The sequence below is a fragment of the Lithobates pipiens genome, unplaced genomic scaffold, assembly GCF_037356315.1.
Source record: "Lithobates pipiens isolate NorthernLeopardFrog02 unplaced genomic scaffold, aLitPip1_a1.2 Scaffold_28, whole genome shotgun sequence".
NCBI lineage: Eukaryota > Metazoa > Chordata > Amphibia > Anura > Ranidae > Lithobates > Lithobates pipiens.
This window is the reverse complement of record NW_027507789.1, coordinates 89,751,730-89,895,559: the sequence shown is the minus strand read 5'-3', so window position 1 is coordinate 89,895,559 and position 143,830 is coordinate 89,751,730. Positions and strand designations below refer to the sequence as shown.

At 47.2% G+C, this 143,830-nt stretch overlaps 32 pseudogenes; 17 read left to right on the top strand and 15 right to left on the bottom strand.

Annotated features, from left to right (window-relative positions):
* Positions 1 to 762: 762 nt before the first annotated feature.
* On the top strand, positions 763 to 881 carry LOC143937506 (5S ribosomal RNA; annotated as a pseudogene).
* A 322-nt stretch (positions 882 to 1,203) lies between these two features.
* LOC143937365 (5S ribosomal RNA) lies at positions 1,204 to 1,322 on the top strand (annotated as a pseudogene).
* Positions 1,323 to 3,654: 2,332 nt separating this feature from the next.
* On the top strand, positions 3,655 to 3,773 carry LOC143937224 (5S ribosomal RNA; annotated as a pseudogene).
* A 5,700-nt stretch (positions 3,774 to 9,473) lies between these two features.
* Positions 9,474 to 9,592, top strand: LOC143936508 (5S ribosomal RNA; annotated as a pseudogene).
* A 15,250-nt stretch (positions 9,593 to 24,842) lies between these two features.
* LOC143936438 (5S ribosomal RNA) lies at positions 24,843 to 24,961 on the top strand (annotated as a pseudogene).
* Positions 24,962 to 28,236: 3,275 nt separating this feature from the next.
* LOC143936615 (5S ribosomal RNA) lies at positions 28,237 to 28,355 on the top strand (annotated as a pseudogene).
* Positions 28,356 to 28,678: 323 nt separating this feature from the next.
* LOC143937771 (5S ribosomal RNA) lies at positions 28,679 to 28,797 on the top strand (annotated as a pseudogene).
* Positions 28,798 to 41,015: 12,218 nt separating this feature from the next.
* On the bottom strand, positions 41,016 to 41,134 carry LOC143937109 (5S ribosomal RNA; annotated as a pseudogene).
* A 324-nt stretch (positions 41,135 to 41,458) lies between these two features.
* Positions 41,459 to 41,577, bottom strand: LOC143937362 (5S ribosomal RNA; annotated as a pseudogene).
* A 19,766-nt stretch (positions 41,578 to 61,343) lies between these two features.
* Positions 61,344 to 61,463, bottom strand: LOC143937000 (5S ribosomal RNA; annotated as a pseudogene).
* A 95-nt stretch (positions 61,464 to 61,558) lies between these two features.
* Positions 61,559 to 61,677, bottom strand: LOC143937201 (5S ribosomal RNA; annotated as a pseudogene).
* Positions 61,678 to 67,205: 5,528 nt separating this feature from the next.
* LOC143937106 (5S ribosomal RNA) lies at positions 67,206 to 67,324 on the bottom strand (annotated as a pseudogene).
* A 3,721-nt stretch (positions 67,325 to 71,045) lies between these two features.
* On the bottom strand, positions 71,046 to 71,164 carry LOC143936320 (5S ribosomal RNA; annotated as a pseudogene).
* A 101-nt stretch (positions 71,165 to 71,265) lies between these two features.
* On the bottom strand, positions 71,266 to 71,384 carry LOC143936370 (5S ribosomal RNA; annotated as a pseudogene).
* Positions 71,385 to 71,705: 321 nt separating this feature from the next.
* On the bottom strand, positions 71,706 to 71,824 carry LOC143936876 (5S ribosomal RNA; annotated as a pseudogene).
* Positions 71,825 to 73,596: 1,772 nt separating this feature from the next.
* LOC143936900 (5S ribosomal RNA) lies at positions 73,597 to 73,715 on the top strand (annotated as a pseudogene).
* A 3,816-nt stretch (positions 73,716 to 77,531) lies between these two features.
* Positions 77,532 to 77,650, top strand: LOC143936788 (5S ribosomal RNA; annotated as a pseudogene).
* Positions 77,651 to 93,098: 15,448 nt separating this feature from the next.
* LOC143937211 (5S ribosomal RNA) lies at positions 93,099 to 93,217 on the top strand (annotated as a pseudogene).
* Positions 93,218 to 96,763: 3,546 nt separating this feature from the next.
* Positions 96,764 to 96,882, top strand: LOC143937405 (5S ribosomal RNA; annotated as a pseudogene).
* Positions 96,883 to 107,390: 10,508 nt separating this feature from the next.
* LOC143937315 (5S ribosomal RNA) lies at positions 107,391 to 107,509 on the bottom strand (annotated as a pseudogene).
* A 322-nt stretch (positions 107,510 to 107,831) lies between these two features.
* Positions 107,832 to 107,950, bottom strand: LOC143936731 (5S ribosomal RNA; annotated as a pseudogene).
* A 2,626-nt stretch (positions 107,951 to 110,576) lies between these two features.
* LOC143936628 (5S ribosomal RNA) lies at positions 110,577 to 110,695 on the bottom strand (annotated as a pseudogene).
* A 574-nt stretch (positions 110,696 to 111,269) lies between these two features.
* Positions 111,270 to 111,388, bottom strand: LOC143937218 (5S ribosomal RNA; annotated as a pseudogene).
* Positions 111,389 to 125,935: 14,547 nt separating this feature from the next.
* LOC143937088 (5S ribosomal RNA) lies at positions 125,936 to 126,055 on the bottom strand (annotated as a pseudogene).
* A 95-nt stretch (positions 126,056 to 126,150) lies between these two features.
* Positions 126,151 to 126,269, bottom strand: LOC143936787 (5S ribosomal RNA; annotated as a pseudogene).
* Positions 126,270 to 130,163: 3,894 nt separating this feature from the next.
* LOC143936899 (5S ribosomal RNA) lies at positions 130,164 to 130,282 on the bottom strand (annotated as a pseudogene).
* Positions 130,283 to 132,054: 1,772 nt separating this feature from the next.
* On the top strand, positions 132,055 to 132,173 carry LOC143936865 (5S ribosomal RNA; annotated as a pseudogene).
* Positions 132,174 to 132,494: 321 nt separating this feature from the next.
* Positions 132,495 to 132,613, top strand: LOC143936369 (5S ribosomal RNA; annotated as a pseudogene).
* Positions 132,614 to 132,714: 101 nt separating this feature from the next.
* Positions 132,715 to 132,833, top strand: LOC143936662 (5S ribosomal RNA; annotated as a pseudogene).
* Positions 132,834 to 136,551: 3,718 nt separating this feature from the next.
* On the top strand, positions 136,552 to 136,670 carry LOC143937105 (5S ribosomal RNA; annotated as a pseudogene).
* Positions 136,671 to 142,355: 5,685 nt separating this feature from the next.
* On the top strand, positions 142,356 to 142,474 carry LOC143936507 (5S ribosomal RNA; annotated as a pseudogene).
* A 95-nt stretch (positions 142,475 to 142,569) lies between these two features.
* Positions 142,570 to 142,689, top strand: LOC143936592 (5S ribosomal RNA; annotated as a pseudogene).
* Positions 142,690 to 143,830: the final 1,141 nt, after the last annotated feature.

Sequence of the window (143,830 nt, the reverse complement as noted above, 5' to 3'; positions counted from 1 at the left end):
GTGCTGCTGTAGAGACGCAAGTATTTTGGGAAGCAAAATGTGTGGATTGGAGACGGAAAAAATTAGATCGTCAGCGTACGCCGCAATTTTGTGGTGTGCCGAGGGTTTGGATATGCCAGTAATATTCGGGTCATTCCGAACGTGACACATAAGTGGTTCCAGTGTCAGAATTAAAATTAGGGAGACAGAGGGCACCCCTGCCTCGTCCCATTAGTGATGGGGAAAGAGTCCGAGCACCACTCGGTCACCCGTACCGCTGCCAATGGCGTGGAGTAAAGCGACATTACCCAGCTCATCATGTTGGGGCCAAGACCTATATGTTCCAGGGTGGCCTGCATAAAGTGCCAGGCATCCCTGTCAAAGGCCTTCTCCGCGTCCGTTGACAACATAAGCAAGGGCCTTCCCTGTACATGCGCCGAATGGATTAAATTGAGGACTAGGGCCGTATTGTCTCTAGCTTCCGACTTATTTTTATTTTTTTGCTTGTTTCCCAAGGTGACCATCTTGGCGTTTGTCAAGAGGGTTGAAAGTGCCTGAAGAGATTGCCTACGGGCACATCACCCTGAAAGCACCCGATCTCGTTTGATGTTGGAGGCTAATAGAGTCAGGCCTTGTTAGTACCTGGACTGGAGACCGCCTGGGAATACCAGGTGTCGTAGACTTCTTTTTATGTTGTTGGCGTTGACCTGTTTTTTTTTCGCTTATTTCCCAAAGTGACCATCTTGGTGTTTGTCAAGAGGGTTGAGAGTGCCTGAAGAGATTGCCTATGGCCACATCACTCTGAAAGCACCCAATCTCGTCTGATCTTGGAGGCTAAGAAGAGTCGGGCCTGGTTAGTACCTGGATGGGAGACCACCTGGGATTACCAGTTATTGTAGGCTTCTTTTTATGTTGTTGGCGTTGATTCGTTTTCTTTTTTTTGCTTGTTTCCCAAGGTGACCATCTTGGCATTTGTCAAGAGGGTTGAAAGTGCCCAAAGAGATCTCTTACAGCAGCATCACCCTGAAAGAGCCCTATCTCTTCTATTTTCTGAGGCTAAGAAGGGTTAGGCCTAGTTAGTACCTGGATGGGAGATGGCGTTGGAATACCAGGTGCCGTATTCTTCTTTTTATGTTGTTGACATTGACCTGTTTTTTTTTCACTTGTTTCCCAAGGTGACCATCTTGGCATTTGTCAAGAGGGTTGAGAGTGCCCGAAGAGATCACCTACGGCCCCATCACCCTGAAAGCGCCCAATCTCGTCTGATCTCGGATGCTAAACAGTGTCGGGCCTGGTTAGTACCCGGATGGGAGACCGCCTGGGAATACCAGGTGCCATAGGCTTCTGTTTTTTTTTGTTTTTTTATTTAGTAGTATGCGACATACAATGCAAAGGCAACTTCACAGAATGTGTGATACAAATAGTTACAAACAAACGATCATATTGCATGGATATCAGAGCCAATGGTAAGAAGTCTGAGGAGAATAGCACGTGTACAGCTTTCCAACGATCACCATGAGCTTACTATGTCTCGCGGAGGTATTCTTCCGAAAAGCGAAACTGGGTCCAGTAGAACCATCTGTTCCCATGCTCCTCCGTTTTATCCCTCATTGTGGCAGTCAGGTCTTCCATTCGTTCAATATCATTAACCCTTGCAAACCACTGGGTCACCATTGGAGCAGATTGCTCTTTCCACTGACTTGGGATGCAGGCCCTAGCTGCCTTGAGGAGATGTTTAAGTAAGGACTTATGATAACGCTTTCTCGACATAGGAGTTAGATTGAGAAGAACTGCTGCGGGATCATTGGCTAACGAAATGTCTGTGAACTTGTGGATGAGTCTCAGGACAGGCTGCCAGAATGTTTGTAATTTAGGGCATTCCCAGAAAATGTGGAGAATGGTGCCAGCCTGTTGCCCACAGCGACAGCAGCGGTCAGATTGACCGGGGAATATTTTGGCCAACACCACCGGTGTACGATACCAGCGTGTGATCAGCTTATATGAGATCTCCTGATATTTACTGCAGAGTGACGACTTATGGGCGAAAAAGAGTATTCTGTCCTTCTGTGGTTTGGAGAATGTAGTTTGTAAGTCCCTTTTCCATTTAGCTAGGAAGGGTGGATCCGTGGAGGATTGTGCATCTGTCAGGATTAGGTAGGACCTAGAGAGGGAACCATGAATTGGGCCATCATCCAGGCAAAGTTCCTCGAAGGGGTGGAATTGTCTAGAGAAGAACGAATGGTTAGGTAGTGATCCGAGGAAATGGATTAGCTGTCTAGCTCTCCAGCTATCCAATGCAACAGGTACTTGCTCTAGCAGTATGGTTCCCATGGGAATCAAGCCCGTGGGTCCAAGAAATAGGGCTGCTCTCAGAAGCCCTTTCGGGGCTTGCCTGGTAAAGGCCTGGTCAGACAGGCCTGGAGGGAATCTAGGATGTCCAATAATTGGGGTCATAGGAGAAGGGAAGTTAGTCAGGTGGGAAAGGTAAAAAAAACTATCCATCTCAGCGAGCGAGGGGCCAATTAATGGGTGAGTAGTCACACAGGGCTCCAATGGCCTCCCCGCCCAAGGCAGACCAGCCAGTGGAACCCGCGCCATCTCCTGCTCTAGCTTGACCCATAGCTTCAGTTCCCCATGCCGGTGTCTTATCACATATGGTCCCCCATCGGATAGTGTCCGCTGTGTACTGCGCATGCGCAGTACACAGCAACACAGATTCCGAAAATTGCGAGCATGAACGGCACCTGCGCACTGAGTACAGGTTCTATCCCCACTATCCAAGTGGACATAGAGTAAGAATATAAAAGAGCCGAGCGCAGCGGAGCCAAGCCCGAAGCGTGGCGAGCGAAGCTCGCCTGCGAGGGGCCCTCTAATATTCACAACCCTATGTCCGCTTGGATGGTGGGGCTACCACCTCCACTCACCGCGCAGGAGCCGTTCAGCTTCGGAGTACACAGCGGACACTATATCATGGCCGGACAGTATATGGCAGAACACCGGCACCAGTCAACCACCGGTGTCATGTGCCTCGCTGTGTAATATAGAGCAGGGTCCGGGAAGCCAATACCTCCCCGCAATTTCGGTCGCAATAGCATTGCCCTACCAATACGCATATGTTTTCCGCGCCAGAGGAACTTGATAAAGATTGAGCGAACTGAATGAAAGAAAGTCTGGGGTATTTTGATAGGTAAGGCTTGTAGTAGATACAGAAGTCGTGGCAACGCGTTCATCTTCAACACATTACAGCGTCCGAACCATGACAGAGCTAGTGGGTCCCATCTTTTAAGGTCCGCTGTAAGCCCATAGGCTTCCTTTTATGTTGTTGGCTTTGTCTGTTGTTCTCAAGGCGACCATCTTGGCGTTTGTCAAGAGGGTTAGGCGTGTCTTGAAGAGAACGCTTACGGCCACATCAACCTGAAAGCACCCGATCTCGTCTGATTTCAGAGGCTAAGCAGCGTCAGGCCTGGTTAGTACCTGGATGGGAGACTGCCTGGGAAGACCAGGTGCCATAGAAGGATCTGGTCTGGTTAGTGTCTTGATTGGGAGATCGCCTGGGAATACTGGATGCCGTAGGCTTCTTTTTATGTTGTTGGCTTTGACCTGTTTTTTTTAGCTTGTTTCCCAAGGTGACCATCTTGGCCTTTGTCAAGAGGCTTCAGAGTGCCCAAAGAGAGTGTCTACAGCCAAATCACCCTGAAAGAGCCTAATCTCATCTGATCTCGGAGGCTAAGCAGCGATGGGCCTGGTTAGTACCTGGATGGGAGAAAGCTTGGGAATACCAGGTGCCGTAGGCTTCTCATTATGTTGTCGCGTTGACCTGTTTTTTTCCCCTTGTTTCCCAAGGTGACCATCTTGGCATGTGTCAAGAGGGTTGAGCGTGCACAAAGAAATTGCCTATGGGCACAACACCCTGAAAGCGCCCAATCTCGTTTGGTCTCAGAGGCTAAGCAGGGTTGGGCCTGGTTTGTACCTGGATGGGAGACCGCCTGGGTTTTCCAGATGCCGCAGGCTTCTTTTTATGTTGTTGGTGTTGACCTGTTTTTTTCGCTTGTTTCCCAAAGGGATCATCTTGGCATTTGTCAAGAGGGTTGAGAGTGCCTAAAGAGATCGCTTACAGCCACATCACCCTGAAAGCACCCTATCTCTTCTGATCTCAGAGGCTAAGAAGGGTTGGGCCTAGTTAGTACTTGAATGGGAGACGGCCTTGGAATACCAGGTGCCGTATTCTTCTTTTTATGTTGTTGGCATTGACCTGTTTTTTTTCGCTTGTTTCCCAGGGTGACTATCTTGGCATTTTTCAAGAGGGATGAGAGTGCCCAAAGAGATTGCCTATGGGCACATCCCCCTGAAAGCGCCCAATCTCTGCTGATCTCAGAGGCTAGAAAGGGTCGCGCCTTGTTAATACCTGGATGGGAGACCGCCTGGAAATACTAGGTGCGGTAGGCTTCTTTTTATGTTGTTGGTGTTGACTTGTTTTTTTTGTTTGTTTCCTAAGGTGACCATCTTGGCATTTGTCAAGAGGGTTGAGCGTGCCTGAAAAAATCTACTATGGCTGCATCACCCTGAAAGAGCCAAATCTCATTTGATCTCAGAGCAGGGCCGGCGCTACCACTAGGCGAAGTAGGCAGCCGCCTAGGGCGCACTACCACCTAGGGCGCAACTACGGCCTCTGCCCAGTGTGAGCTCCTCTTCTGCTCTCTCGCCCCCCCTGTGGTGTTCCACCGGCGCCACCAATCCCCCATGTTTCCCGCTGAGCGCCCCACCGTACTCATCTCACAGCGCCGCTCCGGGACTCCTTTGCTCCAGCCTGTCCCTCTGGAGCGGTGCTGTGTGTCTGTGTGAGTGCAGCGGAGGGGCGGGGCTCGGCGGAGATGGGAGCTTCGAGAGGTCGGTCAGCTGACCTCCTGCCCGGCGGGGACATCATGGAGCGGGGTTGACGGCGCTGGCCTGGTCCTGGCGGGGATATGATGGAGGCGGAGCGGATGGATGGCGCTGGTGTGGCCCCGGCGGAGCGGGTGGACGGCGCTGGTGTGGCCCCGGCGGAGCGGATGGATGGCGCTGGCGTGGCCCCGGCGGAGCGGGTGGACGGCGCTGGCAGTGCGGAGGAGTCGGAGAGGCCCGGTGGGATGATGGTCGCTGAAGGCAGCATCAAAGAGCAGAGGTAAGGAGGAGGATGGATCCATTGAGCTGTATGGAGGGGGTTTGTGTGTGAGTAATGCAGGAAGTAGGAGTCAGGTAGGTCAGTGTGATGTGTGTCAGTGTCATGCCAGTGTGGTGTGTCTGTGTATGTGTCATGTCAGTGTGATGTGTCTGTGTATGTGTCATGTCAGTGTGATGTGTCTGTGTATGTGTCATGCCAGTGTGATGTGTCTGTGTATGTGTCATGTCAGTGTAATGTGTCTGTGTATGTGTCATGTCAGTGTGATGTGTCTGTGTATGTGTCATGTCAGTGTGATGTGTCTGTGTATGTGTCATGTCAGTGTAATGTGTCAGTGTATGTGTCATGTCAGTGTAATGTGTCAGTGTATGTGTCATGCCAGTGTGATGTGTCAGTGTATGTATCATGTCAGTGTATGTGTCATGTCAGTGTAATGTGTCAGTGTATGTGTCATGTCAGTGTAATGTGTCTGTGTATGTGTCATGTCAGTGTGATGTGTCTGTGTATGTGTCATGTCAGTGTGATATGTCTGTGTATGTGTCATGTCATTGTGATGTGTCTGTGTATGTGTCATTCCAGTGTGATGTGTCAGTGTATGTGTCGTGTCAGTGTATGTGTCATGTCAGTGTAATGTGTCAGTGTATGTGTCATGTCAGTGTGATGTGTCAGTGTATGTGTCATGTCAGTGTGATGTGTCTGTGTATGTGTCATGTCAGTGTATGTGTCATGTCAGTGTGATGTGTCTGTGTATGTGTCATGCCAGTGTGATGTGTCTGTGTATGTGTCATGCCAGTGTGATGTGTCAGTGTATGTGTCATGCCACTGTATGTGTCATGCCAGTGTGATGTGTCGTGTCAGTGTATGTGTCGTGTCAGTGTAATGTGTCAGTGTATGTGTCGTGTCAGTGTATGTGTCATGTCAGTGTATGCGTCAGTGTATGCGTCAGTGTATGCGTCAGTGCCATTGTATGTGTCAGGGTATGTGTTTTCAGGGTATGTGTTTTCAGGGTATGTGTTTTCAGGGTATGTGTTTTTAGTGTAGGTGTCAGCGTGATGGTCAGTGTAGGTGTCAGCGTGATGGTCAGTGTAGGTGTCAGCGTGATGGTCAGTGTAGGTGTCAGCGCGATGGTCAGTGTAATTGGCAGTGTAGGTGCCAGGTGGGTTGGTGTAGGTGCCAGGTGGGTCAGTGTAATTATCAGGTGGGTCAGTGTAGGGGTCAGTGTGATGTGAGTAGTGCAGGAAGTAGGAGTCAGGTGGATTAGTTTATGTGTCAGGGGGTCAGTGTAGGGGTCAGATAGGTCATGTGTAGCAAGGGCAGGGTAAGGTGGAGTCATGGGTGCAGCCGGGGGGGGGTGGCAAAATTAGGTTTTTGCCTAGGGTGTCAACGATCCTTGCACCAGCCCTGTCTCAGAGGCTAAGCAGGGTTGGGACCTGGTTAGTACCGGGATGGGAGACCGCCTGGGATTTCTCGATGCCATAGGCTTTTTTTTTAAGTTGTTGGCATTGACTTATTTTTTTTTTTTGTTTTATTCTTTTATTAAGTATAAGTAGAACAACATAAATATAACAGTCAACCATACAGCATGACCCAGGGTCACAATTACATGGTAACAAAAAATAGGCAGCCAAATAACTCTGGGTTCTCAGAGGGGAGTCCTAGAGTTTCATGCAGAAAAGAGAGAAACCCCACCTCCGACATGTAGTACAGTATAACTAATGCAGCTCCGTTCGGACAAATGTAATCATGGAGAACAACTGGGACCACAGCGAGCCAGCTTATCATGACCTATGTGAACCAGAGTAAAATATGAGCCGGTCGTGTCCAGAACCCTGGGGTTCTTCTGGATCCCAAAGGCTAGAAAGGAGACAAGGCATAGTGAAAAGTGAGGACGGGGGAAGAAGAGAGTGCAAAGACGGAGAGAGAAGAGGGGGGGAGGGGATGGCGGCGGGGAAAAAAAGAAAAATAAAGACAAAAAGGGAGGGGGGGGAATGCCACCCAGGGCAGACTTGGCCTACGTAGGTAAACGTTAGATGTTCAGTCGTTTTCTGGGACAGGGGCGCTGCTCACCTCCCAAATGTAGTCTCAAGTACCAGTAAAATACCTCCAGGGCCTCCATGTAACACTAAATGCCTCTTCAGTGTTGTGAAGGGTGGCGGTCAATTCTTCCATCCGGAGAATATGATTGACTTTGGAATACCACAGCACCTTGGATGGGGGCTGAGGCTGCCTCCACAGTGTGGGAATGCAGGCCCGGGCGGCGTTCAGGAGTTGCATCGTGAGGGTTTTTTTGTATTTTCGAACAGGCTGCTCGGTCAAGTGTAGAAGGCACGCTGCTGGGTTGTCTGCGATATCTACATTTCTGAGAGTTTTTATCGTCCCGGTCACCTCCACCCAAAAGTTCCTCAAGGCCGGGGCATGCCCAGAAAATGTGTCCCATGGTCCCCGTATCTGAATTGCACCTCCAACAAACATCCGGAATCGATCTATTCATTTTATTCAGAAGGTATGGGACTCTATACCAGCGTGAGACTATCTTGTATCCTGATTCTTGATATTGGTTTGCGATGGAAGCTTTATGTACTAATGTCAGGATCTTCCCTATCTGTTGTGGGGTAAATGTGATGCCAAATGCAATCTCCCATTTGTGGATAAATGGTGGGGTCGACTCCTCCTCCTGACTACTTAATAGGTTGTACAGGAGGGAGAGGGTGTGTTGCACAGGTTCCTTTTTGTGACAGATGGATTCATAGGGCGTCAGGTCTCTAGGAGTGTATGGGGCCCTTTGTATGGCCAGAAGAAAGTGACGAAGTTGATAAGCATTAAACAAGTCAAGCGGAGGGTCAGAAAGCTCGGCGACAGTTTGCGTGGTCGGGAGCCCTCCCGAGGACCACACCTCTCCCAGACGCTTTTTCCCCACCACTGTCAACTGTCGCAGTTTCTTGTTGGTAAATCCCGGTGGGAAGTCTGGATTACCTATAACCGGAGTCATTGGTGACAGCAGGGGAGCAATGTGTGTGCAGCGGAACAACCTCCGCACAACAGCCAACGTAGCTCCCACTACGGGGTGATCTCTGAGGTCTTTTGGTAGGGAGGACAGGAGCCACGGGGAGGTCAATAGGGGAATGGATCCATCCTCAATCTCCATCTCCACCCACTGCTTGTGTGGGCCATTACAATGCCAATCAACGACTCTCGCTAGCAGAGTCGCTCTGTTGTATTGTCTCAGATCTGGGAGACCCAGACCCCCCTTATCCTTTGGTCTGGCAAGCAATTGCAAACGGGCTCTGGGCGGTTTGCGCGCCCAAATAAAGTCCCGGAGCAGCACCTGCAGATGTCTGAAAAAGATTGGGGGTAACCGGATCGGTAATGTCTGGAACAAGTATAAGATCCGCGGGAGGGCCGTCATTTTGAATGCATTACAGCGCCCGAACCAGGTCAGTGTTAAATCATGCCAGTTTCCCAAATCAGATTTCAGTCTATTCAGGAGAGGGAGAAAATTAAGCGGGTACAATTGCACCAAATCCGCTGCGATGTCAACGCCCAGGTAACGTATAGATTTTTCAGCTTAGTAGAATGGAAAAGCGGAGCATAGCCTCTTGGCCTCACCATCCGGGACCGATATATTCAATACAGCCGATGGTGCAATTGATTTTATAGTTTGATAGGCTGCCGTATCGCCGGAGAGCCACGAGTATATTGGGAAGCGAAATGTGTGGATTGGAGACGAAAAAAATTAGATCGTCAGCGTACGCCGCAATTTTGTGGTGTGCCGAGGGTTTGGATATGCCAGTAATATTCGGGTCATTCCGAACGTGACACATAAGTGGTTCCAGTGTCAGAATAAAAATTAGGGGAGACAGAGGGCACCCCTGCCTCGTCCCATTAGTGATGGGGAAAGAGTCCGAGCACTCTGAAAGCACCCAATCTCGTCTGATCTTGGAGGCTAAGAAGAGTCAGGCCTGGTTAGTACCTGGATGGGAGACCACCTGGGAATACCAGTTATTGTAGGCTTCTTTTTATGTTGTTGGCCTTGATTCGTTTTGTTTTTTTTCCGCTTGTTTCCCAAGGTGACCATCTTGGCATTTGTCAAGAGGGTTGAGAGTGCCCAAAGAGATTGCCTATGGGCACATAAGCCTGAAAGCGCCCGATCTCCTCTGATCTCAGAGGCTAAACAGGGTCGGGCCTTGCTAGTACCTGGATTGGAGACCACCTGGGAATACTAGGTGCTGAAGGCTTATTTTTATGTTGTTGGCGTTGACTTGTTTTTTTTTTTGTTTGTTTACCAAGGTGACCATCTTGGTGTTTGTCAAGAGGGTTGAGAGTGCTTGAAGAGCTCGCCTATGGCCACATAACCCTGAAAGCACCAGATCTCGTCTGATCTCAGAGACTAAACAGGGTCGGGCCTTGTTAATACCTGGATGGGAGACCACCTGGGAATACTAGGTGCTGTAGACTTCTTCTCATGTTGTTGGCGTTGACTTGATTTTTTTGTTTGTTTCCCAAGGTGACCATATTGGCATTAGTCAAGGTTGAGAGTGCCTGAAGAAATCTCCTACGGCCACACCACCCTAAAAGAGCCCAATCTCATCTGATCTCAGAGGCTACGCAGGGTTGGGACCAGTTTAGTACCTGGATGGGAGACCGCCTGGGATTTCCAGATGCCGTAGGCTTCTTTTTATGTTGTGGCCGTTTACCTATTTTTTTCCGCTTGTTTCCAAGGTGACCATCTTGGTGTTTGTCAAGAGAGTTGAGAGTGCCTGAAGATATCGGCTACGGCCACATCACCCTGAATCTGTTCCATCTCGTCTGATCTTGGAGGCTAAGCAGGGTCAGGCCTGGTTAATGCCTGGATGGGAAACCGCCTGGGAATACCAGGTGTCGTAGGCTTCTTTTTTTTTTCAAATATAATTTTTTCTCCAAATAGGGGAAGACGGTCCCCCGAGTACATAATGCAACAGAGAAATACAGAGCAAAAAGCAGCTGAACAATACTTGATACAGGTATATTCGCAACTGTGAGTCTGCCTTCCATCAATCACAATGATTCGAGGCACGGATAAAGTACTGTACCAAGATCCAGGGTCACACAAACCCCAGGTCCCTCCGGCATAATCCATCCAGAGGGGGGTGTGGGGCCGTCATTCCCAATTTTCCACTCTTTCCAAAAGAGAGAGGGGGTGGAGGGGGTGAGAGATAGGGGAGGAAGGCCGAAAAGAGAAGGGTTGAAAGATCAGAAAAGGAGAAGAGGGGACGAGACACGATGGCAGCCACTGTCCAAGGGGCCAGTCAAGGAAAGCTCAGAGCACTAAGGCGGTAGCAGGCGACATCCTTCTAGCCAGAATATAAAGGTATTCCAGATGTCTCAGGTTTGTTTAAAAAATTCTTGTTTACCTTGTGATGTGAGGATCAAGTCCTCCATTATTTTTAATGTCCTCTATTTTCCTAAGCCAGTGAGTAATGAAAGGGGGGGAACATTTTTTCCAATAGAGAGGGATGCAGGATTTCGCCGCATTAATCACATGCCGTAAAATAGATTTTTTTGTACTTCTTAATGGGAATCTGTGAATGGTACAAGAGAAAGAATGCAGCCTCTTCCTGGATGGAGAAGTCTGTGAATTTTTGTGTCATGCATTGGATCTCTGTCCAGAAGTCCACCAAGCTGAGGCAGGACCAAAAAATGTGCAGCAACGTGCCCTCTTCTTCTCCACACCTCCAGCATATGTTCGAGGAAGAGGGGAAACATTTCTGCAGCTTTGATGGTGTCAAATACCACCTGGTGAGAAGTTTAAAATTCGTCTCCTGTATCTTCGTGCACAGCGACATTTTGAGAGCCAAAGTGATAATGCGTTGTCTCTGTGCTGGGGAAAATTAGCAATTAAGGTCCTTTTCCCAGTTGGCCAGACAGGTTAAGTGTGGGTAATCTGTTTGAGAGAGAATGTGGGCCAACGGGCCTTCGCTCCTGCATAGAGTCTCAAACTCCGTCTGAGGGCGGGCGAACGTTTGAGGATTGGGGATGGAATGGAGAAAATGATGTCGTTGCGCCGCTCTCCAAAAAGGCAGTTGGAAAAGCCCTGTCGGATCTGTTAGGGTTGAGAAAGAAGGCCATTTTCCATCAATGACGAATTTAGACGCATTGTCTAGGTTGGAATTTCTAAGTGGGTCCCCAGTTCAAAGGTTGGATGGCCACGTATAGGGAATAGGGGGGAAGTCAAAGACGTGAGTGTGTTTTGGGTAGCGATCAGGTGACTGACTTTCAACTAAGCCCCTATAGTGGGATGTGACATAAATTCTGTGGGTAAATACTTATAGCACCACATGGCGCTTCTTAGCGGGATTCGGGAGTGAGCTTAGAAAATTTGTTTCGATTCCAGTCCAATACACGCCCCAGATGGGAGGCCAGGTAGTAGCGTCGCAAGTTAGGGAGAACCAACCCTCCCTGTTGTTTAGACAATGTCAGCTGTGACTGCTTAAGTCTGGGATTTTTGTGGGCCCAGTTAAATTGAGTGAGCAAGAATTGAGCTTGCTTAAAAAACAGGACTGGAATCTGGATCGGGAGAGCTTGGAAAAGATAAGTAAATTTAGGGAGTATGTTCATTTTAATGAGATTGCATCTGCTGAACCAGGAATGGAGGCCAGAATGCCACCCGTGAAGCAAACTGCGGATCTTAGTGACAAGGGGTGGGGGGAAGTTCAACATAAACGTACGCGCGATGTCCGGTGGAATGTAAGTACGTGAGTATATCTTACTTATCCATGCCAGCATCCGTTCACTCAGACCTATATGTCGAAGGACCGAGAACATTAATGTCCATTTGACCCGATCAAAAGCCTTCTCGGCATCAGTACTCATGAAAAGACAAGGGGTCCCAGATGACTTCGCTTTACGGATCAGGGTAAGCACCTTAGTGGTGTTGTCCCTATCTTCCCTGGTGGGAATAAAACCTAACTGGTCAATATCAGTACTCATGAAAAGACAAGGGGTCCCAGATGACTTTGCTTTACGGATCAGGGTAAGCACCTTAGTGGTGTTGTCCCTATCTTCCCTGGTGGGAATAAAACCTAACTGGTCAATATGTATAAGGGACTACAAGTGATGTGCCAATCACGTGGCGAGGAGTTAGAGAATAGTTTTAGGACCGAATTTTGGAGGGAAATGGGTCTGTAGCTCCCACATAGGCCTGGGTCTTTGCCCTCCTTAGGTATCAACGAGATGTGGGCTCTAAGGGTATCCTCAGGAAAATCCCCATTCGAGCTCAGAGTATTAAATAAATTCACCAAGCGCGGGCCGAGAATAGGGAGGAAGGTCTTAAAGTATTGTGCGGTATATCCGTCAGGGCCCGGAGCCTTACCCACCTTCGGAGGTCCCACGGCCGTCTGGACTTCTTCCAGTGTGATCGGGTCCTCCAAGTACTCCCGTGTTTCCGATGAGAGGGTTGGTAGACCAGAACCGGTTACATATCTGTCTATATTGTCCTGTCCAGACCCTGAATCGGGCAGGTTGTAGAGATCAGAGTAACATTTTTCAAAGACTTCGACTATTTGGGTTGGGGTAGAGGCCCTCTGGCCATTCTCATCTATCAACTGTGGTATGTAAGAGCCAGATTTCAACTCCTTTACCGACCTGGCTAAGATTTTTCTGCATTTGCCCTCTGACTCCTACGTCAGTTTACGACAAAACTGGAGTGCCGCTTTCGCTTTATAATGGAGTAGGACAGCAATATGGGTATGGAGTGTCCCCAATTCAATCTCTAAGGTCCGTAAGGGGGTATGTTTATGTTTCGCTTCCACAGAGGCAAGTTCACGAAACAGATTAGCAAGCTGTTCCTTCCGTGCTCGTTTGATGCGCGCCCCGTGCCTGATAAGTACCCTGCGGAGTACTGACTTGTGAGCCTCCCAAATTATCCCCGGGTCACAGTCCTGCTTTAGTTTTCTTGGAAATAAAGGTCCAATTCCCTGGTCACATCTGCTAAAACTTCCGGTATCTGGAGCAGGCTCTCATTAAGGTGCCAGAATAGAGACCTAGGTGAGGGGTAGGGAGCGAGGAGCAAGAGGCAGAAGTGTCAACCGATGGCGAAAGGGGACATTAAAGTCCCCACCTAATATCAATTGGCCCTCCCGAAAGTCACATCATCTGTGCAGGGTAGTTCTGAGGAACGTGTCTTGGTGATCATTGGGAGCGTACACAGTGGCAAATGTAAAAAGGCGCTCTCCAATGTGGCCCCTAAGAAAAAGATATTGGCCCCCAGGGTCCACCAGAGAATCCTGGAGAACCCAGGGGAGCCTGCTAGAGATCAGAATGGAGAGGAGGGGTTAGTAGAGTGGTAGACCTTAGGGAAGGATCTCGACCATAGAAAGGGGAGGCTAGTATTTTTAAAATGTGTTTCTTGTATAAAGGCCACATCAGTACAGGATGTGTTCAGTTCTCACAGGAGGATCCACCGTTTTTCAGGGGAGTTCAGTCCCTTAACGTTTAGAGAGGTGACCTTGACTGAGTCTGCCATCGCTCCTCGGGGAGGGACATCAGAGAAAAGCAAAGAAAGTTGAACCAAGGTAGGTTTTGGGTAGGTAATGCATGGTGGGAACTAAGGGGGAGAAAGGAAGGGCAAATGCAAGGAAAGGTAAAGGGAAAAAGAGGCCGGGCACCTCAACCCCAGGGGGAGAGGGAAATTAAGGGTTGTCCACACTCAACAGTACAGGAAGGGTATACTAAAACAGCACAATTATGCTATAGCGCTTACCAGATGTACACTGGGTTTAACGCGCTGTCCTACTTGGGTAATTGGGTAGACAGGTTGGAGAGGGAGCCCCCGAATCCTAGTCCCCCCAGCCCCGGCAGTGGTAAATGTCACGTCTGATACCGCTATGCAAATAAAAGACAATCAGTAACATCAAAGAAACAAAAAACAATAGTATAACCAAAACAGAGGTAGAGCATATAACTGTTAGCACTGAGGGGTCTCCTCGGCTCGCCCTAAACGTAGGCATGCATGAGGGAGCCCGTCACAACAGAAAAGGCATCACAGAATGGGATCCACCACCCCCCGTCCCATACCCCTAAAGTACATGCAGTCCCCAAACAAATGCCTTTCTCCCTTTGGCAGATTGTCCTCTCCTTACCCCCTCTCCCCCGTCCACGCCCCGGGGGGAAAAGGGGCAGGGAAGGGGGGAAAGGGGGAGTGGAAGGGGGGAAAGGGGGAGTGGAAGGGGGAAAGGGGGAGGGAAAGGAGGGAAGGGAAGGGTGGGAAGGGGGGGAAGGGAGGGGGGAAACAGGGGAGAGGGGACAAACATGCAGAAATGTCAAGTCCTTTAGCGCACTCCCACCAGCAAACACCCGGACCCCATAAATTTCAACTCCTCCCCTCCATGGTCACCACATCAAGATGAAAGAGAAGCAGCCCTGGTCGGTGCATGGAAAACCCGGCAGGCAAGGGGCTGGGGCCACCATCCCTCCATCCAATGGGAGACTTCACCCGAGCAGCAGTCCTGGGGCCCGCCAATTAGTGTCTCTCCTGCATCTCCAGAGGGAGGCTGGGACTGCCCAAACAGTAAGGGGTAAATCCTCCAGAGGGGTCCAGAGTCACCCTGGAGGGAAGCAGTGTCTCGTACCAATAGGCTCAATAAATAAGTCATCCAGGGTCCCCGAAAGCTGCAGAAGGCAATGTCGGCAAAGAGTAGGTGGGAGCCAGAGGGGGGGACAAGGGGCACATCCAGGGGGAGGGGACACATATGCGGGAATGTCAAGCCCTTCCAGTACAGCGCATTAGGTATCACTCAGACCCCCCAAAGTGCAAATCCCCCATCTAAGGTCAAGACTCCAGAAGGGAAGATGAGCCGCCCTGGTCTGTACATGAAAGAACCTGCTGCCAACGGGTTGGGGCCATCATCCCTTCCTCCAATGGGAGATGCCACCGGCATGACAGCCCCGTGTCCTGTCAAGTGGTGCCCCTCTGACAATGTCGTTGTGGTATATGTGGAGCATCCAGGGAGAGGCAGGGACCACCCAAACAGTGAGGGGTAAAGCCTCCAAGGGGGACCGGTGTCAGACAGGAGGATAGCGGTGTCTTGTACAAGTTGGTTAATTAGACAAGTCATCCAGTGTGTTTCTGTGAGCAGCGGAAAGAAAGGTCGGTAAGGATTATGAATGGGTGGGGGCCAGGGAGTGCATAAAACTGCCACCAGATGACCGGGGCAGAGAGGGCAAGGGGATGAAAGTCAGATCTGGTAGGTGGGGGCGGGGGTGAGGAGTGTCCCTCATATTACTCACATTGGCCATACCTTGAAGCTGAGCGCTCTGCATACCCAGGACGTTCTTCTGTATAATCTAGCCTATCTGTACACATTAGTCGGTCCTCTGTATACACTAGTCTGTCTGTATACACTAGTGTATACAGATAGGCTAGATTATACAGAAGAACGTCCTGGGTATGCAGAGAGAGAGGCTAGAGTATGCATACTTGCTAGTGTATACAGACGGACTAGTGTATACAGAAGACCGGCTAGTTTATATAGGGAGGCTAATGTGTGCAAAAGACAGGCTAGTGTATACAAATAGGCTAGATTATAGAGAAGAACATCTTGGGTATGCAGAGAGAGCGGCTGGGTTACACAGAGAGGCTGCTGTATGCAGACTTGCTAGTGTATACAGACGGACTAGTGTATACAGAGAGGCTTGGGTATACAGAGAGCTAATGTATAAAGAACAGCTAGTGTATACAAAAGACATCCAAGGGTATACAGAGAGACTCGTGTATGCAGAAGACCGGCTAGTTTATACAGAGAGGCTAAAGTGTACAAAACACAGGCTAGATTATACAGAAGAACGTCCTGGGTATGCAGAGATGGAGGCTAGGGTATACAGAGAGAGAGTGAGGCTGGGTTACACAGAGAGGCAGGAGTATGCAGACTTGCTAGGGTATACAGAGAGCGAGGCTAGAGTATGCATACTTGCTAGTGTATACAGGTGGACTAGTGTATACAGAAGACCGGTTAGTTTATACAGAGAGGCAAATGTGTACAAATGACAGGCTAGTGTATACAAATAGGCTAGATTATAGAGAAGAACGTCCTGGGTATGCAGAGATGGATGGCTAGTGTATACAGATAGGCTAGATTATACAGATAGGCTAGATTATACAGAAGAACGTCCTGGGTATGCAGAGATGGAGGCTAAGGTATACAGAGAGAGTGGCTAGAGTACGCATACTTGCTAGTGTATACAGATGGACTAGTGTATACAGAGGACCGGCTAGTTTATACAGAGAGGATAATGTGTACAAAAGACAGGCTAGTGTATACAAATAGGCTATATTATAGAGAAGAACGTCCTGGGTATGCAGAGAGAGAAGTTGGGTTACAAAGAGAGGCTAGTGTATGCAGACTTGCTAGTGTGTACCGGTGGACTAGTGTATACAGAGAGGCTTGGGTATACAGAGAGCTAATGTATAAAGAGATGCTAGTGTATACCGACGGACTAGTGTATACAGAGGACCGGCTAGTTTATACAGAGAGGTTGATGTGTAAAAAAGACAGGATAGTTTATACAGATAGGCTAGATTATACAGAAGAACGTCCTGGGTATGCAGAGATGGAGGCTAGGGTATACAGAGAGAGAGAGCGAGGCTGGGTTACACAGAGAGGCAGGAGTATGCAGACTTGCTAGTGTATACAGATGGACTAGTGTATACAGTAGACCGGCTAGTTTACACAGAGAGGCTAATGTGTACAAAAGACAGGCTAGTGTATACAGATAGGCTAGATTATACAGAAGAACGTCCTGGGTATGCAGAGATGGAGGCTAGGGTATACAGAGAGAGAGGCTAGAGTATGCATACTTGCTAGTGTATACAGGCGGACTAGTGTATACAGAAGACCGGTTAGTTTATACAGAGAGGCTAATGTCTACAGAAGACCGGCTAGTGTATACACATAGGCTAGATTATAGAGAAGAACGTCCTGGGTATGCAGAGATGGAGGCTAAGGTATACAGAGAGAGAAGTTGAGTTACAAAGAGAGGCTAGTGTATGCAGACTTGCTAATGTATACCGGTGGACTAGTGTATACAGAGAGGCTTGGGTATACAGAGAGCTCATGTATAAAGAGATGCTAGTGTATACAAAAGACAACCAAGAGTAGACAGTGAGGCTCGTGTATACAGAAGACCGGCTACAGAGAAGCTAATTTGTACAAAAGACAGGCTAGTGTATACAGATAGGCTAGATTATACAGAGGAAGGTCCTGGGTATGCAGAGATGTAGGCTAGGGAATCCAGAGAGAGACTGTGTTACACAGAGAGGCTAGAGTATGCAGAAGACCGGCTATTTTTTTTACAGATAGACTTGTGTATACAGAAGACAGTCTGGGGAATTCAGTGAGGCTAGTGTATGCAGAGAGGCTGGGACACCGAGACTATTGTAAAAAGAAGGCAGGCTAGTGTATATAGATTACGGGCACCTGTATACAGAAGACAGAGAGGCTAGTCTATATTGAGTGGCTAGTGTACACAGAGAGATTCATGTATACAGAAAAGCTAGCGTGTAAAGAAGACAGGACTTTATTTTTTGCTAATGCAACTACTTTTGAAACATATAAAGTGCTTTTTTCATATTTTGGTGCTGTTAAAAAGTGGTGTGTTGTCAGTGGTGATATCAATGTGACAGTTAATGTGGAGAACTACAACTATTCAAAATAGAGCAAAAGAGTGCTAAGTTTACTTTGTTAAGTCATTGACTGATAGACGTTAAGTAATTGGCCGTTATTGGTTTGGCAGTACATGGTTTATTTTGATGTAAGATAGTTTTATTCTCTACTTATAGCCGAGTTTTAGACGACTTTATTATTAGCATTATTCGCATTATTCATATATATTATCCAGAGTGTAAGTATTGCAGTGAGACGATATTGCTTTTAAAAGATTTGTATTATTATACATAGCATTGTTAGCAGACCAATAGGACAATTTACATGGCTTAATATTGCAGAGCGTAATTTATCAGGAAAGAGATCCAAAGCGTTAGTTGCAGTAGCTTCATAAAACTGAGATATCGTTGCATTACTCTAAATTTAAAAGTTGTTCCGGTAGCACTGAAAAGACGATATTAGATGAGTGATCTACACATTTCGTTTACTATGTCACTATACCGGCTAAATGTTAATATGTTAATATGTGCTGCGTGTAAGGTAGAAATTAGATGGTTTAGTGTGAGCTGGTTTACCAGGATTTAGAGATAGTAATCTGTTTATACTAGTAATAAATATAGCAAAATAACTATAACGGGTTTAAGTGGAAATACACGAAATAACAGCAACAACGTGTGTAGGTTTTTATCAATCAAGTTAATTACATGTAAGCAGCTAAATATTCTGCAATAGCAGAGATTAAGTATTGCAGTCGAAATGAGATCGGAAGCGTTAGTTGCAGTAGCTCCAAAATGACTGAGAAATCATTTCATTACTCTAAATTTAAAAGTTATCCCGGTAGCACTGAGTGGACTGATATTAGATGAGTGATCGTTCTAGTACAAATTCAGTTTCCTATAGCAGAGAGATACCAGTTACTGTGAGACGAGTAATTAAACTGTTCACGGTAGCATTGCATTACTCTTAACATGTGCAGCGTGTAAAGAAGCAATAAGATGGTTTTGTATTATCCTAAAATTAGCAGTATACGTAATAAAGGTGAGTAGGTAACCTGGATTTAGACATAGCAAACTTTATAATCTAATTTAGCAAAATTAGAAAGGATAATATTGAGACAGTATATACAGGTAGAGTTTAAGTGGAAATACACAAAATATCTAGCTTACCTTTACATTGTTCAATAGAGCGTTGCAAAGTAATACCAAGGCAAAATGTCGGAATAGCAATTAGATGAGATGATTGCTGTAATCATGAAATATCAGCAACGACTAGGTTTCTATCGGATGAGAAAGTATAATAACTGGCAAAGTATGACATGGCAAAGAGACAAATTGCATTAGAGATGTGAGATGGACATGAAATGTCAATCCCCATTGGTTACTTACATGTAAACGCGGCTACATACAGCAAAGTGTGAGCTAAGCAGCTAAAGGGTATTTAAGAGTAAATTGACGTAGCTTGAAAATTCCAACGTGTAAATCGTTCCATTAATTATGCTACGCACGAAGACGGCTTACACTGACTGTTTTCCGTTTCCACTGGTCATCGGCATAATGTATCAGTAACCATGAACATTGAAAGTGATAGACAGCTTACATTAGGATGTATGCATGATGTGAATGTAAAATGAATGTAAAATAGTTGCATTATGTGTTATTAATGTAATCAAACTGTATTGCTTTGCTTTGCTACTGCAACCACTTCTTGCCGCTGTTAAAAAATGTGTTGCAAGTGTTATGTGTTACAAATGGTTATCAGTGTGACAGTTAATGTGGAGAAGAAGTAATACACAAAATAGAGTCAGAAAGAGAATCCTATTGCATAGAGGTAGCGAAAGATGGTTGCATTAATCTTAATGTGCAGTGTGTAAAAGGTTTTAAAAAGATGGTTTTGTGTGACTTTTGCTTTAACGTAAAATTAGCTGTAGACATTATAACTTGTTACAATGATTTAGAGATAGTAATCTCTATAAAATAATAATAATAAGTATAGCAAAACAAATTAGGAAAATTTTGAGGCAGTATGTATAGGTCGAGATATAGTGAATACACAAAAGGGATCAAGGGATAGTAGCAAAGTCAATGGATAAATGCAAAGGTACTCTATTTAACAGTAAATTGACGTAGCTTGCAAATTTCAACGTGTAAATCGTTCCATTAATTTTGCTGCGCACGAAGACGGCTTACACTGACTGTTTTCCGTTTCCACTGGAAAGAGAATCCTATTGCATAGAGGTAGCGAGAGATGGTTGCATTAATCTTAATGTGCAGTGTGTAAAAGGTTTTAAAAAGATGGTTTTGTGTGAATTTTGCTTTAACGTAAAATTAGCTGTAGACATTATAACTTATGGTTAGGTTTACAAAGATTTAGAATTAGTAATCTCTATAATATAATAATAATAAGTATAGCAAAACAAATTAGGAAAATATTGAGGCAGCATATATAGGTCGAGATAAAGTGAATACACAAAAGGGATCAAGGGATAGTTGCAAAGTCAAGGGATAAATGCAAAGGTACTCTATTTAATAGTAAATTGACGTAGCTTGCAAATTCTAACGTGTAAATCGTTCCATTAATTTTGTTACGCACGAAGACGGCTTACACTGACTGTTTTCCGTTTCCACTGGAAAGAGAATCCTATTGCATAGAGGTAGCGAGAGATGGTTGCATATGGCAGAAAGACGGCTTACACTGCTTTTCTCACATTTTGCTGCGGTAAAAAGAAATGTTTTGTCACTGTGTTTTAACTGTGACAGATAAGGTGGAGAAAAAGAAGTAATACAGTACATGACAGCTGATACTGGTTGAGTAATAAAACTGTTTTATTAAGATGTAAGACTAGTTTTATTCTCTACATATAGGCTTTTCAGAGAGTTGTATAATATAGGCGACCAATAGGACATTTAAATGGCTTAAAATTGTAGGGAGGAAGTATCGCAGTTCAAAGGTAAGAGATTGAAAGCTTAGCTTGAAAATGGCCGATAAATAGTTGCGTTAGTCTAAATTTAAAGGATATGCCGGTACCAATGAGAAAGCTTATATTAGACTAGTTGATCTTTGCATTACACAATCCTATTATTATTATTATTATTAAGATCATAGTGCAGAGAGATACTCAGTTAATGTCAGAAAAGCAATAAAACTGTTTACATCGTTAGAGAGCGATAGTTACATTACTCTTAGTATGTGCAGCATGTCTGGTAGCAAATGGATGGTTTTGTGAACATTTTGCATTAAGGTACAATTAGCGGTAGAACTCATGGAAGTGAATAGATTTAAGCGGATTTTGAGATAGTACTCTCCATTTCTAATAGGAAATAAAGAAAAATAAGTCAGGATGGTGTGTCAGGACTGTCACATACTCACAGTTCCGGTACAAATATGCAAAATAGAGCAAAAGAGTACATGGTTTATTTTGATGTATGATAGTTTTATTGCATGCTTGATGTGGATGATTAAAATCGTGTAGTGATCTATATTTAGCATAAGAATGAAAAGGCATAACCTGGCAATGAGACAAACTCCATTAGAGATGTGAGCTAGATGAAATAATGAGATGTCTCTGTATAGCCCAGATTGTCTTCTGTTATCACTTAGCCTACCCTCTAAATTCACTAGCCTCTCTATATACACCAGTATGTTTACACTAGCCGGTCTTCTGCATACAATAGCCTGTCTTCGATATACACTAGCCTATGTTCTGAATACACTAGCCCGTCTTCTGTCTTCTGTATGCCCTAGCCTGTCTTCTGTATACATTAGTCTCTCTGTATAAACTAGCATCTCTGTATACCCCAAACTGTCTTCTGTAAAAACGTGTCTCTCTTTATAGCCTGTCTAGCCTTTCTTCTGTACACACTAGCTTCTCTGTATACACTAACCAGGCTTCTATATACAATAGCTTCACTCTATGCACTAGCCTCTCTGTATAATCTAGCCTCTCTATATACCCTAGATAGTGTTCTGCATCTCCGTGGTGGTAGCCTCTCCGTAGAAGCCAGCCTTTATTCTGTATTCACTAGCCTTTCTTCTGTATGCTGTAGTCTTCTATATATACTAGCTTCTCTGTACACCCTTGCATCTCTGTAATACACTAAACCCTCTGTATACCACAGCCTGTCTTCTGTATACACTAGACTGTAAACACTAGCTAGAATACACCAGCCTGTCTTCTGTACCCACTAGAATCTCTGTATACACTACCCAGTCTTCTGTATACACTGTCAGCTTGGATGTATACCCAAGCCTGTCTTCTGTATACACTAGTCTCTCTAGATGCACGGTCCTATCTGTATACACTCGACTCTCTCTATACACTAACCTCTCTATATACACTAACATCTTTGTATATACTAGCCTCTCTTTAAATTAGCCTCTCTGTGTACCCCAGCCTCATTGTTTACTCTAGCATCTCTGTATACTCAAGCCTATCTGCTTACACGAGTCTGTATTCTGTATTCACTAGCCTGTATTCACTAGCCTTATATATACTAGCTTCTCGCTTCTCTGTACACCCTTGCATCTCTGTACACTAGACTCTCTGAATACACTAAACCCTCAGTATACCACAGCCTGTCTTCTGTATACATTAGACTGTAAAAACTAGCTAGAATACACCAGCCTGTCTTCTTTACCCAATAGACTCTCTGTATGCACTACTCAGTCTTCTGTATACACTGTCAGCTTTGATGTATACCCAAGCCTGTCTTCTGTATACACTAGTTTCTCTATATGCACTGTCCTTTCTGTATACTCTCGACCCTCTCTATACATTAACCTCTCTATATACACTAACATCTTTGTATATACTAGCCTCTCTTTAAATTAGCCTCTCTGTGTACCCCAGCCTCACTGTTTACTCTAGCATCTCTGTATACTCAAGCCTATCTACATACACGAGTCTTCTGTATTGTGTATTAACTAGCCTTTCTTCTGTATGCTGTAGTCTTCTATATATACCAGCTTCTCTGTACACTCTTGCATCTCTGTAAACACTGTGTAAACTAGCCAGTCTTATGTATACACTCGCCGACTGTATACACTAGACTCTCTGAATACACTAAACTCTCTGTATACCACAGCCTGTCTTCTGTATACACTAGACTGTGAAAACTAGCTAGAATACACCAGCCTGTCTTCTGTACCCACTAGACTCTCTGTATACACTACCCAGTCTTCTGTATAGAATGTCAGCTTTCATGTATACACTAGCTTCTCTATATGCACTGTCCTTTCTGTATACACTCGACTCTCTCTATACACTAACCTCTCTATATACACTAACATCTTTGTATTTGTCTTTAAACTAGCCTCTCTGTGTACCCCAGCCTCACTGTTTACTCTAGCATCTCTGTATACTCAAGCCTATCTACATACACGAAACCTGTATTCTGTATTCACTAGCCTTTCTTCTGTATGCTGTAGTCTTCTATATATACCAGCTTCTCTGTACACCCTAGCACTGTAACAGTACTAGGTTCCTGTATTACAGAAACAGAACACCAGCAATAAGGTGTATACTGTGCAGGAGGCACACAACACCGACTCTAACTTCTGCACTGCAGATGCATGTATTGCAGAAATTGAACACCAGTAATAATATGTGTACTGTGCAGGAGGCACATAACACCCACTGTAACAGTGCTAGGTTCCCAAGCAGTAAAGGCACTGTCCCTGCCTATAGTCCTCTTTCCCTGACCACCGCAACACACTATACAAAGCCGCCGCGCTGGCGGCCTTATATAGTGTGGGGTGTGTACTAAACCCCCCTGAGCTATAATTGGCCACAGGAATCCTGCCTGTGGTGAATTGTGGCTCTCTTCACAGAGGATGTCACATCTGTTCTTATTATATAGAACCTATTATGCTCCTCGTAAACTTTTTCAGTTTGGCCGAACGGCCGGACGCAAGTTGCCCCCGGTGCGGGAACATGGGGGGAGACATGATGCACATGTTTTGGAGATGCCCGAAGTTGATCCGCTACTGGACAGAGGTGACAGGAACCATTGATCGGGTGGTTGGAACCTCCACCAGGATGGAGGCGAAGTATTGTCTCCTGGGATTAGTTGAAGGAGTTGGAAACCCGGGAAGTAGCCAGATGGCAGTTCTGAGATGCCTATTTCAGGCAAGGAAACTGATTGCTCAACCCTGCTTAGCCTCCAATGTTGGCAATGACTTGGTTTTTTTCGCTTGTTTCCCAAGATGACCATGTTGGCGTTTGTCAAGATGGTTGAGAGTGCCCGAAGAGATCGCCTATGGCCCCATCACGTTGAAAGTGCCTGATCTTGTCTGATCTCGGAGGCTAAGCATTGTCGGGCCTGATTAGTAACTGGATGGGAGACCAACTGGGAATACCAGGTGCCGGGTGCCGTAGGATTCTTTTTATGTTGTTGGCGTTGACATGGTTTATTTTTTCCGCTTGTTTCCCAAGGTGATCATCTTGGCATTTGTCAAGAGGGCTGAGAGAGCCCAAAGAAATCTCCTACGGCCACATCCCCCTGAAAGCGCCCGATCTCATCTGATCTCAGAGGCTAAGCAGGGTCCGGCCTGGATAGTACCTAATTAAAGGTGCCGTAGGAATCTTTTTATATTAATGGCTTTGACCTGTTTTTCTTTCGCTTGTTTCCCAAGGTGACTATTTTAGCATAAGTCAAGAGTTTTGAGTATGTCCCAAAGCGTTCGTCTGAGGTCACATCACCCTGAAAGCGCCCAATCTCAGAGGCTAAGCAGGGTCTGGGTCAGATGGGAGACCGGCAGGGTCTATGTTGTTGGCGTTGACCTTTTTTTTTTCACTTGTTTCCCAAGATAACCATCTTGGTATTTGTCAAGAGGGTTGAGAGTGTCTAAATAGAACACATATGGCCACATCACCCTGAAAGCACACAATCTCATTGATCTCGGAGGCCTAGCAGTGTACGGCCTGGTTAATACCTGTATGGGAGACCATCTGTGAATACCAGGTGCCGTAGGCTTCTTTTTATGTTGTTGGCGTTTACCTGTTTATTTTCGCTTGTTTCCCAAGGTGACCATCTTGGCGCTTAACAAGAGGGTTGAGAGTGCCCAAAGAGATCACCTACGGCCCCATCACCCTGAAAGCGCCCAATCTCATCTGATCTCAGAGGCTAAACAGTGTCGGGCCTGGTTAGTACCTGGATGGGAGACCGCCTGGAAATACCAGGTGCCATAGGCTTCTTTTTTTGTTGTTGGCTTTGACCTGTTTTTTTTCCCTTGTTTCCCAAGGTGACCATCTTGGCATTTGTCAAGAGGGTTGAGAGTGCACAAAGAAATTGCCTACGGGCACAACACCCTGAAAGCGCCCAATCTCGTTTGGTCTCAGAGGCTAAGCAGGGTTGGGCCTGGTTTGTACCTGGATGGGAGACCGCCTGGGTTTTCCAGATGCCGCAGGCTTCTTTTTATGTTGTTGGCGTTGACTTGTTTTTTTTGTTTGTTTCCCAAGGTGACCATCTTGGCGTTTGTCAAGAGGGTTGAGCGTGCATTTGATCTCAGAGGCTAAGCAGGGTTGGGACATGGTTAGTACCTGTATGGGAGACCGCCTGGGATTTCTCAATGCCATAGGCTTTAGTTTTAAGCTGTTGGCATTGACTTATTTTTTTTATTTTTATTATTCTTTTATTAAGTAGAACAACATAAATATAACAGTCAACCATACAGCATGACCCAGGGTCACAATTACATGCTAACAAAAAATAGGCAGCCAAATAACTCTGGGTTCTCAGAGGGGATTCCTACAGTTTCATGCAGAAAATAGAGAAACCTCACCTCCGACATGTAGTACAGTATAACTAGTGCAGCTCCGTTCGGACAAATGTAATCATGGAGAACAACTGGGACCACAGCGAGCCAGCTTATCATGACCTACGTGAACCAGAGTAAAATATGAGCCGGTCATGTCCAGAACCCTGGGGTTCTTCTGGGTCCTGAAGGCTAGTAAGGAGACAAGGCATAGTTAAAAGGGAGGACGGGGGAAGAAGAGAGTGCAAAGACGGAGAGAGAGGAGGTGGGGGGATGGCGGCGGGGAAAAAAAGAAAAATAAAGACAAAAAGGGAGGGGGGAATGCCACCCAGGGCAGACATGGCCTACGTAGGTAAACGTTAGATGTTCAGTCGTTTTCTGGGACGGGGGCACTGCTCACCTCCCGAATGTAGTCTCGAGTACCAGTAAAATACCTCCAGGGCCTCCATGTAACACTAAATGCCTCTTCAGTGTTGTGAAGGGTGGCGGTCAATTCTTCCATCCGGAGAATATGATTGACTTTGGAATACCACAGCACCTTGGATGGGGGCTGAGGCTGCCTCCACAGTGCGGGAATGCAGGCCCGGGCGGCATTCAGGAGTTGCATCGTGAGGTTTTTTTTGTATTTTCGAACAGGCTGTTCGGTCAAGTGTAGAAGGCACGCTACTGGGAACCCAAAAGTTCCTCAAGGTCGGGCATGCCCAGAAAAGGTGTCCCATGGTCCCCATATCTGAATTTCACCTCCAACAAACATCCGGGATCGATCTATCCATTTTATTCAGAAGGTATGGGACTCTATACCAGCGTGAGACTATCTTGTATCTTGATATTGGTTTGCGATGGAAGCTTTATGTACTAAGGTCAGGATCTTCCCTATCTGTTGTGGGGTAAATGTGATGCCTAAGTCCCTCTCCCATTTGTGGATAAATGGTGGGGTCGACTCCTCCTCCTGACTACTCAATAGGTTGTACAGGAGGGAGAGGGTGTGTCGCACAGGTTCCCTTTTGTGACAGATGGATTTATAGGGTGTCAGGTCTCTAGGAGTGTAGGGGGCCCTTTGTATGGCCAGAAGAAAGTGACGAAGTTGATAAGGACTAAACAAGTCAAGCGGAGGGTCAGAAAGCTCGGAGACAGTTTGCGTGGTCGGGAGCCCTCCCGTGGGCCACACCTCTCCCAGACGCTGTTTCCCCACCACTGTCAACTGTCGCAGTTTCTTGTTGGTAAATCCCGGTGGGAAGTCTGGATTACCTATAACCGGAGTCATTGGTGATGGCAGGGGAGCAATGTGTGTGCAGCGGAACAACCTCTGCACAACAGCCAACGTAGCTCCCACTACGGGGTGACCTCTGAGGTCTTTTGGTAGGGAGGACAGGAGCCACGGGGAGGTCAATAGGAGAATGGAACCATCCTCAATCTCCATCTCCACCCACTGCTTGTGTGGGCCATTACAATGCCAATCAACGACTCTCGCTAGCAGAGTCACTCTGTAGTATTGTCTGAGATCTGGGAGACCCAGACCCCCCTTGTCCTTTGGTCTGGCAAGCAATTGCAAACGGGCTCTGGGCGGTTTGCGCGGCCAAATAAAGTCCCGGAGCAGCACCTGCAGTTGTCTGAAAAAAATTGGGGGTAACCGGATCGGTAATGTCTGGAACATGTATAAGATCCGAGGGAGGGCCATCATTTTGAATGCATTACAGCGCCCGAACCAGGTCAGTGTTAAAGCATGCCAGTTTCCCAAATCAGATTTCAGTCTATCCAGGAGAGGGACAAAATTAAGCAGGTACAATTGCGCTAAATCCGCTGCGATGTCAACGCCCAGTTAACGTATAGATTTTTCAGCCCAGTAGAATGGAAAAGCGGACCGGAGCCTCTTGGCCTCACCATCCGGGACCGATATATTCAATACAGCCGACTTGGCGCAATTGTTTTTATAGTTTGATAGGCTGCCGTGTCGCTGTAGAGACGCAAGTATTTTGGGAAGCAAAATGTGTGGATTGGAGACGGAAAAAATTAGATCGTCAGCGTACGCCGCAATTTTGTGGTGTGCCGAGGGTTTGGATATGCCAGTAATATTCGGGTCATTCCGAACGTGACACATAAGTGGTTCCAGTGTCAGAATTAAAATTAGGGGAGACAGAGGGCACCCCTGCCTTGTCCCATTAGTGATGGGGAAAGAGTCCGAGCACCCCTCGGTCACCCGTACCGCTGCCGACGGCGTGGAGTAAAGCGACATTACCCAGCTCATCATGTTGGGGCCAAGACCTATATGTTCCAGGGTGGCCTGCATAAAGTGCCAGGCCACCCTGTCAAAGGCCTTCTCCGCGTCCGTTGACAACATAAGCAAGGGCCTTCCCTGTACATGCGCCGCATGGATTAAATTGAGGACTCGGGCCGTATTGTCTCTAGCTTCCGACTTATTTATATTTTTTTGCTTGTTTCCCAAGGTGACCATCTTGGCGTTTGTCAAGAGGGTTGAAAGTGCCTGAAGAGATTGCCTGCGGGCACATCACCCTGAAAGCACCCGATCTCGTTTGATGTTGGAGGCTAATAGAGTCGGGCCTTGTTAGTACCTGGATGGGAGACCGCCTGGGAATACCAGGTGTCGTAGACTTCTTTTTATGTTGTTGGCGTTGACCTGTTTTTTTTTTCGCTTATTTCCCAAAGTGACCATCTTGGTGTTTGTCAAGAGGGTTGAGAGTGCCTGAAGAGATTGCCTATGGCCACATCACTCTGAAAGCACACAATCTCATCTGATCTTGGAGGCTAAGATGAGTCGGGCCTGGTTAGTACCTGGATGGGAGACCACCTGGGATTACCAGTTATTGTAGGCTTCTTTTTATGTTGTTGGCGTTGATTCGTTTTCTTTTTTTTGCTTGTTTCCCAAAGTGACCATCTTGGCATTTGTCAAGAGGGTTGAGAGTGCCCAAAGTGATCGCTTACAGCAGCATCACCCTGAAAGAGCCCTATCTCTTCTCTTCTCTGAGGCTAAGAAGGGTTGGGCCTAGTTAGTACCTGGATGGGAGATGGCGTTGGAATACCAGGTGCCGTATTCTTCTTTTTATGTTGTTGACATTGACCTGTTTTTTTTTTCACTTGTTTCCCAAGGTGACCATCTTGGCATTTGTCAAGAGGGTTGAGAGTGCCCGAAGAGATCACCTATGGCCCCATCACCCTGAAAATGCCCAATCTCGTCTGATCTCGGATGCTAAACCGTGTCGGGCCTGGTTAGTACCTGGATGGGCGACCGCCTGGGAATACCAGGTGCCATAGGCTTCTGTTTTTTTTATTTTTTATTTAGTAGTATGCGACATACAATGCAAAGGCAACTTCACAGAATGTGTGATACAAATAGTTACAAACAAATGATCATATTGCATGGATATCAGAGCCAATGGTAAGAAGTCTGAGGAGAATAGCACGTGTACAGCTTTGCGGTCATATCAAGATGAGATTAAAGCTCCATCTCGTTGGGATCCTCTACCACTTAAAATATTATTGATACTAGCCCTGCTACCCTCGAAGAGTTTAGATATCCATAGATAGGGGAAGAGTATTGTGTAGTAGTCAAATGGGGTCGGAACATACCATTTTCTTTTCCCTTTTTTGAGTTAAGAAGGGAAATAGTAGAACTGAAAGGAGGGAGAAAGGGAAAGAGAAGATTGGGGAAGGAAATGGCAGAAAAGGAAAAGAAGGGGTAAGGGGGTGTCGTGGGGAGAGTGGATAGGGTGGGGTCGGTCCCCTCCCAGGGAGCAAGAGACGCCCTCGGCTGGGTAGGGTCCCCTCCCAGGGAGCAAGAGACGCCCTCGGCTGGGTAGGGTCCCCTCCCAGGGAGCAAGAGACGCCCTCGGCTCACCAGCTCATCAGCTGTCCAACGTTTGGAACAGCGATCTCCAACGATCACCATGAGCTTACTATGTCTCGCGGAGGTATTCCTCCGAAAAGCGAAACTGGGTCCAGTAGAACCATCTGTTCCCATGCTCCTCCGTTTTATCCCTCATTGTGGCAGTCAGGTCTTCCATTCGTTCAATATCATTTACCCTTGCGAACCACTGGGTCACCATTGGAGCAGATTGCTCTTTCCACGACTTGGGATGCAGGCCCTAGCTGCATTGAGGAGATGTTTAAGTAAGGACTTATGATAACGCTTTCTCGACATAGGAGTTAGATTGAGAAGAACTGCTGCGGGATCATTGGCTAAGGAAATGTCTGCGAACTTGTGGATGAGTCTCAGGACAGGCTGCCAGAATGTTTGTAATTTAGGGCATTCCCAGAAAATGTGGAGAATGGTGCCAGTCTGTTGCCCACAGTGACAGCAGAGGTCAGATTGACCGGGGAATATTTTGGCCAACACCACCGGTGTACGATACCAGCGTGTGATCAGCTTATATGAGATCTCCTGATATTTACTGCAGAGTGACGACTTATGGGCGAAAAAGAGTATTCTGTCCTTCTGTGGTTTGGAGAATGTAGTTTGTAAGTCCCTTTTCCATTTAGCTAGGAAGGGTGGATCCGTGGAGGATTGTGCGTCTGTCAGGATTTGGTAGGACCTAGAGAGGGAACCACGAATTGGGCCATCATCCAGGCAAAGTTCCTCGAAGGGGTGGAATTGTCTAGAGAAGAACGAATGGTTAGGTAGTGATCCGAGGAAATGGATTAGCTGTCTAGCTCTCCAGCTATCCAATGCAACAGGTACTTGCTCTAGCAGTATGGTCCCCGTGGGAATCAAGCCCGTGGGTCCAAGAAATAGGGCTGCTCTCAGAAGCCCTTTCGGGGCTTGCCTGGTAAAGGCCTGGTCAGACAGGCCCGGAGGGAATCTAGGATGTCCAATAATTGGGGTCATAGGAGAAGGGAAGTTAGTCAGGTGGGAAAGGTGAAAAAAACTATCCATCTCGGCGAGCGAGGGGCCAATTAACGGGTGAGTAGTCACACAGGGCTCCAATGGCCTCCCCGCCCAAGGCAGACCAGCCAGTGGAACCCGTGCCATCTCCTGCTCTAGCTTGACCCATAGCTTCAGTTCCCCATGCCGGTGTCTTATCACATATGGTCCCCCATCGGATAGTGTCCGCTGTGTACTGCGCATGCGCAGTACACAGCAACACAGATTCCGAAAATTGCCGAGCATGAACGGCGCCTGCGCACTGAGTCCAGGTTCTATCCCCACTATCCAAGTGGACATAGAGTAAGAATATAAAAGAGCCGAGCGCAGCGAGGCCGAGCCCGAAGCGTGGCGAGCGAAGCTCGCCTGCGAGGGGCCCTCTAATATTCACAACCCTATGTCCGCTTGGATGGTGGGGCTACCACCTCCACTCACCGCGCAGGCACCGTTCAGCTTCGGAGATTTTCCGAAGCTTCGTCTGCTCCGTACTGCGCATGCGCAGTACGGCGCGGACACTATATCATGGCCGGACAGTATATGGCAGAACACCGGCACCAGTCAACCACCGGTGTCATGTGCGTCGCTGTGTAATATAGAGCAGGGTCCGGGAAGCCAATACCTCCCCGCAATTTCGGTCGCAATAGCATTGCCCTACCAATACGCATATGTTTTCCGCGCCAGAGGAACTTGATAAAGATTGAGCGAACCGCATGAAAGAAAGTCTGGGGTATTTTGATAGGTAAGGCTTGTAGTAGATACAGAAGTCGTGGAATCGCGTTCATCTTCAACACATTACAGCGTCCGAACCATGACAGAGCTAGTGGGTCCCATCTTTTAAGGTCCGCTGTAAGCCCATAGGCTTCTTTTTATGTTGTTGGCTTTGACCTGTTTTTTTTTTGCTTGTTTCTCAAGGTGAGCATCTTGGCGTTTGTCAAGAGGGTTGGGCGTGTCTTGAGGAGAACGCTTACGGCCACATCAACCTGAAAGCACCCGATCTCGTCTGATTTCAGAGGCTAAGCAGCGTCAGGCCTGGTTAGTACCTGGATGGGAGACTCCCTGGGAAGACCAGGTGCCATAGAAGGATCTGGTCTTGTTAGTGTCTTGATTGGGAGATCGCCTGGGAATACTGGAATGCGTAGGCTTCTTTTTATGTTGTTGGCTTTGACCTGTTTTTTTTAGCTTGCTTCCCAAGGTGACCATCTTGGCCTTTGTCAAGAGGCTTCAGAGTGCCCAAAGAGAGTGCCTACGACCAAATCACTATACTATATATCTATATCTATAATAATAAATAATATTTTTAGTTATTATATATAAGATACTATATAGGTGATTTGGCCGTAGGCACTCTCTTCGGGCACTCTGAAGCCTCTTGACAAAGGCCAAGATGGTCACCTTGGGAAACAAGCTAAAAAAAACAGGTCAAAGCCAACAACATAAAAAGAAGCCTACGGCATCCAGTATTCCCAGGCGATCTCCCAATCAAGACACTAACCAGGGGGGCGTGGCCTAGGCATGAAGGAGTGAGGACGCTCTTTTCCGGAGCTCCCGGTCCGTGACCCCTCCGCACCCCTTTACCACAGTCTGGTTGCATATTTCGGCATCGCCGACATCCCCGCGCTTCGGCGGAACACAGCCAGCCGAGCGGGGTCCGCCGCTGCTGCCATGGACAGGTACTTGGTCCCGCTGCAGCCTCCGGCCTCCACGCCGGATCCAGCCAAGATGGCGCCCGCGGCCTCCGGCGCTCCAGGCACAGAGGGAAGGTGAGCAGACTGCTATGCAGGGACACGACATGCCCCCGTTCTCCCCGCCTAGTGACTTGTCCCCGTGTCTCCCACGCTCACTGTCCATGGCCTCGCTTGACAGCCCGGACCATAGCGGCCTGCCACCCTGGTTCCCTCACAACTCCCAACTGTCCCAGAGACCCTCCCGCAGTGGAAGCCTCATCCCAGGACCGAATGGCCAGGCTGCTCTCGCCTCAGACACACAGGGGGACCCACCGCTGCCACCAGCACCGGCATTATTGGGGGACAAGGCCATCCTAGCTTTACTCCAAAACCTTCCCACTAAAGCAGACTTTAGCTGTATGGCAGCCAGGATTGAAACGACCTTGCGACATGAAATCGCAGGGGTCAAACGTGACGTGTCGGCTACGAACGAGCGGGTGACCACCCTGGCATCGGATGTGACCTCCCTGACCACTGATGTTTCTGGCCTGCAAGCCGCACATGATACCCTTGCTGACAGAGTGGCACAGTTGCAACTCCTAGTGGATGACCTTGAGAATCGCAACCGCAGACGCAACATCAGGATCAGAGACTTGCCCGAAGCCACTGGCCAGGCAGACCTCAAAGCCACAGTTACAGCTATATTTAACGCCTGTCTGGACCGCGCTGCTGACACAGTAATAGCCATTGATAGAGTCCACAGGACCCTGGGCCCCAGGAGCCCCACAGAGAACCGGCCACGTGACGTTTTATGCTGTCTCCACAATTACTCAGTTAGGGAGGATGTCCTGCAAGCGTCGTGGCGCAAAGGCAGCATTGATTTTGACGGGGCCCAAGTCACTCTTCTGCCAGATGTATCCCGCAAGACCTTCCAGATGAGACGCTGTCTGCGACCCCTTCTGGAACACCTAACTGAACGGAGGATTCCATACAAGTGGGGCCATCCGTTTCACCTTATAGTGCGCAAAAATGGGAGGCCCCTTGCGCTACGACACCCTTCGGAGGTCCCGTCCTTTCTGGAGGCTTTGGGCCTGCCCTCGATTCAGGTCCCCGACTGGTTGGCTCCTGTTGTCCCCCAGGGAGCAGTGGCCCCGACGAACAACCCCTCAACCAGGCCACAGAGAGTGAGACGCCACCATCGATCCCAACGTCAGAGATCGCAGGCCCCTCAAGATCGTGAACCCTGAGAGAGTACAGTAATTTTCCGTTATTCCTGTGTTATACCCTTTTTTTTTTTGTTTTCTTTTTCTCTACCAACATAGACGGCTGGAGTATCCAGCTTTGTGTTGTTTACCATGCCACGGGCCATTGTTCCCAGCGCCCCCGCTAGGGGAGAGGAAGGACATTGGAAGAACAGAGTTGGACACTGCACTTCCTGGACGAAGCCCTGAGTTATTGGCGGTACTGTTCACCATTCTCGTTACTGTTTATCTACACTTGCCCTAGTCTCTGCGCTCTTTGTGTTTTTGGACTGCCTGGTGGTGCCCCCCGGGTGCCCCTGGGCGGCGTTCCCGCTCCCTCCCCCTCTCCTCCCCCCCCCCCCTTTTTTCCATTTTTTTTTTGGGGGGGGGGGAGGGGCGGGTGCCTGGGTGGTATAAAGTTATCTATACTCTGTGTTGAAAAGTTTAATATGTTGGTCTAATTATGCACTGTTCTACTGTTGTTAACTGCCCGATACCTGCTGCAGTGATGTTCTATAATGCGTTTGATGTCGTAGTTAAGATGCCAAAGAAGCTCCGTGCATGCCCGATTGCGACTGCATGGACCATGGGATGCTGGAGGGGTACTGCACCGATGAGTTCCTCCCTCTGCAGTGCCTTACCTCTTCCCCCACTAGGCCCCTCTGCCCTAACCGGCAGGTTCTCTCCGATAGGAGCTTTAGCAATTCCCCGATCTATCCCCACCCCTCCTACCCTCCTCCTCCCTACTAACTCCGGACCTTCTCCGCTTCGTTACTGCTTTTCCTTTTTCTCCTCCTCTTCCTCTGTGCTTGAACTCTATATCTACTACTGACTCTGGTGGAGACCGCCGGCCGGGTACCACTGCCGTCATGGCCCTGAAGCTGGTTTCCTGGAATGTGAAAGGGCTGAATGTACCTGAAAAAAGGTCCAGCTGCCTAACAGAATTGTGGCGGATGAAGCCCCAAATAGTTTTCCTCCAGGAGACCCATTTCAGGACAGACCAAATACCACGGCTTTATAGTAAGCACTTCCCCCTGGCCCACCACAGCACGTCCCCTACTTCCAAATCGAGAGGAGTGTGTGTTCTTCTTGCTAAAAACTTGCCGTGGCGCCTGTTAGCTGTCCAAGCCGATAGTGAAGGGAGATATCTCTTCATTAAGGGTACTCTCCACTCGCAAACTTTTACTCTTGCCAACCTATACATGCCGAATGTGGACCAGCTGCCGGCCTTAGAAGCATGCTTGGATGCCCTGGCTGCATTCTCGGAGGGTACTTTGATCGTTGGGGGGGACTTTAACCTCACCTTGGACCCCCGCAGAGACTCATCATCGGGCACCTCTGCGATTTCTGCGAGAACGCGTTCACACATAAGAGACCTGCTACACTCCCACCGACTGATCGATGTGTGGCGTACGCTTCACCCACAGGATAGGGACTATACATTCTTTTTCACCGCTCATGGTTCTTACTCACGTATAGATATGTTTTTAGTCACCCACAATGCTATCCCGGCGGTCACAGACGCTCAGATAGGCCACATAGCCCTGTCTGACCATGCCCCGATTTCTTTGATGCTGAAGCTACAACAGGAGTCGCGTGGTCAGTCCTGGTGGAGACTGAACGAGTCTCTCCTGAAGGACCCTGAGACCCACGCAGACCTGCTTAGGGAATTAGAAAGTTACTTTGATCATAACCGTGATTCTGTTTCCAACCCCCTCATGTTATGGGCGGCTCATAAATGCTACATTAGGGGCATTCTTATTAAACATGGTCATAGACTCAAAGTGGCCAAAACTGAGGCTCTCTCCAAACTTATTGCCAAGTTGCATGCGTGTGAACAACGACACAAATCCCAGCCGACTGCTGCGCTGGAGGTGGAGGTGAGAGATCTTAGAGAACAAATCAGAGATTTCTCTCTCTTTCAGGCTAGAACCAGACTCATGTGGGTCCGCAGGACGTATTATGAATATGGAGACAGGTGTAGTAGGTCCCTAGCGAACTCCCTGCGTGCCCAACGCAACGCGTCCTTCATTCCAACCATAACCTCCCCTTCGGGTGCCAAGCTTCATGATTCACGGGAGATAGCGGAGTGTTTCCGATCTTTCTATGAAGCCCTTTATAACTTGCACCCCCGGGACTCAGGAGACGCCCTCCAGGCCGGCACAGCGGCCATTGACGAGTACCTAGCTTCGGCAAACCTCCCGTCGCTGACACAGGAAGAGATAGAGCTTCTCTCGCAACCTATCTCCCCGGAGGAATTGTCGGCAGCGTTAAGAGACTCACCCAAGGGCAAGGCACCAGGCCCAGATGGGTTTACGGTCCCTTATTATAAGGCCTTCCTCTCCCTGTTGTCCACGCCGTTTGTGTCAGCTTTTAACGCCCTATTGGAGGGCCAGACCTTTCCACCGGAGCTGTTGCAGGCAAGCATCTCGGTCATACTCAAGCCGGAGAAGGATCCGCTTCTCTGTGCGAACTACAGGCCCATCTCCTTATTAAACAGCGACCTTAAGCTCTTCACTAAGATACTGGCGGAGCGGTTGGCGCCCATTCTCCAACGCCTGATACCTCTGGATCAGGTGGGGTTTATTCGTAACAGGGAAGCCCGAGACAACACTACCAGGACAATCAATGTTATAGAACGCGCCAGACGCCTTAAACTACCGATTATGTTGCTCTCTGTGGACGCAGAAAAAGCGTTTGACAGGGTGAGCTGGCCTTTTTTGCTAGCCACCCTGCGAAGCTTGGGTGTACCCCCCCATGCTTTCATGGGTTACAGCTCTTTACTCGTCACCGACGGCGATGGTTAGGGTCAATGGGTTTGCCTCGTCGCGTTTCACTATTGGCAATGGAACGAGGCAGGGATGCCCATTGTCCCCCCTTTTGTTTGTCCTATCGCTTGAACCCTTGCTGCACCACATCAGGCAGAATATAGACATCAAGGGACTGGACACCCCCTCACACCACCATAAGGTCGCAGCCTTTGCAGATGACCTCTTGTTCTATGTCTCGGAGCCTCACATTACATTGCCGAATCTCTTAGCGGAAATAAGACGATATGGCACCCTGTCAAATTTTAAAATTATCTTACAGAAATCGGAAGCACTCAACGTCTCCCTGTCTACCAACGCCCAGACGAGTCTAAGCACTAATTTTCCCTTTCGTTGGGCAACTGGGGCTATACAATATCTGGGTACCAAGGTTCCCCCGGACCCACATCTGATTTTCCAATTGAATTTCCAGCCGCTTCTAAAAAATTTTGCCGTAGATCTAGAGAGGTGGTCAAAGTTGGCGACCTCTTGGTTTGGGAGATGCAATGTGCTCAAAATGAATGTAATGCCCAGACTCTTGTACCTATTACAAGCCTTACCGATAAAAATCCCCCAATCATTTTTTAAAGCCATGCGCTCCATCTTTATTCGATACGTATGGCAGGGCAGGCCTCCAAGACTCAGCCGAACATTACTGCTCAGATCAAAAGACAAGGGAGGGATTGGGCTCCCAGATCCGGCATGGTACTATACGGCGGTGCACATGAACAGAGTAGTTGACTGGTGCAGACACCTGAAGGATAAGCTGTGGGTTCGTCTGGAGCGTGAATCCGTACCATTTCCAGGTTTGCCCTGGAGTGGACCGGGCTGGTCGGGAGCGACGCAGGCACACCTACTCATTGAGCCAATGTTACAAGAGCTAGACAGATATTTTACCCTGATGGGCGTGCCCAGTTTCCCTTCGCACATGACTCCTATTATTGGACACCCACGCTTTGAACCCGGCATGACGGAAAAGTCTTTCCGCCTCGACCCTGACCGGGACCTTGTGCGGGCCTCTTCTTTTCTTGGCCCTAGGACGTGGACAGCGGTCTCCACTATGTACGAGGCGTTAGCAACCACTGCCCTGGGACAGTGGAAGCTTGCCCAACTCTCCCACTTCTTGAAATCTTTGCCAAACAGTGGTGAATTCCGCAGACCCCTAACATCGTTTGAGGAGGTATGCTCAGGAGAGGGACCGACCCGAGGGTCTCTTTCCCTGTCATATCGCATCCTACTTGACCAACTCTCCCAGGGTAACCTGGTGTTCGTGGAAAAATGGGAGCGAGACCTGCATGTCCGGCTCTCGCCAGACCAGAAGAACCGCGCGCTTCTTTTTGCGCACAAGTCATCCCTATGTAGTAAATACCAGGAAATAGCTTATAAAATTTTGACCCGATGGTACAGGACCCCCACTGTCCTGGCGGCTATGTTTCCCGGTCACAGCCCTTTGTGCTGGAGATGCGGTGAACAAGCCGGCACGTTACTACATATCTTCTGGGAATGCCCTCAACTGGCCCATTTCTGGAGACAGGTTCTCAATATCATTTATGACCTCACGGCTATTGATCTCCAGAACAACCCAGCTGCGATCTTCCTCAATCTGACCCCACTCTCGAGCAAGAAGTACCATAAATCTCTCTTAAAACATCTTCTGAGTGGGGCCAGGGCATGTATACCTAGCATGTGGAAACAGCAGGCCGCTCCACTGGTGTCTCACTGGTTTGCAAGAGTTTGCGACATCTACCGTATGGAACAGCTCACATCAGCGTTAGGCGACAGGGAGGAAGAGCACACTGCTCGTTGGTTGTCGTTGGTTGTCTTGGAGCCCCCCATCCCCTTCTCCTGCCCATTTGCTCCCCCCTCTTTCCCTACCCCCTAACTCCCAAGTATAATTAAAATACATGGTGATTGCAAGGATCTTTTCGTTTTGTTCCCTCGATTTCCCAGCCAGGGGTTGGCGGCCCTCGGGGTGGTCCCGGCTGAGCTCTTTGACCAATAGAATGAAGGTGACCGATGTTAGAGGCCCCTCAATCTGGGCCTTGAGGGGGATCGCCCCGCGGACTGCCCTGGTTTATAAGTAGACACTGGGGTGCCAGATCATTAGAGTGGGATAATGTGGTGGCCTAGCCACGGCTGGGGCTGCTGCTGACATAAGTTGTTAGGTTTCCCCCGGTCCCCCACGAAGTATTAACTATGTATTTTTGTTAACCTGGAAAACTGAGGGATCTATGTCTTTTAAAGTTTGTCTCTGTATTACCTGCAATCCGTAAATAAAGAATAAAAAAAAAAAAAGACACTAACCAGACCAGACCAGATCCTTCTATGGCACCTGGTCTTCCCAGGGAGTCTCCCATCCAGGTACTAACCAGGCCTGACGCTGCTTAGCCTCTGAAATCAGACGACATCGGGTGCTTTCAGGTTGATGTGGCCGTAAGCGTTCTTTTCAAGACACGCCCAACCCTCTTGACAAACGCCAAGATGGTCGCCTTGAGAAACAAGCAAAAAACAACATAAAAAGAAGCCTATGGGCTTACAGCGGACCTTAAAAGATGGGACCCACTAGCTCTGTCATGGTTCGGACGCTGTAATGTGTTGAAGATGAACGCGATGCCACGACTTCTGTATCTACTACAAGCCTTACCTATCAAAATACCCCAGACTTTCTTTCATGCGGTTCGCTCAATCTTTATCAAGTTCCTCTGGCGCGGAAAACATAAGCGTATTGGTAGGACAATGCTATTGCGACCGAAATTGCGGGGAGGTATTGGCTTCCCGGACCCTGCTCTATATTACACAGCGACGCACATGACACCGGTGGTTGACTGGTGCCGGTGTTCTGCCATATACTGTCCGGCCATGATATAGTGTCCGCGCCGTACTGCGCATACGCAGTACGGAGCAGACGAAGCTTCGGAAAATCTCCGAAGTTGAACGGCGCCTGCGCGGTGAGTGGAGGTGGTAGCCCCACCATCCAAGCGGACATAGGGTTGTGAATATTAGAGGGTCCCTCGCAAGGCGAGCTTTGCTCGCCACGCTTCGGGCTCGGCCTCGCTGCGCTCGCCTCTTTTATATTCTTACTCTATGTCCACTTGGATAGTGGGGATAGAACCTGGACTCAGTGCGCAGGCGCCGTTCATGCTCCGCAATTTTCGGAATCTGTGTTGCTGTGTACTGCGCATGCGCAGTACACAGCGGACACTATCCGATGGGGGACCATATGTGATAAGACACCGGCATGGGGAACTGAAGCTATGGGTCAAGCTAGAGCAGGAGATGGCGCGGGTTCCACTGGCTGGTCTGCCTTGGGCGGGGAGGCCATTGGAGCCCTGTGTGACTACTCACCCGTTAATTGGCCCCTCGCTCGCCGAGATGGATAGTTTTTTTCACCTTTCCCACCTGACTAACTTCCCTTCTCCTATGACCCCAATTATTGGACATCCTAGATTCCCTCCGGGCCTGTCTGACCAGGCCTTTACCAGGCAAGCTCCGAAAGGGCTTCTGAGAGCAGCCCTATTTCTTGGACCCACGGGCTTGATTCCCGTGGGGACCATACTGCTAGAGCAAGTACCTGTTGCATTGGATAGATGGAGAGGTAGACAGCTAATCCATTTCCTCGGATCACTACCTAACCATTCGTTCTTCTCTAGACAATTCCACCCCTTCGAGGAACTTTGCCTGGATGATGGCCCAATTCGTGGTTCCCTCTCTAGGTCCTACCAAATCCTGACAGACGCACAATCCTCCACGGATCCACCCTTCCTAGCTAAATGGAAAAGGGACTTACAAACTACATTCTCCAAACCACAGAAGGACAGAATACTCTTTTTCGCCCATAAGTCGTCACTCTGCAGTAAATATCAGGAGATCTCATATAAGCTGATCACACGCTGGTATCGTACACCGGTGGTGTTGGCCAAAATATTCCCCGGTCAATCTGACCGCTGCTGTCGCTGTGGGCAACAGACTGGCACCATTCTCCACATTTTCTGGAAATGCCCTAAATTACAAACATTCTGGCAGCCTGTCCTGAGACTCATCCACAAGTTCACAGACATTTCCTTAGCCAATGATCCCGCAGCAGTTCTTCTCAATCTAACTCCTATGTCGAGAAAGCGTTATCATAAGTCCTTACTTAAACATCTCCTCAATGCAGCTAGGGCCTGCATCCCAAGTCAGTGGAAAGAGCAATCTGCTCCAATGGTGACCCAGTGGTTCGCAAGGGTAAATGATATTGAACGAATGGAAGACCTGACTGCCACAATGAGGGATAAAACGGAGGAGCATGGGAACAGATGGTTCTACTGGACCCAGTTTCGCTTTTCGGAGGAATACCTCCGCGAGACATAGTAAGCTCATGGTGATCGTTGGAGATCGCTGTTCCAAACGTTGGACAGCTGATGAGCTGGTGAGCCGAGGGCGTCTCTTGCTCCCTGGGAGGGGACCCCACACTATCCACTCTACCCACGACACCCCCTTACCCCTTCTTTTCCTTTTCTGCCATTTCCTTCCCCAATCTTCTCTTTCCCCTTCTCCCTCCTTTCAGTTCTACTATTTCCCTTCTTAACTCAAAAAAGGGAAAAGAAAATGGTATGTTCCGACCCCATTTGACTACTACACAATACTCTTCCCCTATCTATGGATATCTAAACTCTTCGAGGGTAGCAGGGCTAGTATCAATAATATTTTAAGTGGTAGAGGATCCCAACGAGATGGAGCTTTAATCTCATCTTGATATGACCGCAAAGCTGTACACGTGCTATTCTCCTCAGACTTCTTACCATTGGCTCTGATATCCATGCAATATGATCGTTTGTTTGTAACTATTTGTATCACACATTCTGTGAAGTTGCCTTTGCATTGTATGTCGCATACTACTAAATAAAAAAACAAAAAAAACAGAAGCCTATGGCACCTGGTATTCCCAGGCGGTCTCCCATCCAGGTACTAACCAGGCCCAACACTGTTTAGCATCCGAGATCAGACGAGATTGGGCGCTTTCAGGGTGATGGGGCCGTAGGTGATCTCTTCGGGCACTCTCAACCCTCTTGACAAATGCCAAGATGGTCACCTTGGGAAACAAGTGAAAAAAAAACAGGTCAATGTCAACAACATAAAAAGAAGAATACAGCACCTGGTATTCCAACGCCATCTCCCATCCAGGTACTAACTAGGCCCAACCCTTCTTAGCCTCGGAAAAGAGAAGAGATAGGGCTCTTTCAGGGTGATGCTGCTGTAAGCGATCTCTTTGGGCACTCTCAACCCTCTTGACAAATGCCAAGATGGTCACCTTGGGAAACAAGCAAAAAAAAAAAAAAACGAATCAACGCCAACAACATAAAAAGAAGCCTACAATAACTGGTAATCCCAGGTGGTCTCCCATCCAGGTACTAACCAGGCCCGACTCTTCTTAGCCTCCAAGATCAGACGAGATTGGGTGCTTTCAGAGTGATGTGACCATAGGCAATCTCTTCAGGCACTCTCAACCCTCTTGACAAACACCAAGATGGTCACTTTGGGAAATAAGCGAAAAAAAAACAGGTCAACGCCAACAACATAAAAAGAAGTCTACGACACCTGGTATTCCCAGGCGGTCTCCCATCCAGGTACTAACAAGGCCCGACTCTATTAGCCTCCAACATCAAACGAGATCGGGTGCTTTCAGGGTGATGTGCCCGTAGGCAATCTCTTCAGGCACTTTCAACCCTCTTGACAAACGCCAAGATGGTCACCTTGGGAAACAAGCAAAAAAATAAAAATAAGTCGGAAGCTAGAGACAATACGGCCCGAGTCCTCAATTTAATCCATGCGGCGCATGTACAGGGAAGGCCCTTGCTTATGTTGTCAACGGACACGGAGAAGGCCTTTGACAGGGTGGCCTGGCACTTTATGCAGGCCACCCTGGAACATATAGGTCTTGGCCCCAACATGATGAGCTGGGTAATGTCGCTTTACTCCACGCCATCGGCAGCGGTACGGGTGACCGAGTGGTGCTCGGACTCTTTCCCCATCACTAATGGGACGAGGCAGGGGTGCCCTCTGTCTCCCCTAATTTTAATTCTGACACTGGAACCACTTATGTGTCACGTTCGGAATGACCCGAATATTACTGGCATATCCAAACCCTCGGGCACACCACAAAATTGCGGCGTACGCTGACGATCTAATTTTTTCCGTCTCCAATCCACACATTTTGCTTCCCAAAATACTTGCGTCTCTACAGCGACACGGCAGCCTATATGTATTGAATATATCGGTTCCGGATGGTGAGGCCAAGAGGCTCCGCTCCTCTTTTCCATTCTACTGGGCTGAAAAATCTATACGTTAACTGGGCGTTGACATCGCAGCGGATTTAGTGCAATTGTACCTGCTTCATTTTGTCCCTCTCCTGGATAGACTGAAATCTGATTTGGGAAACTGGAATGCTTTAACACTGACCTGGCTCGGGCGCTGTAATGCATTCAAAATGATGGCCCTCCCTCGGATCTTATACATGTTCCAGACATTACCGATCCGGTTACCCCCAATTTTTTTCAGACAACTGCAGGTGCTGCTCCGGGACTTTATTTGGGCGCGCAAACCGCCCAGAGCCCGTTTGCAATTGCTTGCCAGACCAAAGGACAAGGGGGGTCTGGGTCTCCCAGATCTCAGACAATACTACAGAGTGACTCTGCTAGCGAGAGTCGTTGATTGGCATTGTAATGGCCCACACAAGCAGTGGGTGGAGATGGAGATTGAGGATGGATCCATTCCCCTATTGACCTCCCCGTGGCTCCTGTCCTCCCTACCAAAAGACCTCAGAGGTCACCCCGTAGTGGGAGCTACGTTGGCTGTTGTGCGGAGGTTGTTCCGCTGCACACACATTGCTCCCCTGCCATCACCAATGACTCCGGTTATAGGTAATCCAGACTTCCCATCGGGATTTACCAACAAGAAACTGCGACAGCTGACAGTGGTGGGGAAACAGCGTCTGGGAGAGGTGTGGCCCACGGGAGGGCTCCCGACCACGTAAACTGTCGCCGAGCTTTCTGACCCTCCGCTTGACTTGTTTAGTGCTTATCAACTTCGTCACTTTCTTCTGGCCATACAAAGGGCCCCCTACACTCCTAGAGACCTGACACCCTATAAATCCATCTGTCACAAAAGGGAACCTGTGCGACACACCCTCTCCCTCCTGTACAACCTATTGAGTAGTCAGGAGGAGGAGTCGACCCCCACCATTTATCCACAAATGGGAGAGGGACTTAGGCATCACATTTACCCCACAACAGATAGGGAAGATCCTGACCTTAGTACATAAAGCTTCCATCGCAAACCAATATCAAGATACAAGATAGTCTCACGCTGGTATAGAGTCCCATACCTTCTGAATAAAATGGATAGATCGATCCCGGATGTTTGTTGGAGGTGAAATTCAGATATGGGGACCATGGGACACCTTTTCTGGGCATGCCCGACCTTGAGGAACTTTTGGGTTCCCAGTAGCGTGCCTTCTACACTTGACCGAACAGCCTGTTCGAAAATACAAAAAAACCCTCACGATGCAACTCCTGAATGCCGCCCGGGCCTGCATTCCCGCACTGTGGAGGCAGCCTCAGCCCCCATCCAAGGTGCTGTGGTATTCCAAAGTCAATCATTTTCTCCGGATGGAAGAATTGACCGCCACCCTTCACAACACTGAAGAGGCATTTAGTGTTACATGGAGGCCCTGGAGGTATTTTACTGGTACTCGAGACTACATTCGGGAGGTGAGCAGTGTCTCCGTCCCAGAAAACGACTGAACATCTAACGTTTACCTACGTAGGCCATGTCTGCCCTGGGTGGCATTCCCCCCCTCCTTTTTGTCTTTATTTTTCTTTTTTTCCCCGTCGCCATCCCCCCACCTCCTCTCTCTCCGTCTTTGCACTCTCTTCTTCCCCCGTCCTCCCTTTTGACTATGCCTTGTCTCCTTACTAGCCTTCGGGACCCAGAAGAACCCCAGGGTTCTGGACATGACCGGCTCATATTTTGCTCTGGTTCACGTAGGTCATGATAAGCTGGCTCGCTGTGGTCCCAGTTGTTCTCCATGATTACATTTGTCCGAACGGAGCTGCACTAGTTATACTGTACTACATGTCGGAGGTGGGGTTTCTCTATTTTCTGCATGAAACTGTAGGACTCCCCTCTGAGAACCCAGAGTTATTTGGCTGCCTATTTTTTGTTAGCATGTAATTGTGACCCTGGGTCATGCTGTATGGTTGACTGTTATATTTATATTGTTCTACTTATACTTAATAAAAGAATAAAACAAAAAAAATAAATAAGTCAATGCCAACAACTTAAAAAAAAAGCCTATGGCATCGAGAAATCCCAGGCGGTCTCCCATCCCGGTACTAACCAGGTCCCAACCCTGCTTAGCCTCTGAGATCAAATGCACGCTCAACCCTCTTGACAAACTCCAAGATGGTCACCTTGGGAAACAAACAAAAAAAACAAGTCAACACCAACAACATAAAAAGAAGCCTGCAGCATTTGGAAAACCCAGGCGGTCTCCCATCCAGGTACAAACCAGGCCCAACCCTGCTTAGCCTCTGAGACCAAACGAGATTGGGCGCTTTCAGGGTGTTGTGCCCGTAGGCAATTTCTTTGTGCACTCTTAACCCTCTTGACAAATGCCAAGATGGTCACCTTGGGAAAAAAGGGAAAAAAAACAGGTCAAAGCCAACAACATAAAAAGAATCCTACGGCATCCGGTATTCCCAGGCGATCTCCCAATCAAGACACTACCAGACCAGATCCTTCTATGTAACCTGGTCTTCCCAGGCAGTCTCCCATCCAGGTACTAACCAGGCCTGATGCTGCTAAGCCTCTGAAATCAGACGAGATCGGGTGCTTTCAGTGTGATGTGGCCGTAAGCGTTCTCTTCAAGACACGGCCAACCCTCTTGACAAACGCCAAGATGGTCGCCTTGAGAAACAAGCGAAAAAAACAGTTCAAAGCCAACAACAAAAAAAGAAGTCTATGGCACCTGGTATTTCCAGGCGGTCTCCCATTCAGGTACTAACCAGGCCCGACACTGTTTAGCCTCTGAGATCAGATGAGATTGGGCGCTTTCAGGGTGATGGCGTAGGTGATCTCTTTGGGCACTCTCAACCCTCTTGTTAAACACCAAGATGGTCACCTTGGGAAACAAGCGAAAATAAACAGGTAAATGCCAACAACATAAAAAGAAGCCTACGGCACCTGGTATTCACAGATGGTCTCCCATACAGGTATTAACCAGGCCGTACACTGCTAGGCCTCCGAGATCAGATGAGATTGTGCACTTTCAGGGTGATGTGGCCATAGGTGTTCTATTTAGACACTCTCAACCCTCTTGACAAATACCAAGATGGTTATCTTGGGAAACAAGTGAAGAAAAAAAGGTCAACGCCAACAACATAGACCCTGGCGGTCTCCCATCTGACCCAGACCCTGCTTAGCCTCTGAGATCGGGCGCTTTCAGGGTGATGTGACCTCAGGCGAATGCTTTGGGACATACTCAAAACTCTTGACTGATGCTAAAATGGTCACCTTGGGAAACAAGCGAAAGAAAAACAGGTCAAAGTACTATCCAGGCCGGACCCTGCTTAGCCTCTGAGATCAGATGAGATCGGGCGCTTTCAGGGGGATGTGGCCGTAGGAGATTTCTTTGGGCTCTCTCAGCCCTCTTGACAAATGCCAAGATGATCACCTTGGGAAACAAGCGGAAAAAAAAAGCATGTCAACGCCAACAACATAAAAAGAATGCTACGGCACCTGGTATTCCCAGTTGGTCTCCCATCCAGTTACTAATCAGGCCCGACAATGCTTAGCCTCCGAGATCAGACAAGATCAGGCACTTTCAAGGTGATGGGGCCATAGGCGATCTCTTCGGGCACTCTCAACCATCTTGACAAACGCCAACATGGTCATCTTGGGAAACAAGCGAAAAAAACCAAGTCATTGCCAACATTGGAGGCTAAGCAGGGTTGGGCAATCAGTTTCCTTGCCTGAAATAGGCATCTCAGAACTGCCATCTGGCTACTTCCCGGGTTTCCAACTCCTTCAACTAATCCCAGGAGACAATACTTTGCCTCCATCATGGTGGAGGTTCCAACCACCCGATCAATGGTTCCTGTCACCTCTGTCCAGTAGCGGATCAACTTCGGGCATCTCCAAAACATGTGCATCATGTCTCCCCCCATGTTCCCGCACCGGGGGCAACTTGCGCCCGGCCGTTTGGCCAAACTGAAAAAGTTTACGAGGAGCATAATAGGTTCTATATAATAAGAACAGATGTGACATCCTGTGTGAGGAGAGCCACAATTCACCACAGGCAGGATTCCTGCGGCCAATTATAGCTCAGGGGGGTTTAGTACACACCCCACACTATATAAGGCCGCCAGCATGGCGGCCTTGTATAGTGTGTTGCGGTGGTCAGGGAAAGAGGACGATAGGCAGGGACAGTGTCTTTACTGCTTGGGAACCTAGCACTGTTACAATGGGTGTTATGTGCCTCCTGCACAGTACACACCTGAAGCTACCCTTTATTACTGGTGTTCAATTTCTGCAATACATGCATCTGCAGTGCAGAAGTTAGAGTCGGTGTTGTGTGCCTCCTGCACAGTATACACCTTATTGCTGGTGTTCTGTTTCTGTAATACAGGAACCTAGTACTGTTACAGTGCTAGGGTGTACAGAGAAGCTGGTATATATAGAAGACTACAGCATACAGAAGAAAGGCTAGTGAATACAGAATACAGGTTTCGTGTATGTAGATAGGCTTGAGTATACAGAGATGCTAGAGTAAACAGTGAGGCTAATTTAAAGAGAGGCTAGTATATACAAAGATGTTAGTGTATATAGAGAGGTTAATGTATAGAGAGAGTCGAGTGTATACAGAAAGGACAGTGACAGAAAGGGTATACATGAAAGCTGACATTCTATACAGAAGACTGGGTAGTGTATACAGAGAGTCTAGTGGGTACAGAAGACAGGCTGGTGTATTCTAGCTAGTTTTTACAGTCTAGTGTATATAGAAGACAGGCTGTGGTATACAGAGAGTTTAGTGTATTCAGAGAGTCTAGTGTATACAGTCGGCGAGTGTATACATAAGACTGGCTAGTTTACACAGTGTTTACAGAGATGCAAGGGTGTACAGAGAAGCTGGTATATATAGAAGACTACAGCATACAGAAGAAAGGCTAGTTAATACACAATACAGAAGACTTGTGTATGTAGATAGGCTTGAGTATACAGAGATGCTAGAGTAAACAGTGAGGCTAATTTAAAGAGAGGCTAGTATATACAAAGATGTTAGTGTATATAGAGAGGTTAATGTATAGAGAGGGTCGAGAGTATACAGAAAGGACAGTGCATGTAGAGAAACTAGTGTATACAGAAGACAGGCTTGGGTATACATCAAAGCTGACAGTGTATACAGAAGACTGGGTAGTGCATACAGAGAGTCTATTGGGTAAAGAAGACAGGCTGGTGTATTCTAGCTAGTTTTTACAGTCTAATGTATACAGAAGACAGGCTGTGGTATACTGAGGGTTTAGTGTATTCAGAGAGTCTAGTGTACAGAGATGCAAGGGTGTACAGAGAAGCAGGAAGCTAGTATATATAAGGCTAGTGAATACAGGCTAGTGAATGCAGATAGGCTTGAGTATACAGAGATGCTTGAGTAAACAATGAGGCTGGGGTACACAGAGAGGCTAATTTAAAGAGAGGCTAGTATATACAAAGATGTTAGTGTATATAGAGAGGTTAGTGTATAGAGAGAGTCGAGTGTATACAGATAGGACAGTGGATATAGAGAGACTAGTGTATACAGAAGACAGGCTTGGGTATACATCCAAGCTGACAGTGTATACAGAAGACTGGGTAGTGTATACAGAGATTCTAGTGGGTACAGAAGACAGGCTGGTGTATTCTAGCTAGTGTTTACAGTCTAGTGTAGACAGGCTGTGGTATACAGAGGGTTTAGTGTATTACAGAGATGCAAGGGTGTACAGAGAAGCTAGTATATATAAAAGACTACAGCATACAGAAGAAAGGCTAGTGAATACAGAATAAAGGCTGGCTTCTACGGAGTGGCTACCACTACGGAGATGCAGAACACTATATATAGAGAGAGGGTATATAGAGAGGCTAGATTATACAGAGAGGCTAGTGCATAGAGTGAAGCTATTGTATATAGAAGCCTGGTTAGTGTATACAGAGAAGCTAGTGTGTACAGAAGAAAGGCTAGACAGGCTATAAAGAGAGACAAGTTTTTACAGAAGACAGTTTGGGGTATACAGAGATGCTAGTTTATACAGAGAGACTAATGTATACAGAAGACAGGCTAGGGCATACAGAAGACAGAAGACGGGCTAGTGTATTCAGAACATAGGCTAGTGTATATCGAAGACAGGCTATTGTATGCAGAAGACCGGCTAGTGTAAACATGCTGGTGTATATAGAGAGGCTAGTGAATTTAGAGGGTAGGCTAAGTGATAACAGAAGACAATCTGGGCTATACAGAGACATTTCATCATTTCATCTAGCTTACATCTCTAATGGAGTTTGTCTCATTGCCATGTTATGCCTTTTCATTCTTATGCTAAATATAGATCACTACACGATTTTAATCATCCACATCAAGCATGCAATAAAACTATCATACATCAAAATAAACCATGTACTCTTTTGCTCTATTTTGCATATTTGTACCGGGACCTTGAGTATGTGACAGTCCTGACACACCATCCTGACTTATTTTTCTTTATTTCTTATTAGAAATGGAGAGTACTATCTCAAAATCCGCTTAAATCTATTCACTTCTACCGCTTTTTGCTACCAGACATGCTGCACATACTAAGAGTAATGTAACCATCGCTCTCTAACGATGTAAACAGTTTTATTGCTTTTCTGACATTGACCGAGTATCTCTGACATTAACTGAGTATCTCTCTGCACTATGATCTTAATAATAATAATAATAATAATAATAATAGGATTGTGTAATGCAAAGATCAACTAGTCAATCAATAAGCTTTCTCATTGGTACCGGCATATCCTTTAAATTTAGACTAACGCAACTATTTCTCGGCCATTTTCAAGCTAAGCTTTCAATCTCTTGAACAGCGATACTTCCTCCCTACAATATTAAGCCATTTAAATGTCCTATTGGTCGCCTATATTATACAACTCGGTTAAAAGCCTACATGTAGAGAATAAAACTAGTCTTACATCTTAATAAAACAGTTTTATTGCTCAACCAGTATCAGCTGTCATGACAAATAAACGTTTCCACGTTTTGACTCTTTTCTGTATTACTTCTTTTTCTCCACCTTATCTGTCACAGTTAAAACACAGTGACAAAACATTTCTTTTTACCGCAGCAAAATGTGAGAAAAGCAGTGTAAGCCGTCTTTCTGCCATATGCAACCATCTCTCGCTACCTCTATGCAATAGGATTCTCTTTCCAGTGGAAACGGAAAACAGTCAGTGTAAGCCGTCTTCGTGCGTAACAAAATTAATGGACCGATTTACACGTTGGAGCATTTGCAAGCTACGTCAATTTACTCTTAAATAAAGTACCTTTGCATTTATCCCTTGACTTTGCAACTATCCCTTGATCCCTTTTGTGTATTCACTTTATCTCGACCTATATATACTGCCTCAATATTTTCCTAATTTGTTTTGCTATACTTATTATTATTATATCATAGAGATTACTAACTCTAAATCATTGTAAACCTAACCATAGTTATAATGTCCACAGCTAATTTTACGTTAAAGCAAAATTCACACAAAACCATCTTTTTAAAACCTTTACACATTAAGAGTAATGCAACCATCTCTCGCTACCTCTATGCAATAGGATTCTCTTTCCAGTGGAAACGGAAAAAAGTCAGTGTAAGCCGTCTTCTTGAGCAGCAAAATGAATGGAACGATTTACACGTTGGAATTTGCAAGCTACGTCAATTTACTGTTAAATAGAGTACCTTTGCATTTATCCCTTGACTTTGCTACTATCCCTTGATCCCTTTTGTGTATTCACTATATCTCGACCTATACATACTGCCTCAGAATTTTCCTAATTTGTTTTGCTATACTTATTATTATTATTTTATAGAGATTACTAAATCATTGTAACAAGTTATAATGTCTACAGCTAATTTTACGTTAAAGCAAAAGTCACACAAAACCATCTTTTTAAAACCTTTTACACACTGCACATTAAGATTAATGCAACCATCTCTCGCTACCTCTATGCAATAGGATTCTCTTTCTGACTCTATTTTGTGTATTACTTCCTCTCCACATTAACTGTCACACTGATAACCATTTGTAACACATAACACTTGCAACACATTTTTTAACAGCGGCAAAATGTGAGAAAAGCAGTGGGACGGTTTACTTGATTGAGAAGTGGTTGCAGTAGCAAAGCATAGCAATACATTAATAACACATAATGCAACTATTTTACATTCATTTTACATTCACATCATGCATACATCCTAATGTAAGCTGTCTATCATTATTAATGTTCATGGTTACTGATACATTATGCCGATGACCAGTGGAAACGGAAAACAGTCAGTGTAAGCCGTCTTCGTGCGTAACATAATTAATGGAACGATTTACACGTTGGAATTTTAAAGCTACGTCAATTTACTCTTAAATACCCTTTAGCTGCTTAGTTCACACTTTGCTGTATGTAGCCGCGTTTACATGTAAGTAACCAATGGGGATTGACATTTTATGTCCATCTCACATCTCTAATGCAATTTGTCTCTTTGCCATGTCATACTTTGCCAGTTATTATACTTTCTCATCCGATAGAAACCTAGGCGTTGCTGATATTTCATGATTACAGCAATCATCTCATCTAATTGCTATTCCGACATTCTGCCTTGGTATTTCTTTGCAACGCTCTATTGAACAATGTAAAGGTAAGCTAGATATTTTGTGTATTTCCACTTAAACTCGACCTGTATATACTGTCTCAATATTATCTTTTCTAATTTTGCTAAATTAGATTATAGACTTTGCTATGTCTAAATCCAGGTTACCTACTCACCTTTATTACGTATACTGCTAATTTTAGGATAATACAAAACCATCTTATTGCTTCTTTACACGCTGCACATATTAAGAGTAATGCAATGCTACCGTGAACAGTTTAATTGCTCGTCTCACATTTAGCTGGTATCTCTCTGCTATAGGAAACTGAATTTGTACTACAACGATCACTCATCTAATATCTGTCCACTCAGTGCTACCGGGATAACTTTTACATTTAGAGTAATGAAATGATTTCTCAGTCATTTTGGAGCTACTGCAACTAACGCTTCCGATCTCATTTCGACTGCAATACTTAATCTCTGCTATTGCAGAATATTTAGCTGCTTAGCTCACACTTTGCTGTACGTAGCCGTGGCGATTGGCATTTCAACTCTAATTCATATTCACATTTCTAATGCAGTTTGTCTTTTTGCCATGTCATCCTCGGTTAGTTATTATGCTTTCTCATCCTTGTGCTCCAATATTGGGGTATATTCACTACATGATTAAAGACACGTAATGAACTTGATTGATAAAAACCTACACACGTTGTTGCTGTTATTTCGTGTATTTCCACTTAAACCCGTTATAGTTATTTTGCTATATTTATTACTAGTATAACCAGATTACTATCTCTAAATCCTGGTAAACCAGCTCACACTAAACCATCAAATTTCTACCTTACACGCAGCACATATTAACATATTAACATTTAGCCGGTATAGTGAAATAGTAAACGAAATGTGTAGATCACTCATCTAATATCGTCTTTTCAGTGCTGCCGGAACATATTTTAAATTTAGAGTAATGCAACGATTTCTCAGTTTTATGAAGCTACTGCAACTAACGCTTTGAATCTCTTTCCTGATAAATTACGCTCTGCAATATTAAGCCATGTAAATTGTCCTATTGGTCTGCTAACAATGCTATGTATAATAATACAAATCTTTTAAAAGCAATATCGTCTCACTGCAATACTTACACTCTGCATAATATATATGAATAATGCGAATAATGCTAATAATAAAGTCGTCTAAAACTCGGCTATAAGTAGAGAATAAAACTATCTTACATCAAAATAAACCATGTACTGCCAAACCAATAACGGCCAATTACTTAACGTCTATCAGTCAATGACTTAACAAAATAAACTTAGCACTCTTTTGCTCTATTTTGAATAGTTGTAGTTCTCCACATTAACTGTCACATTGATATCACCACTGACAATACACCACTTTTTAACAGCACCAAAATATGAAAAAAGCACTTTATATGTTTCAAAAGTAGTTGCATTAGCAAAAAATAAAGTCCTGTCTTCTTTACACGCTAGCTTTTCTGTATACATTAATCTCTCTGTGTACACCAGCCACTCAATATAGACTAGCCTCTCTGTCTTCTGTATACAGGTGCCCGTAATCTATATACACTAGCCTGCCTTCTTTTTACAATAGTCTCGGTGTCCCACCCTCTATTTTTTTTTACAGATAGGCTTGTGTATACAGAAGACAGTCTGGGGAATTCAGTGAGGCTAGTGTATCTAGCCTCACTGAATTCCCCAGACTGTCTTCTGTATACACAAGCCTATCTGTAAAAAAAATAGCCGTTCTTCTGCATACTCTAGCCTCTCTGTGTAACACAGTCTCTCTCTGGATTCCCTAGCCTACATCTCTGCATACCCAGGACCTTCCTCTGTATAATCTAGCCTATCTGTATACACTAGCCTGTCTTTTGTACAAATTAGCTTCTCTGTAGCCGGTCTTCTGTATACACGATCCTCACTAGCTACTCTTGGTTGTCTTTTGTATACACTAGCATCTCTTTATACATATACATATACAGCTCTCTGTATACCCAAGCCTCTCTGTATACACTAGTCCACCGGTATACACTAGCAAGTCTGCCTACACTATCCTCTCTTTGTAACTAAACTTCTCTCTCTGTATACCTTAGCTTCCATCTCTGCATACCCAGGACGTTCTTCTCTATAATCTTGCCTATGTGTATACTAGCCGGTCTTCTGTAGACATTAGCCTCCCTGTATAAACTAGCTGGTCTACTGTATACACTAGCAAGCTTGCATACACTAGCCTCTCTGTGTAACCCAGCCTCCATCTCTGCATACCCAGGACGTTCTTCTCTATAATCTAGCCTATTTGTATACACTAGCCTGTCTTTTGTACACATTAGCCTCTCTGTATAAACTAGCCTGTCCTCTGTATACACTAGTCCATCTGTATACACTAGCAAGTATGCGTACTCTAGCCTCTCTCTCTGTATAACTTAGCCTCCATCTCTGCATACCCAGGACGTTCTTCTGTATAATCTAGCCTATCTGTATAATCTAGCCTATCTGTATACACTAGCCATCCATCTCTGCATACCCATGACGTTCTTCTGTATAATCTAGCCTATTTGTATAAACTAGCCTGTCTTTTGTACACATTAACCTCTCTGTATAAACTAGCCGGTCCTCTGTATACACTAGTCCGTCTGTATACACTAGCAAGTCTGTGTAACCAAGCCTCTCTCTCTGCATACCCTAGCCTCCATCTCTTGCATAAACCAGGACCTTCTTCTGTATAATCTAGCCTATCTGTATACACTAGCCTGTCTTTTGTACAGATTAGCCTCTCTGTGTAAACTAGCCGGTCTACTGTATACACTAGTCCATCTGTATACACTAGCAAGTCTGCATACTCCTGCCTCTCTGTGTAACCCAGCCTCGCTCTCTCTCTCTCTGTATACCCTAGCTTCCATCTCTGCATACCCAGGACGTTCTTCTGTATAATCTAGCCTATCTGTATAAACTAGCCTGTCTTTTGTACACATTAACCTCTCTGTATAAACTAGCCGGTACTCTGTATACACTAGTCCGTCTGTATACATTAGCAAGTCTGTGTAACCAAGCCTCTCTCTCTGCATACCCTAGCCTCCATCTCTTGCATAAACCAGGACCTTCTTCTGCATAATCTAGCCTATCTGTATACACTAGCCTGTCTTTTGTACACATTAGCCTCTCTGTGTAAACTAGCCGGTCTACTGTATACACTAGTCCATCTGTATACACTAGCAAGTCTGCATACTCCTGCCTCTCTGTGTAACCCAGCCTCGCTCTCTCTCTCTGTATACCCTAGCCTCCATCTCTGCATACCAAGGACGTTCTTCTGTATAATCTAGCCTATCTGTATAAACTAGCCTGTCTTTTGTACACATTAACCTCTCTGTATAAACTAGCCGGTCCTCTGTATACACTAGTCCGTCGGTATACACTAGCATCTCTTTATACATTAGCTCTCTGTATACCCAAGCCTCTCTGTATACACTAGTGCACCGGTATACACTAGCAAGTCTGCATACACTAGCCTCTCTTTTTAACCCAACTGCTCTCTCTGCATACCCAGGACGTTCTTCTCTATAATCTAGCCTATCTGTATAATCTAGCCTATCTGTATACACTAGCCATCCATCTCTGCATACCCAGGACGTTCTTCTCTATAATCTAGCCTATTTGTATACACTAGCCTGTCTTTTGTACACATTTGCCTCTCTGTATAAACTAACCGGTCTTCTGTATTACACTAGTCCCCCTGTATACACTAGCAAGTATGCATACTCTAGCCTCTCTCTCTGTATACCCTAGCAAGTCTGCATACTCCTGCCTCTCTGTGTAACCCAGCCTCACTCTCTCTCTGTATACCCTAGCCTCCATCTCTGCATACCCAGGACGTTCTTTTGTATTATCTAGCCTATCTGTATAAACTAGCCTGTCTTTTGTACACATTAGCCTCTCTATATAAACTAGCCGGTCCTCTGTATACACTAGTCCGTCTGTATACATTAGCAAGTCTGTGTAACCAAGCCTCTCTCTCTGCATACCCTAGCCTTCATCTCTTGCATAACCAGGACCTTCTTATGTCTAATCTAGCCTATCTGTATACACTAGCCTGTCTTTTGTACACATTAGCCTCTCTGTATAAACTAGCCGGTCTACTGTATACACTAGTCCATCTGTATACACTAGCAAGTCTGCATACTCCTGCCTCTCTGTGTAACACAGTCTCTCTCTCTGTATACCCTAGCCTCCATCTCTGCATAACCATGACGTTCTTCTGTATAATCTAGCCTGTGTTTTGTACACTTTAGCCTCTCTGTATAAACTAGCCGGTCTTCTGCATACACGAGTCTCTCTTTATACCCTTGGATGTCTTTTGTATACACTAGCTGCTCTTTATACATTAGCTCTCTGTATACCCAAGCCTCTCTATACACTAGTCCGTCTGTATACACTAGCAAGTCTGCATACACCAGCCTCTCTGTGTAATCCAGCCTCTCTCTCTGCATACCCAAGATGTTCTTCTCTATAATCTAGCCTATTTGTATACACTAGCCTGTCTTTTGCACACATTAGCCTCCCTATATAAACTAGCCGGTCTTCTGTATACACTAGTCCGTCTGTATATATGCAAGTATGCATACTCTAGCCTCTCTCTCTGTATACCCTAGCCTCCATCTCTGCATACCCAGGACGTTCTTCTGTATAATCTAGTTTATCTGTATACACTAGTGTATACAGACAGACTAGTGTATACAGAGGACCGACTAATGTGTACAAAAGACAGGCTAATGTATACAGATAGGCTAGATTATACAGAAGAACGTCCTGGGTATGCAGAGCGCTCAGCTTCAAGGTATGGCCAACGTGAGTAATATGAGGGACACTCCTCACCCCCGCCCCCACCTACCAGATCTGAGTTTCATCCCCTTGCCCTCTCTGCCCCGGTCATCTGGTGGCAGTTTTATGCACTCCCTGGCCCCCACCCATTCATAATCCTTACCGACCTTTCTTTCCGCTGCTCACAGGAACACACTGGATGACTTGTCTAATTAACCAACTTGTACAAGACACAGCTATCCTCCTGTCTGACACCGGCCCCCTTGGAGGCTTTACCCCTCACTGTTTGGGTGGTCCCTGCCTCTCCCTGGATGCTCCACATATACCACAACGACATTGTCAGAGGGGCACCACTTGACAGGACACAGGGCTTTCATTCCGGTGGCATCTCCCATTGGAGGAAGGGATGATGGCCCCAACCCCTTGGCAGCAGGTTCTTTCATGTACAGACCAGGGCGGCTCATCTTCCCTTCTGGAGTCTTGACCTTAGATGGGGGAGTTGCACTTTGGGGGGTCTGAGTGATACCTAATGCGCTGTACTGGAAGGGCTTGACATTCCCGCATATGTGTCCCCTCCCCCTGGATGCGCCCCTTGTCCCCCCCTCTGGCTCCCACCTACTCTTTGCCGACATTGCCTTCTGCAGCTTTCGGGGACCCTGGATGACTTATTTATTGAGCCTATTGGTACGAGACACTGCTTCCCTCCAGGGTGACTCTGGACCCCCCTGGAGGATTTACCCCTTACTGTTTGGGCGGTCCCAGCCTCCCTCTGGATGCTCTACACAGCCCCCGATGGCGATGCAGGAGAGACACTAATTGGCGGGCCCTAGGACTGCTGCTCGGGTGAAGTCTCCCATTGGATGGAGGGATGGTGGCCCCAGCCCCTTGCCTGCCGGATTTTCCATGCACCGACCAGGGCTGCTCCTCTTTCATCTTGATGTGGTGACCATGGAGGGGAGGAGTTGAAATTTATGGGGTCCGGGTGTTTGCTGGTGGGAGTGCGCTAAAGGACTTGACATTTCTGCATGTTTGTCCCCTCTCCCCTGTTTCCCCCCTCCCTTCCCCCCTTCCCACCCTTCCCTTCCCTCCTTTCCCTCCCCCTTTCCCCCTTCCACTCCCCCTTTCCCCCCTTCCACTCCCCCTTTCCCCCCTTCCCTGCCCCTTTTCCCCCCGGGGCGTGGACAGGGGAGAGGGGGTAAGGAGAGGACAATCTGCCAAAGGGAGAAATGCATTTGTTCGGGGACTGCATGTACTTTAGGGGTATGGGATGGGGGGTGGTGGATCCCATTCTGTGATGCCTTTTCTGTTGTGACGGGCTCCCTCGTGCATGCCTATGTTTAGGGCGAGCCGAGGAGACCCCTCAGTGCTGACAGTTATATGCTCTACCTCTGTTTTGGTTATACTATTGTTTTTTGTTTCTTTGATGTTACTGATTGTCTTTTATTTGCATAGCGGTATCAGACGTGACATTTACCACTGCCGGGACTGGGGGGACTAGGATTCGGGGGCTCCCTCTCCGACCTGTCTACCCAATAACCCAAGTAGGACAGCGCTTTAAACCCAGTGTACATCTGGTAAGCGCTATAGCATAATTGTGCTGTTTTAGTATACCCTTCCTGTACTGTTGAGTGCGGACAACCCTTAATTTCCCTCTCCCCCTGGGGTTGGGGTGCCCGGCCTCTTTTTCCCTTTACCTTTCCTTCCATTTGCCCTTCCTTTCTCCCCCTTAGTTCCCGCCATGCATTACCCACCCAAAACCTACCTTGGTTCAACTTTCTTTGCTTTTCTCTGACGTCCCCCTCCCCCTCCCCGAGGAGCGATGGGAGACTCAGTCAAGGTCACCTCTCTAAACGTTAAGGGACTGAACTCCCCTGAAAAACGGTGGATCCTCCTGGGAAAACTGAACACATCCTGTACTGATGTGGCCTTTATACAAGAAACACATTTTAAAAATACTAGCCTCCCCTTTCTATGGTCGAGATCCTTCCCTAAGGTCTACCACTCTACTAACCCCTCCTCTCCATTCTGATCTCTAGCAGGCTCCCCTGGGTTCTCCAGGATTCTCTGGTGGACCCTGGGGGCCAATATCTTTTTCTTAGGGGCCACATTGGAGAGCGCCTTTTTACATTTGCCACTGTGTACGCTCCCAATGATCACCAAGACACGTTCCTCAGAACTACCCTGCACAGATTATGTGACTTTCGGGAGGGCCAATTGATATTAGGTGGGGACTTTAATGTCCCCTTTCGCCATCGGTTGACACTTCTGCCTCTTGCTCCTCGCTCCCTACCCCTCACCTAGGTCTCTATTCTGGCACCTTAATGAGAGCCTCATCCAGATACCGGAAGTTTTAGCAGATGTGACCAGGGAATTGGACCTTTATTTCCAAGAAAACTAAAGCAGGACTGTGACCCGGGGATAATTTGGGAGGCTCACAAGTCAGTACTCCGCAGGGTACTTATCAGGAACAGCTTGCTAATCTGTTTCGTGAACTTGCCTCTGTGGAAGCGAAACATAAACATACCCCCTTACGGACCTTAGAGATTGAATTGGGGACACTCCATACCCATATTGCTGTCCTTCTCCATTATAAAGCGAAAGCGGCACTCCAGTTCTGTCGTAAACTGACGTAGGAGTCAGAGGACAAATGCAGAAAAATCTTAGCCAGGTCGGTAAAGGAGTTGAAATCTTGCTCTTACATACCACAGTTGATAGATGAGAATGGCCAGAGGGCCTCTACCCCAACCCAAATAGTTGAAGTCTTTGAAAAATGTTACTCTGATCTCTACAACCTGCCCGATTCAGGGTCTGGACAGGACAATATAGACAGATATGTAACCGGTTCTGGTCTACCAACCCTCTCATCGGAATCACGGGAGTACTTGGAGGACCCGATCACACTGGAAGAAGTCCAGACGGCCGTGGGACCTCCGAAGGTGGGTAAGGCTCCGGGCCCTGACGGATATACGGCACAATACTTTAAGACCTTCCTCCCTATTCTCGGCCCGCGCTTGGTGAATTTATTTAATACTCTGAGCTCAAATGGGGATTTTCCTGAGGATACCCTTAGAGCCCACATCTCGTTGATACCTAAGGAGGGCAAAGACCCGGGCCTATGTGGGAGCTACAGACCCATTTCCCTCCAAAATTCGGTCCTAAAACTATTCTCTAACTCCTCGCCACGTGATTGGCACATCACTTGTAGTCCCTTATACATATTGACCAGTTAGGTTTTATTCCCACCAGGGAAGATAAGGACAACACCACTAAGGTGCTTACCCTGATCCGTAAAGCAAAGTCATCTGGGACCCCTTGTCTTTTCATGAGTACTGATGTCGAGAAGGCTTTTGATCGGGTCAAATGGACATTAATGTTCTCGGTCCTTTGCCATATAGGTCTGAGTGAACGGATGCTGGCATGGATAAGTAAGATATACTCACGTACTTACATTCCACCGGACATCGCGCGTACGTTTATGTTGAACTTCCCCCCACCCCTTGTCACTAAGATCCGCAGTTTGCTTCACGGGTGGCATTCTGGCCTCCATTCCTGGTTCAGCAGATGCAATCTCATTAAAATGAACATACTCCCTAAATTTACTTATCTTTTCCAAGCTCTCCCGATCCAGATTCCAGTCCTGTTTTTTAAGCAAGCTCAATCCTTGCTCACTCAATTTAACTGGGCCCACAAAAATCCCAGACTTAAGCGGTCACAGCTGACATTGTCTAAACAACAGGGAGGGTTGGTTCTCCCTAACTTGCGACGCTACTACCTGGCCTCCCATCTGGGCCGTGTATTGGACTGGAATCGAAACAAACTTTCTAAGCTCACTCCCGAATTCCGCTAAGAAGCGCCATGTAGTGCTATAAGTATTTACCAACAGAATTTATGTCACATCCCACTATAGGGGCTTAGTTGAAAGTCAGTCACCTGATCGCTACCCAAAACACACTCACGTCTTTGACTTCCCCCCTATTCCCTATACGTGGCCATCCAACCTTTGAACTGGGGACCCACTTAGAAATTCCAACCTAGACAATGCGTCTAAATTCGTCATTGATGGAAAATGGCCTTCTTTCTCAACCCTAACAGATCCGACAGGGCTTTTCCAACTGCCTTTTTGGAGAGCGGCGCAACGACATCATTTTCTCCATTCCATCCCCAATCCTCAAACGTTCGCCCGCCCTCAGACGGAGTTTGAGACTCTATGCAGGAGCGAAGGCCCTTTGGCCCACATTCTCTCTCAAACAGATTACCCACACTTAACCTGTCTGTCCAACTGGGAAAAGGACCTTAATTGCTAATTTTCCCCAGCACAGAGACAACGCATTATCACTTTGGCTCTCAAAATGTCGCTGTGCACGAAGATACAGGAGACGAATTTTAAACTTCTCACCAGGTGGTATTTGACACCATCAAAGCTGCAGAAATGTTTCTCCTCTTCCTCGAACATATGCTGGAGGTGTGGAGAAGAAGAGGGCACGTTGCTGCACATTTTTTGGTCCTGCCTCAGCTTGGTGGACTTCTGGACAGAGATCCGATGCATAACACAAAAATTCACAGACTTCTCCATCCAGGAAGAGGCTGCATTCTTTCTCTTGCACCATGCACAGATTCCCATTAAGAAGTACAAAAAAATCTATTTTACGTCATGTGATAAATGCGGCGAAATCCTGCATCCCTCTCTATTGGAAAAAATGTTCCCCCCCTTTCATTACTCACTGGCTTAAGAAAATAGAGGACATTAAAAAAAATGGAGGACTTGATCCTCACATCACAAGGTATACAAGAATTTTTTAAACAAACCTGAGACATCTGGAATACCTTTATATTCTCACTGGAAGGATGTCGCCTGCTATCGCCTTAGTGCTCTGAGCTTTCCTTGACTGGCCCCTTGGACAGTGGCTGCCATCGTGTCTCGTCCCCTCTTCTCCTTTTCTGATCTTTCAACCCTTCTCTTTTCTGCCTTCCTCCCCTATCTCTCACCCCCTCCACCCCCTCTCTCTTTTGGAAAGAGTGGAAAATTGGGAATGACGGCCCCACACCCCCCTCTGGATGGATTATGCCGGAGGGACCTGGGGGTTTGTGTGACCCTGGATCTTGGTACAGTACTTTATCCGTGCCTCGAATCATTGTGATTGATGGAAGGCAGACTCACAGTTGCGAATATACCTGTATCAAGTATTGTTCAGCTGCTTTTTGCTCTGTATTTCTCTGTTGCATTATGTACTCGGGGGACGGTCTTCCCCTATTTGGAGAAAAAATTATATTTGAAAAAAAAAAGAAGCCTACGACACCTGGTATTCCCAGGAGGTTTCCCATCCAGGCATTAACCAGGCCTGACCCTGCTTAGCCTCCAAGATCAGACGAGATGGAACAGATTCAGGGCGATGTGGCCGTAGCCGATATCTTCAGGCACTCTCAACTCTCTTGACAAACACCAAGATGGTCACCTTGGAAACAAGCGGAAAAAAATAGGTCAACGGCCACAACATAAAAAGAAGCCTACGGCATCTGGAAATCCCAGGCGGTCTCCCATCCAGGTACTAAACTGGTCCCAACCCTGCTTAGCCTCTGAGATCAGATGAGATTGGGCTCTTTTAGGGTGGTGTGGCCGTAGGAGATTTCTTCAGGCACTCTCAACCTTGACTAACGCCAATATGGTCACCTTGGGAAACAAACAAAAAAATCAAGTCAACGCCAACAACATGAGAAGAAGTCTACAGCACCTAGTATTCCCAGGTTGTCTCCCATCCAGGTATTAACAAGGCCCGACCCTGTTTAGTCTCTGAGATCAGACGAGATCTGGTGCTTTCAGGGTTATGTGGCCATAGGCGAGCTCTTCAAGCACTCTCAACCCTCTTGACAAACACCAAGATGGTCACCTTGGTAAACAAACAAAAAAAAAAAAACAAGTCAACGCCAACAACATAACAATAAGCCTTCAGCACCTAGTATTCCCAGGTGGTCTCCAATCCAGGTACTAGCAAGGCCCGACCCTGTTTAGCCTCTGAGATCAGAGGAGATCGGGCGCTTTCAGGCTTATGTGCCCATAGGCAATCTCTTTGGGCACTCTCAACCCTCTTGACAAATGCCAAGATGGTCACCTTGGGAAACAAGCGAAAAAAAAAAAAACGAATCAAGGCCAACAACATAAAAAGAAGCCTACAATAACTGGTATTCCCAGGTGGTCTCCCATCCAGGTACTAACCAGGCCTGACTCTTCTTAGCCTCCAAGATCAGACGAGATTGGGTGCTTTCAGAGTGCTCGGACTCTTTCCCCATCACTAATGGGACGAGGCAGGGGTGCCCTCTGTCTCCCCTAATTTTTATTCTGACACTGGAACCACTTATGTGTCACGTTCGGAATGACCCGAATATTACTGGCATATCCAAACCCTCGGCACACCACAAAATTGCGGCGTACGCTGACGATCTAATTTTTTTCGTCTCCAATCCACACATTTCGCTTCCCAATATACTCGTGGCTCTCCGGCGATACGGCAGCCTATCAAACTATAAAATCAATTGCACCATCGGCTGTATTGAATATATCGGTCCCGGATGGTGAGGCCAAGAGGCTATGCTCCGCTTTTCCATTCTACTGAGCTGAAAAATCTATACGTTACCTGGGCGTTGACATCGCAGCGGATTTGGTGCAATTGTACCCGCTTAATTTTCTTCCTCTCCTGAATAGACTGAAATCTGATTTGGGAAACTGGCATGATTTAACACTGACCTGGTTCGGGCGCTGTAATGCATTCAAAATGACGGCCCTCCCGCGGATCTTATACTTGTTCCAGACATTATCGATCCGGTTACCCCCAATCTTTTTCAGACATCTGCAGGTGCTGCTCCGGGACTTTATTTGGGCGCGCAAACCGCCCAGAGCCCGTTTGCAATTGCTTGCCAGACCAAAGGACAAGGGGGGTCTGGGTCTCCCAGATCTGAGACAATACAACAGAGCGACTCTGCTAGCGAGAGTCGTTGATTGGCATTGTAATGGCCCACACAAGCAGTGGGTGGAGATGGAGATTGAGGATGGATCCATTCCCCTATTGACCTCCCCGTGGCTCCTGTCCTCCCTACCAAAAGACCTCAGAGATCACCCCGTAGTGGGAGCTACGTTGGCTGTTGTGCGGAGGTTGTTCCGCTGCACACACATTGCTCCCCTGCCGTCACCAATGACTCCGGTTATAGGTAATCCAGACTTCCCACCGGGATTTACCAACAATAAACTGCGACAGTTGACAGTGGTGGGGAAACAGCGTCTGGGAGAGGTGTGGTCCTCACGCAAACTGTCGCAGAGCTTTCTGACCCTCCGCTTGACTTGTTTAATGCTTATCAACTTCGTCACTTTCTTCTGGCCATACAAAGGGCCCCCTACACTCCTAGAGACCTGACGCCCTATGAATCCATCTGTCACAAAAAGGAACCTGTGCAACACACCCTCTCCCTCCTGTACAACCTATTAAGTAGTCAGGAGGAGGAGTCGACCCCACCATTTATCCACAAATGGGAGATTGCATTTGGCATCACATTTACCCCACAACAGATAGGGAAGATCCTGACATTAGTACATAAAGCTTCCATCGCAAACCAATATCAAGAATCAGGATACAAGATAGTCTCACGCTGGTATAGAGTCCCATACCTTCTGAATAAAATGAATAGATCGATTCCGGATGTTTGTTGGAGGTGCAATTCAGATACGGGGACCATGGGACACATTTTCTGGGCATGCCCGGCCTTGAGGAACTTTTGGGTGGAGGTGACCGGGACAATAAAAACAGCCTGTTCGAAAATACAAAAAAACCCTCACGATGCAACTCCTGAACGCCGCCCGGGCCTGCATTCCCACACTGTGGAGGCAGCCTCAGCCCCCATCCAAGGTGCTGTGGTATTCCAAAGTCAATCATATTCTCCGGATGGAAGAATTGACCGCCACCCTTCACAACACTGAAGAGGCATTTAGTGTTACATGGAGGCCCTGGAGGTATTTTACTGGTACTTGAGACTACATTTGGGAGGTGAGCAGCGCCCCTGTCCCAGAAAACTACTGAACATCTAACGTTTACCTACGTAGGCCAAGTCTGCCCTGGGTGGCATTCCCCCCCTTCCCTTTTTGTCTTTATTTTTCTTTTTTTCCCTGCCGCCATCCCCCCCCCCTCTTCTCTCTCCGTCTTTGCACTCTCTTCTTCCCCCGTCCTCCCTTTTGACTATGCCTTGTCTCCTTACTAGCCTTTGGGACCCAGAAGAACCCCAGGGTTCTGGACACGACCGGCTCATATTTTACTCTGGTTCACGTAGGTCATGATAAGCTGGCTCGCTGTGGTCCCAGTTGTTCTCCATGATTACATTTGTCCGAACGGAGCTGCATTAGTTATACTGTACTACATGTCGGAGGTGGGGTTTCTCTCTTTTCTGCATGAAACTCTAGGACTCCCCTCTGAGAACCCAGAGTTATTTGGCTGCCTATTTTTTGTTACCATGTAATTGTGACCCTGGGTCATGCTGTATGGTTGACTGTTATATTTATGTTGTTCTACTTATACTTAATAAAAGAATAAAACAAAAAAAAAAAAATAAGTCAATGCCAACAACTTAAAAAAAAAGCCTATGGCATCGAGAAATCCCAGGCGGTCTCCCATCCCGGTACTAACCAGGTCCCAACCCTGCTTAGCCTCTGAGACAGGGCTGGTGCAAGGATCGTTGACACCCTAGGCGAAAACCTAATTTTGCCACCCCCCCCCCGGCTGCGCCCATGACTCCACCTTACCCTGCCCTTGCTACACATGACCTATCTGACCCCTACATTGACCCCCTGACACATAAACTAATCCACCTGACTCCTACTTCCTGCACTACTCACATCACATTGACCCCTACACTGACCCACCTGCTAATTACACCGACCCACCTGGCACCTACACCAACCCACCTGGCACCTACACTGCCAATTACACTGACCATCGCGCTGACACCTACACTGACCATCACGCTGACACCTACACTGACCATCACGCTGACACCTACACTGACCATCACGCTGACACCTACCCTGAAAACACATACCCTGAAAACACATACCCTGAAAACACATACCCTGACACATAAAATGGCACTGACGCATACACATACACTGACACGACACATACACTGACACATTACACTGACACGACACATACACTGACACGACACATCACACTGGCATGACACATACACTGACACATCACACTGGCATGACACATACACAGACACATCACACTGGCATGACACATACACAGACACATCACACTGACATGACACATACACTGACATGACACATACACAGACACATCACACTGACATGACACATACACTGACACATCACACTGACATGACACATACACTGACACATTACACTGACATGACACATACACTGACATGACACATACACTGACACATCACACTGGCATGACACATACACAGACACATCACAATGACATGACACATACACAGACACATCACACTGACATGACACATACTCAGACACATTACACTGACATGACACATACACTGACACATTACACTGACATGACACATACACTGACACGACACATACACTGACACATCACACTGGCATGACACATACACTGACACATTACACTGACATGACACATACACTGACACATTACACTGACATGACACATACACAGACACATCACACTGACATGACACATACACAGACACATCACACTGACATGACACATACACAGACACATCACACTGACATGACACATACACAGACACATCACACTGGCATGACACATACACAGACACATCACACTGACATGACACATACACAGACACATCACACTGACATGACACATACACAGACACACCACACTGGCATGACACTGACACACATCACACTGACCTACCTGACTCCTACTTCCTGCATTACTCACACACAAACCCCCTCCATACAGCTCAATGGATCCATCCTCCTCCTTACCTCTGCTCTTTGATGCTGCCTTCAGCGACCATCATCCCACCGGGCCTCTCCGACTCCTCCGCACTGCCAGCGCCGTCCACCCGCTCCGCCGGGGCCACGCCAGCGCCATCCATCCGCTCCGCCGGGGCCACACCAGCGCCGTCCACCCGCTCCGCCGGGGCCACACCAGCGCCATCCATCCGCTCCGCCTCCATCATATCCCCGCCGGGACCAGGCCAGCGCCGTCAACCCCGCTCCATGATGTCCCCGCCGGGCAGGAGGTCAGCTGACCGACCTCTCGAAGCTCCCATCTCCGCCGAGCCCCGCCCCTCCGCTGCACTCACACAGACACACAGCGCAGCTCCAGAGGGACAGGCTGGAGCAAAGGAGTCCCGGAGCGGCGCTGTGAGATGAGTACGGTGGGGCGCTCAGCGGGAAACATGGGGGATTGGTGGCGCCGGTGGAACACCACAGGGGGGGCGAGAGAGCAGAAGAGGAGCTCACACTGGGCAGAGGCCGTAGTTGCGCCCTAGGTGGTAGTGCGCCCTAGGCGGCTGCCTACTTCGCCTAGTGGTAGCGCCGGCCCTGCTCTGAGATCAAATGAGATTTGGCTCTTTCAGGGTGATGCAGCCATAGTAGATTTTTTCAGGCACGCTCAACCCTCTTGACAAATGCCAAGATGGTCACCTTAGGAAACAAACAAAAAAAACAAGTCAACACCAACAACATAAAAAGAAGCCTACCGCACCTAGTATTTCCAGGCGGTCTCCCATCCAGGTATTAACAAGGCGCGGCCCTTTCTAGCCTCTGAGATCAGCAGAGATTGGGCGCTTTCAGGGGGATGTGCCCATAGGCAATCTCTTTGGGCACTCTCATCCCTCTTGAAAAATGCCAAGATAGTCACCCTGGGAAACAAGCGAAAAAAAACAGGTCAACGCCAACAACATAAAAAGAAGAATACGGCACCTGGTATTCCAAGGCCGTCTCCCATTCAAGTACTAACTAGGCCCAACCCTTCTTAGCCTCTGAGATCAGAAGAGATAGGGTGCTTTCAGGGTGATGTGGCTGTAAGCGATCTCTTTAGGCACTCTCAACCCTCTTGACAAATGCCAAGATGATCCCTTTGGGAAACAAGCGAAAAAAACAGGTCAACACCAACAACATAAAAAGAAGCCTGCGGCATCTGGAAAACCCAGGCGGTCTCCCATCCAGGTACAAACCAGGCCCAACCCTGCTTAGCCTCTGAGACCAAACGAGATTGGGCGCTTTCAGGGTGTTGTGCCCATAGGCAATTTCTTTGTGCACTCTCAACCCTCTTGACACATGCCAAGATGGTCACCTTGGGAAACAAGGGAAAAAAAACAGGTCAACGCGACAACATAATGAGAAGCCTACGGCACCTGGTATTCCCAAGCTTTCTCCCATCCAGGTACTAACCAGGCCCATCGCTGCTTAGCCTCCGAGATCAGATGAGATTAGGCTCTTTCAGGGTGATTTGGCTGTAGGCACTCTCTTTGGGCACTCTGAAGCCTCTTGACAAAGGCCAAGATGGTCACCTTGGGAAACAAGCTAAAAAAAACAGGTCAAAGCCAACAACATAAAAAGAAGCCTATGGCATCCAGTATTCCCAGGCGATCTCCCAATCAAGACACTAACCAGACCAGATCCTTCTATGGCACCTGGTCTTCCCAGGCAGTCTCCCATCCAGGTACTAACCAGGCCTGACGCTGCTTAGCCTCTGAAATCAGACGAGATCGGGTGCTTTCAGGTTGATGTGGCCGTAAGCGTTCTCTTCAAGACACGCCTAACCCTCTTGACAAACGCCAAGATGGTCGCCTTGAGAACAACAGACAAAGCCAACAACATAAAAGGAAGCCTATGGGCTTACAGCGGACCTTAAAAGATGGGACCCACTAGCTCTGTCATGGTTCGGACGCTGTAATGTGTTGAAGATGAACGCGTTGCCACGACTTCTGTATCTACTACAAGCCTTACCTATCAAAATACCCCAGACTTTCTTTCATTCGGTTCGCTCAATCTTTATCAAGTTCCTCTGGCGCGGAAAACATATGCGTATTGGTAGGGCAATGCTATTGCGACCGAAATTGCGGGGAGGTATTGGCTTCCCGGACCCTGCTCTATATTACACAGCGAGGCACATGACACCGGTGGTTGACTGGTGCCGGTGTTCTGCCATATACTGTCCGGCCATGATATAGTGTCCGCTGTGTACTCCGAAGCTGAACGGCTCCTGCGCGGTGAGTGGAGGTGGTAGCCCCACCATCCAAGCGGACATAGGGTTGTGAATATTAGCCACTTCCCGACCAGCGCACGACGATGTACGTCGACAGCATGGCACGGGCAGGCATATTGGCGTACATGTACGTCCAATATTCGTTGCCGCCGTGCCATCGGGAGCGCGCCGCCGGCGGCGCGCTCCCACGCTGGTCGGGACCCCCGTGAGTCCGGTCGCGGGACCCGCGGACTCGATCGCCGCGGGCATCCCCGCGATCGTCTCACGGAGCGTCGGAAGTGAGGAAATGCTGTATAAACAACATTTTCTCATTCTGCCTAGCAACTAGTGACGCTGATCTCTGCTCCATGTGATTGGAGCAGAGATCAGTGTACACTAAATGAAAGCCCAACCCCCCCACAGTTAGTAACACTCCCCTAGGAACACTTAACCCCTACACTGCCACCCACTGGTTAACCCTTTCACTGCCAGTGTCATTTACACAGGAATCACTGCATTTATATAGCAGTGATTACTGTATAAATGACAATGGTCCCAAAAATGTGTCAAAAATGTCCGATGGGTCCCCGACAATGTCGCAGTCACAATAAAAATCGCAGATCGCCGCCATTACTAGTAAAAATAAAATAATAAAAAATTATTAATAAAAATGCTATAAAACTATCCCTATTTTGTAAACGCTATAACTTTTGCGCAAACCAATCAATAATCGCTTATTGCGATTTTTTTTACCAAAAATATGTAGACGAATACGTATTGGCCTAAATTGAGGGAAAAAAATGTTTTTTTATATATTTTTGGGGGATATTTATTATAACAAAAAGTAAAAAAATAATGCGTTTTTTTCAAAATTGTCGCTCTATTTTTGTTTATAGCGCAAAAAATAAAAACCGCAGGGGTGATCAAATACCACCAAAAGAAAGCTCTATTTGTGGGAAAAAAAGGACGTTAATTTTGTTTGAGAGCCACGTCGCACGACCGCGCAATTGTCAGTTAAAGCGACGCAGTGCCGAATCGCAAAAAGTGGTCTGGTCTTTGACCAGCAAATTGGTCCGGTCTGAAAGTGGTTAGAGGGCCCCTCGCAGGCGAGCTTTGCTCGCCACGCTTCGGGCTTGGCTTCGCTGCGCTCGGCTCTTTTATATTCTTACTCTATGTCCACTTGGATAGTGGGGATAGAACCTGTACTCAGTGCGCAGGTGCCGTTCATGCTCGCAATTTTTGGAATCTGTGTTGCTGTGTACTGCGCATGCGCAGTACACAGCGGACACTATCCGATGGGGGACCATATGTGATAAGACACCGGCATGGGGAACTGAAGCTATGGGTCAAGCTAGAGCAGGAGATGGCGCGGGTTCCACTGGCTGGTCTGCCTTGGGCGGGGAGGCCATTGGAGCCCTGTGTGACTACTCACCCATTAATTGGCCCCTCGCTCGCCGAGATGGATAGTTTTTTTTACCTTTCCCACCTGACTAACTTCCCTTCTCCTATGACCCCAATTATTGGACATCCTAGATTCCCTCCGGGCCTGTCTGACCAGGCCTTTACCAGGCAAGCCCCGAAAGGGCTTCTGAGAGCAGCCCTATTTCTTGGACCCACGGGCTTGATTCCCATGGGAACCATACTGCTAGAGCAAGTACCTGTTGCATTGGATAGCTGGAGAGCTAGACAGCTAATCCATTTCCTCGGATCACTACCTAACCATTCGTTCTTCTCTAGACAATTCCACCCCTTCAAGGAACTTTGCCTGGATGATGGCCCAATTCATGGTTCCCTCTCTAGGTCCTACCTAATCCTGACAGATGCACAATCCTCCACGGATCCACCCTTCCTAGCTAAATGGAAAAGGGACTTACAAACTACATTCTCCAAACCACAGAAGGACAGAATACTCTTTTTCGCCCATAAGTCGTCACTCTGCAGTAAATATCAGGAGATCTCATATAAGCTGATCACATGCTGGTATCGTACACCGGTGGTGTTGGCCAAAATATTCCCCGGTCAATCTGACCGCTGCTGTCGCTGTGGGCAACAGGCTGGCACCATTCTCCACATTTTCTGGGAATGCCCTAAATTACAAACATTCGGGCAGCCTGTCCTGAGACTCATCCACAAGTTCACAGACATTTCCTTAGCCAATGATCCCGCAGCAGTTCTTCTCAATCTAACTCCTATGTCGATAAAGCGTTATCATAAGTCCTTACTTAAACATCTCCTCAAGGCAGCTAGGGCCTGCATCCCAAGTCAGTGGAAAGAGCAATCTGCTCCAATGGTGACCCAGTGGTTCGCAAGGGTTAATGATATTGAACGAATGGAAGACCTGACTGCCACAATGAGGGATAAAACGGAGGAGCATGGGAACAGATGGTTCTACTGGACCCAGTTTCGCTTTTCGGAAGAATACCTCCGCGAGACATAGTAAGCTCATGGTGATCGTTGGAGATCGCTGTTCCAAACGTTGGACAGCTGATGAGCTGGTGAGCCGAGGGCGTCTCTTGCTCCCTGGGAGGGGACCCCATCCTATCCACTCTACCCACGACACCCCCTTACCCCTTCTTTTCCTTTTCTGCCATTTCCTTCCCCAATCTTCTCTTTCCCCTTCTCCCTCCTTTCAGTTCTACTATTTCCCTTCTTAACTCAAAAAAGGGAAAAGAAAATGGTATGTTCCGACCCCATTTGACTACTACACAATACTCTTCCTCTATCTATGGATATCTAAACTCTTCGAAGGTAGCAGGGCTAGTATCAATAATATTTTAAGTGGTAGAGGATCCCAACGAGATGGAGCTTTAATCTCATCTTGATATGACCGCAAAGCTGTACACGTGCTATTCTCCTCGGACTTCTTACCATTGGCTCTGATATCCATGCAATATGATCGTTTGTTTGTAACTATTTGTATCACACATTCTGTGAAGTTGCCTTTGCATTGTATGTCGCATACTACTAAATAAAAAAAAAAAATAAAAATAAAAAAAGCCTATGGCATCTGGTATTTCCAGGCGGTCTCCCATCCAGGTACTAACCAGGCCCGACACTGTTTAGCATCCAAGATCAGACGAGATTGGGCGCTTTCAGGGTGATGGGGCCGTAGGTGATCTCTTTGGGCACTCTCAACCCTCTTGACAAACGCCAAGATGGTCACCTTGGGAAACAAGTGAAAAAAAAACCAGGTCAAGGCCAACAACATAAAAAGAAGCCTACAGCACCTAGTATTCCCAGGTGGTCTCCAATCCAGGTACTAGCAAGGCCCAACCCTGTTTAGCTTCTGAGATCAGAGGAGATCGGGCGCTTTCAGGGTTATGTGCCCATAGGCAATCTCTTTGGGCATTCTCAACCCTCTTGACAAATGCCAAGATAGTCACCTTGAGATACAAGCGAAAAAAAACAGGTCAATGTCAACAACATAAAAAGAAGAATACGGCACCTGGTATTCCAACGCCATCTCCCATCCAGGTACTAACTAGGCCCAACCCTTCTTAGCCTCAGAGAAGAGAAGAGATAGGGCTCTTTCAGGGTGATGCTGCTGTAAGCGATCTCTTTGGGCACTCTCATCCCTCTTGACAAATGCCAAGATGGTCACCTTGGGAAACAAGCAAAAAAAAAAAAACGAATCAACGCCAACAACATAAAAAGAAGCCTACAATAACTGGTATTCCCAGGTGGTCTCCCATCCAGGTACTAACCAGGCCCGACTCTTCTTAGCCTCCAAGGTCAGACGAGATTGGGTGCTTTCAGAGTGATGTGGCCATAGGCAATCTCTTCAGGCACTCTCAACCCTCTTGACAAACACCAAGATGGTCACTTTGTGAAACAAGCGGAAAAAAAACAGGTCAACGCGAACAACATAAAAAGAAGTCTACGACACCTGGTATTCCCAGGCGGTCTCCCCTCCAGGTACTAACAAGGCCTGACTCTTCTTAGCTTCCAACATCAAACGTGATCGGGTGCTTTCAGGGTGATGTGCCTGTAGGCAATCTCTTCAGGCACTTTCAACCCTCTTGACAAACGCCAAGATGGTCACCTTGGGAAACAAGCAAAAAAATAAAAATAAGTCGGAAGCTAGAGACAATACGGCCCGAGTCCTCAATTTAATCCATGCGGCGCATGTACAGGGAAGGCCCTTGCTTATGTTGTCAACGGACGTGGAGAAGGCCTTTGACAGGGTGGCCTGGCACTTTATGCAGGCCACCCTGAAACATATAGGTCCAATATATATATATATATCCAATGCAACAGGTACTTGCTCTAGCAGTATGGTCCCCATGGGAATCAAGCCCGTGGGTCCAAGAAATAGGGCTGCTCTCAGAAGCCCTTTCGGGGCTTGCCTGGTAAAGGCCAGGTCAGACAGGCCCGGAGGGAATCTAGGATGTCCAATAATTGGGGTCATAGGAGAAGGGAAGTTAGTCAGGTGGGAAAGGTGAAAAAAACTATCCATCTCGGCGAGCGAGGGGCCAATTAACGGGTGAGTAGTCACACAGGGCTCCAATGGCCTCCCCGCCCAAGGCAGACCAGCCAGTGGAACCCGCACCATCTCCTGCTCTAGCTTGACCCATAGCTTCAGTTCCCCATGCCGGTGTCTTATCACATATGGTCCCCCATCGGATAGTGTCCGCTGTGTACTGCGCATGCGCAGCGAGGCCAAGCCCGAAGCGTGGCGAGCGAAGCTCGCCTGCGAGGGGCCCTCTAATATTCACAACCCTATGTCCACTTGGATGGTGGGGCTACCACCTCCACTCACCACGCATGAAAATCTCCGAAGCTTCGTCTGCTCCGTACTGCGCATGAGCAGTACGGCGCAGACACTATATCATGGCCGGACAGTATATGGCAGAACACCGGCACCAGTCAACACCGGTGTCATGTGCATCGCTGTGTAATATAGAGCAAGGTCCGGGAAGCCAATACCTCCCCGCAATTTCGGTCGCAATAGCATTGCCCTACCAATACGCATATGTTTTCCACGCCAGAGGAACTTGATAAAGATTGAGCGAACCGCATGAAAGAAAGTCTGGGGTATTTTGATAGGTAAGGCTTGTAGTAGATACAGAAGTCGTGGCAACGCATTCATCTTCAACACATTACAGCGTCCGAACCATGACAGAGCTAGTGGGTCCCATCTTTTAGGGTCCACTGTAAGCCCATAGGCTTCTTTTAATGTTGTTGGCTTTGACCTGTTTTTTTTGCTTGTTTCTCAAGGCGACCATCTTGCCGTTTGTCAAGAGGGTTGGGCGTGTCTTGAAGAGAACGCTTACGGCCACATCAACCTGAAAGCACCCGATCTCGTCTGATTTCAGAGGCTAAGCAGCGTCAGGCCTGGTTAGTACCTGGATGGGAGACTGCCTGGGAAGACCAGGTGCCATAGAAGGATCTGGTCTGGTTAGTGTCTTGATTGGGAGATCGCCTGGGAATACTGGATGCCGTAGGCTTCTTTTTATGTTGTTGGCTTTGACCTGTTTTTTTTAGCTTGTTTCCCAAGGTGACCATCTTGGCCTTTGTCAAGAGGCTTCAGAGTGCCCAAAGAGAGTGCCTACGGCCAAATCACCCTGAAAGAGCCCAATCTCATCTGATCTCGAAGGCTAAGCAGCGATGGGCCTGGTTAGTTCCTGGATGGGAGACAGCTTGGGAATACCAGGTGCCATAGGCTTCTCATTATGTTGTCGGCGTTGACCTGTTTTATTTTCCCTTGTTTCCCAAGGTGACCATCTTGGCATGTGTCAAGAGGGTTGAGAGTGCACAAAGAAATTGCCTACGAGCACAACAACCTGAAAGCGACCAATCTCGCTTGGTCTCAGAGGCTAAGCAGGGTTGGGCCTGGTTTGTACCTGGATGGGAGACCGCCTGGGTTTTCCAGATGCCGCAGGCTTCTTTTTATGTTATTGGTGTTGACCTGTTTTTTTCGCTTGTTTCCCAAAGTGATCATCTTGCCATTTGTCAAGAGGGTTGAGAGTGCCTAAAGAGATCGCTTACAGCCACATCACCCTGAAAGCACCCTATCTCTTCTGATCTCAGAGGCTAAGAAGGGTTGGGCCTAGTTAGTACTTGAATGGGAGACGGCCTTGGAATACCAGGTGCCGTATTCTTCTTTTTATGTTGTTGGCGTTGACCTGTTTTTTTTCGCTTGTTTCCCAGGGTTTTGGCATTTTTCAAGAGGGATGAGAGTGCCCAAAGAGATTGCCTATGGACACATCACCCTGAAAGCGCCCAATCTCCGCTGATCTCAGAGGCTAGAAAGGGACGCGCCTTGTTAATACCTGGATGGGAGACCGCGTGGAAATACTAGGTGCGGTAGGCTTCTTTTTATGTTGTTGGCATTGACTTGTTTTTTTTGTTTGTTTCCCAAGGTGACCATCTTGGCGTTTGTCAAGAGGGTTGAGCGTGCCTGAAAAAATCTACTATGGCTGCATCACCCTGAAAGAGCCAAATCTCATTTGATCTCAGAGGCTAAGCAGGTTTGGGACCTGGTTAGTACCGGGATGGGAGACCGCCTGGGATTTCTCGATGCCATAGGCTTTTTTTTTAAGTTGTTGGCATTGACTTATTTTTTATTTTTTGTTTTATTCTTTTACTAAGTATAAGTAGAACAACACAAATGTAACAGTCAACCATACAGCATGACCCAGGGTCACAATTACATGGTAACAAAAAATAGGCAGCCAAATTACTCTGGGTTCTCAGAGGGGAGTCCTAGAGTTTCATGCAGAAAAGAGAGAAACCCCACCTCCGACATGTAGTACAGTATAACTAATGCAGCTCCGTTCGGACAAATGTAATCATGGAGAACAACTGGGACCACAGCGAGCCAGCTTATCATGACCTACGTGAACCAGAGTAAAATATGAGCCGGTCGTGTCCAGAACCCTGGGGTTCTTCTGGGTCCCAAAGGCTAGTAAGGAGACAAGGCATAGTCAAAAGGGAGGACGGGGGAAGAAGAGAGTGCAAAGACGGAGAGAGAGGAGGGGGGGGATGGCGGCGGGGAAAAATAGAAAAATAAAGACAGAAAATGAGGGGGGGGGGAATGCCACCCAGGGCAGACATGGCCTACGTAGGTAAACGTTAAATGTTCAGTCGTTTTCTGGGACAGGGGCGCTGCTCACCTCCCGAATGTAGTCTCAAGTACCAGTAAAATACCTCCAGGGCCTCCATGTAACACTAAATGCCTCTTCAGTGTTGTGAAGGGTGGCGGTCAATTCTTCCATCCGGAGAATATGATTGACTTTGGAATACCACAGCACCTTGGATGGGGGCTGAGGCTGCCTCCACAGTGTGGGAATGCAGACCCGGGCGGCGTTCAGGAGTTGCATCGTGAGGGTTTTTTTGTATTTTCGAACAGGCTGTTCGGTCAAGTGTAGAAGGCACGCTGCTGGGTTGTCTGCGATATCTACATTTCTGAGAGTTTTTATCGTCCCGGTCACCTCCACCCAAAAGTTCCTCAAGGCCGGGCATGCCCAGAAAATGTGTCCCATGGTCCCCGTATCTGAATTGCACCTCCAACAAACATCCGGGATCGATCTATTCATTTTATTCAGAAGGTATGGGACTCTATACCAGCGTGAGACTATCTTGTATCCTGATTCTTGATATTGGTTTGCGATGGAAGCTTTATGTACTAATGTCAGGATCTTCCCTAACTGTTGTGGGGTAAATGTGTTGCCAAATGCAATCTCCCATTTGTGGATAAATGGTGGGGTCGACTCTTCCTCCTGACTACTTAATATGTTGTACAGGAGGGAGAGGGTGTGTCGCACAGGTTCCTTTTTGTGACAGATGACTCATAGGGCGTCAGGTCTCTAGGAGTGTAGGGGGCCCTTTGTATGGCCAGAAGAAAGTGACGAAGTTGATAAGCATTAAACAATTCAAGCGGAGGGTCAGAAAGCTCGGCGACAGTTTGCGTGGTCGGGAGCCCTCCCGAGGACCACACCTCTCCCAGACGCTGTTTCCCCACCACTGTCAACTGTCGCAGTTTATTGTTGGTAAATCCCGGTGGGAAGTCTGGATTACCTATAACCGGAGTCATTGGTGACGGCAGGGGAGCAATGTGTGTGCAGCGGAACAACCTCCGCACAACAGCCAATGTAGCTCCCACTACGGGGTGATCTCTGAGGTCTTTTGGTAGGGAGGACAGGAGCCACGGGGAGGTCAATAGGGGAATGGATCCATCCTCAATCTCCATCTCCACCCACTGCTTGTGTGGGCCATTACAATGCCAATCAACGACTCTCGCTAGCAGAGTCGCTCTGTTGTATTGTCTCAGATCTGGGAGACCCAGACCCCCCTTGTCCTTTGGTCTGGCAAGCAATTGCAAACGGGCTCTGGGCGGTTTGCGTGCCCAAATAAAGTCCCGGAGCAGCAGCTGCAGTTGTCTGAAAAAAATTGGGGGTAACCGGATCGGTAATGTCTGGAACAAGTATAAGATCCGCGGGAGGGCCGTCATTTTGAATGCATTACAGCGCCCGAACCGGGTCAGTGTTAAAGCATGCCAGTTTCCCAAATCAGATTTCAGTCTATTCAGGAGAGGGACAAAATTAAGCGGGGACAATTGCGCCAAATCCGCTGCGATGTCAACGCCCAGGTAACGTATAGATTTTTCAGCTCAGTAGAATGGAAAAGCGGAGCGTAGCCTCCTGGCCTCACCATCCGGGACCGATATATTCAATACAGCCGACGGTGCAATTGATTTTATAGTTTGATAGGCTGCCGTATCGCCGGAGAGCCGCGAGTATATTGGGAAGTGAAATGTGTGGATTGGAGACGAAAAAAATTAGATCGTCAGCGCATGCCGCAATTTTGTGGTGTGCCATTGGTTTGGATATGCCAGTAATATTCGGGTCATTCCGAACGTGAATGTGGTTCCAGTGTCAGAATAAAAATTAGGGGAGACAGAGTACACCCCTGCCTCATCCCATTAGTGATGGGGAAAGAGTCCGAGCACTCTGAAAGCACCCAATCTCATCTGATCTTGGAGGCTAAGAAGAGTCAGGCCTGGTTAGTACCTGGATGGGAGACCACCTGGGAATACCAGTTATTGTAGGCTTCTTTTTATGTTGTTGGCCTTGATTCGTTTTGTTTTTTTTCCGCTTGTTTCCCAAGGTGACCATCTTGGCATTTGTCAAGAGGGTTGAGAGTGCCCAAAGAGTTCGCTTACAGCAGCATCACCCTGAAAGAGCCCTATCTCTTCGCATCTCTGAGGCTAAGAAGGGTTGGGCCTAGTTAGTCCCTGGATGGGAGATGGCTTTGGAATACCAGGTGCCGTAGTCTTCTTTTTATGTTGTTGACATTGACCTGTTTTTTTTTCGCTTGTTTCCCAAGGTGACTATCTTGGCATTTGTCAAGAGGGTTGAGAGTGCCCAAAGAGTTCGCTTACAGCAGCATCACCCTGAAAACTTGTTTTTTTTTTTTTGTTTGTTTACCAAGGTGACCATCTTGGTGTTTGTCAAGAGGGTTGAGAGTGCTTGAAGAGCTCGCCTATGGCCACATAACCCTGAAAGCAACAGATCTCATCTGATCTCAGAGACTAAACAGGGTCGGGCCTTGTTAATACCTGGATGGGAGACCACCTGGGAATACTAGGTGCTGTAGACTTCTTCTCATGTTGTTGGCGTTGACTTGATTTTTTTGTTTGTTTCCCAAGGTGACCATATTGGCGTTAGTCAAGGTTGAGAGTGCCTGAAGAAATCTCCTACGGCCACACCACCCTAAAAGAGCCCAATCTCATCTGATCTCAGAGGCTCAGCAGGGTTGGGACCAGTTTAGTACCTGGATGGGAGACCGCCTGGGATTTCCAGATGCCGTAGGCATCTTTTTATGTTGTGGCCATTGACCTATTTTTTTCCGCTTGTTTCCAAGGTGACCATCTTGGTGTTTGTCAAGAGAGTTGAGAGTGACTGAAGATATCGGCTACGGCCACATCACCCTGAATCTGTTCCATCTCGTCTGATCTTGGAGGCTAAGCAGACCAGCAGGCCTGGTTAATGCCTGGATGGGAAACCGCCTGGGAATACCAGGTGTCGTAGGCTTCTTTTTTTTTTTCATATATAATTTTTTCTCCAAATAGGGGAAGACGGTCCCCCGAGTACATAATGCAACAGAGAAATACAGAGCAAAAAGCAGCTGAACAATACTTGATACAGGTATATTCGCAACTGTGAGTCTGCCTTCCATCAATCACAATGATTCGAGGCACGGATAAAGTACTGTACCAAGATCCAGGGTCACACAAACCCCCAGGTCCCTCCGGCATAATCCATCCAGAGGGGGGTGTGGGGCCGTCATTCCCAATTTTCCACTCTTTCCAAAAGAGAGAGGGGGTGGAGGGGGTGAGAGATAGGGGAGGTAGGCAGAAAAGAGAAGGGTTGAAAGATCAGAAAAGGAGAAGAGGGGACGAGACACGATGGCAGCCACTGTCCAAGGGGCCAGTCAAGGAAAGCTCAGAGCACTAAGGCGATAGCAGGCGACATCCTTCCAGCAAGAATATAAAGGTATTCCAGATGTCTCAGGTTTTTTTTAAAAATTCTTGTATACCTTGTGATGTGAGGATCAAGTCCTCCATTTTTTTTAATGTCCTCTATTTTCCTAAGCCAGTGGGTAATGAAAGGGGGGGAACATTTTTTCCAATAGAGAGGGATGCAGGATTTCGCCGCATTTATCACATGCCGTAAAATAGATTTTTTTGTACTTCTTAAAGGGGAGGGCAACCCTGAAAAACAAAAAAATGTTAAAAATTACAAAAAATCTAAAAAAAAAAAAAAATGAAAAAAAATTTTTTTTTTTACTTACCAGAAATGCCTGTTGCTAGGCACTTTCTCCTAATCTTCCTCTTCCTCCTCCGCGGAGATCTTCTGTCTTCTGTCTTCGTCGCGGCGTCTTCTGGGTAATGAGTCGCGCTGTGTTCTGGGAACTGTGTGTTCCAGAACACAGCGCGTCCCATTCAGAAAGCGCTGCGGGACTCGCGCATGCGCAGTAGCTGCGGGACTCGCGCATGCGCAGTAGGAAACGGGCAGTGAAGCCATAAGGCTCCGCTGCCTGTTTCCCTTACAAGGGATGGCGGCGCCGGGACCCGAGAGCCGAGGGACGGGTCGGCCTCGGGCGGCCGACATCGCGGGCGCCCTGGACAGGTGAGTGTGTTTATTAAGTCAGCAGCTGCAGTGTTTGCAGCTGCTGACTTTTTTTTTTTTTTTATAACCGGCCCTCCACTTTAATGGGAATCTGTGAATGGTGCAAGAGAAAGAATGCAGCCTCTTCCTGGATGGAGAAGTCTGTGAATTTTTGTGTTATGCATCGGATCTCTGTCCAGAAGTCCACCAAGCTGAGGCAGGACCAAAAAATGTGCAGCAACGTGCCCTCTTCTTCTCCACACCTCCAGCATATGTTCGAGGAAGAGGAGAAACATTTCTGCAGCTTTGATGGTGTCAAATACCACCTGGTGAGAAGTTTAAAATTCGTCTCCTGTATCTTCGTGCACAGCGAAATTTTGACAGCCAAAGTGATAATGCGTTGTCTCTGTGCTGGGGAAAATTAGCAATTAAGGTCCTTTTCCCAGTTGGACAGACAGGTTAAGTGTGGGTAATCTGTTTGAGAGAGAATGTGGGCCAAAGGGCCTTCGCTCCTGCATAGAGTCTCAAACTCCGACTGAGGGCGGGCGAACGTTTGAGGATTGGGGATGGAATGGAGAAAATGATGTAGTTGCGCCGCTCTCCAAAAAGGCAGTTGGAAAAGCCCTGTCGGATCTGTTAGGGTTGAGAAAGAAGGCCATTTTCCATCAATGACGAATTTAGACGCATTGTCTAGGTTGGAATTTCTAAGTGGGTCCCCAGTTCAAAGGTTGGATGGCCACGTATAGGGAATAGGGGGGAAGTCAAAGACGTGAGTGTGTTTTGGGTAGCGATCAGGTGACTGACTTTCAACTAAGCCCCTATAGTGGGATGTGACATAAATTCTGTGGGGGAATACTTATAGCACCACATGGCGCTTCTTAGCGGAATTCGGGAGTGAGCTTAGAAAGTTTGTTTCGATTCCAGTCCAATACATGCCCCAGATGGGAGGCCAGGTAGTAGCGTCGCAAGTTAGGGAGAACAAACCCTCCCTGTTGTTTAGACAATGTCAGCTGTGACCGCTTAAGTCTGGGATTTTTGTGGGCCCAGTTAAATTGAGTGAGCAAGGATTGAGCTTGCTTAAAAAACAGGACTGGAATCTGGATCGGGAGAGCTTGGAAAAGATAAGTAAATTTAGGGAGTATGTTCATTTTAATGAGATTGCATCTGCTGAACCAGGAATGGAGGCCAGAATGCCACCCGTGAAGCAAACTGCGGATCTTAGTGACAAAGGGTGGGGGGAAGTTCAACATAAACGTACGCGCGATGTCCAGTGGAATGTAAGTACGTGAGTATATCTTACTTATCCATGCCAGCATCCGTTCACTCAGACCTATATGGCAAAGGACCGAGAACATTAATGTCCATTTGACCCGATCAAAAGCCTTCTCGGCATCAGTACTCATGAAAAGACAAGGGGTCCCAGATGACTTTGCTTTACGGATCAGGGTAAGCACCTTAGTGGTGTTGTCCCTATCTTCCCTGGTGGGAATAAAACCTAACTGGTCAATATGTATAAGGGACTACAAGTGATGTGCCAATCACGTGGCGAGGAGTTAGAGAATAGTTTTAGGACCGAATTTTGGAGGGAAATGGGTCTGTAGCTCCCACATAGGCCTGGGTCCTTGCCCTCCTTAGTTATCAACGAGATGTGAGCTCTAAGGGTATCCTCAGGAAAATAAATTCACCAAGCGCAGGCCGAGAATAGGGAGGAAGGTCTTAAAGTATTGTGCGGTATATCCGTCAGGGCCCGGAGCCTTACCCACCTTCGGAGGTCCCACGGCCGTCTGGACTTCTTCCAGTGTGATCGGGTCCTCCAAGTACACCCGTGATTCCGATGAGAGGGTTGGTAGACCAGAACCGGTTACATATCTGTCTATATTGTCCTGTCCAGACCCTGAATCGGGCAGGTTGTAGAGATCAGAGTAACATTTTTCAAAGACTTCGACTATTTGGGTTGGGGTAGAGGCCCTCTGGCCATTCTCATCTATCAACTGTGGTATGTAAGAGCCAAATTTCAACTCCTTTACCGACCTGGCTAAGATTTTTCTGCATGTGTCCTCTGATTCCTACGTCAGTTTACGACAAAACTGGAGTGCCGCTTTCGCTTTATAATGGAGTAGGACAGCAATATGGGTATGGAGTGTCCCCAATTCAATCTCTAAGGTCCGTAAGGGGGTATGTTTATGTTTCGCTTACACAGAGGCAAGTTCACGAAACAGATTAGCAAGCTGTTCCTTCCGTGTTCGTTTGATGCGCGCCCCGTGCCTGATAAGTACCCTGCGGAGTACTGACTTGTGAGCCTCCCAAATTATCCCCGGGTCACAGTCCTGCTTTAGTTTTCTTGGAAATAAAGGTCCAATTCCCTGGTCACATCTGCTAAAACTTCCGGTATCTGGAGGAGGCTCTCATTAAGGTGCCAGAATAGAGACCTAGGTGAGGGGTAGGGAGCGAGGAGCAAGAGGCAGAAGTGTCAACCGATGGCGAAAGGGGACATTAAAGTCCCCACCTAATATCAATTGGCCCTCCCGAAAGTCACATAATCTGTGCAGGGTAGTTCTGAGGAACGTGTCTTGGTGATCATTGGGAGCGTACACAGTGGCAAATGTAAAAAGGCGCTCTCCAATGTGGCCCCTAAGAAAAAGATATTGGCCCCCAGGGTCCACCAGAGAATCCTGGAGAACCCAGGGGAGCCTGCTAGAGATCAGAATGGAGAGGAGGGGTTAGTAGAGTGGTAGACCTTAGGGAAGGATCTCGACCATAGAAAGGGGAGGCTAGTATTTTTAAAATGTGTTTCTTGTATAAAGGCCACATCAGTACAGGATGTGTTCAGTTCTCACAGGAGGATCCACCATTTTTCAGGGGAGTTCAGTCCCTTAACGTTTAGAGAGGTGACCTTGACTGAGTCTGCCATCGCTCCTCGGGGAGGGGGAGGGGGACATCAGAGAAAAGCAAAGAAAGTTGAACCAAGGTAGGTTTTGGGTAGGTAATACATGGCGGGAACTAAGGGGGAGAAAGGAAGGGCAAATGGAAGGAAAGGTAAAGGGAAAAAGAGGCCGGGCACCTCAACCCCAGGGGGAGAGGGAAATTAAGGGTTGTCCGCACTCAACAGTACAGGAAGGGTATACTAAAACAGCACAATTATGCTATAGCGCTTACCAGATGTACACTGGGTTTAAAGCGCTGTCCTACTTGGGTTATTGGGTAGACAGGTCGGAGAGGGAGCCCCTGAATCCTAGTCCCCCCAGTCCCGGCAGTGGTAAATGTCACGTCTGATACCGGTATGCAAATAAAAGACAATCAGTAACATCAAAGAAACAAAAAACAATAGTATAACCAAAACAGAGGTAGAGCATATAACTGTCAGCACTGAGGGGTCTCCTCGGCTCGCCCCAAAAATTGGCATGCACGAGGGAGCCCGTCACAACAGAAAAGGCATCACAGAATGGGATCCACCACCCCCCGTCCCATACCCCTAAAGTACATGCAGTCCCCGGACAAATGCATTTCTCCCTTTGGCAGATTGTCCTCTCCTTACCCCCCTCTCCCCCGTCCACGGCCCGGGGGGAAAAGGGGCAGGGAAGGGGGGAAAGGGGGAGTGGAAGGGGGGAAAGGGGGAGTGGAAGGGGGAAAGGGGGAGGGAAAGGAGGGAAGGGAAGGGTGGGAAGGGGGGGAAGGGAGGGGGGAAACGGGGGAGAGGGGACAAACATGCAGAAATGTCAAGTCCTTTAGCGCACTCCCACCAGCAAACACCCGGACCCCATAAATTTCAACTCCTCCCCTCCATGGTCACCACATCAAGATGAAAGAGGAGCAGCCCTGGTCGGTGCATGGAAAATCCGGCAGGCAAGGGGCTGGGGCCACCATCCCTCCATCCAACGGGAGACTTCACCCGAGCAGCAGTCCTAGGGCCCGCCAATTAGTGTCTCTCCTGCATCGCCATCGGGGGCTGTGTAGAGCATCCAGAGGGAGGCTGGGACCGCCCAAACAGTAAGGGGTAAATCCTCCAGGGGGGTCCAGAGTCACCCTGGAGGGAAGCAGTGTCTCGTACCAATAGGCTCAATAAATAAGTCATCCAGGGTCCCCGAAAGCTGCAGAAGGCAATGTCAGCAAAGAGTAGGTGGGAGTCAGAGGGGGGGACAAGGGGCGCATCCAGGGGGAGGGGACACATATGCGGGAATGTCAAGCCCTTCCAGTACAGCGCATTAGGTATCACTCAGACCCCCCAAAGTGCAACTCCCCCATCTAAGGTCAAGACTCCAGAATGGAAGATGAGCCGCCCTGGTCTGTACATGAAAGAACCTGCTGCCAAGGGGTTGGGGCCATCATCCCTTCCTCCAATGGGAGATGCCACCGGAATGAAAGCCCCGTGTCCTGTCAAGTGGTGCCCCTCTGACAATGTCGTTGTGGTATATGTGGAGCATCCAGGGAGAGGCAGGGAACACCCAAACAGTGAGGGGTAAAGCCTCCAAGGGGGACCGGTGTCAGACAGGAGGATAGCGGTGTCTTGTACAAGTTGGTTAATTAGACAAGTCATTCAGTGTGTTCCTGTGAGCAGCGGAAAGAAAGGTCGGTAAGGATTATGAATGGGTGGGGGCCAGGGAGTGCATAAAACTGCCACCAGATGACCGGGGCAGAGAGGGCAAGGGACGTTCTTCTGTATAATCTAGCCTATCTGTATACATTAGCCTGTCTTTTGTACACATTAGTCGGTCCGCTGTATACACTAGTCTGTCTGTATACACTAGTGTATACAGATAAGCTAGATTATACAGAAGAACGTCCTGGGTATGCAGAGATGGAGGCTAGAGTGTATACAGACGGACTAGTGTATACAGAAGACCGGCTAGTTTATATAGGGAGGCTAATGTGTGCAAAAGACAGGCTAGTGTATACAAATAGGCTAGATTATAGAGAAGAACATCTTGGGTATGCAGAGAGAGAGGCTGGGTTACACAGAGAGGCTGGTGTATGCAGACTTGCTAGTGTATACAGACGGACTAGTGTATAGAGAGGCTTGGGTATACAGAGAGCTAATGTATAAAGAGCAGCTAGTGTATACAAAAGACATCCAAGGGTATACAGAGAGACTCGTGTATGCAGAAGACCGGCTAGTTTATACAGAGAGGCTAAAGTGTACAAAACACAGGCTAGATTATACAGAAGAACGTCCTGGGTATGCAGAGATGGAGGCTAGGGTATACAGAGAGAGAGACTGTGATACACAGAGAGGAAGGAGTATGCAGACTTGCTAGTGTATACACATGGACTAGTGTATACAGTAGACCGGCTAGTTTATACAGAGAGGCTAATGTGTACAAAAGACAGCCTAGTGTATACAGATAGGCTAGATTATACATAAGAAGGTCCTAGTTATGCAAGAGATGGAGGCTAGGGTATGCAGAGAGAGAGGCTTGGTTACACAGACTTGCTAATGTATACAGACGGACTAGTGTATACAGAGTACCGGCTAGTTTATACAGAGAGGTTAATGTGTACAAAAGACAGGCTAGTTTATACAGATAGGCTAGATTATACAGAAGAACGTCCTGGGTATGCAGAGATGGAAGCTAGGGTATACAGAGAGAGAGAGCGAGGCTGGGTTACACAGAGAGGCAGGAGTATGCAGACTTGCTAGTGTATACAGATGGACTAGTGTATACAGTAGACCGGCTAGTTTACACAGAGAGGCTAATCTGTACAAAAGACAGGCTAGTGTATACAGATAGGCTAGATTATACAGAAGAAGGTCCTGGTTTATGCAAGAGATGGAGGCTAGGGTATGCAGAGAGAGAGGCTTGGTTACACAGACTTGCTAGTGTATACAGACGGACTAGTGTATACAGAGGACCGGCTAGTTTATACAGAGAGTCTAATGTGTACAAAAGACAGGCAATTGTATACAGATAGGCTAGATTATACAGAAGAACGTCCTGGGTATGCAGAGATGGAGGCGAGGGTATACAGAGAGAGAGACTAGAGTATGCATACAGGCTAGTGTATACAGATAGGCTAGATTATACAGAAGAAGGTCCTGGTTTATGCAAGAGATGGAGGCTAGGGTATGCAGAGAGAGAGGCTTGGTTACACAGACTTGCTAGTGTATACAGGCGGACTAGTGTATACAGAAGACCGGTTAGTTTATACAGAGAGGCAAATGTGTACAAAAGATAGGCTAGTGTATACAGATAGGCTAGATTATACAGAAGAACGTCCTGGGTATGCAGAGATGGAGGCTAAGGTATACAGAGAGAGAGGCTAGAGTACGCATACTTGCTAGTGTATACAGATGGACTAGTGTATACAGAGGACCGGCTAGTTTATACAGAGAGGCTAATGTGTACAAAAGACAGGCTAGTGTATACAAATAGGCTAGATTATAGAGAAGAACGTCCTGGGTATGCAGAGATGGAGACTGGGTTACACAGAGAGGCTAGTGTATGCAAGCTTGCTAGTGTATACAGACGGACTAGTGTATACAGTAGACCAGCTAGTTTATACAGGGAGGCTAATGTCTACAGAAGACCGGCTAGTGTATACACATAGGCTAGATTATAGAGAAGAACGTCCTGGGTATGCAGAGATGGAGGCTAAGGTATACAGAGAGAGAAGTTGAGTTACAAAGAGAGGCTAGTGTATGCAGACTTGCTAGTGTATACCGGTGGACTAGTGTATACAGAGAGGCTTGGGTATACAGAGAGCTAATGTATAAAGAGATGCTAGTGTATACAAAAGACAACCAAGAGTAGACAGTGAGGATCGTGTATACAGAAGACCGGCTACAGAGAAGCTAATTTGTACAAAAGACAGGCTAGTGTATACAGATAGGCTAGATTATACAGAGGAAGGTCCTGGGTATGCAGAGATGTAGGCTAGGGAATCCAGAGAGAGACTGTGTTACACAGAGAGGCTAGAGTATGCAGAAGACCGGCTATTTTTTTTACAGATAGACTTGTGTATACAGAAGACAGTCTGGGGAATTCAGTGAGGCTAGTGTATGCAGAGAGGCTGGGACACCGAGACTATTGTAAAAAGAAGGCAGGCTAGTGTATATAGATTACGGGCACCTGTATACAGAAGACAGAGAGGCTAGTCTATATTGAGTGGCTAGATTCATGTATACAGAAAAGCTAGCGTGTAAAGAAAACAGGACTTTATTTTTTGCTATTGCAACTACTTCTGAAACATGTAAAATGCTTTTTTCATATTTTGGTGCTGTTACAAAGTGGTGTGTTGTCAGTGGTGATATCAATGTGACAGTTAATGTGGAGAACTACAACTATTCAAAATAGAGCAAAAGAGTGCTAAAGTTTATTTTGTTAAGTCATTGACTGATAGACGTTGAGTAATTGGCCGTTATTGGTTTGGCAGGACATGGTTTATTTTGATGTAAGATAGTTTTATTCTCTACTTATAGCCGAGTTTTACACGACTTTATTATTCGCATTATTCGCATTATTCATATATATTATGCAGAGTGTAAGTATTGCAGTGAGACGATATTGCTTTTAAAAGATTTGTATTATTATACATAGCATTGTTAGCAGACCAATAGGACAATTTACATGGCTTAATATTGCAGAGCGTAATTTATCAGGAAAGAGATCCAAAGCGTTAGTTGCAGTAGTTTCATAAATCTGAGAAATCGTTGCATTACTCTAAATTTAAAAGTTGTTCCGGTAGCACTGAAAAGACGATATTAGATGAGTGATCTACACATTTCGTTTACTATTTCACTATACCGGCTAAATGTTAATATGTTAATATGTGCTGCGTGTAAGGTAGAAATTAGATGGTTTAGTGTGAGCTGGTTTACCAGGATTTAGAGATAGTAATCTGTTTATACTAGTAATAAATATAGCAAAATAACTATAACGAGTTTAAGTGGAAATACATGAAATAACAGCAACAACGTGTGTAGGTTTTTATCAATCAAGTTAATTACGTGTCAGCAGCTAAATATTCTGCAATAGCAGAGATTAAGTATTGCAGTCGAAATGAGATCGGAAGCGATAGTTGCAGTAGCTCCAAAAAAACTGAGAAATCATTTCATTACTCTAAATTTAAAAGTTATCCCGGTAGCACTGAGTGGACTGATATTAGATGAGTGATCGTTCTAGTACAAATTCAGTTTCCTATAGCAGAGAGATACCAGTTACTGTGAGACGAGTAATTAAACTGTTCACGGTAGCATTGCATTACTCTTAACATGTGCAGCGTGTAAAGAAGCAATAAGATGGTTTTGTATTATCCTAAAATTAGCAGTATACGTAATAAAGGTGAGTAGGTAACCTGGATTTAGACATAGCAAACTCTATAATCTAATTTAGCAAAATTAGAAAGGATAATATTGAGACAGTATATACAGGTCGAGTTTAACTGGAAATACACAAAATATCTAGCTTACCTTTACATTGTTCAATAGAGCATTGCAAAGTAATACCAAGGCAGAATGTCGGAATAGCAATTAGATGAGATGATTGCTGTAATCATGAAATATCAGCAACGCCTAGGTTTCTATCGGATGAGAAAGTATAATAACTGGCAAAGTATGACATGGCAAAGAGACAAATTGCATTAGAGATGTGAGATGGACATGAAATGTCAATCCCCATTGGTTACTTACATGTAAACGCGGCTACATACAGCAAAGTGTGAGCTAAGCAGCTAAAGGGTATTTAAGAGTAAATTGACGTAGCTTGAAAATTCCAACGTGTAAATCGTTCCATTAATTATGTTACGCACGAAGACGGCTTACACTGACTGTTTTCCGTTTCCACTGGTCATCGGCATAATGTATCAGTAACCATGAACATTAATAGTGATAGACAGCTTACATTAGGATGTGAATGTAAAATGAATGTAAAATAGTTGCATTATGTGTTATTAATGTAATCAAACTGTATTGCTTTGCTTTGCTACTGCAACCACTTCTCAATCAAGTAAACCGTCCCACTGCTTTTCTCACATTTTACCGCTGTTAAAAAATGTGTTGCAAGTGTTATGTGTTACAAATGGTTCTCAGTGTGACAGTTAATGTGGAGAAGAAGTAATACACAAAATAGAGTCAGAAAGAGAATCCATTGCATAGAGGTAGCGAGAGATGGTTGCATTAATCTTAATGTGTAAAAGGTTTTAAAAAGATGGTTTTGTGTGACTTTTGCTTTAACGTAAAATTAGCTGTAGACATTATAACTTGTTACAATGATTTAGAGATAGTAATCTCTATAAAATAATAATAATAAGTATAGCAAAACAAATTAGGAAAATTTTGAGGCAGTATGTATAGGTCGAGATATAGTGAATACACAAAAGGGATCAAGGGATAGTAGCAAAGTCAAGGGATAAATGCAAAGGTACTCTATTTAACAGTAAATTGACGTAGCTTGCAAATTCCAACGTGTAAATCGTTCCATTAATTTTGCTGCGCACGAAGACGGCTTACACTGACTGTTTTCCGTTTCCACTGGAAAGAGAATCCTATTGCATAGAGGTAGCGAGAGATGGTTGCATTACTCTTAATGTGTAAAGGTTTTAAAAAGATGGTTTTGTGTGAATTTTGCTTTAACGTAAAATTAGCTGTAGACATTATAACTATGGTTAGGTTTACAATGATTTAGAGTTAGTAACCTCTATAATATAATAATAAGTATAGCAAAACAAATTAGGAAAATATTGAGGCATTATATATAGGTCGAGATAAAGTGAATACACAAAAGGGATCAAGGGATAGTTGCAAAGTCAAGGGATAAATGCAAAGGTACTCTATTTAACAGTAAATTGACGTAGCTTGCAAATTCCAACGTGTAATTTTGTTACGCACGAAGACGGCTTACACTGACTGTTTTCCGTTTCCACTGGAAAGAGAATCCTATTGCATAGAGGTAGCGAGAGATGGTTGCATATGGCAGAAAGACGGCTTATACTGCTTTTCTCACATTTTGCTGCGGTAAAAAGAAATGTTTTGTCACTGTGTTTTAACTGTGACAGATAAGGTGGAGAAAAAGAAGTAATACAGAAAATAGAGTCAAACAGTGGAAACGTTTATTTGTCATGACAGCTGATACTGGTTGAGCAATAAAACTGTTTTATTAAGATTTAAGACTAGTTTTATTCTCTACATATAGGCTTTTCAAAGAGTTGTATAATATAGGCGACCAATAGGACATTTAAATGGCTTAATATTGTAGGGTGGAAGAATCGCTGTTCAAAGGTAAGAGATTGAAAGCTTAGCTTGAAAATGGCCGAGAAATAGTTGCGTTAGTCTAAATTTAAAGGATATGCCGGTACCAATGAGAAAGCTTATATTAGACTAGTTGATCTTTGCATGACACAATCCTATTATTATTATTATTAATAAGATCATAGTGCAGAGAGATACTCAGTTAATGTCAGAGATACTCAGTTAATGTCAGAGATACTCGGTCAATGTCAGAAAAGCAATAAAACTGTTTACATCGTTAGAGAGCGACAGTTACATTACTCTTAGTATGTGCAGCATGTCTGGTAGCAAATGGATGGTTTTGTGAACATTTTGCATTAAGGTACAATTAGAGGTAGAACTCATGGAAGTGAATAGATTTAGGCGTATTTTGAGATCGTACTCTCCATTTCTAATAAGAAATAAAGAAAAATAAGTCAGGATGGTGTGTCAGGACTGTCACATACTCACAGTCCCGGTACAAATATGCAAAATAGAGCAAAAGAGTACATGGTTTATTTTGATGTATGATAGTTTTATTGCATGCTTGATGTGGATGATTAAAATCGTGTCGTGATCTATATTTAGCATAAGAATGAAAAGGCATAACATGGCAATGAGACAAACTCCATTAGAGATGTGAGCTAGATGAAATGATGAAATGTCTCTGTATAGCCCAGATTGTCTTCTGTTATCACTTAGCCTACCCTCTAAATTCACTAGCCTCTCTATATACACCAGCATGTTTACACTAGCCGGTCTTCTGCATACAATAGCCTGTCTTCGATATACACTAGCCTATGTTCTGAATACACTAGCCCGTCTTCTGTCTTCTGTATGCCCTAGCCTGTCTTCTGTATACATTAGTCTCTCTGTATAAACTAGCATCTCTGTATACCGAAACTGTCTTCTATAAAAACTTGTCTCTCTTTATAGCCTGTCTAGCCTTTCTTCTGTACACACTAGCTTCTCTATATACACTAACCAGGCTTCTATATACAATAGCTTCACTCTATGCACTAGCCTCTCTGTATAATCTAGCCTCTCTATATACCCTAGGTATTGTTCTGCATCTCCGTAGTGGTAGCCTCTCCGTAGAAGCCAGCCTTTATTCTGTATTCACTAGCCTTTCTTCTGTATGCTGTAGTCTTCTATATATACTAGCTTCTCTGTACACCCTTGCATCTCTGTAATACACTAAACCCTCTGTATACCACAGCCTGTCTTCTGTATACACTAGACTGTAAACACTAGATAGAATACACCAGCCTGTCTTCTGTACCCACTAGAATCTCTGTATACACTACCCAGTCTTCTGTATACACTGTCAGCTTGGATGTATACCCAAGCCTGTCTTCTGTATACACTAGTTTCTCTATATGCACTGTCCTTTCTGTATACTCTCGACCCTCTCTATACATTAACCTCTCTATATACACTAACATCTTTGTATATACTAGCCTCTCTTTAAATTAGCCTCTCTGTGTACCCCAGCCTCACTGTTTACTCTAGCATCTCTGTATACTCAAGCCTATCTACATACACGAGTCTTCTGTATTGTGTATTAACTAGCCTTTCTTCTGTATGCTGTAGTCTTCTATATATACCAGCTTCTCTGTACACCCTTGCATCTCTGTAAACACTGTGTAAACTAGCCAGTCTTATGTATACACTCGCCGACTGTATACACTAGACTCCCTGAATACACTAAACTCTCTGTATACCACAGCCTGTCTTCTGTATACACTAGACTGTAAAAACTAGCTAGAATACACCAGCCTGTCTTCTGTACCCACTAGACTCTCTGTATACACTACCCAGTCTTCTGTATAGAATGTCAGCTTTCATGTATACCCTTTCTGTATACACTAGCTTCTCTATATGCACTGTCCTTTCTGTATACACTCGACTCTCTCTATACACTAACCTCTCTATATACACTAACATCTTTGTATTTGTCTTTAAACTAGCCTCTCTGTGTACCCCAGCCTCAATGTTTACTCTAGCATCTCTGTATACTCAAGCCTCTCTACATACACGAAACCTGTATTCTGTATTCACTAGCCTTTCTTCTGTATGCTGTAGTCTTCTATATATACCAGCTTCTCTGTACACCCTAGCACTGTAACAGTACTAGGTTCCTGTATTACAGAAACAGAACACCAGCAATAAGGTGTATACTGTGCAGGAGGCACACAACACCGACTCTAACTTCTGCACTTGAGTATACAGAGATGCATGTATTGCAGAAATTGCAGAAATTGAACACCAGTAATAAAGGGTAGCTTCAGGTGTGTACTGTGCAGGAGGCACATAACACCCACTGTAACAGTGCTAGGTTCCCAAGCAGTAAAGAGCGTCCTCTTTCCCTGACCACCGCAACACACTATACAAGGCCGCCATGCTGGCGGCCTTATATAGTGTGGGGTGTGTACTAAACCCCCCTGAGCTATAATTGGCCACAGGAATCCTGCCTGTGGTGAATTGTGGCTCTCCTCACACAGGATGTCACATCTGTTCTTATTATATAGAACCTATTATGCTCCTCGTAAACTTTTTCAGTTTGGCCGAACGGCCGGACGCAAGTTGCCCCCGGTGCGGGAACATGGGGGGAGACATGATGCACATGTTTTGGAGATGCCCGAAGTTGATCCGCTACTGGACAGAGGTGACAGGAACCATTGATCGGGTGGTTGGAACCTCCACCAGGATGGAGGCGAAGTATTGTCTCCTGGGATTAGTTGAAGGAGTTGGAAACCCGGGAAGTAGCCAGATGGCAGTTCTGAGATGCCTATTTCAGGCAAGGAAACTGATTGCCCAACCCTGCTTAGCCTCCAATGTTGGCAATGACTTGTTTTTTTTCGCTTGTTTCCCAAGATGACCATGTTGGCGTTTGTCATGATGGTTGAGAGTGCCCGAAGAGATCGCCTATGGCCCCATCCCCTTGAAAGTGCCTGATCTTGTCTGATCTCGGAGGCTAAGCATTGTCGGGCCTGATGTAACTGGATGGGAGACCAACTGGGAATACCAGGTGCCGTAGCATTCTTTTTATGTTGTTGGCGTTGACATGGTTTTTTTTTTCCGCTTGTTTCCCAAGGTGATCATCTTGGCATTTGTCAAGAGGGCTGAGAGAGCCCAAAGAAATCTCCTACGGCCACATCCCCCTGAAAGTGCTCGATCTCATCTGATCTCAGAGGCTAAGCAGGGTCCGGCCTGGATAGTACCTAATTAAAGGTGCCGTAGGAATCTTTTTATATTGTTGGCTTTGACCTGTTTTTCTTTCGCTTGTTTCCCAAGGTGACCATTTTAGCATCAGTCAAGACTTTTGAGTATGTCCCAAAGCGTTCGCCTGAGGTCACATCACCCTGAAAGCGCCCGATCTCAGAGGCTAAGCAGGGTCTGGGTCAGATGGGAGACCGCCAGGGTCTATGTTGTTGGCGTTGACCTTTTTTTTTTTCACTTGTTTCCCAAGATAACCATCTTGGTATTTGTCAAGAGGGTTGAGAGTGTCTAAATAGAACACCTATGGCCACATCACCCTGAAAGTGCACAATCTCATCTGATCTCGGAGGCCTAGCAGTGTACAGCCTGGTTAATACCTGTATGGGAGACCATCTGTGAATACCAGGTGCCGTAGGCTTCTTTTTATGTTGTTGGCTTTTACCTGTTTATTTTCGCTTGTTTCCCAAGGTGACCATCTTGGTGTTTAACAAGAGGGTTGAGAGTGCCCAAAGAGATCACCTACGGCCCCATCACCCTGAAAGCGCCCAATCTCATCTGATCTCAGAGGCTAAACAGTGTCGGTCCTGGTTAGTACCTGGATGGGAGACCGCCTGGAAATACCAGGTGCCATAGACTTCTTTTTTTGTTGTTGGCTTTGAACTGTTTTTTTCGCTTGTTTCTCAAGGCGACCATCTTGGCGTTTGTCAAGAGGGTTGGGCGTGTCTTGAAGAGAACGCTTACGGCCACATCACACTGAAAGCACCCGATCTCGTCTGATTTCAGAGGCTTAGGAGCATCAGGACTGGTTAGTACCTGGGTGGGAGACTGCCTGGAAAGACCAGGTGACATAGAAGGATCTGGTCTGGTTAGTGTCTTGATTGGGAGATCGCCTGGGAATACCGGATGCCGTAGGATTCTTTTTATGTTGTTGGCTTTGACCTGTTTTTTTTCCCTTGTTTCCCAAGGTGACCATCTTGGCATTTGTCAAGAGGGTTGAGAGTGCACAAAGAAATTGCCTACGGGCACAACACCCTGAAAGCGCCCAATCTCGTTTGGTCTCAGAGGCTAAGCAGGGTTGGGCCTGGTTTGTACCTGGATGGGAGACCGCCTGGGTTTTCCAGATGCCGCAGGCTTCTTTTTATGTTGTTGGCATTGACTTGTTTTTTTTGTTTGTTTCCCAAGGTGACCATCTTGGCGTTTGTCAAGAGGGTTGAGCGTGCATTTGATCTCAGAGGCTAAGCAGGGTTGGGACATGGTTAGTACCTGGATGGGAGACCGCCTGGGATTTCTCGATGCCATAGGCTTTAGTTTTAAGTTGTTGGCATTGACTTATTTTCTTTATTTTTATTATTCTTTTATTAAGTAGAACAACATAAATATAACCATACAGCATGAGCCAGGGTCACAATTGCATGCTAACAAAAAATAGGCAGCCAAATAACTCTGGGTTCTCAGAGGGGAGTCCTACAGTTTCATGCAGAAAATAGAGAAACCCCACCTCCGACATGTAGTACAGTATAACTAGTGCAGCTCCGTTCGGACAAATGTAATCATGGAGAACAACTGGGACCACAGCGAGCCAGCTTATCATGACCTACGTGAACCAGAGTAAAATATGAGCCGGTCATGTCCAGAACCCTGGGGTTCTTCTGGGTCCCGAAGGCTAGTAAGGAGACAAGGCATAGTCAAAAGGGAGGACGGGGGAAGAAGAGAGTGCAAAGACGGAGAGAGAGGAGGTGGGGGGATGGCGACGGGGAAAAAAAGAAAAATAAAGACAAAAAGGAGGGGGGGAATGCCACCCAGGGCAGACATGGCCTACGTAGGTAAACGTTAGATGTTCAGTCGTTTTCTGGGACGGAGGCACTGCTCACCTCCCGAATGTAGTCTCGAGTACCAGTAAAATACCTCCAGGGCCTTCATGTAACACTAAATGCCTCTTCAGTGTTGTGAAGGGTGGCGGTCAATTCTTCCATCCGGAGAATATGATTGACTTTGGAATACCACAGCACCTTGGATGGGGGCTGAGGCTGCCTCCACAGTGCGGGAATGCAGGCCCGGGCGGCATTCAGGAGTTGCATCGTGAGGGTTTTTTTGTATTTTCGAACAGGCTGTTCGGTCCAGTGTAGAAGGCACGCTACTGGGAACCCAAAAGTTCCTCAAGGTCGGGCATGCCCAGAAAAGGTGTCCCATGGTCCCCATATCTGAATTTCACCTCCAACAAACATCCGGGATCGATCTATCCATTTTATTCAGAAGGTATGGGACTCTATACCAGCGTGAGACTATCTTGTATCTTGATATTGGTTTGCGATGGAAGCTTTATGTACTAAGGTCAAGATCTTCCCTATCTGTTGTGGGGTAAATGTGATGCCTAAGTCCCTCTCCCATTTGTGGATAAATGGTGGGGGTCGACTCCTCCTCCTGACTACTCAATAGGTTGTACAGAAGGGAGAGGGTGTGTCGCACAGGTTCCCTTTTGTGACAGATGGATTTATAGGGTGTCAGGTCTCTAGGAGTGTAGGGGGCCCTTTGTAAGGCCAGAAGAAAGTGACGAAGTTGATAAGCACTAAACAAGTCAAGCGGAGGGTCAGAAAGCTCGGCGACAGTTTGCGTGGTCGGGAGCCTTCCCGTGGGCCACACCTCTCCCAGACGCTGTTTCCCCACCACTGTCAACTGTCGCAGTTTCTTGTTGGTAAATCCCGATGGGAAGTCTGGATTACCTATAACCGGAGTCATTGGTGATGGCAGGGGAGCAATGTGTGTGCAGCGGAACAACCTCCGCACAACAGCCAACGTAGCTCCCACTACGGGGTGACCTCTGAGGTCTTTTGGTAGGGAGGACAGGAGCCACGGGGAGGTCAATAGGGGAATGGATCCATCCTCAATCTCCATCTCCACCCACTGCTTGTGTGGGCCATTACAATGCCAATCAACGACTCTCGCTAGCAGAGTCACTCTGTAGTATTGTCTGAGATCTGGGAGACCCAGACCCCCTTGTCCTTTGGTCTGGCAAGCAATTGCAAACGGGCTCTGGGCGGTTTGCGCGCCAAAATAAAGTCCCGGAGCAGCACCTGCAGTTGTCTGAAAAAAATTGGGGGTAACCGGATCGGTAATGTCTGGAACATGTATAAGATCCGAGGGAGGGCCATCATTTTGAATGCATTACAGCGCCCGAACCAGGTCAGTGTTAAAGCATGCCAGTTTCCCAAATCAGATTTCAGTCTATCCAGGAGAGGGACAAAATCAAGCAGGTACAATTGCGCTAAATCCGCTGCGATGTCAACGCCCAGTTAACGTATAGATTTTTCAGCCCAGTAGAATGGAAAAGAGGAGCGGAGCCTCTTGGCCTCACCATCCGGGACCGATATATTCAATAAAGCCGACTTGGCGCAATTGTTTTTATAGTTTGATAGGCTGCCGTGTCGCTGTAGAGACGCAAGTATTTTGGGAAGCAAAATGTGTGGATTGGAGATGGAAAAAATTAGATCATCAGCGTACGCCGCAATTTTGTGCTGTGCCGAGGGTTTGGATATGCCAGTAATATTCGGGTCATTCCGAACGTGACACATAAGTGGTTCCAGTGTCAGAATAAAAATTAGGGGAGACAGAGGGCACCCCTGCCTCGTCCCATTAGTGATGGGGAAAGAGTCCGAGCACCACTCGGTCACCCGTACCGCTGCCGATGGCGTGGAGTAAAGCGACATTACCCAGCTCATCATGTTGGGGCCAAGACCTATATGTTCCAGGGTGGCCTGCATAAAGTGCCAGGCCACCCTGTCAAAGGCCTCCTCCGCGTCCGTTGACAGCATAAGCAAGGGCCTTCCCTGTACATGCGCCGCATGGATTAAATTGAGGACTCGGGCCGTATTGTCTCTAGCTTCCGACTTATTTTTATTTTTTTGCTTGTTTCCTAAGGTGACCATCTTGGCATTTGTCAAGAGGGTTGAAAGTGCCTGAAGAGATTGCCTACGGGCACATTACCCTGAAAGCACCCGATCTCGTTTGATGTTGGAGGCGAATAGAGTCGGGCCTTGTTAGTACCTGGATGGGAGACCGCCTGGGAATACCAGGTGTCGTAGACTTCTTTTTATGTTGTTGGCGTTGACCTGTTTTTTTTTCGCTTATTTCCCAAAGTGACCATCTTGGTGTTTGTCAAGAGGGTTGAGAGTGCCTGAAGAGATTGCCTATGGCCACATCACTCTGAAAGCACCCAATCTCATCTGATCTTGGAGGCTAAGAAGAGTCGGGCCTGGTTAGTACCTGGATGGGAGACCACCTGGGATTACCAGTTATTGTAGGCTTCTTTTTATGTTGTTGGCGTTGATTCGTTTTCTTTTTTTTGCTTGTTTCCCAAGGTGACCATCTTGGCATTTGTCAAGAGGGTTGAGAGTGCCCAAAGAGATCGCTTACAGCAGCATCACCCTGAAAGAGCCCTATCTCTTCTCTTTTCTGAGGCTAAGAAGGGTAGGCATGCGCAGTACACAGCAACACAGATTCCGAAAATTGCCGAGCATGAACGGCGCCTGCGCACTGAGTCCAGGTTCTATCCCCACTATCCAAGTGGACATAGAGTAAGAATATAAAAGATCCGAGCGCAGCGAGGCCGAGCCCGAAGCGTGGCGAGCGAAGCTCGCCTGCGAGGGGCCCTCTAATATTCACAACCCTATGTCCGCTTGGATGGTGGGGCTACCACCTCCACTCACCGCGCAGGCGCCGTTCAGCTTCGGAGATTTTCCGAAGCTTCGTCTGCTCCGTACTGCGCATGCGCAGTACGGCGCGGACACTATATCATGGCCGGACAGTATATGGCAGAACACCGGCACCAGTCAACCACCGGTGTCATGTGCGTCGCTGTGTAATATAGAGCAGGGTCCGGGAAGCCAATACCTCCCCGCAATTTCGGTCGCAATAGCATTGCCCTACCAATACGCATATGTTTTCCGCGCCAGAGGAACTTGATAAAGATTGAGCGAACCGCATGAAAGAAAGTCTGGGGTATTTTGATAGGTAAGGCTTGTAGTAGATACAGAAGTCGTGGCATCGCGTTCATCTTCAACACATTACAGCGTCCGAACCATGACAGAGCTAGTGGGTCCCATCTTTTAAGGTCCGCTGTAAGCCCATAGGCTTCTTTTTATGTTGTTGGCTTTGACCTGTTTTTTTTTGCTTGTTTCTCAAGGTGAGCATCTTGGCGTTTGTCAAGAGGGTTGGGTGTGTCTTGAGGAGAACACTTACGGCCACATCAACCTGAAAGCACCCGATCTCGTCTGATTTCAGAGGCTAAGCAGCGTCAGGCCTGGTTAGTACCTGGATGGGAGACTCCCTGGGAAGACCAGGTGCCATAGAAGGATCTGGTCTGGTTAGTGTCTTGATTGGGAGATCGCCTGGGAATACTGGATGCCGTAGGCTTCTTTTTATGTTGTTGGCTTTGACCTGTTTTTTTTAGCTTGCTTCCCAAGGTGACCATCTTGGCCTTTGTCAAGAGGCTTCAGAGTGCCCAAAGAGAGTGCCTACGACCAAATCACTATACTATATATCTATATCTATAATAATAAATAATATTTTTAGTTATTATATATAAGATACTATATAGGTGATTTGGCCGTAGGCACTCTCTTCGGGCACTCTGAAGCCTCTTGACAAAGGCCAAGATGGTCACCTTGGGAAACAAGCTAAAAAAAAAACAGGTCAAAGCCAACAACATAAAAAGAAGCCTACGGCATCCAGTATTCCCAGGCGATCTCCCAATCAAGACACTAACCAGGGGGGCGTGGCCTAGGCATGAAGGAGTGAGGACACTCTTTTCCGGAGCTCCCGGTCCATGACCCCTCCGCACCCCTTTACCACAGTCTGGTCGCATATTTCGGCATCGCCGACATCCCCGCGCTTCGGCGGAACACAGCCAGCCGAGCGGGGTCCGCCGCTGCTGCCACGGACAGGTACTTGGTCCCGCTGCAGCCTCCGGCCTCCACGCCGGATCCAGCCAAGATGGCGCCCGCGGCCTCCGGCGCTCCAGGACACGCGGCACAGAGGGAAGGTGAGCAGACTGCTATGCAGGGACACGACATGCCCCCGTTCTCCCCGCCTAGTGACTTGTCCCCGTGTCTCCCCCGCTCACTGTCCATGGCCTCGCTTGACAGCCCGGACCATAGCGGCCTGCCACCCTGGTTCCCTCACAACTCCCAACTGTCCCAGAGACCCTCCCGCAGTGGAAGCCTCATCCCAGGACCGAATGGCCAGTCTGCTCTCGCCTCAGACACACAGGGGGACCCACCGCTGCCACCAGCACCGGCATTATTGGGGGACAAGGCCATCCTAGCTTTACTCCAAAACCTTCCCACTAAAGCAGACTTTAGCTGTATGGCAGCCAGGATTGAAACAACCTTGCGACATGAAATCGCAGGGGTCAAACGTGACGTGTCGGCTACGAACGAGCGGGTGACCACCCTGGCATCGGATGTGACCTCCCTGACCACTGATGTTTCTGGCCTGCAAGCCGCACATGATACCCTTGCTGACAGAGTGGCACAGTTGCAACTCCTAGTGGATGACCTTGAGAATCGCAACCGCAGACGCAACATCAGGATCAGAGACTTGCCCGAAGCCACTGGCCAGGCAGACCTCAAAGCCACAGTTACAGCTATATTTAACGCCTGTCTGGACCGCGCTGCTGACACAGTAATAGCCATTGATAGAGTCCACAGGACCCTGGGCCCCAGGAGCCCCACAGAGAACCGGCCACGTGACGTTTTATGCTGTCTCCACAATTACTCAGTTAGGGAGGATGTCCTGCAAGCGTCGTGGCGCAAAGGCAGCATTGATTTTGACGGGGCCCAAGTCACCCTTCTGCCAGATGTATCCCGCAAGACCTTCCAGATGAGACGCTGTCTGCGACCCCTTCTGGAACACCTAACTGAACGGAGGATTCCATACAAGTGGGGCCATCCGTTTCACCTTATAGTGCGCAAAAATGGGAGGCCCCTTGCGCTACGACACCCTTCGGAGGTCCCGTCCTTTCTGGAGGCTTTGGGCCTGCCCTCGGTTCAGGTCCCCGACTGGTTGGCTCCTGTTGTCCCCCAGGGAGCAGTGGCCCCGACGAACAACCCCTCAACCAGGCCACAGAGAGTGAGACGCCACCGTCGATCCCAACGTCAGAGATCGCAGGCCCCTCAAGATCGTGAACCCTGAGAGAGTACAGTAATTTTCCGTTATTCCTGTGTTATACCCTTTTTTTTTTTGTTTTCTTTTTCTCTACCAACATAGACGGCTGGAGTATCCAGCTTTGTGTTGTTTACCATGCCACGGGCCATTGTTCCCAGCGCCCCCGCTAGGGGAGAGGAAGGACATTGGAAGAACAGAGTTGGACACTGCGCTTCCTGGACGAAGCCCTGAGTTATTGGCGGTACTGTTCACCATTCTCGTTACTGTTTATCTACAGGTGCCCTAGTCTCGGCGCTCTTTGTGTTTTTGGACTGCCTGGTGGTGCCCCCCGGGTGCCCCTGGGCGGCGTTCCCGCTCCCTCCCCCTCTCCTCCCCCCCCCCTTTTTCCATTTTTTTTTTTGGGGGGGGGAGGGGCGGGTGCCTGGGTGGTATAAAGTTATCTATACTCTGTGTTGAAAAGTTTAATATGTTGGTCTAATTATGCACTGTTCTACTGTTGTTAACTGCCCGATACCTGCTGCAGTGATGTTCTATAATGCGTTTGATGTCGTAGTTAAGATGCCAAAGAAGCTCCGTGCACGCCCGATTGCGACTGCATGGACCATGGGATGCTGGAGGGGTACTGCACCGACGAGTTCCTCCCTCTGCAGTGCCTTACCTCTTCCCCCACTAGGCCCCTCTGCCCTAACCGGCAGGTTCTCTCCGATAGGAGCTTTAGCAATTCCCCGATCTATCCCCACCCCTCCTACCCTCCTCCTCCCTACTAACTCCGGACCTTCTCCGCTTCGTTACTGCTTTTCCTTTTTCTCCTCCTCTTCCTCTGTGCTTGAACTCTATATCTACTACTGACTCTGGTGGGGACCGCCGGCCGGGTACCACTGCCGTCATGGCCCTGAAGCTGGTTTCCTGGAATGTGAAAGGGCTGAATGTACCTGAAAAAAGGTCCAGCTGCCTGACAGAATTGTGGCGGATGAAGCCCCAAATAGTTTTCCTCCAGGAGACCCATTTCAGGACAGACCAAATACCACGGCTTTATAGTAAGCACTTCCCCCTGGCCCACCACAGCACGTCCCCTACTTCCAAATCGAGAGGAGTGTGTGTTCTTGCTAAAAACTTGCCGTGGCGCCTGTTAGCTGTCCAAGCCGATAGTGAAGGGAGATATCTCTTCATTAAGGGAACTCTCCACTCGCAAACTTTTACTCTTGCCAACCTATACATGCCGAATGTGGACCAGCTGCCGGCCTTAGAAGCATGCTTGGATGCCCTGGCTGCATTCTCGGAGGGTACTTTGATCGTTGGGGGGGACTTTAACCTCACCTTGGACCCCCGCAGAGACTCATCATCGGGCACCTCTGCGATTTCTGCGAGAACGCGTTCACACATAAGAGACCTGCTACACTCCCACCGACTGATCGATGTGTGGCGTACGCTTCACCCACAGGATAGGGACTATACGTTCTTTTTCACCGCTCATGGTTCTTACTCACGTATAGATATGTTTTTAGTCACCCACAATGCTATCCCGGCGGTCACAGACGCTCAGATAGGCCACATAGCCCTGTCTGACCATGCCCCGATTTCTTTGATGCTGAAGCTACAACAGGAGTCGCGTGGTCAGTCCTGGTGGAGACTGAACGAGTCTCTCCTGAAGGACCCTGAGACCCACGCAGACCTGCTTAGGGAATTAGAAAGTTACTTTGATCATAACCGTGATTCTGTTTCCAACCCCCTCATGTTATGGGCGGCTCATAAATGCTACATTAGGGGCATTCTTATTAAACATGGTCATAGACTCAAAGTGGCCAAAACTGAGGCTCTCTCCAAACTTATTGCCAAGTTGCATGCGTGTGAACAACGACACAAATCCCAGCCGACTGCTGCGCTGGAGGTGGAGGTGAGAGATCTTAGAGAACAAATCAGAGATTTCTCTCTCTTTCAGGCTAGAACCAGACTCATGTGGGTCCGCAGGACGTATTATGAATATGGAGACAAGTGTAGTAGGTCCCTAGCGAACTCCCTGCGTGCCCAACGCAACGCGTCCTTCATTCCAACCATAACCTCCCCTTCGGGTGCCAAGCTTCATGATTCACGGGAGATAGCGGAGTGTTTCCGATCTTTCTATGAAGCCCTTTATAACTTGCACCCCCGGGACTCAGGAGACGCCCTCCAGGCCGGCACAGCGGCCATTGACGAGTACCTAGCTTCGGCAAACCTCCCGTCGCTGACACAGGAAGAGATAGAGCTTCTCTCGCAACCTATCTCCCCGGAGGAATTGTCGGCAGCGTTAAGAGACTCACCCAAGGGCAAGGCACCAGGCCCAGATGGGTTTACGGTCCCTTATTATAAGGCCTTCCTCTCCCTGTTGTCCACGCCGTTTGTGTCAGCTTTTAACGCCCTATTGGAGGGCCAGACCTTTCCACCGGAGCTGTTGCAGGCAAGCATCTCGGTCATACTCAAGCCGGAGAAGGATCCGCTTCTCTGTGCGAACTACAGGCCCATCTCCTTATTAAACAGCGACCTTAAGCTCTTCACTAAGATACTGGCGGAGCGGTTGGCGCCCATTCTCCAACGCCTGATACCTCTGGATCAGGTGGGGTTTATTCGTAACAGGGAAGCCCGAGACAACACTACCAGGGCAATCAATGTTATAGAACGCGCCAGACGCCTTAAACTACCGATTATGTTGCTCTCTGTGGACGCAGAAAAAGCGTTTGACAGGGTGAGCTGGCCTTTTTTGCTAGCCACCCTGCGAAGCTTGGGTGTACCCCCCCATGCTTTCATGGGTTACAGCTCTTTACTCGTCACCGACGGCGATGGTTAGGGTCAATGGGTTTGCCTCGTCGCGTTTCACTATTGGCAATGGAACGAGGCAGGGATGCCCGTTGTCCCCCCTTTTGTTTGTCCTATCGCTTGAACCCTTGCTGCACCACATCAGGCAGAACATAGACATCAAGGGACTGGACACCCCCTCACACCACCATAAGGTCGCAGCCTTTGCAGATGACCTCTTGTTCTATGTCTCGGAGCCTCACATTACATTGCCGAATCTCTTAGCGGAAATAAGACGATATGGCACCCTGTCAAATTTTAAAATTAACTTACAGAAATCGGAAGCACTCAACGTCTCCCTGTCTACCAACGCCCAGACGAGTCTAAGCACTAATTTTCCCTTTCGTTGGGCAACTGGGGCTATACAATATCTGGGTACCAAGGTTCCCCCGGACCCACATCTGATTTTCCAATTGAATTTCCAGCCGCTTCTAAAAAATTTTGCCATAGATCTAGAGAGGTGGTCAAAGTTGGCGACCTCTTGGTTTGGGAGATGCAATGTGCTCAAAATGAATGTAATGCCCAGACTCTTGTACCTATTACAAGCCTTACCGATAAAAATCCCCCAATCATTTTTTAAAGCCATGCGCTCCATCTTTATTCGATACGTATGGCAGGGCAGGCCTCCAAGACTCAGCCGAACATTACTGCTCAGATCAAAAGACAAGGGAGGGATTGGCCTCCCAGATCCGGCATGGTACTATACGGCGGTGCACATGAACAGAGTAGTTGACTGGTGCAGACACCTGAAGGATAAGCTGTGGGTTCGTCTGGAGCGTGAATCCGTACCATTTCCAGGTTTGCCTGGTCGGGAGCAACACGGGCACACCCACTCATTGAGCCAACGTTACAAGAGCTAGACAGATATTTTACCCTGACGGGCGTGCCTACTTTCCCTTCGCCCATGACTCCTATTATTGGACACCCACGCTTTGAACCCGGCATGACGGAAAAGTCTTTCCGCCTCGACCCTGACCGGGACCTTGTGCGGGCCTCTTCTTTTCTTGGCCCTAGGATGTGGACAGCGGTCTCCACTATGTACGAGGCGTTAGCAACCACGGCCCTGGGACAGTGGAAGCTTGCCCAACTCTCCCACTTCTTGAAATCTTTGTCAAACAGTGGCGAATTCCGCAGACCCCTAACATCGTTTGAGGAGGTATGCTCAGGAGAGGGACCGACCCGAGGGTCTCTTTCCCTGTCATATCGCATCCTACTGGACCAACTCTCCCAGGGTAACCTGGTGTTCGTGGAAAAATGGGAGTGAGACCTGCATGTCCGGCTCTCGCCAGACCAGAAGAACCGCGCGCTTCTTTTTGCGCACAAGTCATCCCTATGTAGTAAATACCAGGAAATAGCTTATAAAATTTTGACCCGATGGTACAGGACCCCCACTGTCCTGGCGGCTATGTTTCCCGGTCACAGCCCTTTGTGCTGGAGATGCGGTGAACAAGCCGGCACGTTACTACATATCTTTTGGGAATGCCCTCAACTGGCCCATTTCTGGAGACAGGTTCTCAATATCATTTATGACCTCACGGCTATTGATCTCCAGAACAACCCAGCTGCGATCTTCCTCAATCTGACCCCACTCTCGAGCAAGAAGTACCATAAATCTCTCTTAAAACATCTTCTGAGTGGGGCCAGGGCATGTATACCTAGCATGTGGAAACAGCAGGCCGCTCCACTGGTGTCTCACTGGTTTGCAAGAGTTTGCGACATCTACCGTATGGAACAGCTCACATCAGCGTTAGGCGACAGGGAGGAAGAGCACACTGCTCGTTGGTTGTCGTTGGTTGTCTTGGAGCCCCCCATCCCCTTCTCCTGCCCATTTGCTCCCCCCTCTTTCCCTACCCCCTAACTCCCAAGTATAATTAAAATACATGATGATTGCAAGGATCTTTTCGTTTTGTTCCCTCGATTTCCCAGCCAGGGGTTGGCGGCCCTCGGGGTGGTCCCGGCTGAGCTCTTTGACCAATAGAATGAAGGTGACCGATGTTAGAGGCCCCTCAGTCTGGGCCTTGAGGGGGATCGCCCCGCGGACTGCCCTGGTTTATAAGTAGACACTGGGGTGCCAGATCATTAGAGTGGGATAATGTGGTGGCCTAGCCACGGCTGGGGCTGCTGCTGACATAAGTTGTTAGGTTTCCCCCGGTCCCCCACGAAGTATTAACTATGTATTTTTGTTAACCTGGAAAACTGAGGGATCTATGTCTTTTACAGTTTGTCTCTGTATTACCTGCAATCCGTAAATAAAGAATTAAAAAAAAAAAAGACACTAACCAGACCAGATTCTTCTATGGCACCTGGTCTTCCCAGGGAGTCTCCCATCCAGGTACTAACCAGGCCTGACGCTGCTTAGCCTCTGAAATCAGACGACATCGGGTGCTTTCAGGTTGATGTGGCCGTAAGCGTTCTCTTCAAGACACGCCCAACCCTCTTGACAAATGCCAAGATGGTCGTCTTGAGAAACAAGCAAAAAACAACATAAAAAGAAGCCTATGGGCTTACAGCGGACCTTAAAAGATGGGACCCACTAGCTCTGTCATGGTTCGGACGCTGTAATGTGTTGAAGATGAACGCGAGGCCACGACTTCTGTATCTACTACAAGCCTTACCTATCAAAATACCCCAGACTTTCTTTCATGCGGTTCGCTCAAACTTTATCAAGTTCCTCTGGCGCGGAAAACATATGCGTATTGGTAGGGCAATGCTATTGTGACCGAAATTGCGGGGAGGTATTGGCTTCCCGGACCCTGCTCTATATTACACAGCGACGCACATGACACCGGTGGTTGACTGGTGCCGGTGTTCTGCCATATACTGTCCGGCCATGATATAGTGTCCGCGTCCGGAGCAGACGAAGCTTCGGAAAATCTCCGAAGCTGAACGGCGCCTGCGCGGTGAGTGGAGGTGGTAGCCCCACCATCCAAGCGGACATAGGGTTGTGAATATTAGAGGGTCCCTCGCAGGCGGGCTCGGCTCTTTTATATTCTTACTCTATGTCCACTTGGATAGTGGGGATAGAACCTGGACTCAGTGCGCAGGCGCCGTTCATGCTCGGCAATTTTCTGAATCTGTGTTGCTGTGTACTGCGCATGCGCAGTACACAGCGGACACTATCCGATGGGGGACCATATGTGATAAGACACCGGCATGGGGAACTGAAGCTATGGGTCAAGCTAGAGCAGGAGATGGCGCGGGTTCCACTGGCTGGTCTGCCTTGGGCGGGGAGGCCATTGGAGCCCTGTGTGACTACTCACCCGTTAATTGGCCCCTCGCTCGCCGAGATGGATAGTTTTTTTCACCTTTCCCACCTGACTAACTTCCCTTCTCCTATGACCCCAATTATTGGACATCCTAGATTCCCTCCGGGCCTGTCTGACCAGGCCTTTACCAGGCAAGCCCCGAAAGGGCTTCTGAGAGCAGCCCTATTTCTTGGACCCACGGGCTTGATTCCCATGGGGACCATACTGCTAGAGCAAGTACCTGTTGCATTGAATAGCTGGAGAGCTAGACAGCTAATCCATTTCCTCGGATCACTACCTAACCATTCGTTCTTCTCTAGACAGTTCCACCCCTTTGAGGAACTTTGCCTGGATGATGGCCCAATTCGTGGTTCCCTCTCTAGGTCCTACCAAATCCTGACAGACGCACAATCCTCCACGGATCCACCCTTCCTAGCTAAATGGAAAAGGGACTTACAAACTACATTCTCCAAACCACAGAAGGACAGAATACTCTTTTTCGCCCATAAGTCGTCACTCTGCAGTAAATATCAGGAGATCTCATTTAAGCTGATCACACGCTGGTATCGTACACCGGTGGTGTTGGCCAAAATATTCCCCGGTCAATCTGACCGCTGCTGTCGCTGTGGGCAACAGACTGGCACCATTCTCCACATTTTCTGGGAATGCCCTAAATTACAAACATTCTGGCAGCCTGTCCTGAGACTCATCCACAAGTTCACAGACATTTCCTTAGCCAATGATCCCGCAGCAGTTCTTCTCAATCTAACTCCTATGTCGAGAAAGCGTTATCATAAGTCCTTACTTAAACATCTCCTCAATGCAGCTAGGGCCTGCATCCCAAGTCAGTGGAAAGAGCAATCTGCTCCAATGGTGACCCAGTGGTTCGCAAGGGTAAATGATATTGAACGAATGGAAGACCTGACTGCCACAATGAGGGATAAAACAGAGGAGCATGGGAACAGATGGTTCTACTGGACCCAGTTTCGCTTTTCGGAAGAATACCTCCGTGAGACATGGTAAGCTCATGGTGATCGTTGGAGATCGCTGTTCCAAATGTTGGACAGCTGATGAGCTGGTGAGCCGAGCGCGTCTCTTGCTCCCTGGGAGGGGACCCCACCCTATCCACTCTACCCACGACACCCCCTTACCCCTTCTTTACCTTTTCTGCCATTTCCTTCCCCAATCTTCTCTTTCCCCTTCTCCCTCCTTTCAGTTCTACTATTTCCCTTCTTAACTCAAAAAAGGGAAAAGAAAATGGTATGTTCCAACCCCATTTGACTACTACACAATACTCTTCCCCTATCTATGGATATCTAAACTCTTCGAGGGTAGCAGGGCTAGTATCAATACTATTTTAAGTGATAGAGGATCCCAACGAGATGGAGCTTTAATCTCATCTTGATATGACCGCAAAGCTGTACACGTGCTATTCTCCTCAGACTTCTTACCATTGGCTCTGATATCCATGCAATATGATCGATTGTTTGTAACTATTTGTATCACACATTCTGTGAAGTTGCCTTTGCATTGTATGTCGCATACTACTAAATAAAAAAAAAAAAAAAAACAGAAGCCTATGGCACCTGGTATTCCCAGGCGGTCTCCCATCCAGGTACTAACCAGGCCCGACACTGTTTAGCATCCGAGATCAGACGAGATTGGGCGCTTTCAGGGTGATGGGGCCGTAGGTGATCTCTTCGGGCACTCTCAACCCTCTTGACAAATGCCAAGATGGTCACCTTGGGAAACAAGTGAAAAAAAAACAGGTCAATGTCAACAACATAAAAAGAAGAATACGGCACCTGGTATTCCAACGCCATCTCCCATCCAGGTACTAACTAGGCCCAACCCTTCTTAGCCTCAGAAAAGAGAAGAGATAGGGCTCTTTCAGGGTGATGCTGCTGTAAGCGATCTCTTTGGGCACTCTCAACCCTCTTGACAAATGCCAAGATGGTCACCTTGGGAAACAAGCAAAAAAAAGAAAATGAATCAACGCCAACAACATAAAAAGAAGCCTACAATAACTGGTAATCCCAGGTGGTCTCCCATCCAGGTACTAACCAGGCCCGACTCTTCTTAGCCTCCAAGATAAGACGAGATTGGGTGCTTTCAGAGTGATGTGGCCATAGGCAATCTCTTCAGGCACTCTCAACCCTCTTGACAAACACCAAGATGGTCACTTTGGGAAATAAGCGAGAAAAAAAACAGGTCGGGCGCTGTAATGCATTCAAAATGATGGCCCTCCCTCGGATCTTATACATGTTCCAGACATTACCGATCCGGTTACCCCCAATTTTTTTCAGACAACTGCAGGTGCTGCTCCGGGACTTTATTTGGGCGCGCAAACCGCCCAGAGCCCGTTTGCAATTGCTTGCCAGACCAAAGGACAAGGGGGGTCTGGGTCTCCCAGATCTCAGACAATACTACAGAGTGACTCTGCTAGCGAGAGTCGTTGATTGGCATTGTAATGGCCCACACAAGCAGTGGGTGGAGATGGAGATTGAGGATGGATCCATTCCCCTATTGACCTCCCCGTGGCTCCTGTCCTCCCTACCAAAAGACCTCAGAGGTCACCCCGTAGTGGGAGCTACGTTGGCTGTTGTGCGGAGGTTGTTCCGCTGCACACACATTGCTCCCCTGCCATCACCAATGACTCCGGTTATAGGTAATCCAGACTTCCCACCGGGATTTACCAACAAGAAACTGCGACAGTTGACAGTGGTGGGGAAACAGCGTCTGGGAGAGGTGTGGCCCACGGGAGGGCTCCCGACCACGCAAACTGTCGCCGAGCTTTCTGACCCTCCGCTTGACTTGTTTAGTGCTTATCAACTTCGTCACTTTCTTCTGGCCATACAAAGGGCCCCCTACACTCCTAGAGACCTGACACCCTATGAATCCATCTGTCACAAAAGGGAACCTGTGCGACACACCCTCTCCCTCCTGTACAACCTATTGAGTAGTCAGGAGGAGGAGTCAACCCCCACCATTTATCCACAAATGGGAGAGGGACTTTGGCATCACATTTACCCCACAACAGATAGGGAAGATCCTGACCTTAGTACATAAAGCTTCCATTGCAAACCAATATCACGATACAAGATAGTCTCACGCTGGTATAGAGTCCCATACCTTCTGAATAAAATGGATAGATCGATCCCGGATGTTTGTTGGAGGTGAAATTCAGATATGGGGACCATGGGACACCTTTTCTGGGCATGCCCGACCTTGAGGAACTTTTGGGTTCCCAGTAGTGTGCCTTCTACACTTGACCGAACAGCCTGTTCGAAAATACAAAAAAACCCTCACGATGCACCTCCTGAATGCCGCCCGGGCCTGCATTCCCGCACTGTGGAGGCAGCCTCAGCCCCCATCCAAGGTGCTGTGGTATTCCAAAGTCAATCATATTCTCCGGATGGAAGAATTGACCGCCACCCTTCACAACACTGAAGAGGCATTTAGTGTTACATGGAGGCCCTGGAGGTATTTTACTGTTACGCGAGACTACATTCGGGAGGTGAGCAGTGCCTCCGTCCCAGAAAACGACTGAACATCTAACGTTTACCTACGTAGGCCATGTCTGCCCTGGGTGGCATTCCCCCCTCCCTTTTTGTCTTTATTTTTCTTTTTTTTCCCCGTCGCCATCCCCCCACCTCCTCTCTCTCCGTCTTTGCACTCTCTTCTTCCCCCGTCCTCCCTTTTGACTATGCCTTGTCTCCTTACTAGCCTTCGGGACCCAGAAGAACCCCAGGGTTCTGGACATGACCGGCTCATATTTTACTCTGGTTCACGTAGGTCATGATAAGCTGGCTCGCTGTGGTCCCAGTTGTTCTCCATGATTACATTTGTCCGAGCGGAGTTGCACTAGTTATACTGTACTACATGTCGGAGGTGGGGTTTCTCTATTTTCTGCATGAAACTGTAGGACTCCCCTCTGAGAACCCAGAGTTATTTGGCTGCCTATTTTTTGTTAGCATGTAATTGTGACCCTGGGTCATGCTGTATGGTTGACTGTTATATTTATGTTGTTCTACTTAATAAAAGAATAATAAAAATTAAAAAAATAAGTCAATGTCAACAACTTAAAACTAAAGCCTATGGCATCGAGAAATCCCAGGCGGTCTCCCATCCATGTACTAACCATGTCCCAACCCTGCTTAGCCTCTGAGATCAAATGCACGCTCAACCCTCTTGACAAACGCCAAGATGGTCACCTTGGGAAACAAACAAAAAAAACAAGTCAACGCCAACAACATAAAAAGAAGCCTGCGGCATCTGGAAAACCCAGGCGGTCTCCCATCCAGGTACAAACCAGGCCCAACCCTGCTTAGCCTCTGAGACCAAACGAGATTGGGCGCTTTCAGGGTGTTGTGCCCGTAGGCAATTTCTTTGTGCACTCTCAACCCTCTTGACAAATGCCAAGATGGTCACCTTGGGAAACAAGGGAAAAAAAACAGGTCAAAGCCAACAACATAAAAAGAAGCCTACGGCATCTGGAATTCCCAGGCGATCTCCCAATCAAGACACTAACCAGGCCAGATCCTTCTATGTCACCTGGTCTTCCCAGGCAGTCTCCCATCCAGGTACTAACCAGGCCTGATGCTGCTAAGCCTCTGAAATCAGACGAGATCGGGTGCTTTCAGGGTGATGTGGCCGTAAGCGTTCTCTTCAAGACACGCCCAACCCTCTTGACAAACGCCAAGATGGTCGCCTTGAGAAACAAGCGAAAAAAACAGTTCAAAGCCAACAACAAAAAAAGAAGCCTATGGCACCTGGTATTTCCAGGCGGTCTCCCATCCAGGTACTAACCAGGCCCGACACTGTTTAGCCTCTGAGATCAGATGAGATTGGGCGCTTTCAGGGTGATGGGGCCGTAGATGATCTCTTTGGGCACTTTCAACCCTCTTGTTAAACGCCAAGATGGTCACCTTGGGAAACAAGCGAAAATAAACAGGTCAAAGCCAACAACATAAAAAGAAGCCTACGGCACCTGGTATTCACAGATGGTCTCCCATACAGGTATTAACCAGGCCGTACACTGCTAGGCCTCCGAGATCAGATGAGATTGTGCGCTTTCAGGGTCAACGCCAACAACATAGACCCTGGCGGTCTCCCATCTGACCCAGACCCTGCTTAGCCTCTGAGATCGGGCGCTTTCAGGGTGATGTGACCTCAGGCAAACGCTTTGGGACATACTCAAAACTCTTGACTGATGCTAAAATGGTCACCTTGGGAAACAAGCGAAAGAAAAACAGGTCAAAGCCAACAATATAAAAAGATTCCTACGGACCCTGCTTAGCCTCTGAGATCAGATGAGATCGGGCGCTTTCAGGGGAATGTGGCCGTAGGAGATTTCTTTGGGCTCTCTCAGCCCTCTTGACAAATGTCAAGATGATCACCTTGGGAAACAAGCGGAAAAAAAAAAACATGTCAACGCCAACAACATAAAAAGAATCCTACGGCACCTGGTATTCCCAGTTGGTCTCCCATCCAGTTACTAATCAGGCCCGACAATGCTTAGCCTCCAAGATCAGACAAGATCAGGCACTTTCAAGGTGATGGGGCCATAGGCGATCTCTTCGGGCACTCTCAACCATCTTGACAAACGCCAACATGGTCATCTTGGGAAACAAGCGAAAAAAAACAAGTCATTGCCAACATTGGAGGCTAAGCAGGGTTGGGCAATCAGTTTCCTTGCCTGAAATAGGCATCTCAGAACTGCCATCTGGCTACTTCCCGGGTTTCCAACTCCTTCAACTAATCCCAGGAGACAATACTTCGCCTCCATCCTGGTGGAGGTTCCAACCACCCGATCAATGGTTCCTGTCACCTCTGTCCAGTAGTGGATCAATTTTGGGCCTCTCCAAAACATGTGCATCATGCCTCCCCCCATGTTCCCGCACCGGGGGCAACTTGCGTCCGGCCGTTCGGCCAAACTGAAAAAGTTTACGAGGAGCATAATAGGTTCTATATAATAAGAACAGATGTGACATCCTGTGTGAGGAGAGCCACAATTCACCACAGGCAGGATTCCTGTGGCCAATTATAGCTCGGGGGGTTTAGTACACACCCCACACTATATAAGGCCGCCAGCACGGCGGCCTTGTATAGTGTGTTGCGGTGGTCAGGGAAAGAGGACGATAGGCAGGGACAGTGTCTTTACTGCTTGGGAACCTAGCACTGTTACAGTGGGTGTTATGTGCCTCCTGCACAGTACACACCTGAAGCTACCCTTTATTACTGGTGTTCAATTTCTGCAATACATGCATCTGCAGTGCAGAAGTTAGAGTCGGTGTTGTGTGCCTCCTGCACAGTATACACCTTATTGCTGGTGTTCTGTTTCTGTAATACTGTTACAGTGCTAGGGTGTACAGAGAAGCTGGTATATATAGAAGACTACAGCATACAGAAGAAAGGCTAGTGAATACAGAATACAGGTTTCGTGTATGTAGATAGGCTTGAGTATACAGAGATGCTAGAGTAAACAGTGAGGCTGGGGTACACAGAGAGGCTAGTTTAAAGACAAATACAAAGATGTTAGTGTATATAGAGAGGTTAGTGTATAGAGAGAGTCGAGTGTATACAGAAAGGACAGTGCATATAGAGAAGCTAGTGTATACAGAAAGGGTATACATGAAAGCTGACATTCTATACAGAAGACTGGGTAGTGTATACAGAGAGAGTCTAGTGGGTACAGAAGACAGGCTGGTGTATTCTAGCTAGTTTTTACAGTCTAGTGTATACAGAAGACATAGAGTTTAGTGTATTCAGAGAGTCTAGTGTATACAGTCGGCGAGTGTATACATAAGACTGGCTAGTTTACACAGTGTTTACAGAGATGCAAGGGTGTACAGAGAAGCTGGTATATATAGAAGACTACAGCATACAGAAGAAAGGCTAGTTAATACAGAATACAGAAGACTCGTGTAGGCTTGAGTATACAGAGATGCTAGAGTAAACAGTGAGGCTGGGGTACACAGAGAGGCTAATTTAAAGAGAGGCTAGTATATACAAAGATGTTAGTGTATATAGAGAGGTTAATGTATAGAGAGGGTCGAGAGTATACAGAAAGGACAGTGCATATAGAGAAACTAGTGTATACAGAAGACAGGCTTGGGTATACATCCAAGCTGACAGTGTATACAGAAGACTGGGTAGTGTATACAGAGATTCTAGTGGGTACAGAAGACAGGCTGGTGTATTCTATCTAGTGTTTACAGTCTAGTGTATACAGAAGACAGGCTGTGGTATACAGAGGGTTTAGTGTATTACAGAGATGCAAGGGTGTACAGAGAAGCTAGTATATATAGAAGACTACAGCATACAGAAGAAAGGCTAGTGAATACAGAATAAAGGCTGGCTTTTACGGAGAGGCTACCACTACGGAGATGCAGAACAATACCTAGGGTATATTAGAGAGGCTAGATTATACAGAGAGGCTAGTGCATAGAGTGAAGCTATTGTATATATAAGCCTGGTTAGTGTATACAGAGAAGCTAGTGTGTACAGAAGAAAGGCTAGACAGGCTATAAAGAGAGACAAGTTTTAATAGAAGACAGTTTGGGGTATACAGAGATGCTAGTTTATACAGAGAGACTAATGTATACAGAAGACAGGCTAGGGCATACAGAAGACAGAAGACGGGCTAGTGTATTCAGAACATAGGCTAGTGTATATCGAAGACAGGCTATTGTATGCAGAAGACCGGCTAGTGTAAACATGCTGGTGTATATAGAGAGGCTAGTGAATTTAGAGGGTAGGCTAAGTGATAACAGAAGACAATCTGGGCTATACAGAGACATTTCATCATTTCATCTAGCTCACATCTCTAATGGAGTTTGTCTCATTGCCATGTTATGCCTTTTCATTCTTATGCTAAATATAGATCACGACACGATTTTAATCATCCACATCAAGCATGCAATAAAACTATCATACATCAAAATAAACCATGTACTCTTTTGCTCTATTTTGCATATTTGTACCGGGACTGTGAGTATGTGACAGTCCTGACACACCATCCTGACTTATTTTTCTTTATTTCTTATTAGAAATGGAGAGTACTATCTCAAAATCCGCTTAAATCTATTCACTTCCATGAGTTCTACCTCTAATTGTACCTTAATGCAAAATGTTCACAAAACCATCCATTTGCTACCAGACATGCTGCACATACTAAGAGTAATGTAACTATCGCTCTCTAACGATGTAAACAGTTTTATTGCTTTTCTGACATTGACCGAGTATCTCTGACATTAACTGAGTATGCACTATGATCTTAATAATAATAATAATAATAATAGGATTGTGTAATGCAAAGATCAACTAGTCTAATATAAGCTTTCTCATTGGTACCGGCATATCCTTTAAATTTAGACTAACGCAACTATTTCTCGGCCATTTTCAAGCTAAGTTTTCAATCTCTTACCTTTGAACAGCGATACTTCCTCCCTACAATATTAAGCCATTTAAATGTCCTATTGGTCGCCTATATTATACAAGAGTTATACAACTCTTTGAAAAGCCTATATGTAGAGAATAAAACTAGTCTTACATCTTAATAAAACAGTTTTATTGCTCAACCAGTATCAGCTGTCATGACAATAGACAATAGAGTCAAACGTTTCCACTGTTTGACTCTATTTTCTGTATTACTTCTTTTTCTCCACCTTATCTGTCACAGTTAAAACACAGTGACAAAACATTTCTTTTTACCGCAGCAAAATGTGAGAAAAGCAGTATAAGCCGTCTTTCTGCCATATGCAACCATCTCTCGCTACCTCTATGCGATAGGATTCTCTTTCCAGTGGAAACGGAAAACAGTCAGTGTAAGCCGTCTTCGTGCGTAACAAAATTAGTGGAACGATTTACACGTTGGAATTTGCAAACTACGTCAATTTACTGTTAAATAGAGTACATTTGCATTTATCCTTGACTTTGCAACTATCCCTTGATCCCTTTTGTGTATTCACTTTATCTCGACCTATATATAATGCCTCAATATTTTCCTAATTTGTTTTGCTATACTTATTATTATATTATAGAGATTACTATCTCTAAATCATTGTAAACCTAACCATAGTTATAATGTCTACAGCTAATTTTACGTTAAAGCAAAATTCACACAAAACCATCTTTTTAAAACCTTTACACATTAAGAGTAATGCAACCATCTCTCGCTACCTCTATGCAATAGGATTCTCTTTCCAGTGGAAACGGAAAACAGTCAGTGTAAGCCGTCTTCGTGCGCAGCAAAATTAATGGAACGATTTACACGTTGGAATTTGCAAGCTACGTCAATTTACTGTTAAATAGAGTACCTTTGCATTTATCCCTTGACTTTGCTACTATCCCTTGATCCCTTTTGTGTATTCACTATATCTCGACCTATACATACTGCCTCAAAATTTTCCTAATTTGTTTTGCTATACTTATTATTATTATTTTATAGAGATTACTATCTCTAAATCATTGTAACAAGTTATAATGTCTACAGCTAATTTTACGTTAAAGCAAAAGTCACACAAAACCATCTTTTTAAAACCTTTTACACACTGCACATTAAGATTAATGCAACCATCTCTCGCTACCTCTATGCAATAGGATTCTCTTTCTGACTCTATTTTGTGTATTACTTCTTCTCCACATTAACTGTCACACTGATAACCATTTGTAACACATAACACTTGCAACACATTTTTTAAGAGCGGCAAAATGTGAGAAAAGCAGTGGGACGGTTTACTTGATTGAGAAGTGGTTGCAGTAGCAAAGCATAGGAATACAGTTTGATTACATTAATAACACATAATGCAACTATTTTACATTCATTTTACATTCACATCCTAATGTAAGCTGTCTATCACTATTAATGTTCATGGTTACTGATACATTATGCCGATGACCAGTGGAAACGGAAAACAGTCAGTGTAAGCCGTCTTCGTGCGTAACATAATTAATGGAACGATTTACACGTTGGAATTTTCAAGCTACGTCAATTTACTCTTAAATACCCTTTAGCTGCTTAGCTCACACTTTGCTGTATGTAGCCGCGTTTACATGTAAGTAACCAATGGGGATTGACATTTCATGTCCATCTCACATCTCTAATGCAATTTGTCTCTTTGCCATGTCATACTTTGCCAGTTATTATACTTTCTCATCCGATAGAAACCTAGGCGTTGCTGATATTTCATGATTACAGCAATCATCTCATCTAATTGCTATTCCGACATTCTGCCTTGGTATTACTTTGCAATGCTCTATTGAACAATGTAAAGGTAAGCTAGATATTTTGTGTATTTCCAGTTAAACTCGACCTGTATATACTGTCTCAATATTATCCTTTCTAATTTTGCTAAATTCGATTATAGAGTTTGCTATGTCTAAATCCAGGTTACCTACTCCCCTTTATTACGTATACTGCTAATTTTAGGATACTACAAAACCATCTTATTGCTTCTTTACACGCTGCACATGTTAAGAGTAATGCAATGCTACCGTGAACAGTTTAATTACTCGTCTCACAGTAACTGGTATCTCTCTGCTTTAGGAAACTGAATTTGTACTAGAACGATCACTCATCTAATATCAGTCCACTCAGTGCTACCGGGATAACTTTTAAATTTAGAGTAATGAAATGATTTCTCAGTTTTTTTGGAGCTACTGCAACTATCGCTTCCGATCTCATTTCGACTGCAATACTTAATCTCTGCTATTGCAGAATATTTAGCTGCTGACACGTAATTAACTTGATTGATAAAAACCTACACACGTTGTTGCTGTTATTTCATGTATTTCCACTTAAACTCGTTATAGTTATTTTGCTATATTTATTACTAGTATAAACAGATTACTATCTCTAAATCCTGGTAAGCCAGCTCACACTAAACCATCTAATTTCTACCTTACACGCAGCACATATTAACATATTAACATTTAGCCGGTATAGTGAAATAGTAAACGAAATGTGTAGATCACTCATCTAATATCGTCTTTTCAGTGCTACCGGAACAACTTTTAAATTTAGAGTAATGCAACGATTTCTCAGATTTATGAAACTACTGCAACTAACGCTTTGGATCTCTTTCCTGATAAATTACGCTCTGCAATATTAAGCCATGTAAATTGTCCTATTGGTCTGCTAACAATGCTATGTATAATAATACAAATCTTTTAAAAGCAATATCGTCTCACTGCAATACTTACACTCTGCATAATATATATGAATAATGCGAATAATGCTAATAATAAAGTCGTGTAAAACTCGGCTATAAGTAGAGAATAAAACTATCTTACATCAAAATAAACCATGTACTGCCAAACCAATAACGGCCAATTACTCAACGTCTATTAGTCAATGACTTAACAAAATAAACTTTAGCACTCTTTTGCTCTATTTTGAATAGTTGTAGTTCTCCACATTAACTGTCACATTGATATCACCACTGACAACACACCACTTTGTAACAGCACCAAAATATGAAAAAAGCATTTTACATGTTTCAGAAGTAGTTGCATTAGCAAAAAATAAAGTCCTGTTTTCTTTACACGCTAGCTTTTCTGTATACATGAATCTCTCTGTGTACACTAGCCACTCAATATAGACTAGCCTCTCTGTCTTCTGTATACTGGTGCCCGTAATCTATATACACTAGCCTGCCTTCTTTTTACAATAGTCTCGGTGTCCCAGCCTCTCTGCATACACTAGCCTCACTGATTTCCCCAGACTGTCTTCTGTATACACAAGTCTATCTGTAAAAAAAATAGCCGGTCTTCTGCATACTCTAGCCTCTCTGTGTAACACAGTCTCTCTCTGGATTCCCTAGCCTACATCTCTGCATACCCAGGACCTTCCTCTGTATAATCTAGCCTATCTGTATACACTAGCCTGTCTTTTGTACAAATTAGCTTCTCTGTAGCCGGTCTTCTGTATACACGAGCCTCACTGTCTACTATTGGTTGTCTTTTGTATACACTAGCATCTCTTTATACATTAGCTCTCTGTATACCCAAGCCTCTCTGTATACACTAGTCCACCGGTATACACTAGCAAGTCTGCATACACTAGCCTCTCTTTGTAACTCAACTTCTCTCTCTGTATACCTTAGCCTCCATCTCTGCATACCCAGGACGTTCTTCTCTATAATCTAGCCTATGTGTATACACTAGCCGGTCTTCAGTAGACATTAGCCTCCCTGTATAAACTAGCTGGTCTACTGTATACACTAGTCCGTCTGTATACACTAGCAAGCTTGCATACACTAGCCTCTCTGTGTAACCCAGCCTCCATCTCTGCATACCCAGGACGTTCTTCTCTATAATCTAGCCTATTTGTATACACTAGCCTGTCTTTTGTACACATTAGCCTCTCTGTATAAACTAGCCGGTCCTCTGTATACACTAGTCCATCTGTATACACTAGCAAGTATGCGTACTCTAGCCTCTCTCTATGTATACCTTAGCCTCCATCTCTGCATACCCAGGACGTTCTTCTGTATAATCTAGCCTATCTGTATAATCTAGCCTATCTGTATACACTAGCCTATCTTTTGTACACATTTGCCTCTCTGTATAAACTAACCGGTCTTCTGTATACACTAGTCCGCCTGTATACACTAGCAAGTCTGGGTAACCAAGCCTCTCTCTCTGCATACCCTAGCCTCCATCTCTTGCATAAACCAGGACCTTCTTCTGTATAATCTAGCCTATCTGTATACACTAGCCTGTATGCATACTCTAGCCTCTCTCTCTGTATACCCTCGCCTCCATCTCTGCATACCCAGGACGTTCTTCTGTATAATCTAGCCTATCTGTATACAATTGCCTGTCTTTTGTACACATTAGACTCTCTGTATAAACTAGCCGGTCCTCTGTATACACTAGTCCGTCTGTATACACTAGCAAGTCTGTGTAACCAAGCCTCTCTCTCTGCATACCCTAGCCTCCATCTCTTGCATAAACCAGGACCTTCTTCTGTATAATCTAGCCTATCTGTATACACTAGCCTGTCTTTTGTACAGATTAGCCTCTCTGTGTAAACTAGCCAGTCTACTGTATACACTAGTCCATCTGTATACACTAGCAAGTCTGCATACTCCTGCCTCTCTGTGTAACCCAGCCTCGCTCTCTCTCTCTGTATACCCTAGCTTCCATCTCTGCATACCCAGGACGTTCTTCTGTATAATCTAGCCTATCTGTATAAACTAGCCTGTCTTTTGTACACATTAACCTCTCTGTATAAACTAGCCGGTACTCTGTATACACTAGTCCGTCTGTATACATTAGCAAGTCTGTGTAACCAAGCCTCTCTCTCTGCATACCCTAGCCTCCATCTCTTGCATATCTAGGACCTTCTTATGTATAATCTAGCCTATCTGTATACACTAGGCTGTCTTTTGTACACATTAGCCTCTCTGTATAAACTAGCCGGTCTACTGTATACACTAGTCCATCTGTATACACTAGCAAGTCTGCATACTCCTTCCTCTCTGTGTATCACAGTCTCTCTCTCTGTATACCCTAGCCTCCATCTCTGCATACCCAGGACGTTCTTCTGTATAATCTAGCCTGTGTTTTGTACACTTTAGCCTCTCTGTATAAACTAGCCGGTCTTCTGCATACACGAGTCTCTCTGTATACCCTTGGATGTCTTTTGTATACACTAGCTGCTCTTTATACATTAGCTCTCTGTATACCCAAGCCTCTCTATACACTAGTCCGTCTGTATACACTAGCAAGTCTGCATACACCAGCCTCTCTGTGTAACCCAGCCTCTCTCTCTGCATACCCAAGATGTTCTTCTCTATAATCTAGCCTATTTGTATACACTAGCCTGTCTTTTGCACACATTAGCCTCCCTATATAAACTAGCCGGTCTTCTGTATACACTAGTCCGTCTGTATACACTCTAGCCTCCATCTCTGCATACCCAGGACGTTCTTCTGTATAATCTAGCTTATCTGTATACACTAGTGTATACAGACAGACTAGTGTATACAGCGGACCGACTAATGTGTACAAAAGACAGGCTAATGTATACAGATAGGCTAGATTATACAGAAGAACGTCCTGGGTATGCAGAGCGCTCAGCTTCAAGGTATGGCCAACGTGAGTAATATGAGGGACACTCCTCACCCCCGCCCCCACCTACCAGATCTGAGTTTCATCCCCTTGCCCTCTCTGCCCCGGTCATCTGGTGGCAGTTTTATGCACTCCCTGGCCCCCACCCATTCATAATCCTTACCGACCTTTCTTTCCGCTGCTCACAGGAACACACTGAATGACTTGTCTAATTAACCAACTTGTACAAGACACCGCTATCCTCCTGTCTGACACCGGTCCCCCTTGGAGGCTTTACCCCTCACTGTTTGGGTGGTCCCTGCCTCTCCCTGGATGCTCCACATATACCACAACGACATTGTCAGAGGGGCACCACTTGACAGGACACGGGGCTTTCATTCCGGTGGCATCTCCCATTGGAGGAAGGGATGATGGCCCCAACCCCTTGGCAGCAGGTTCTTTCATGTACAGACCAGGGCGGCTCATCTTCCCTTCTGGAGTCTTGACCTTAGATGGGGGAGTTGCACTTTGGGGGGTCTGAGTGATACCTAATGCGCTGTACTGGAAGGGCTTGACATTCCCGCATATGTGTCCCCTCCCCCTGGATGCGCCCCTTGTCCCCCCCTCTGACTCCCACCTACTCTTTGCTGACATTGCCTTCTGCAGCTTTCGGGGACCCTGGATGACTTATTTATTGAGCCTATTGGTACGAGACACTGCTTCCCACCAGGGTGACTCTGGACCCCCCTGGAGGATTTACCCCTTACTGTTTGGGCGGTCCCAGCCTCCCTCTGGATGCTCTACACAGCCCCCGATGGCGATGCAGGAGAGACACTAATTGGCGGGCCCCAGGACTGCTGCTCGGGTGAAGTCTCCCGTTGGATGGAGGGATGGTGGCCCCAGCCCCTTGCCTGCCGGATTTTCCATGCACCGACCAGGGCTGCTCCTCTTTCATCTTGATGTGGTGACCATGGAGGGGAGGAGTTGAAATTTATGGGGTCCGGGTGTTTGCTGGTGGGAGTGCGCTAAAGGACTTGACATTTCTGCATGTTTGTCCCCTCTCCCCTGTTTCCCCCCTCCCTTCCCCCCCTTCCCACCCTTTCCTTCCCTCCTTTCCCTCCCCCTTTCCCCCTTCCACTCCCCCTTTCCCCCCTTCCACTCCCCCTTTCCCCCCTTCCCTGCCCCTTTTCCCCCCGGGGCGTGGACAGGGGAGAGGGGGTAAGGAGAGGACAATCTGCCAAAGGGAGAAATGCATTTGTTCGGGGACTGCATGTACTTTAGGGGTATGGGATGGGGGGTGGTGGATCCCATTCTGTGATGCCTTTTCTGTTGTGACGGGCTCCCTCGTGCATGCCTATGTTTAGGGCGAGCCGAGGAGACCCCTCAGTGCTGACAGTTATATGCTCTACCTCTGTTTTGGTTATACTATTGTTTTTTGTTTCTTTGATGTTACTGATTGTCTTTTATTTGCATACCGGTATCAGACGTGACATTTACCACTGCCGGGACTGGGGGGACTAGGATTCGGGGGCTCCCTCTCCGACCTGTCTACCCAATAACCCAAGTAGGACAGCGCTTTAAACCCAGTGTACATCTGGTAAGCGCTATAGCATAATTGTGCTGTTTTAGTATACCCTTCCTGTACTGTTGAGTGCGGACAACCCTTAATTTCCCTCTCCCCCTGGGGTTGGGGTGCCCGGCCTCTTTTTCCCTTTACCTTTCCTTCCATTTGCCCTTCCTTTCTCCCCCTTAGTTCCCGCCATGCATTACCTACCCAAAACCTACCTTGGTTCAACTTTCTTTGCTTTTCTCTGACGTCCCCCTCCCCCTCCCCGAGGAGCGATGGCAGACTCAGTCAAGGTCACCTCTCTAAACGTTAAGGGACTGAACTCCCCTGAAAAATGGTGGATCCTCCTGTGAGAACTGAACACATCCTGTACTGATGTGGCCTTTATACAAGAAACACATTTTAAAAATACTAGCCTCCCCTTTCTATGGTCGAGATCCTTCCCTAAGGTCTACCACTCTACTAACCCCTCCTCTCCATTCTGATCTCTAGCAGGCTCCCCTGGGTTCTCCAGGATTCTCTGGTGGACCCTGGGGGCCAATATCTTTTTCTTAGGGGCCACATTGGAGAGCGCCTTTTTACATTTGCCACTGTGTACGCTCCCAATGATCACCAAGACACGTTCCTCAGAACTACCCTGCACAGATTATGTGACTTTCGGGAGGGCCAATTGATATTAGGTGGGGACTTTAATGTCCCCTTTCGCCATCGGTTGACACTTCTGCCTCTTGCTCCTCGCTCCCTACCCCTCACCTAGGTCTCTATTCTGGCACCTTAATGAGAGCCTCCTCCAGATACCGGAAGTTTTAGCAGATGTGACCAGGGAATTGGACCTTTATTTCCAAGAAAACTAAAGCAGGACTGTGACCCGGGGATAATTTGGGAGGCTCACAAGTCAGTACTCCGCAGGGTACTTATCAGGCACGGGGCGCGCATCAAACGAACACGGAAGGAACAGCTTGCTAATCTGTTTCGTGAACTTGCCTCTGTGTAAGCGAAACATAAACATACCCCCTTACGGACCTTAGAGATTGAATTGGGGACACTCCATACCCATATTGCTGTCCTACTCCATTATAAAGCGAAAGCGGCACTCCAGTTTTGTCGTAAACTGACGTAGGAATCAGAGGACACATGCAGAAAAATCTTAGCCAGGTCGGTAAAGGAGTTGAAATTTGGCTCTTACATACCACAGTTGATAGATGAGAATGGCCAGAGGGCCTCTACCCCAACCCAAATAGTCGAAGTCTTTGAAAAATGTTACTCTGATCTCTACAACCTGCCCGATTCAGGGTCTGGACAGGACAATATAGACAGATATGTAACCGGTTCTGGTCTACCAACCCTCTCATCGGAATCACGGGAGTACTTGGAGGACCCGATCACACTGGAAGAAGTCCAGACGGCCGTGGGACCTACGAAGGTGGGTAAGGCTCCGGGCCCTGACGGATATACCGCACAATACTTTAAGACCTTCCTCCCTATTCTCGGCCTGCGCTTGGTGAATTTATTTTCCTGAGGATACCCTTAGAGCCCACATCTCGTTGATAACTAAGGAGGGCAAGGACCCAGGCCTATGTGGGAGCTACAGACCCATTTCCCTCCAAAATTCGGTCCTAAAACTATTCTCTAACTCCTCGCCACGTGATTGGCACATCACTTGTAGTCCCTTATACATATTGACCAGTTAGGTTTTATTCCCACCAGGGAAGATAGGGACAACACCACTAAGGTGCTTACCCTGATCCGTAAAGCAAAGTCATCTGGGACCCCTTGTCTTTTCATGAGTACTGATGCCGAGAAGGCTTTTGATCGGGTCAAATGGACATTAATGTTCTCGGTCCTTCGCCATATAGGTCTGAGTGAACGGATGCTGGCATGGATAAGTAAGATATACTCACGTACTTACATTCCACCGGACATCGCGCGTACGTTTATGTTGAACTTCCCCCCACCCCTTGTCACTAAGATCCGCAGTTTGCTTCACGGGTGGCATTCTGGCCTCCATTCCTGGTTCAGCAGATGCAATCTCATTAAAATGAACATACTCCCTAAATTTACTTATCTTTTCCAAGCTCTCCCGATCCAGATTCCAGTCCTGTTTTTTAAGCAAGCTCAATCCTTGCTCACTCAATTTAACTGGGCCCACAAAAATCCCAGACTTAAGCGGTCACAGCTGACATTGTCTAAACAACAGGGAGGGTTTGTTCTCCCTAACTTGCGACGCTACTACCTGGCCTCCCATCTGGGGCATGTATTGGACTGGAATCGAAACAAACTTTCTAAGCTCACTCCCGAATTCCGCTAAGAAGCGCCATGTGGTGCTATAAGTATTCCCCCACAGAATTTATGTCACATCCCACTATAGGGGCTTAGTTGAAAGTCAGTCACCTGATCGCTACCCAAAACACACTCACGTCTTTGACTTCCCCCCTATTCCCTATACGTGGCCATCCAACCTTTGAACTGGGGACCCACTTAGAAATTCCAACCTAGACAATGCGTCTAAATTCGTCATTGATGGAAAATGGCCTTCTTTCTCAACCCTAACAGATCCGACAGGGCTTTTCCAACTGCCTTTTTGGAGAGCGGCGCAACTACATCATTTTCTCCATTCCATCCCCAATCCTCAAACGTTCGCCCGCCCTCAGTCGGAGTTTGAGACTCTATGCAGGAGCGAAGGCCCTTTGGCCCACATTCTCTCTCAAACAGGTTACCCACACTTAACCTGTCTGTCCAACTGGGAAAAGGACCTTAATTGCTAATTTTCCCCAGCACAGAGACAACGCATTATCACTTTGGCTCTCAAAATGTCGCTGTGCACGAAGATACAGGAGACGAATTTTAAACTTCTCACCAGGTGGTATTTGACACCATCAAAGCTGCAGAAATGTTTCTCCTCTTCCTCGAACATATGCTGGAGGTGTGGAGAAGAAGAGGGCACGTTGCTGCACATTTTTTGGTCCTGCCTCAGCTTGGTGGACTTCTGGACAGAGATCCGATGCATAACACAAAAATTCACAGACTTCTCCATCCAGGAAGAGGCTGCATTCTTTCTCTTGCACCATTCACAGATTCCCATTAAAGTGGAGGGCCGGTTATAAAAAAAAAAAAAAAAAAAAAAAAAAAGTCAGCAGCTGCAAACACTGCAGCTGCTGACTTAACAAACACACTCACCTGTCCAGGGCGCCCGCGATGTCGGCCGCCCGAGGCCGACCCGTCCCTCGGCTCTCGGGTCCCAGCGCCGCCATCACTTGTAAGGGAAACAGGCAGCGGAGCCTTATGGCTTCACTGCCCGTTTCCTACTGCGCATGCGCGAGTCCCGCAGCTACTGCGCATGCGCGAGTCCCGCAGCGCTTTCTGAATGGGACGCGCTGTGTTCTGGAACACACAGTTCCCAGAACACAGCGCGACTCATTACCCAGAAGACGCTGCGACGAAGACAGAAGACAGAAGATCTCCGCGGAGGAGGAAGAGGAAGATTAGGAGAAAGTGCCTAGCAACAGGCATTTCTGGTAAGTAAAAAAAAAAAATTTTTTTCATTTTTTTTTTTTTTTAGATTTTTTGTAATTTTTAAAATTTTTTTGTTTTTCAGGGTGGCCCTCCCCTTTAAGAAGTACAAAAAAATCTATTTTACGGCATGTGATAAATGCGGCGAAATCCTGCATCCCTCTCTATTGGAAAAAATGTTCCCCCCCTTTCATTACCCACTGGCTTAGGAAAATAGAGGACATTAAAAAAAATGGAGGACTTGATCCTCACATCACAAGGTATACAAGAATTTTTTAAAAAAACCTGAGACATCTGGAATACCTTTATATTCTTGCTGGAAGGATGTCGCCTGCTATCGCCTTAGTGCTCTGAGCTTTCCTTGACTGGCCCCTTGGACAGTGGCTGCCATCGTGTCTCGTCCCCTCTTCTCCTTTTCTGATCTTTCAACCCTTCTCTTTTCTGCCTACCTCCCCTATCTCTCACCCCCTCCACCCCCTCTCTCTTTTGGAAAGAGTGGAAAATTGGGAATGACGGCCCCACACCCCCCTCTGGATGGATTATGCCGGAGGGACCTGGGGGTTTGTGTGACCCTGGATCTTGGTACAGTACTTTATCCGTGCCTCGAATCATTGTGATTGATGGAAGGCAGACTCACAGTTGCGAATATACCTGTATCAAGTATTGTTCAGCTGCTTTTTGCTCTGTATTTCTCTGTTGCATTATGTACTCGGGGGACCGTCTTCCCCTATTTGGAGAAAAAATTATATTTGAAAAAAAAAAAGAAGCCTACGACACCTGGTATTCCCAGGCGGTTTCCCATCCAGGCATTAACCAGGCCTGCTGGTCTGCTTAGCCTCCAAGATCAGACGAGATGGAACAGATTCAGGGTGATGTGGCCGTAGCCGATATCTTCAGGCACTCTCAACTCTCTTGACAAACACCAAGATGGTCACCTTGGAAACAAGCGGAAAAAAATAGGTCAATGGCCACAACATAAAAAGATGCCTACGGCATCTGGAAATCCCAGGCGGTCTCCCATCCAGGTACTAAACTGGTCCCAACCCTGCTTAGCCTCTGAGATCAGATGAGATTGGGCTCTTTTAGGGTGGTGTGGCCGTAGGAGATTTCTTCAGGCACTCTCAACCTTGACTAACGCCAATATGGTCACCTTGGGAAACAAACAAAAAAATCAAGTCAACGCCAACAACATGAGAAGAAGTCTACAGCACCTAGTATTCCCAGGTGGTCTCCCATCCAGGTATTAACAAGGCCCGACCCTGTTTAGTCTCTGAGATCAGATGAGATCTGTTGCTTTCAGGGTTATGTGGCCATAGGCGAGCTCTTCAAGCACTCTCAACCCTCTTGACAAACACCAAGATGGTCACCTTGGTAAACAAACAAAAAAAAAAAAACAAGTCAACGCCAACAACATAAAAATAAGCCTTCAGCACCTAGTATTCCCAGGTGGTCTCCAATCCAGGTACTAGCAAGGCCCGACCCTGTTTAGCCTCTGAGATCAGAGGAGATCGGGCGCTTTCAGGCTTATGTGCCCATAGGCAATCTCTTTGGGCACTCTCAACCCTCTTGACAAATGCCAAGATAGTCACCTTGGGAAACAAGCGAAAAAAAAACAGGTCAATGTCAACAACATAAAAAGAAGACTACGGCACCTGGTATTCCAAAGCCATCTCCCATCCAGGGACTAACTAGGCCCAACCCTTCTTAGCCTCAGAGATGCGAAGAGATAGGGCTCTTTCAGGGTGATGCTGCTTTAAGCCCTTGGGAAACAAGCGAAAAAAAAACAAAACGAATCAAGGCCAACAACATAAAAAGAAGCCTACAATAACTGGTATTCCCAGGTGGTCTCCCATCCAGGTACTAACCAGGCCTGACTCTTCTTAGCCTCCAAGATCAGATGAGATTGGGTGCTTTCAGAGTGCTCGGACTCTTTCCCCATCACTAATGGGACGAGGCAGGGGTGTACTCTGTCTCCCCTAATTTTTATTCTGACACTGGAACCACTTATGTGTCACGTTCGGAATGACCCGAATATTACTGGCATATCCAAACCCTCGGCACACCACAAAATTGCGGCATGCGCTGACGATCTAATTTTTTTCGTCTCCAATCCACACATTTCACTTCCCAATATACTCGCGGCTCTCCGGCGATACGGCAGCCTATCAAACTATAAAATCAATTGCACCGTTGGCTGTATTGAATATATCGGTCCCGGATGGTGAGGCCAGGAGGCTACGCTCCGCTTTTCCATTCTACTGAGCTGAAAAATCTATACGTTACCTGGGCGTTGACATCGCAGCGGATTTGGCGCAATTGTACCCGCTTAATTTTGTCCCTCTCCTGAATAGACTGAAATCTGATTTGGGAAACTGGCATGCTTTAACACTGACCCGGTTCGGGCGCTGTAATGCATTCAAAATGACGGCCCTCCCGCGGATCTTATACTTGTTCCAGACATTACCGATCCGGTTACCCCCAATTTTTTTCAGACAACTGCAGCTGCTGCTCCGGGACTTTATTTGGGCACGCAAACCGCCCAGAGCCCGTTTGCAATTGCTTGCCAGACCAAAGGACAAGGGGGGTCTGGGTCTCCCAGATCTGAGACAATACAACAGAGCGACTCTGCTAGCGAGAGTCGTTGATTGGCATTGTAATGGCCCACACAAGCAGTGGGTGGAGATGGAGATTGAGGATGGATCCATTCCCCTATTGACCTCCCCGTGGCTCCTGTCCTCCCTACCAAAAGACCTCAGAGATCACCCCGTAGTGGGAGCTACGTTGGCTGTTGTGCGGAGGTTGTTCCGCTGCACACACATTGCTCCCCTGCCGTCACCAATGACTCCGGTTATAGGTAATCCAGACTTCCCACCGGGATTTACCAACAATAAACTGCGACAGTTGACAGTGGTGGGGAAACAGCGTCTGGGAGAGGTGTGGCCCTCGGGAGGGCTCCCGACCACGCAAACTGTCGCCGAGCTTTCTGACCCTCCGCTTGAATTGTTTAATGCTTATCAACTTCGTCACTTTCTTCTGGCCATACAAAGGGCCCCCTACACTCCTAGAGACCTGACGCCCTATGAGTCATCTGTCACAAAAAGGAACCTGTGCGACACACCCTCTCCCTCCTGTACAACATATTAAGTAGTCAGGAGGAAGAGTCGACCCCACCATTTATCCACAAATGGGAGATTGCATTTGGCAACACATTTACCCCACAACAGATAGGGAAGATCCTGACATTAGTACATAAAGCTTCCATCGCAAACCAATATCAAGAATCAGGATACAAGATAGTCTCACGCTGGTATAGAGTCCCATACCTTCTGAATAAAATGAATAGATCGATCCCGGATGTTTGTTGGAGGTGCAATTCAGATACGGGGACCATGGGACACATTTTCTGGGCATGCCCGGCCTTGAGGAACTTTTGGGTGGAGGTGACCGGGACGATAAAAACTCTCAGAAATGTAGATATCGCAGACAACCCAGCAGCGTGCCTTCTACACTTGACCGAACAGCCTGTTCGAAAATACAAAAAAACCCTCACGATGCAACTCCTGAACGCCGCCCGGGTCTGCATTCCCACACTGTGGAGGCAGCCTCAGCCCCCATCCAAGGTGCTGTGGTATTCCAAAGTCAATCATATTCTCCGGATGGAAGAATTGACCGCCACCCTTCACAACACTGAAGAGGCATTTAGTGTTACATGGAGGCCCTGGAGGTATTTTACTGGTACTTGAGACTACATTCGGGAGGTGAGCAGCGCCCCTGTCCCAGAAAACGACTGAACATTTAACGTTTACCTACGTAGGCCATGTCTGCCCTGGGTGGCATTCCCCCCCCCCCCCCTCATTTTTTGTCTTTATTTTTCTATTTTTCCCCGCCGCCATCCCCCCCCTCCTCTCTCTCCGTCTTTGCACTCTCTTCTTCCCCCGTCCTCCCTTTTGACTATGCCTTGTCTCCTTACTAGCCTTTGGGACCCAGAAGAACCCCAGGGTTCTGGACACGACCGGCTCATATTTTACTCTGGTTCACGTAGGTCATGATAAGCTGGCTCGCTGTGGTCCCAGTTGTTCTCCATGATTACATTTGTCCGAACGGAGCTGCATTAGTTATACTGTACTACATGTCGGAGGTGGGGTTTCTCTCTTTTCTGCATGAAACTCTAGGACTCCCCTCTGAGAACCCAGAGTTATTTGGCTGCCTATTTTTTGTTACCATGTAATTGTGACCCTGGGTCATGCTGTATGGTTGACTGTTACATTTGTGTTGTTCTACTTATACTTAGTAAAAGAATAAAACAAAAAATAAAAAATAAGTCAATGCCAACAACTTAAAAAAAAAGCCTATGGCATCGAGAAATCCCAGGCGGTCTCCCATCCACGTACTAACCAGGTCCCAAACCTGCTTAGCCTCTGAGATCAAATGAGATTTGGCTCTTTCAGGGTGATGCAGCCATAGTAGATTTTTTCAGGCACGCTCAACCCTCTTGACAAACGCCAAGATGGTCACCTTGGGAAACAAACAAAAAAAACAAGTCAATGCCAACAACATAAAAAGAAGCCTACCGCACCTAGTATTTCCACGCGGTCTCCCATCCAGGTATTAACAAGGCGCATCCCATTCTAGACTCTGAGATCAGCGGAGATTGGGCGCTTTCAGGGTGATGTGTCCATAGGCAATCTCTTTGGGCACTCTCATCCCTCTTGAAAAATGCCAAAACCCTGGGAAACAAGCGAAAAAAAACAGGTCAACGCCAACAACATAAAAAGAAGAATACGGCACCTGGTATTCCAAGGCCGTCTCCCATTCAAGTACTAACTAGGCCCAACCCTTCTTAGCCTCTGAGATCAGAAGAGATAGGGTGCTTTCAGGGTGATGTGGCTCTAAGCGATCTCTTTAGGCACTCTCAACCCTCTTGACAAATGGCAAGATGATCACTTTGGGAAACAAGCGAAAAAAACAGGTCAACACCAACAACATAAAAAGAAGCCTGCGGCATCTGGAAAACCCAGGCGGTCTCCCATCCAGGTACAAACCAGGCCCAACCCTGCTTAGCCTCTGAGACCAAGCGAGATTGGGCGCTTTCAGGTTGTTGTGCTCGTAGGCAATTTCTTTGTGCACTCTCAACCCTCTTGACACATGCCAAGATGGTCACCTTGGGAAACAAGGGAAAATAAAACAGGTCAACGCCGACAACATAATGAGAAGCCTATGGCACCTGGTATTCCCAAGCTGTCTCCCATCCAGGAACTAACCAGGCCCATCGCTGCTTAGCCTTCGAGATCAGATGAGATTGGGCTCTTTCAGGGTGATTTGGCCGTAGGCACTCTCTTTGGGCACTCTGAAGCCTCTTGACAAAGGCCAAGATGGTCACCTTGGGAAACAAGCTAAAAAAAACAGGTCAAAGCCAACAACATAAAAAGAAGCCTACGGCATCCAGTATTCCCAGGCGATCTCCCAATCAAGACACTAACCAGACCAGATCCTTCTATGGCACCTGGTCTTCCCAGGCAGTCTCCCATCCAGGTACTAACCAGGCCTGACGATGCTTAGCCTCTGAAATCAGACGAGATCGGGTGCTTTCAGGTTGATGTGGCCGTAAGCGTTCTCTTCAAGACACGCCCAACCCTCTTGACAAACGGCAAGATGGTCGCCTTGAGAAACAAGCAAAAAAAACAGGTCAAAGCCAACAACATAAAAAGAAGCCTATGGGCTTACAGTGGACCCTAAAAGATGGGACCCACTAGCTCTGTCATGGTTCGGACGCTGTAATGTGTTGAAGATGAACGCGTTGCCACGACTTCTGTATCTACTACAAGCCTTACCTATCAAAATACCCCAGACTTTCTTTCATGCGGTTCGCTCAATCTTTATCAAGTTCCTCTGGCGTGGAAAACATATGCGTATTGGTAGGGCAATGCTATTGCGACCGAAATTGCGGGGAGGTATTGGCTTCCCGGACCCTGCTCTATATTACACAGCGACGCACATGACACCGGTGTTGACTGGTGCCGGTGTTCTGCCATATACTGTCCGGCCATGATATAGTGTCTGCGCCGTACTGCGCATGCGCAGTACGGAGCAGACGAAGCTTCGGAGATTTTCATGCGCGGTGAGTGGAGGTGGTAGCCCCACCATCCAAGTGGACATAGGGTTGTGAATATTAGAGGGCCCCTCGCAGGCGAGCTTCGCTCGCCACGCTTCGGGCTTGGCCTCGCTGCGCATGCGCAGTACACAGCGGACACTATCCGATGGGGGACCATATGTGATAAGACACCGGCATGGGGAACTGAAGCTATGGGTCAAGCTAGAGCAGGAGATGGTGCGGGTTCCACTGGCTGGTCTGCCTTGGGCGGGGAGGCCATTGGAGCCCTGTGTGACTACTCACCCGTTAATTGGCCCCTCGCTCGCCGAGATGGATAGTTTTTTTCACCTTTCCCACCTGACTAACTTTCCTTCTCCTATGACCCCAATTATTGGACATCCTAGATTCCCTCCGGGCCTGTCTGACCAGGATTTTACCAGGCAAGCCCCGAAAGGGCTTCTGAGAGAAGCCCTATTTCTTGGACCCACGGGCTTGATTCCCATGGGGACCATATTGCTAGAGCAAGTACCTGTTGCATTGGATATATATATATATATTGGACCTATATGTTTCAGGGTGGCCTGCATAACGTGCCAGGCCACCCTGTCAAAGGCCTTCTCCACGTCCGTTGACAACATAAGCAAGGGCCTTCCCTGTACATGCGCCGCATGGATTAAATTGAGGACTCGGGCCGTATTGTCTCTAGCTTCCGACTTATTTTTATTTTTTTGCTTGTTTCCCAAGGTGACCATCTTGGCGTTTGTCAAGAGGGTTGAAAGTGCCTGAAGAGATTGCCTACAGGCACATCACCCTGAAAGCACCCGATCACGTTTGATGTTGGAAGCTAAGAAGAGTCAGGCCTTGTTAGTACCTGGAGGGGAGACCGCCTGGGAATACCAGGTGTCGTAGACTTCTTTTTATGTTGTTGGCGTTGACCTGTTTTTTTTCCGCTTGTTTCCCAAAGTGACCATCTTGGTGTTTGTCAAGAGGGTTGAGAGTGCCTGAAGAGATTGCCTATGGCCACATCACTCTGAAAGCACCCAATCTCGTCTGACCTTGGAGGCTAAGAAGAGTCGGGCCTGGTTAGTACCTGGATGGGAGACCACCTGGGAATACCAGTTATTGTAGGCTTCTTTTTATGTTGTTGGCGTTGATTCGTTTTTTTTTTTTTGCTTGTTTCCCAAGGTGACCATCTTGGCATTTGTCAAGAGGGATGAGAGTGCCCAAAGAGATCGCTTACAGCAGCATCACCCTGAAAGAGCCCTATCTCTTCTCTTCTCTGAGGCTAAGAAGGGTTGGGCCTAGTTAGTACCTGGATGGGAGATGGCGTTGGAATACCAGGTGCCGTATTCTTCTTTTTATGTTGTTGACATTGACCTGTTTTTTTTCGCTTGTATCTCAAGGTGACTATCTTGGCATTTGTCAAGAGGGTTGAGAATGCCCAAAGAGATTGCCTATGGGCACATAACCCTGAAAGCGCCCGATCTCCTCTGATCTCAGAAGCTAAACAGGGTTGGGCCTTGCTAGTACCTGGATTGGAGACCACCTGGGAATACTAGGTGCTGTAGGCTTCTTTTTATGTTGTTGGCCTTGACCTGGTTTTTTTTTCACTTGTTTCCCAAGGTGACCATCTTGGCGTTTGTCAAGAGGGTTGAGAGTGCCCAAAGAGATCACCTACGGCCCCATCACCCTGAAAGCGCCCAATCTCGTCTGATCTCGGATGCTAAACAGTGTCGGGCCTGGTTAGTACCTGGATGGGAGACCGCCTGGAAATACCAGATGCCATAGGCTTTTTTTTTTTTTTTTTTTTTCTTATTTAGTAGTATGCGACATACAATGCAAAGGCAACTTCACAGAATGTGTGATACAAATAGTTACAAACAAACGATCATATTGCATGGATATCAGAGCCAATGGTAAGATGTCCGAGGAGAATAGCACGTGTACAGCTTTGCGGTCATATCAAGATGAGATTAAAGCTCCATCTCGTTGGGATCCTCTACCACTTAAAATATTATTGATACTAGCCCTGCTACCTTCGAAGAGTTTAGATATCCATAGATAGAGGAAGAGTATTGTGTAGTAGTCAAATGGGGTCGGAACATACCATTTTCTTTTCCCTTTTTTGAGTTAAGAAGGGAAATAGTAGAACTGAAAGGAGGGAGAAGGGGAAAGAGAAGATTGGGGAAGGAAATGGCAGAAAAGGAAAAGAAGGGGTAAGGGGGTGTCGTGGGTAGAGTGGATAGGATGGGGTCCCCTCCCAGGGAGCAAGAGACGCCCTCGGCTCACCAGCTCATCAGCTGTCCAACGTTTGGAACAGCGATCTCCAACGATCACCATGAGCTTACTATGTCTCGCGGAGGTATTCTTCCGAAAAGCGAAACTGGGTCCAGTAGAACCATCTGTTCCCATGCTCCTCCGTTTTATCCCTCATTGTGGCAGTCAGGTCTTCCATTCGTTCAATATCATTAACCCTTGCGAACCACTGGGTCACCATTGGAGCAGATTGCTCTTTCCACTGACTTGGGATGCAGGCCCTAGCTGCCTTGAGGAGATGTTTAAGTAAGGACTTATGATAACGCTTTATCGACATAGGAGTTAGATTGAGAAGAACTGCTGCGGGATCATTGGCTAAGGAAATGTCTGTGAACTTGTGGATGAGTCTCAGGACAGGCTGCCCGAATGTTTGTAATTTAGGGCATTCCCAGAAAATGTGGAGAATGGTGCCAGCCTGTTGCCCACAGCGACAGCAGCGGTCAGATTGACCGGGGAATATTTTGGCCAACACCACCGGTGTACGATACCAGCATGTGATCAGCTTATATGAGATCTCCTGATATTTACTGCAGAGTGACGACTTATGGGCGAAAAAGAGTATTCTGTCCTTCTGTGGTTTGGAGAATGTAGTTTGTAAGTCCCTTTTCCATTTAGCTAGGAAGGGTGGATCCGTGGAGGATTGTGCATCTGTCAGGATTAGGTAGGACCTAGAGAGGGAACCATGAATTGGGCCATCATCCAGGCAAAGTTCCTTGAAGGGGTGGAATTGTCTAGAGAAGAACGAATGGTTAGGTAGTGATCCGAGGAAATGGATTAGCTGTCTAGCTCTCCAGCTATCCAATGCAACAGGTACTTGCTCTAGCAGTATGGTTCCCATGGGAATCAAGCCCGTGGGTCCAAGAAATAGGGCTGCTCTCAGAAGCCCTCTCGGGGCTTGCCTGGTAAAGGCCTGGTCAGACAGGCCCGGAGGGAATCTAGGATGTCCAATAATTGGGGTCATAGGAGAAGGGAAGTTAGTCAGGTGGGAAAGGTAAAAAAAACTATCCATCTCGGCGAGCGAGGGGCCAATTTACGGGTGAGTAATCACACAGGGCTCCAATGGCCTCCCCGCCCAAGGCAGACCAGCCAGTGGAACCCGCGCCATCTCCTGCTCTAGCTTGACCCATAGCTTCAGTTCCCCATGCCGGTGTCTTATCACATATGGTCCCCCATCGGATAGTGTCCGCTGTGTACTGCGCATGCGCAGTACACAGCAACACAGATTCCAAAAATTGCGAGCATGAACGGCACCTGCGCACTGAGTACAGGTTCTATCCCCACTATCCAAGTGGACTTAGAGTTAGAATATAAAAGAGCCGAGCGCAGCGAAGCCAAGCCCGAAGCGTGGCGAGCGAAGCTCGCCTGCGAGGGGCCCTCTAACCACTTTCAGACCGGACCAATTTGCTTGTCAAAGACCAGACCACTTTTTGCGATTCGGCACTGCGTCGATTTAACTGACAATTGCGCGGTCGTGCGACGTGGCTCTCAAACAAAATTAACGTCCTTTTTTTCCCACAAATAGAGCTTTCTTTTGGTGGTATTTGATCACCCCTGCGGTTTTTATTTTTTGCGCTATAAACAAAAATAGAGCGACAATTTTGAAAAAAACGCATTATTTTTTTACTTTTTGTTATAATAAATATCCCCCAAAAATATATAAAAAAACATTTTTTCCCTCAATTTAGGCCAATACGTATTCGTCTACATATTTTTGGTAAAAAAAATCGCAATAAGCGATTATTGATTGGTTTGTGCAAAAGTTATAGCGTTTACAAAATAGGGATAGTTTTATAGCATTTTTATTAATAATTTTTTATTATTTTATTTTTACTAGTAATGGCGGCGATCTGCGATTTTTATTGTGACTGCGACATTGTCGGGGACCCATCGGACATTTTTGACACATTTTTGGGACCATTGTCATTTATACAGTAATCACTGCTATATAAATGCAGTGATTCCTGTGTAAATGACACTGGCAGTGAAAGGGTTAACCAGTGGGTGGCAGTGTAGGGGTTAAGTGTTCCTAGGGGAGTGTTACTAACTGTGGGGGGGTTGGGCTTTCATTTAGTGTACACTGATCTCTGCTCCAATCACATGGAGCAGAGATCAGCGTCACTAGTTGCTAGGCAGAATGAGAAAATGTTGTTTATACAGCATTTCCTCACTTCCGCCGCTCCGTGAGACGATCGCGGGGATGCCCGCGGCGATCGAGTCCGCGGGTCCCGCGACCGGACTCACGGGGGTCCCGACCAGCGTGGGAGCGCGCCGCCGGCGGCGCGCTCCCGATGGCACGGCGGCAACGAATATTGGACGTACATGTACGCCAATATGCCTGCCCGTGCCATGCTGTCGACGTACATCGTCGTGCGCTGGTCGGGAAGTGGCTAATATTCACAACCCTATGTCCGCTTGGATGGTGGGGCTACCACCTCCACTCACCGCGCAGGAGCCGTTCAGCTTCGGAGTACACAGCGGACACTATATCATGGCCGGACAGTATATGGCAGAACACCGGCACCAGTCAACCACCGGTGTCATGTGCCTCGCTGTGTAATATAGAGCAGGGTCCGGGAAGCCAATACCTCCCCGCAATTTCGGTCGCAATAGCATTGCCCTACCAATACGCATATGTTTTCCGCGCCAGAGGAACTTGATAAAGATTGAGCGAACCGAATGAAAGAAAGTCTGGGGTATTTTGATAGGTAAGGCTTGTAGTAGATACAGAAGTCGTGGCAACGCGTTCATCTTCAACACATTACAGCGTCCGAACCATGACAGAGCTAGTGGGTCCCATCTTTTAAGGTCCGCTGTAAGCCCATAGGCTTCCTTTTATGTTGTTGGCTTTGTCTGTTGTTCTCAAGGCGACCATCTTGGCGTTTGTCAAGAGGGTTAGGCGTGTCTTGAAGAGAACGCTTACGGCCACATCAACCTGAAAGCACCCGATCTCGTCTGATTTCAGAGGCTAAGCAGCGTCAGGCCTGGTTAGTACCTGGATGGGAGACTGCCTGGGAAGACCAGGTGCCATAGAAGGATCTGGTCTGGTTAGTGTCTTGATTGGGAGATCGCCTGGGAATACTGGATGCCATAGGCTTCTTTTTATGTTGTTGGCTTTGACCTGTTTTTTTTAGCTTGTTTCCCAAGGTGACCATCTTGGCCTTTGTCAAGAGGCTTCAGAGTGCCCAAAGAGAGTGCCTACAGCCAAATCACCCTGAAAGAGCCTAATCTCATCTGATCTCGGAGGCTAAGCAGCGATGGGCCTGGTTAGTACCTGGATGGGAGAAAGCTTGGGAATACCAGGTGCCGTAGGCTTCTCATTATGTTGTCGCGTTGACCTGTTTTTTTTCCCTTGTTTCCCAAGGTGACCATCTTGGCATGTGTCAAGAGGGTTGAGAGTGCACAAAGAAATTGCCTATGGGCACAACACCCTGAAAGCGCCCAATCTCGTTTGGTCTCAGAGGCTAAGCAGGGTTGGGCCTGGTTTGTACCTGGATGGGAGACCGCCTGGGTTTTCCAGATGCCGCAGGCTTCTTTTTATGTTGTTGGTGTTGACCTGTTTTTTTCGCTTGTTTCCCAAAGGGATCATCTTGGCATTTGTCAAGAGGGTTGAGAGTGCCTAAAGAGATCGCTTACAGCCACATCACCCTGAAAGCACCCTATCTCTTCTGATCTCAGAGGCTAAGAAGGGTTGGGCCTAGTTAGTACTTGAATGGGAGACGGCCTTGGAATACCAGGTGCCGTATTCTTCTTTTTATGTTGTTGGCGTTGACCTGTTTTTTTTCGCTTGTTTCCCAGGGTGACTATCTTGGCATTTTTCAAGAGGGATGAGAGAGCCCAAAGAGATTGCCTATGGGCACATCCCCCTGAAAGCGCCCAATCTCTGCTGATCTCAGAGGCTAGAAAGGGTCGCGCCTTGTTAATACCTGGATGGGAGACCGCCTGGAAATACTAGGCTTCTTTTTATGTTGTTGGTGTTGACTTGTTTTTTTTGTTTGTTTCCTAAGGTGACCATCTTGGCATTTGTCAAGAGGGTTGAGCGTGCCTGAAAAAATCTACTATGGCTGCATCACCCTGAAAGAGCCAAATCTCATTTGATCTCAGAGCAGGGCCGGCGCTACCACTAGGCGAAGTAGGCAGCCGCCTAGGGCGCACTACCACCTAGGGCGCAACTACGGCCTCTGCCCAGTGTGAGCTCCTCTTCTGCTCTCTCGCCCCCCCTGTGGTGTTCCACCGGCGCCACCAATCCCCCATGTTTCCCGCTGAGCGCCCCACCGTACTCATCTCACAGCGCCGCTCCGGGACTCCTTTGCTCCAGCCTGTCCCTCTGGAGCTGCGCTGTGTGTCTGTGTGAGTGCAGCGGAGGGGCGGGGCTCGGCGGAGATGGGAGCTTCGAGAGGTCGGTCAGCTGACCTCCTGCCCGGCGGGGACATCATGGAGCGGGGTTGACGGCGCTGGCCTGGTCCCGGCGGGGATATGATGGAGGCGGAGCGGATGGATGGCGCTGGTGTGGCCCCGGCGGAGCGGGTGGACGGCGCTGGTGTGGCCCCGGCGGAGCGGATGGATGGCGCTGGCGTGGCCCCGGCGGAGCGGGTGGACGGCGCTGGCAGTGCGGAGGAGTCGGAGAGGCCCGGTGGGATGATGGTCGCTGAAGGCAGCATCAAAGAGCAGAGGTAAGGAGGAGGATGGATCCATTGAGCTGTATGGAGGGGGTTTGTGTGTGAGTAATGCAGGAAGTAGGAGTCAGGTAGGTCAGTGTGATGTGTGTCAGTGTCATGCCAGTGTGGTGTGTCTGTGTATGTGTCATGTCAGTGTGATGTGTCTGTGTATGTGTCATGTCAGTGTGATGTGTCTGTGTATGTGTCATGCCAGTGTGATGTGTCTGTGTATGTGTCATGTCAGTGTGATGTGTCTGTGTATGTGTCATGTCAGTGTGATGTGTCTGTGTATGTGTCATGTCAGTGTGATGTGTCTGTGTATGTGTCATGTCAGTGTAATGTGTCAGTGTATGTGTCATGTCAGTGTAATGTGTCAGTGTATGTGTCATGCCAGTGTGATGTGTCAGTGTATGTGTCGTGTCAGTGTATGTGTCATGTCAGTGTAATGTGTCAGTGTATGTGTCATGTCAGTGTAATGTGTCTGTGTATGTGTCATGCCAGTGTGATGTGTCAGTGTATGTGTCGTGTCAGTGTATGTGTCATGTCAGTGTGATGTGTCTGTGTATGTGTCATGTCAGTGTGATGTGTCTGTGTATGTGTCATGTCAGTGTAATGTGTCAGTGTATGTGTCATGTCAGTGTAATGTGTCAGTGTATGTGTCATGCCAGTGTGATGTGTCAGTGTATGTGTCGTGTCAGTGTATGTGTCATGTCAGTGTAATGTGTCAGTGTATGTGTCATGTCAGTGTGATGTGTCTGTGTATGTGTCATGTCATTGTGATGTGTCTGTGTATGTGTCATGTCAGTGTATGTGTCATGTCAGTGTGATGTGTCTGTGTATGTGTCATGCCAGTGTGATGTGTCTGTGTATGTGTCATTCCAGTGTGATGTGTCAGTGTATGTGTCATGCCACTGTATGTGTCATGCCAGTGTGATGTGTCGTGTCAGTGTATGTGTCGTGTCAGTGTAATGTGTCAGTGTATGTGTCGTGTCAGTGTATGTGTCATGTCAGTGTATGCGTCAGTGTATGCGTCAGTGCCATTTTATGTGTCAGGGTATGTGTTTTCAGGGTATGTGTTTTCAGGGTATGTGTTTTCAGGGTAGGTGTCAGCGTGATGGTCAGTGTAGGTGTCAGCGTGATGGTCAGTGTAGGTGTCAGCGTGATGGTCAGTGTAGGTGTCAGCGCGATGGTCAGTGTAATTGGCAGTGTAGGTGCCAGGTGGGTTGGTGTAGGTGCCAGGTGGGTCGGTGTAATTATCAGGTGGGTCAGTGTAGGGGTCAATGTGATGTGAGTAGTGCAGGAAGTAGGAGTCAGGTGGATTAGTTTATGTGTCAGGGGGTCAGTGTAGGGGTCAGATAGGTCATGTGTAGCAAGGGCAGGGTAAGGTGGAGTCATGGGCGCAGCCGGGGGGGGGGTGGCAAAATTAGGTTTTCGCCTAGGGTGTCAACGATCCTTGCACCAGCCCTGTCTCAGAGGCTAAGCAGGGTTGGGACCTGGTTAGTACCGGGATGGGAGACCGCCTGGGATTTCTCGATGCCATAGGCTTTTTTTTTTAAGTTGTTGGCATTGACTTATTTTTTTTTTTTTGTTTTATTCTTTTATTAAGTATAAGTAGAACAACATAAATATAACAGTCAACCATACAGCATGACCCAGGGTCACAATTACATGGTAACAAAAAATAGGCAGCCAAATAACTCTGGGTTCTCAGAGGGGAGTCCTAGAGTTTCATGCAGAAAAGAGAGAAACCCCACCTCCGACATGTAGTACAGTATAACTAATGCAGCTCCGTTCGGACAAATGTAATCATGGAGAACAACTGGGACCACAGCGAGCCAGCTTATCATGACCTACGTGAACCAGAGTAAAATATGAGCCGGTCGTGTCCAGAACCCTGGGGTTCTTCTGGGTCCCAAAGGCTAGTAAGAAGACAAGGCATAGTCAAAAGGGAGGACGGGGGAAGAAGAGAGTGCAAAGACGGAGAGAGAAGAGGGGGGGGGGATGGCGGCAGGGAAAAAAAGAAAAATTAAGACAAAAAGGGAAGGGGGGGAATGCCACCCAGGGCAGACTTGGCCTACGTAGGTAAACGTTAGATGTTCAGTCGTTTTCTGGGACAGGGGCGCTGCTCACCTCCCAAATGTAGTCTCAAGTACCAGTAAAATACCGCCAGGGCCTCCATGTAACACTAAATGCCTCTTCAGTGTTGTGAAGGGTGGCGGTCAATTCTTCCATCCGGAGAATATGATTGACTTTGGAATACCACAGCACCTTGGATGGGGGCTGAGGCTGCCTCCACAGTGTGGGAATGCAGGCCCGGGCGGCGTTCAGGAGTTGCATCGTGAGGGTTTTTTTGTATTTTCGAACAGGCTGTTTTTATTGTCCCGGTCACCTCCACCCAAAAGTTCCTCAAGGCCGGGCATGCCCAGAAAATGTGTCCCATGGTCCCCGTATCTGAATTGCACCTCCAACAAACATCCGGAATCGATCTATTCATTTTATTCAGAAGGTATGGGACTCTATACCAGCGTGAGACTATCTTGTATCCTGATTCTTGATATTGGTTTGCGATGGAAGCTTTATGTACTAATGTCAGGATCTTCCCTATCTGTTGTGGGGTAAATGTGATGCCAAATGCAATCTCCCATTTGTGGATAAATGGTGGGGTCGACTCCTCCTCCTGACTACTTAATAGGTTGTACAGGAGGGAGAAGGTGTGTTGCACAGGTTCCTTTTTGTGACAGATGGATTCATAGGGCGTCAGGTCTCTAGGAGTGTAGGGGGCCCTTTGTATGGCCAGAAGAAAGTGACGAAGTTGATAAGCATTAAACAAGTCAAGCGGAGGGTCAGAAAGCTCGGCGACAGTTTGCGTGGTCGGGAGCCCTCCCGAGGACCACACCTCTCCCAGACGCTGTTTCCCCACCACTGTCAACTGTCGCAGTTTCTTGTTGGTAAATCCCGGTGGGAAGTCTGGATTACCTATAACCGGAGTCATTGGTGACGGCAGGGGAGCAATGTGTGTGCAGCGGAACAACCTCCGCACAACAGCCAACGTAGCTCCCACTACGGGGTGATCTCTGAGGTCTTTTGGTAGGGAGGACAGGAGCCATGGGGAGGTCAATAGGGGAATGGATCCATCCTCAATCTCCATCTCCACCCACTGCTTGTGTGGGCCATTACAATGCCAATCAACGACTCTCGCTAGCAGAGTCGCTCTGTTGTATTGTCTCAGATCTGGGAGACCCAGACCCCCCTTGTCCTTTGGTCTGGCAAGCAATTGCAAACGGGCTCTGGGCGGTTTGCGCGCCCAAATAAAGTCCCGGAGTAGCACCTGCAGATGTCTGAAAAAGATTGGGGGTAACCGGATTGATAATGTCTGGAACAAGTATAAGATCCGCGGGAGGGCCGTCATTTTGAATGCATTACAGCGCCCGAACCAGGTCAGTGTTAAATCATGCCAGTTTCCCAAATCAGATTTCAGTCTATTCAGGAGAGGAAGAAAATTAAGCGGGTACAATTGCACCAAATCCGCTGCGATGTCAACGCCCAGGTAACGTATAGATTTTTCAGCTCAGTAGAATGGAAAAGCGGAGCATAGCCTCTTGGCCTCACCATCCGGGACCGATATATTCAATACAGCCGATGGTGCAATTGATTTTATAGTTTGATAGGCTGCCGTATCGCCGGAGAGCCACGAGTATATTGGGAAGCGAAATGTGTGGATTGGAGACGAAAAAAATTAGATCGTCAGCGTACGCCGCAATTTTGTGGTGTGCCGAGGGTTTGGATATGCCAGTAATATTCGGGTCATTCCGAACGTGACACATAAGTGGTTCCAGTGTCAGAATAAAAATTAGGGGAGACAGAGGGCACCCCTGCCTCGACCCATTAGTGATGGGGAAAGAGTCCGAGCACTCTGAAAGCACCCAATCTCGTCTGATCTTGGAGGCTAAGAAGAGTCAGGCCTGGTTAGTACCTGAATGGGAGACCACCTGGGAATACCAGTTATTGTAGGCTTCTTTTTATGTTGTTGGCCTTGATTCGTTTTGTTTTTTTTTCGCTTGTTTCCCAAGGTGACCATCTTGGCATTTGTCAAGAGGGTTGAGAGTGCCCAAAGAGATTGCCTATGGGCACATAAGCCTGAAAGCGCCCGATCTCCTCTGATCTCAGAGGCTAAACAGGGTCGGGCCTTGCTAGTACCTGGATTGGAGACCACCTGGGAATACTAGGTGCTGAAGGCTTATTTTTATGTTGTTGGCGTTGACTTGTTTTTTTTTTTTTTGTTTGTTTACCAAGGTGACCATCTTGGTGTTTGTCAAGAGGGTTGAGAGTGCTTGAAGAGCTCGCCTATGGCCACATAACCCTGAAAGCACCAGATCTCGTCTGATCTCAGAGACTAAACAGGGTCGGGCCTTGTTAATACCTGGATGGGAGACCACCTGGGAATACTAGGTGCTGTAGACTTCTTCTCATGTTGTTGGTGTTGACTTGATTTTTTTGTTTGTTTCCCAAGGTGACCATATTGGCGTTAGTCAAGGTTGAGAGTGCCTGAAGAAATCTCCTACGGCCACACCACCCTGAAAGAGCCCAATCTCATCTGATCTCAGAGGCTAAGCAGGGTTGGGACCAGTTTAGTACCTGGATGGGAGACCGCCTGGGATTTCCAGATGCCGTAGGCTTCTTTTTATGTTGTGGCCATTGACCTATTTTTTTCTGCTTGTTTCCAAGGTGACCATCTTGGTGTTTGTCAAGAGAGTTGAGAGTGCCTGAAGATATTGGCTACGGCCACATCACCCTGAATCTGTTCCATCTCATCTGATCTTGGAGGCTAAGCAGAGTCCGGCCTGGTTAATGCCTGGATGGGAGACCGCCTGGGAATACCAGGTGTCGTAGGCTTCTTTTTTTTTCAAATATAATTTTTTCTCCAAATAGGGGAAGACGGTCCCCCGAGTACATAATGCAACAGAGAAATACAGAGCAAAAAGCAGCTGAACAATACTTGATACAGGTATATTCGCAACTGTGAGTCTGCCTTCCATCAATCACAATGATTCGAGGCACGGATAAAGTACTGTACCAAGATCCAGGGTCACACAAACCCCAGGTCCCTCCGGCATAATCCATCCAGAGGGGGGTGTGGGGCCGTCATTCCCAATTTTCCACTCTTTCCAAAAGAGAGAGGGGGTGGAGGGGGTGAGAGATAGGGGAGGAAGGCCGAAAAGAGAAGGGTTGAAACATCAGAAAAGGAGAAGAGGGGACGAGACACGATGGCAGCCACTGTCCAAGGGGCCAGTCAAGGAAAGCTCAGAGCACTAAGGCGATAGCAGGCGACATCCTTCCAGCGAGAATATAAAGGTATTCCAGATGTCTCAGGTTTGTTTAAAAAATTCTTGTTTACCTTGTGATGTGAGGATCAAGTCCTCCATTTTTTTTAATGTCCTCTATTTTCCTAAGCCAGTGAGTAATGAAAGGGGGGGAACATTTTTTCCAATAGAGAGGGATGCAGGATTTCGCCGCATTTATCACATGCCGTAAAATAGATTTTTTTGTACTTCTTAATGGGAATCTGTGAATGGTGCAAGAGAAAGAATGCAGCCTCTTCCTGGATGGAGAAGTCTGTGAATTTTTGTGTCATGCATCGGATCTCTGTCCAGAAGTCCACCAAACTGAGGCAGGACCAAAAAATGTGCAGCAACGTGCCCTCTTCTTCTCCACACCTCCAGCATATGTTCGAGGAAGAGGGGAAACATTTCTGCAGCTTTGATGGTGTCAAATACCACCTGGTGAGAAGTTTAAAATTCGTCTCCTGTATCTTCGTGC